Source organism: Stenella coeruleoalba (genome assembly GCF_951394435.1).
Source record: "Stenella coeruleoalba genome assembly, chromosome: X".
In the NCBI taxonomy this organism is placed as follows: domain Eukaryota; kingdom Metazoa; phylum Chordata; class Mammalia; order Artiodactyla; family Delphinidae; genus Stenella; species Stenella coeruleoalba.
The window spans coordinates 110,441,634-110,572,567 of record NC_137152.1 but is presented as its reverse complement, the minus strand read 5'-3'; the positions used below and the strand labels follow the sequence as shown (position 1 = coordinate 110,572,567).

Genomic DNA, 130,934 nt, shown 5'->3' with positions numbered 1-130,934 from the left:
CATGCACTCAACTGGCAACAGCCTGCATTCTTTGCATCTGATCTTATTCTAATGATAGTTTGAAGCTCTGGAGATGCACGTAAATAACAACAAGAAGTAGACCCTGAACTCGTGACCAGCGAAACAGACTGCCATGGCCTTGGGAAGACATGATGGTGCTTCAATTCCCGTTTTCTTTCTCTTGTTACTTCTGAGACGCTCTTCCTCCGTTTCAGACTATCCACTTTCTTTCCAGTGGGGTGCTGTGCAAAATAGCTCACTGCCTCACCTGGCACGTACAAGAGCAAGGGGGCCGGCCCCTTCCATGGGGCGGGGGTGGTGGTGGCGGCAGAGCGTATGGTCCCGGCACCAGCAGGGGGCAGTTAGGACGCAGCTGGGAGCTCCCCGCACAACTGGCCTTTCCGCTCCAAAGCCAACCTCACCCAGATGGCTTTCCCGTGCAGTTTGTCAGACAGACCAAAGTTCTCATTCTTCCTCCTTGTTTAGGATTCAAGTACGCCCGACACACCCTCAGAGGCACTGGGCAGGCTTGTTCCTTCACGTGGTATGAGACTGGGAAGAAGGACCGGTGTCCCAGGCTGCTTATCAGGGTGGTCGCATGGACTTAGGTACCGAGTCTCTGAGTCTCACGGCCCTTGGCTAAGTAGGGGTCCATGATGGACATTAGGTTAGGGAATGAACATCCCCAGATTAACCTGAGGTTGGTTAACAGAGGCAGGATGAGAGAAAGGCTGCCAAAGCAAGACTCTCCTCGACCACCTCGAAGTTTCCTGTCTTTAAGGGTTATAACAAGCCTGCCTTAGTCATTTTTATGGCGGGGTAATGAAATGAACTGTGTTATACATCTCTCTCACACACACCACATGTTTGAGTACACATCAATACGCAGTTACTTACATCATCTCAAAGACGATCTCTTGGAAGACTTTGAATAGATTATGTGGTGACAAGAATCCTGAGTACGGAAGGGGGAGAAGTCGGAGAGCCTGAAACAATGACTCGCCAACACAGCTGCTCCAGAGTCCTCGAGAGTCAAGACTCCGCTTCTCACGGGCCTGGCATGTGGAGCTGTCTGCCTCAACCCATTCTTTAGCTCCCTTGTAAATAAAACAACTGTGTTAGGGCCTTTACAGGGCTAGGGTAAGGGATTTAGGTAATGCTTTACTCTTTCAGCTGAATTTACTATGGGCAAGGGGACACTATCTCTCTCAGTTTCTAAAACTAATAAACCAAGACTAATCCTTGAATTTTTGGCAGTGACTCAACAGACTAGAAAGGTGGATTTGTGATCATGGCTTTCAGGAGGTTAAAAGCAAAAGCCAGAAAACAAGGATTCAAACTTTTCCGAAACTGTTTGACCCTCTTTACCCAAGGATCAATACACTCTCCACGCGTTCTGCTCCACTCTCCTTTCTGCCCTGTTGAGTCTACACTGCCGGCTCTGCTGCCGTCTCCTCTGCCTTGGATAGACTGAGATGGGGCGGCTGCATTTGGGCCTTTACAGCGGTTGGGGCCATGAAGCACCATCAGCTTTTCTATTTTCCCAGAGCCTGATCTATTTCCAGCGGAAGCAGTTGGGTATTGACTATTAAGGGGATAGGTCAAGAGTCATCTTCCCCTTGATCGATGGGTAGAACACAGACCAAAGGGAGAATTAAAGGGAGCTCTGGTCCAGAGAAAATAACTGACAGTGGAGGAAATGTTGGTGCCCCATGAGGTCTAGCGCCTCTTTCACAAGCCTCTGCTGCCCTGTGCCTGTGGTCTCTGCAGACCCCTCCCCTCTGAAATTGAACAGTTGCCTTAGGCACTCTGCAGGGGCCAGGAACTGGAAATAGCATCAAGCTTTTCTGTTTTTCCAGAGTCTGATCTATTTCCAGTAGAAGAAATCATGCACTGGTTAAGGGGCATGGATCAGGAGACATCCTCCCCTTACTAGGCGGCTGGGAGGAAGCCCAGGGGGAGACTTGGTTGGATGGCCCAGACAAGGAGATTTGGTGTTAGTCAAAAAATTGGTGGCAACGGCAGGGACAAATCTGCTGCCCTGTCCACGCTAGCTGCCCCTTCCTAGGTGTTACCCCTATGAGAGGGAGGCTTAGTGTGAAGACCCAGACCGGGAACTCTGATATTGGTCCTCTAGACTGTGGTAGAAACAGTGAGAACACATTTTGGCCTTGGACCAGCGGGTGTGGGAGATCCCTTTTCTGGGCCACAGCAGCTGTGTGCCTGCCTTTACAGAGGCAGGTGCCTAGAATTACTCATAGCATTTCTATCATGTTTGAGCTTTAACTGTGTGGAAGGGAGCAGTGTGGGTGGTGATTTGCGGTAGATAAATTTGCATCAGTAGTGATCCTTTCCTTGTGAGGTGGGCTGGAAGACAGCTCAGGCTGGTTTGCCAGAGCCTGGCCCTGTTTAGGGACCTCTGGAAGTATTCTGTGGAATGATAGGAACAGAAAGGGAAACATCGTCGCCCTGGTCCCACTTGCACAACCTTTCTGGGCCTTTTCTAATATGCCAACAGACTCACTCACTCTACACCAGCCTGCCTTTCTCCTTTTACCGATACTTCTGGCTTTTCTCCTTATGCAAGTGGGGGCTTGCAGTCCCTAATGCCTGTTCTGCGTTCCTGCTTTACCTTTTCTGGAGGGAAAACTGTGTGCTGGTTCATAAGGGAAACGGATCAGTTAGTAGATGACGTCCTCTAGGGCTTTGAAAAGGGCCCAAGGGAGGAAGGAGCCTGGGGGTAATTGAGTATTGACCTCAGGACTAAATTGGCAGTGGTGGAACTAAAGTACGGACAGGTGGAGAAAGGATGATGGCTTTGTGACACGCAGGAGTCTTTTTAGAGTGCACCTCCAGCCAGCCAGCGCAGCCGTTTCTGATGCCAGCCGTGCTTAAGGGGGCTGTGCCCCTCCTTGTCCATCCTACCTCCTTCTCTCTCATCTCTGTCCCATTTTATCAGAGTCTCTAAAACTAAAACCCATCAGAAGTGGATGAGATGGGACTTCCCTGGCGGCACAGTGGTTAAGAATCCGCCTGCCAATGCAGGGGACATGGGTTCGAGCCTTGGTCCGGGAAGATCCCACATGCCGCGGAGCAACTAAGCCCACGAGCCACAACTACTGAAGCCTGCGCTCTAGAGCCCGTGAGCCACAACTACTGAGCCCGTGCCCCACAACTACTGAGCCTGTGCTCTAGAGCCTGCGAGCCACAACTAGTGAGCCCACAAGCCACAACTACTGAAGCCTGCACTCTAGAGCCTGTGAGCCACAACTACTGAGCCCACACATCACAACTACTGAGCCTGTGCTCTAGAGCCTGTGAGCCACAACTACTGAAGCCTGCGCTCCTAGAGCCCGTGTTCCGCAACAAGAGAAGCCACCGTAATGAGAAGCCCGTGCACCACAATGAAGAGTGGTTCCCGCTCGCCACAACTAGAGAAAGCCTGCGTGCAGCAACGAAGACCCAAAGCAGCCAAAAAAAAAAAAAAAAAAGTGGAAAAGTGGAAAAGTGGATGAGCCACCGCTCAGAAGGACCGTCTTTTCTGGTTGCTGGGGAAAGTCTCCATCGCCCCCACCCCGTCCCATCCCCCCACAACCCCTTCTGCCTGGAGCCTGCCACTATCTGGCTACTCCTACTTGGAAGGAGGTGTGCCCTGGGGGCCAAGGGCAAGGCCTCCCTCCCCTGACCCTACCCCACCCCTACTCCTCCCTTCTCCCATGCTGAGGCACGGGGGGCAGGAAGGGGAGCATTAAGTCGGGGCGCTATGGGGTCAGGCTGAGGGACTAGCCTGCAGGGGCGCTCCTGCCCCCAGGTTTGCTTCACGGCCGCACTGTCTGCGAGAGGGACTCAGCCTCTTCTCAGGGGGCCGCACCTCAGCCCCTGTTGGCTATCCCTGATGGAAGCGTTGGCATCTCACACCCCGCGGGCTGTCCTCCCCCCCACCGCCCTCCAACAGCTCTTTCCTTCCTCCTGGCCACTCTCCTTCCCTCTCTTGCCTTCCTGCCCTTCTCTTCAGGTCTGTGAGGGGACTCTCCCAGGAGAACAGGCTGTAGCTCAGGCTCTGGCCCGGGGACCAGCGGAAGGCCCCCAAGAGAGCAGCTCACTTTCCCTGGTAGGGGTGGCATGTGCGGTCTGCCTTAGCTCGGTGTTGGCGATGGCTGGTGGTCTGGTCACATGATCCCAGAGCTGGGCCTCCTGCAGGTGGGTGGGGCCTTTATGCTTTAACGGGGGCCTTCTCCAGCTGGTTTCTTGCAGAATATTCTGTGTTCTCAGACTTGGTGCAAACGTGGGTAGGGGGTCTTGGTGGACCTGGTATGTGCTAACTTTCTGGGTGTGCTCTAGCTGCCCTAGGCTGTGAGGGCCTGAGGGGCACCATGAGGGAGACACAGTGGGATCAGGTAGGGCCGGAGGCAGTCAGCAGCAGGTGACACTTGGAAGGGTTTGGTGCCAACCCCTGGGCTTTTCTTTACTTCAGGCCTGGCGTAAAGGCCAGAGCAGCAGGTAAAGAATGACCATAACACGTAACTGGTGCAGGAGGTGGGGTCAGTATCTGTGCCCCTCTCCCCCCAAAACGGGAGGCTCTGGCAGATGGGGGAGGGAAGCACCACAGCAACAGAGTCTGATGACATACAAGAGGTTTCCATTGGAAGGAATAGGCAAGGCAGTGTAAGCAGGCTTAGGACTGGCTAGCTGGAATAATTTCCCTGGGCTCCAGGGGCTGTCCCTGCTTGTCTGGTACCTGGCCCTGGGGCCGTTAGGGCAGGTGGATAGTGGCTGGAGTGGAGAGTTGGGCGAGGGGTACTCTGGAGTGGTTGATTCCCATTGAAATGACCTCACCCACAAGTTGTTTGTTATCTCTAGGAATTGGCTATCCTGAGGGGGCAGTCCCTCCAGGGTCAGCAAGGCCCCAGAGCCCAGATGTCAGAGCATCAAAATACAAAAAATAAAAGACCTGGTTATTACACAGGGGACAACAGGTCAGCAACTTAGTGTCAACTGAAGAAAACAGAAGTCTTTGCATTGTACTAGCAACTTTTCTCTAAGTTTATTTTGAAATTAAAAAAAAAAAGAAAAGAAAAAGAGAGAAAAGGCAAAAAAGGGCCCATCCAGAATATCATAGTCCCTGAAGGAGGACCCTATCTTTCCCTCTCCTACGTTCTGTTTCCATGGCCAGACAGCCCAGCCCACCCCACTGCAGTGGGACTCAGGCCTTAGTAACTAGAACTCACTAGAAGAAGGCAGACAATTGTTGAGTAGCTTTGGTATGGTCCCATAAGTCTACCATTTTGGTGAACCCCTGGAAGGCAGAAATTGGGGCCAAAACTGCAAGCCCCCCAGCAGACCTGCTGGTACTGGAAACGTAGAGATTCAGCCTTCTGCAACAACTAAATCACAGGAAAAACAATCTTGGGACAACAGGACGGCTTAGAATTGGCCACACGAATAGCCAGAGAGGTGTAGCATCTAACTAAAACTCTTAACAATATAACTAAACTTTTACCTGAGGCGGTGGGAACTCCTACAGACCTTTCTCCTGCGCATCGCCTGCAGCCTGGGCAGACTGGCTGTGCGCCTTGTTCCGGGGTCCCTCCCGATGGCAGGTGGACTTTCCACACTCAGCTGGGTGTGGCAAACCAGCAGCACCTGCATGCAAGTATACTTACAAGAGTCCCGGCACGGTGACCTAATGTCAGGGGGGAATTGTGGGAAAATAAAATTGAGCGCAGTAAGTCACTGCTAGCAAGATGACACTTGACCAAACCATTCACATTGGCCAGGTCAGGAACTGTCGGAAGCCCCAGCTCTAATCACTATGTCTGATAACTTCCTTACAAGAAACCTGTCCTGCTTCTTTTGATCTCCCCCCCAAACCCTGCAATGTGATGACTGCCCTGATATTATTAAAAATTCCTGCAGGTAGGCTCCTATCACGTACGTGTTTGTGTGTGTGTGTGTGTGTGTATCCCCACCCAGGGCCAGGTGTGCTCTCTCTCTTTCCCTCCACTTGAACATCAGAAAGCCCTCTAACCAGTGGGTCCACCCACCCAGGGATGGGCAAAGTGAGAGGAGTCCCTGGGAGAGAGAGAGAGAGAGAGGGTGCGGGTGGGCAGGCACCTGGTTCTGGGGACATATGTATAAAAATAAACCTCTGAATCACTTGAAAACATTGGCTCTGGTGTGGTGTGTTTTGACATCCAATACCTTTACGCAGGAGAGAGCAGCAGACCCAGCACTGAGCTGAGTCAGATCATAATGATGAGAGTCCTAGGTAGAACACTGGGCTTGGGGAAGAAGCATAGATCCAGTAACTAGAGCAAGGGACAAGGGAGCCTGGACCTTGGGACAAGGCATGTGCAAAGTGGTAAAGAGCATGACTTTGCTGCCTTACTGTTCATTTAGAGCGTCCATCATGCCCCAGGTGCAGGTGCTGGGCTACATGCTGGCTATACAGTGACAACTAAGACAGGACTGTCCCAGCCCTGGTGAAGTGGGTGAACAGAAATGGCTTCTGCTCTCCTGCTAGCTATGTGATCTTGGGAAAATCACTTCAGCGCCCTGTGATTTGGTTTTCTCAGCTGTAAAATAAGGATGATAATACCCACCTCACGTGGTTGTTTTGAAGCAGTGGCAGCTCCTGGATTTCCATACAGGAGTGACTCAGGCGCAGTTTAGTTGGAGGGGACAGTTTAGTTGGAGGGGACAGCCTAAAAAATAGCTGGGTCACAGTGTGTAAAAAATACCAAGGAATCAGCGGTGTCTTTTCATTCTGTATATAATTATTTGGAGCTGTTTTTCAGAGATATGATGGAGATGGGAGGAAAGCTAAAACTTTCCTTCCCCCTGACATCCTTCAAGCCACCTCCTGACTCAAATACTTCATGAGGACAAAGCAAAATAATGTGTGTAAAGTGCTTACTACAGTACCTGGAACATAGTAAGTGGAACCTTAACAAAATCCAATTATACAATTTGGTCCACAAAGACTGGACTTACACAACCATAATCCAGCAGGTTGGGCTAGATTTACAGTAATTCTTAGTTCTCGCTACACCTCAGCATCATCTCAGGAGATGTTAAGGGATACCTGTGCCTAGGCCCCAGCCCCAGAGGCTCTGAATCAATTGCTCTGGTCTGGATCCCTAAAATCTGTATATATATATATATATATATATATATATATATATATATATATATATTTTTTTTTTTGCCGCACAGCATGTGGGATCTTAGTTCCCCAACCAGGGGTAGAACCTGCGCCCCCTGCATTGGAAGCATGGAGTCTTAACCACTGGACTGCCAGAGAAGTCCCTAAGATCTGTATTTTAAAAATCTCACAAGGTGATTCCTAATGTATGGCAACGGTTGAGACCAATATTAGGGCCTGGAGATGCTGCTAAGTCTGGAACTGGGGGTCAAATTATCATCTGGGATGATAGGGAGAAGGGAGACCTGAAGACCCTGGGAATGAGTCATGGCCTTTAAAAGTAGGGTTGGGGGGATGGTGACCACATTGATCAAACTACAGGGTGGGTGGCTGTTCCTTTTTCCTTTTCTTTTTGCTTTTATTATTATTATTATTTTAATTTTTTGCTTTCAAAGATATAGCATTATGTCAATAGAACTATAACCACAGTGTTCTTTCTCATGCTTTTCCCAATGTAAATGCCACATCATAAAACACTTTGGGAACTCACTGGCTAATTGAATGAGTAATTCAATCTTCAGGAAATTAGAAGCAGCATAAACATCCTTTTATAAAATTTTGACTTTGAGCTCAAGATGTTGCTTGGCAAATACATTTGAGAATATGTGCATCTTGTTTATTTCTGGGTTCACAGCATCTATTCCAGTGACTTTATACAGAGTAGGCTCTCAGTAATTGTTTGTTGAATGAATGAACGAAGGAAGGAAATTAACATGGCTCCCCAGACTGATCAATGGAACTGAGTTTAGCTGCTAAGACATATTCTAGTTTAGGAATGCATACATGTGAGACAAGTCTCTTGTCTTTATATTAGGAAGTTAATGTTAATTTTAAAATAAATAATTGTAACTAAGGATTCTCATATGTGCTGCCACCCTCAGAAGACTTAAGTGAGTGAAGGGGAGTTAGAGTTATGACTCTGAGCTTGTATATCAATAGTTCTGATACTTCCTCCTTGAATATGTACCACTAGATCACTGCAAACTTGCATCTTGATTATTAAAAAAATAGCTGAGTCACAGTGTGTAAAAAATACCAAGAAATCAGCAAAAAAAAAAAAGCTTGTAAAATTAATGAGCTAGCAAGGTTGCAGGACACAAGATCAACACACAAGATTCCACTGCATTCCTATACAGTAGCAACAAACGTGTGGAAGGAAATTAGCAATACAACCATTTTAAATCACTCCTAAGGAAATGTAATAATTAGGTATAAATCTAACAAAATATGTATAGGATCTCTATGCTGAAAATTATAAAATGCTGATGCAAGAAATCAAATATTTAAATAAATGGAGAGACATACCTTGTTCATGGATTGGAAAACTCAACATAGTAAAGATGTCAATTCTCCCCAAATTGATCGATAGGTTTAATGCAATTCCTATCAAAATCCCAGCAAGATGTTTTGTACCTATAGACAAGATTATTCCAAAATATATATGGAAAGGCAAAGGAACTAGAATAGCTAAATCGATTCTGAAAAAGAATAGAGTGGAAAGGATCACTCTACCTAATGTTAAGACTTACTATATACCATAAAACCATAGGGAAGTGAGAGGTACAGTGCCCTTACAGATACACTTTCTCCAGCTTACTCCCTCTAGGCATCTTATCTGACCTCTCTCTAGTTTCTCTCTCTCTCTCTAGTTTCTAGATCACATGGTCTTGTTTTTCTAAAGAATGGATAGTAGAATATCGCTTATATGCAGAATCTAGAAAAATGGTACAGATGAACTTATTTACAAAGCAGAAATAGAGACACAGATGTAGAGAACAAACTTATGGATACTGGGGGGGAAGGGGTGTGTGGGATGAATTGGGAGATTGGGATTGACATATATACACTACTATGTATAAAATAGATAACAAATGAGAACCTACTTATAGCACAGGGAACTCAACTGGGTGCTCTGTGGTGACCTAAATGGGAAGAAAAACTAAAAAAGAGGGGATATATGTATATGTATAACTGATTCACTTTGCTGTGCAGCAGAAACTAACACAACATTATAAAGCAACTATACTCCAATAAAAATTAAGATAAATAAATAAATAGGGGCTTCCCTGGTGGCACAGTGGTTGGTGGTTTAAATTTGGTGGTTTAAAACAACAGAAATTTATTCCCTCACAGTGCTGCAGGGCAGAAGTCAAATATCAAGGTGTCAGTATCTTTCTCTGAAGGCTGTAAGCAAGGGATTCTTCCTTGCTTCTTCCTAGTTTCTCATGGTTGCTGGCAATCCTTAGCATTCCTTGGCTGTAGATGTATTACTCTAATCCCAGCTTCCTTTGTCACATGGTGTTCTCCTTAAGTGTCTGTGCCCAAATTTTCTTCTTTTTATTAGGACACCAGTCATTGGATTAGGGCCCATCCTCATCCAGTATGACTTTATCTTACCTTGATTATATCTGTAAAGATCCTATTTCCAAATAAGATCACAGTCATAGGTACTGGGGTTTTGGGGGAACACAATTAAGCCCACAACTTAAACCATATATTCAAAAAAGGCCTTATATCCATAATATATAAAGAACTCTCAAAACTCAACAATAAAAACACAATCCATCCAGTTATAAAATGGGTACAAGACATCAGCAGATATTTCACCAAAGAGGAGACATGTGTGGCAAATAAGCACAGGAACAAATGTTCAACATCATTAGCTACCAGGGAAATGCAAATTAGAACCACCAGGAGTTATCACTACACACCTATTAGAACAGTTAAAATAAAAAATAGTAATAATACTAAATGCTGGTGAGGATGTGGAAAAATTGGATCACTCATGCACTGCTAGTGGGGATATAAAATGGTACAGATACTCTGGAAAACAGTTTGACAATTTCTTATAATTTTAAATATACACTTATCACATGACCCAGCAATCCCACTCCTGGGCATAAAGAAATGGAAACTAATGTCCACACAAAAAAGTGTACACTATTGTTCATAGCAGTTTTACTTGTAATAGCCAAACATTGGAAATAATTCAAATATTCTTCAATGAGTGTTGGTTGCACAAACTCTCATATATGGTGGAACACAGTAAAAAAATAAATGAACTATTGACACACGCAACAATTTGGATGGATCTCAATGACATCATACGTAGTGAAAAAAAATCTCAAAAGGTTATATACCGTATTATGCCATTTACATAGCATTTTGAAATGACAAAACTTCAGAGATGGAGAACAGATTAGTGGTTGCCATGGAACAGGGATGGGGGTTAGGTGCAAATCCATAGAGGGAGCACCAGGAAGTTATTTTGTGGTAATGGAAACAGTTCTTTGTCTTGATCGTGGTAGTGGTTACACAAACTTATACTTGGGATGAAAATGCATAGAGCTATACACGCATGAGTGAATGTAGGTTTAAAAAATGTGGAAAATGAATAGTCTTTAATGATATTATACTAATGTCAATTTTCTGATTTTGATACTGTACTACAGTTATATAAGATGTCACCATTGGGGGAAGCTGGGGGCAGAGCGTGTGGCTCTTTCTACTAGTTTTGCAACTTCCTGTGAGTCTATAATGACTTCAAAGCTTTTTTAATGGTCTGAATGCCAGGTGTGTGTGTGGATTCCATTAAATTATCTTCATCATCTTTGCAGGATCATCAGAGTTATTATAAGCTCTGTGTAGTAATAATAAAGATTTATCAAGTACTTAGTATGTGTGAGCTACTGTGCTAAGCATTTTACATTCATTATCCCATCTGATTCATCCTCTAGCCAGAAGAAATAGGTAGCATTATGTCACCTGCCTTTTATAGATCAAGAAACTGAAAATCGGAGAAGTTCTGTAACTTGCCCCAGGTCACAGGGCTATAAGTGGCAGAACAAAGGCTTGAACATGGATCTATCTGACTCCAAAGCGTGTGATTGAAAACACAATGCCATAATGACTCCATACTCGGGCAGTTGTGAGGCCAAAATGGGCCATCATATGTCAGTTGCATGTTCATTACAGATGAACCCCAACTTACAATGGTTCAACTTGAGGATGTTGCAAAAGCGATACGCATTCAGTAGAAACCCTACTTCGAATTTTGAATTTGATTTTTTCCCGGGCTAGTGATATGCGGTCAGATACTCTCTCGTGATGCTGAGCGGTGGCAGCGATAGCAGCTCCCCGTCAGCCACGCGATCACGAAGGTAAACACCCGATACCCTTACAACCATTCTGTACCCAGACAACCATTCTGTTTTGACTTTCAGGACAGTATTCAATAAATTACATGAGATATTCCACACTTTATTATAAAATACTTTGTGTTAGATGATTTTGCCCAACTGTAGGCTAATGTAAGTGTTCTGAGCATATTTAAGGTAGACTAGGCTATGATGCTCTGTAAGTTAGGTGTATTAAATGCATTTTCAGCTTAATGAGTTTTTCAACTTATGATGGGTTTATTGGGACATAACCCCATTGTAAATGGAGGAAGATACGTATTATTTACTAATTGTGGTCTTAGCCTTAGCCCTGAGGAACATCTGGTCCTTATGCATAGGGCAATGTGAATAATGCTATAAGAGTCAGATTCTCATTTGTAAAATCATAAAAATAACGACCACACAGGGTGATTGTGAGTTTTGAGTAAAATTAAAGGTGATAATATACGTGAAGAGTGCTCTGTAAACAGCAAAGGTCCCCACACGCTAGCTGCAGTGCATTTTATTCTATTACTTAACCTGGAGATTGGCAGCTAAAAAGCTTTTTGCCTCTCAGCCATGCCACAATCCACACGCTCATCACCCTGCTTGCTCGCTATGTGTTTCTATGGCATCAATCACCATAGTTTCTAGATTCTTTGACAGAAATATTAGGTGAAAGGCAGTTTAATGGAAGGAATCTGTGAATCTGATTCAAAGAACTCCATCCTCTCCAGCTTGAAGCAGCGTTAAGCTGAGCAGAAGGTCACATATTCACTGATTTTCCATTCATTGCTTCCAGGTTCCTTTTGCAAAACTTAACGTGATGAACTTAAAGTTTTTAAAATTATTATTATTTTTATTGAAGTATAGTTACTGTACAATATTGTATAAGTTAGAGGTGTACAATATAGTGATTGAAAAATTTAAAGGTTATACTCCATTTATAGTTACTATAAAATATTGGCTATATTCCCCGTGTTGTAAATCTATCCTTGTAGCTTATATTATACCTAATGATTTGTACCAAACTTAGAGTTATTTTTGAGGGTTTCAATAATTGATAGCTTTCCCCAAAATCGTCTTTCCTCCTGGTGTAGAATTTCATGGTCGTTCCTCTACATCAGGGGTTGGCCAACTATGACCCGTGGGCCAAATATGGCCTCCCATCTGTTTTTGTATGGTCCTTGAACTAAGTGGTTTTGTCTTTATATTTTTTATTGCTTGACAAAAAGTAAAACATAAGAGAATAATATTTCACAGCACATGAAAATTACATGAAATTCATATTTCAGTGTCCATAAATAAACTTTTGTTGGAACATAGATACTCTCATTGTTCAGGCAGAATTGAATAGTTGTAAAGCTGAAAATTTTCTTAGCTGGCCCTTTACATATAAAGCTTGCCAACCCCTGCTCTGCATGATAAGAACATCAATCATCCCAGATGAACTTATCTACGAAAAAGAAACAGACTCACAGACATAGAGAACAGACTTGTGGTTGCCAAGATGGGGTGCGGGAGGGATGGATTGGGGGTTTGGGGTTAGCAGGTGCAAACTGGTATATGTATTCGGTTGGCCGAAAATGTTCGTTCGGTTTTTTCCATACGATGGCTCTAGTAGCGCTTAGTTGTCTTTAAGTTCATTCCAAAGCAATTTTGTTAGATTGTATGTGACAGCTGTCATATCAGTGTGCATTTATAAAAAGACATCAAAATTGGTGAATTTTTGTGTAGCCATTTTAATATTGAAGATGGAAGGAAAAAAGCAACATTTTAGGCATATTATGCTTTATTATCTCAAGAAAGGTAAAAACGCAACTGAAATGCAAAAAAGATTTGTGCGGTGTAGGGAGAAGGTGCTGTGACTGATTGAACGTGTCAAAAGTGGTTTGCGAAGTTTCATGCTGAAGATTTCTCACTGGACGATGCTCCACAGTTGGGTAGACCAGTTGACGTTGATAGCGATCAAATTGAGACATTTATTGAGAACAATCAACGTCATACCACGCGGGAGATAGCCGACATACTCAAAATATCCAAATCAAGCGTTGAAAATCATTTGCACCAGCTTGGTTACATTCATCGCTTTGATGTTTGGGTTCCACATAAGTTAAGGGAAAAAAACTTTCTTGACCGTATTTCTGCATGCGATTCTCTACTTAAACGTAATGAAAACGTTCCGTTTTTAAAAACAAATTGTGACGGGCGATGAAAAGTGGATACTGTACAATAATGTGGAGCAGAAGAGATCGTGGGGTGAGCGAAATGAGCCACCACCAACCACACCAAAGGCCGGTCTCCATCCAAAGAAGGTGATGGTGTGTATGTGGTGGGATTGGAAGGGAGTCCTCTATTATGAGCTCCTTCCGGAAAACCAAACGATTAATTCCAACAAGTACTGCTCCCAACTAGACCAACTGAAAGCAGCACTCAACGAAAAGCGTCCGGAATTAGTCAAAAGAAAACACATAATCTTCCATCAGGATAACGCAAGACCGCATGTTTCTTTGATGACCAGGCAAAAACTGTTACAGCTTGGCTGAGAAGTTCTGATTCATCCACCATATTCACCAGACATTGCCCCTTCGGATTTCCATTTATTTCGGTCGTTACAAAATTCTCTTAATGGAAAAAATTTCAATTCCCTGGAAGACTGTAAAAGGCACCTGGAACAGTTCTTTGCTCAAAAAGATAAAAAGTTTTGGGAAGATGGAATTATGAAGTTGCCTGAAAAATGGCAGAAGGTAGTGGAACGAAAGGGTGAATACGTTGTTCAATAAAGTCCTTGGTAAAAATGAAAAATGTGCCTTTTATTTTTACTTAAAAACCAAAGGCACTTTTTGGCCAACCCAATAGAATGGATAAACAACAGAGTCCTACCGTATAGCACAGGGAACTATATTCAATATTCTGTGATAAACCATAATGGAAAAAAATATGAAAAAGAATGTATAACTGAATCACTTTGCTGTACAGCAGAAATGAACACAACATTGTAAATCAACTATACTTTAATAAAATAAATTTTTAAGAAAAGAACATTGGTGATTCAATATGGAGACCAATAAAAGCTAGCTAGTTCGACACTCAACCTACATTGAGCCCTACCCCTCATCCCTACACACCATTTTCCTCTTCCTTCCCCCCCACCCCCCATATTTCTAACCAAATCTATCTCCCACACTATATTGCAAGCTCTTTGGAGGGAAGGATCCATTTTTTTCTCCTTGTATCCTACAAGGTGCCTGGCACAGTGTTTTACTCATAATAGACAAGTGATGAGTGTGTTTTAAACAACAGAGTTGGATCAAATTTCCATAGCAACTGGGTTTCTGAAGCGTCACCATGCAGAATTCTTTATACCCAGTCAATCCATTCAGTGCCTGAGGTCAGATGTAGAGATGTTACAGGTAAAATAGTATTTACACTCGATTGCAGGAAGATTCAGGAATCACAGTTCTGTATCAATGTCTGTTGCTTTTACTCTTGGAGTGAAGACCTTCTCAATATGTGAGAAAACCCCCAAACCATAAAAAGATTGATACATTAGACTACATAGTAATAAAGAATTCATGAATGGAAAAACCACCTAAACAAAGTAAAGAGACAAATGAACTGGGGAGGAGAGGGATTAATATCAGATAAAGAGCAAATTTCCCTAAATGAACAGCTTTTACAAGTCAATAGGAAAAAGACCAACAAGCCTTAGAAAAATAGGTGAAGAAGATGAACAAACAGTTCACAGAGGAGCAAATACAAATGGCTATTGACATAAGAAACGATGCTCAGGGAGGTCCTAAGTGCAACCCTCGGTCCCAGCTAGTTCTTGCCCGTGGGAGGCAGTGGATCCCGGGAGAAGTCCAGCACGAATCCCTCCTCCCTCATCTTCATCGCTTAGGGAGCGGTCATTTCATTCAGCAGTCACTTACCACGCACCTGCTACAAACCAGATGCTCTGCGAGGTACTTATGTGCTTATCTTTTTTCTAAATTGAGGTAGCGTTCATACCCACCACCTATCAAAATACAGAACATTTTCATCTCCCCAGAAAAATTTCTTACGCTTCTTCCCAGTCTATCTCTGCCCCAGACCTTTATTTTGATTTCTATTATCAGGGATTAGTTTTGCCTCTTGGAGAACTTCATATAAAGGGAATCATACAGAAAAAATGAAGATGCTCAGCTTCGGTAATAAGAGAAATGCAAATCTAAATTCCACCACGATACCATTTTTCACCTATAACATCGACAAAGGTTAATGACATATTTCACTCATGAAAGTGTGGGGAAACAAGCACTCTCATGCACTGTCGGTAGAAGCATACACTTTCTCTGTATAAAAATACTCATGCCTTAAAAAAAAAAACAGAAAACAAAATATGCATGCCTTTTGACCAAACAGTTCCACTTCTAGGAATTTATTCTGCAGATATACTCATATATGTGTTAAATAATTTACACACAAGGTTAATCATTGCAGCATTTTAAAAAATAACAGGAAAATATTAGAAACAAGCAAAATATAAATCAGTAGGTGACTGATTAAATAAATGATGTTAAATCTATAAATAGAATACTCTGCAGCCATACAAAGAATAAGGTATAACTGATTCACTTTGTTATAAAGCAGAAACTAACACACCATTGTAAAGCAATTATACTTCAATAGAGATGTAAAAAATAAATAAATAAAGTATACCAGAGGATGCGCATAAAAAAAAAGAATAAGGAAGGGTTTTACATGAAAGAAAATGATAGAATTTTCAACGTATGTATACCTTCTTGTAAATTTTGAATTTATAGCATGTAATGCATTACTTACACAAAAGTAAATTTAATTTTTAAAATGTGTTTATTTCTTGTTTCTTGATGGCCGACATTCCGGGTTTGTTTCATAGCCATTCCTTAGACGTATGCTAGACAATTCTATCTGTTCAGTAGTTAATAAAACCTATTAAATAAATGTTTGTTTGGAAGGGTTAGGATTTGCCGATTTAGGGAATACTTTAGGCTATTGGTCATGAATGTTAGCGCATAAAATTTGAGTCCGGGGCTTGGCAATGAAAATGAAGGTTTATGGAAATATAAACACATGTTAACTTAGTCACAGGCACTGATGGTGATGAATATAGGCAAAACCTCTCACTTATAGTGAATCATTAATTTTGACAATTGAAGTGTAAATAGGACCATAAATAGAATTCCCAATTATCCTCCTATGCCACATGCATCAGATAGGGTTTAGTCATGACATATTTATAACGAGTGATATTTCTTCCTTATTTTCTGCACCCTGTTCTGCGCAGTCTAGTATTGATCATGAGAGAATGAAGGACTCTGCCTCTTCCCAGGTCTGTTTTGCTTTGTTATCCTTCCGGACAAATGTCAAACAAATTGGGATCGTTAATGGCTTCTTCATAAGCTAACCAAAGGAGAAAAATGCTTTCTTCTCTGAGTGTATTGTTTCTAAGGATGAGATTTGACTGAAAGCACATGCATACACATATAAAATGAACTGTTATAATAGCAACTAATTTTGCTTATACTAACGACTGGGTGTGAACATCCTCAAAGTGCAATGTAAGTCTTCAGTATCCAAATAATATACCATATGATTTTAAAACTCTAGGAGTAGTCAATGCTTTCCAACGACGCTAACAATACCACACTCTAGTGCAAGAGTTATTGCTTGTTTGCTGATCTGTCTCCCCCACTGGCTTGGGAGCTCTGTAAAGGCAGGGATCATGCATATTTCCATCCTTTTAGCTTCCTTCTCTAGGTTCTCATAATCTTTGTCGTAGAATAGATGCTCAGTTGCTTGTCAAATGAATAACTCCCCTCTGCCTGTTGTTATCTGCCACATTTAGAAAAGCAAGAGTAGAGACTTTATTGTGTATGTTTTGGGGTCAAAGTAATAGGTAGAGGGCAAGCAGGACTCCCCAGTCATGCTTTACTGTCCCTATGAGCCCCTGACCAACCACGCCCTAAGTCATATGGTCTACAACTACTGGCACTCACAAAGAATCAAGTGTAAGAACCCCGAAGAGTAAAAAAGCACTAACTTGGAAGCACTGTACTCTTGGTCCCCATACTAATTTGTACCTTGTTAATTTTAATTTAATAGTCTCTGCTGCTTGATTCATTTACCAACACGGATAACACAGGTCCAGACAACATCCAACAGAAAAGCTTAGAATTCAAATGAATTTGTTTATGGTTTAAACCTCTGTTCATTCGTTTAATGAAAATTAAATGCTTAAAATTCATTCGAGTACATGTTCCTAACTAGATTTATCGCTTTTATCCATTTCTGTCTCTAAACCTCTGGCTACTCTGTAAACCAGGAGTTGGCAAACTCTGACCCATGCATAGATCAGTCACTTATTTTTGCAAATAAAATTTTATGAGAACACAGACACACCCATTTGTTTATGCCTGGGGCTGCTTTCACAACAGAATTGAGTAGCTATGGCAGAGACTGAGTGGCTCCCAAGCCTAAAGTATTTACTATTTGGCCCTTTACAGAAAAAACTTCACTGACTCCTGCTGTTACTGCACGATCATATGACAAAAGATCTAAAGGAGGGTACATTGCCTCAACAAGTAACTAATATTTAACTGAACTCGAATGTGTGCCAGACCCTAGGAATTAAAAGACGATGAAGACCCTGAATAGTGTTTGTACAAGATACATTATCAGCACCAAGAAAAGTACGTATTCCCATTCCAGGTGACAGGGTAAACAGTGGTGCATTTGTGATCTAAATGTTACAGTGAAAAGCCACCAGACACAAGATGAGGATCTGAGGCAGGCTAATCTGCTCTGCCTTTCACAGAAGCAATTATATACTTTCTAGAAACCTGGAGAAATTCATTCCAGTGGAGAAATACCTACCTCAACCAAGCAATGTGCTAGGAAACAACTTGGACTGAAAGTAGGAAGACTCTCCGCTCTATAACTAATAAATAATAATAGTTAATACATAAAGCACTTATTATATGCCAGGCATATATATTAACTTGTCTAATGCTCATAAAAACTCCATGAGTAAGGAGTTTTATTCATTATCCTCACTTCACACATGAGGAAATTGAGGTACAGAGAGGTAAGGTAACTTGCCCAAATCACACAGCTAGTAAGTGGGAGTAGGGATTTGAATCTATGTGGTTTGGCTTTGGAGTCTGAGCTCTTAACCATCCGTACTGTCTTTAACTGATTTGTGACTTTGGACACCTCACTCAATTTCCCTGAACCTCAGTCTCCTCATCTGTAAAATAAAAATGTTGGTCATAATCTCTCAAGTTTTTAAATTTTTATTTATTTTTTTTCTGTATGCGGGCCTCTCACTGTTGTGGCCTCTCCTGTTGCGGAACACAGGCTCCGGACGCGCAGGCTCAGCAGCCATGGCTCACGGGCCCAGCCGCTCCACGGCATGTGGGATCTTCCCGGACCGGGGCACAAACCCGTGTCCCCTGCATCGGCAGGCGGACTCTCAACCACTGCGCCACCAGGGAAGCCCATCTCTCAAGTTTTTATAGCTATACTATTTCAAGATTCGTGAGATTAATAGACATTTACAAGTACCTAACACTGTGGGAATTACAAAAGACTATATAAGACATGTATAATTCATTCATTCAACAAATAGTTAATGAGTGTCTACTGTGTACCAAACTGTGCTCCAGGCACTAGAGATATAGCAGTGAATGAAATAGAAAAAAATCCCTGCTCTAGTAGTACTTGCATTCTATGCCATAATAATATGGAAGAATATTTGTAGAGCAATTGCAATGCACCTGACATTGTGCTATGTAATTTACGTGGGTCGTTGTCTCCTTTAGTCTTCGCAGTGGTCATGAGCCCTATGGTACAGATGAGAAAACGGAGACTTGGAGAGGGGAGGGGCTTACCAAAGGTCACAGCAGAGCCCAGTTCTGTCTAGTTGCAGAGTTCATTTGTAACTCATGTTGCACTATTTTCCTTATAAGGACTTTATAACCAATGAACTGGTTAACATACAGTTATAGTGAACTCGCTTAAAAAGAACCTCTTGGTATTTTGATAGTTTTTTAAAAGTGAAGCAAGAGTAATGGTAGGAATCTAATTTGAAAAGTCACATGAGAAACTCTGAGCTGACAAGCCAGAACATAAGGATTCCTTATCTGTATGGTGACCACTGGGCCTCTTGAGAAGAATCACAAAAGGGATTTAGAGATTGAGTCTCCCATACTAGGATTAAAATTCTGGGACAAAGTAGGAAAACAAAGAGTGCCCTAACCTCTGGCTGGGGAATGGGAGAAGGCCCTAGGATGACGGAAAATTCACTCTAAGGAAGAAGATAGAAAAAGAAGGGAAGGGGGACTTCCCTGGTGGCAGAGTGGTTAAGAATCCGCCTGCCAATGCAGGGGACACGGGTTCGAGCCGTGGTCCGGGAAGATCCCACATGCTGCGGAGCAACTAAGCTCATGAGCCACAACTACTGAGCCTGCGCTCTAGAGCCTGTGATCTACAACTACTGAAGCCCGTGAGCCACAACTACTGAAGCCCGCGTGTCTAGAGTCCACGCTCCGCAACACGAGAAGCCACCTCAAAGAGAAGCACGCGCACTGCAATGAAAAGTGGCCCCCGCTCACCACAACCAGAGAAAAGCCCGCGTGCAGCAACGAAGACCCAATGCAGCCAATAAATAAACAAGTAAATAAATAAATTTTTAAAAAAGGAAGGAAGAAGGGAAGGAAGGATGGAAGGGAGGGAGAGGGAGAGAGAATATACTTGTGTCTTTGGTCTTGACTTTGAAGTCATCAAAGAATGCATTTGGGACCCAGAGTGGTCTCAATCAAATGCTCTCTAGCCCAGATCCTAGAAGAACTTGTGCCCCCATAAAGTGTACTGCCAAGCAGGGAATTGACTCTCACAGTTTCAGTAGCAAAACTGTGCAAGGACTCAGAGCCAATTTTTGTGAATGTCCTAAAGTTTGGTGTGACCTTAGGGAACAACGTTTGCAAAACCTGAATGGATTCAACCATTCTAAAGTCCACCCTAAGGAGGTTTTATAAGGTCTTTGGGTTTTTAGTACTTGTGTTTATATAGCTAAAGTCAAGTCAAAGGCTGTATAACTATCCAATGAATTTAGAATATCCCACTGCCTCAACCATTGTACAAATGTCTTAACAATCGATTGCTACGTGGTGGATCCAATTGGCTGGGTAGGTGCTAGGACTTGGCTCTGTCAATGGTGTGGGGAGTGGGGAGACTCATTCAGGTTTGAAGCTAAGCTAGGATTCAGACATGTCTAAATTCTCCAACTTCATTGAGCCCTCCAATCCATCAACCCATCACTTTCTCTCAAGTTCTTCACCTTCTCCCATCCTTCCTTCCTTGTCCAGCTTAGGTTCCATGAGCCATTTTTATAATCACTTCTTTGCAACTCCCTGGTTTCTCTTTCTCCCTCGCTCCTCTCTCTCTCCTCCCCCATAGTATTCACCTGGCAAAAGTCCAACTCAGATTGAACTCAGCATCGGAGCCACTAAATATTTCTGGAGATAATCACAGAACTGGGATGCCTGCCTTCACGTTCAGTTCATGATCACAAGGATCAAATGGCACTTCATACCACCAGGAAATCCTGGTACATTTCCCTGGTAAATTCATTTTATCACTCTCCAAAATAATCGTGTCACGTCTCTCCTCTCTCCTCAAACCTGCTATACTCCTCATTCTCAGCAGATGACCTCACTTTATATTTCATTGAGATAATAGAAGCCCCCTTACAGGAATCCCCTCCTTACTTCAGTTATCAATCATACCCTTCCCCCAGCTATTCCTAGTCTTTCACTGAAGACTTCAGTACCTGAATTACCATCTTTCAGCCCAAACTCTTGATATTCTTGGTGACTTCAACATCTAAGTATAGGATCCATCCAACACTCTAGCTGCTCAGATCCATGACTCCCTTTCTCTCTTTGTGATCTTTTCCTCCAACTCACTTCAGCCACTCATTCCCATAGTCATTGTCCAAAAATGCACCATCTGCAAAATTTTGACTTCAAGCATCTCTCTGATTGCCACCTCCAACCCTTCCAGCTCACTTCTTCTAGTTCCCTTATGTCAACCATTCTTTGACTCTTATCTAGACCTCCAATCCAGTAACCCTACCACTTTTCCACCAACCAGTTGAAACTCTCATGTCTTCATTTTCTTCCTTACCCAGCTTAGACTCCAATACTATGACCACCCTCTTGCATATATTCTCAAAGGACTGATCCCTTTCTTCCACCATCATTCTTGCCTGACAAAACCTCAGTGGTGGTTAAACCCAACTTTCCACCTACTCTGTCCTAGCTCCTGAGCAGATAAGCCTGTCTGAAGGAAAGCACACAACCATACTGACTCATCTTACTTAATATTTTTGCCAAGACCTCAAGTGGGCTCTCAGTACTGGCTGGCTGGCCTACTGTATAGATTTCTCTAGTCAAGCTACTCTCCTACTCTCTTCCAGACCATTATTTCACAGCTTCTCCTCTTAAATCTCCAAGATTCTCTTTACTTTTTCTCTCAAAAGATGACTTTTCTTCTTACTTTATTGATAAAATAGATATGATAAAAAGAAAATTTCATATGTCTCTATCACAAAATCTACAAACTTACCTACCTCTCTAGCCATGTAATTCAATTGCACACAAACCAGAGGCCAACCCCTCTACCTGTACACTGGATCCCACCCTCTCTTGCCTACTGGAGAATACAGCTCCAACATATATGGCCCCATCCCCTGCATCATCAAGATTCCTCTTGTACTGGATTATTACCCTCGGCATACAAACACGTGTTCTATCATTCATCAGAGAAAAGCCAAATATCCTTTAAGGTACCACTTCTTTTCTCTTCTCCTCTTTACAGCAGAACTCCTCAAGAGTTATAGAATTTCACTGTCTTCAGTTACTTTCCTTGCATTCTCTCTTGAATTCACTCGAATCAGGATTTCATCTCCACTAGTCCACCAAAATTTCTCTTAATAATCTCTCCAGTGATCTCCATGTGTCAAATCAATAGCTCACTTCTCAGCCCTCATCTTATTCAACTTCACAGAAGCATTTGACACAGTGGTTCCCTCCTTCCCTCCCTCTTGATACAATTGACTTTCTGGAAACCACACTCTTCTGGTTTTTGTCCTACCTTGGTAACCACTTCATCTCAGCCTTTCTTTTTTTTAAATTGTTTATTTATTTATTTTGGCTGTGCCGGGTCTTAGCTGCGGCATGCGGACCTCTTAGTTGCGGCATGTGGACTCTTAGTTGCGGCATGCATGCGGGATCTAGTTCCCCAACCAGGGATCGAACCTGGGCCCCCTGTATTGGGAGCACAGAGTTTTACCTGCTGGACCACCAGGGAAGTCCCGATCTCAGCATTTCTTGCTAGTTCCTCCACATCCTTTCAACTTCTAAATGTTGGAGTGCTCCAGAGCTCATTCCTCAGACTACTTTTCTTCTCTATCTAATGTCGTTGTATCAATGTCCATAGTTTCAAGTGCCAGCAATCAGTTGATGACTTCCAAACTGATGTCTCCAGTTGTGACTTCTCCCTTGGGCTCCAGCCTCATCTCTCCAACTGCTGACTCTCCATCTCCACTGGCTGTCTAACATAGAGCTTGCATTTAACATCTTCAAAAAAAATCCTCTAGATTTTTCCACTAAAATCTATTCTTCTCCTAGTCATTCCCATCTCAGTTAATAGTACCACCATTTACGTATTTGCTCAGCCCCAAAGCTTAGGAGTCATCCTGGGTTACTCCCTTGCTTTCACACCAATCCATCAGCAAGTCCATTCAACTCTACTATCAAAATCATGACCAATCAACCTACTTCTCATCTTCCACAGCACCATCCCAGTCCAAGGTACAGTCATGTCTCACCTGGCTTACTGTAATAGCCTCCTACCTAGTTTCCCTGCTTCTTCTCTTGCACTTCTGCAGTCCATTACCTACAAAGTAGCCAGAGTGATCCTTTATAAAAGTAAAGGCTTCTCATTGCCGTTAGAATGTAATCCAAAGTCTTTACCAAGGCCTATAAGGATGATCATAAACTTCCCATGCCCACATTTCCAGCTCTGACTCTATTCTTCTTTGCTAGGTTCTAGTAATACTTGCCTTCTTTCATCAGTGCTTCTAGCAGGTTTCTCCCCCAGGGATTTTTTGCTCATTATTCCATTTCTCTGACACATTCTCCCCTCACATTCTTTTAGGGCTCTGCTCCTCAGAGAGGACATTTTTTGATTCCCTTTGAAACAATAACCACTTCAACTCCCCCATACACACAACCGCCCAGTGACCCCTTATCCTATTTTATGTTTCCTCCTAACACTTGTATTTCTCTGAAATTCTATTATATATTCTATGTTTTTAATTCTTCATTATATGTCTTCTCCCTTAGAATGAAAACTCCATGATGTGAGAGGGGAGACTTTGTCTATTTCACATTATCCTCAGATAGAGCCCAGAACTGTGCCTGGTATGTGTTCATTGAATGAATGAATCTTGTCATCACCAAATCCACAATTCTACCTTCATCTGTAAATGTCCACTCCTTCCTCTTGATACAGTGAAGACTACCTCCTTTCAAACTCACTTCTAGCAAGCTGTTGCCCAACTCTTCTCACCCACTCAAGGCTTTGACTCCTTTATTTATTCCCCTCTTTCCTACAGCTTCAATCACTCCATCTCTACTAGAACATTCCATCAGCATTTGAACATAATCTATTATAATCTCCCTTCTTAAAAGATTCCATAACTCCACATCCCTTCTCAGATTTTCCTGCTCCCCTTCACAGCAAAACTGTTTTATGGTTGTCTTCACATGTTGTGCCTTCTCCACTTTCTTACCTACCATTCATTCCTCAGTTCTCTCAGATCTGGCTTCTTTACTTATCGTTCTATTGAGACAGCAATGAATATTTTAAAAAGGGATGTTTTCGAGTATGGGAGGGTTCTATAATTTTATCAAATGACCAATTAATTACCTGGGCCAGACAAATTGCCCTCCCTGGGACAGAGCAGCAATCGTATATGACACAAATCAGTTCCAGTGCTCTTAGATGCAAGTACAATAGCTAGGGGACCAATCCTTTGTGCAGGAATCCAAGCATATAGAGACAACTCCCTTGAGACTATGCAGGCCTTAAAAGATTGTTTAAGTAACTCTGGCCAATGAAACAGGTGTTTCCTGTTTAAGTCTAGAATATACATTTTTCCTGAGCTTTTTATGTATACAGGGGGTGGGGAAAAGTTTGGGGACACATTATTGATACCTTTGGGCATCCATTGCTCCTGGGTTATCTGTCGGGGATAATCTCAAAGAAATTAATGGGAGCTTGATGGTCAATGGCTGTTCTCTACCTGATGTCAGTTACAGTACTGAACTTCTAAGTAGAGATAACCAGTGACCCTTATACTTACTTTAATCTGTAAAATCTCAACCATTCTGCCTCCTTACTATTGATTGCCTTGGAGATAACATTTTAAGAACAGAATTGTGAATGAAGGTATCAGAAGAGGCACAATGAAAGGATAATGATGACAATAACAACAGCAAAAATAAATACTTACTGAATACTTACTATGTGTCAGGCACTGTTGCTGAATGCCTTGTATGTATTACCTTATTTAATCTTCACAACATCCCTATAAAGTAAGTACTACTTGCTATCTCCATATTACAGGAGAAGAAGTTACGACTCCAAGAGATTAAATGCCTTGCTTGAGGTCACACCTCTAATATGTGGCATAGTCTGAGTTCAAATACAGATCTGCCTTACCCAGACCCACACTACAGGTTCTTCACTCTGCTAACCTGGAAAAAAAGGAAAAGAAAATGAAGAAAAATGGCAATGGATAAATATAAACTATTTCATTGAAATGCCTGAAGATATCAATAATGTGTCTCCAAACTTTCTCCCACCCCTAATATTACTGAAAAGCTCAGGAAAAATAACTATATTTAAGGTGAAAATTAGGCCACCTTTACTTCGCCTTCAATCATCCACATTTGCTTTTTTTCTTTTCCAAGAAGCCACTCACTGGTGCCACAATGTTGTGATATTTGTCCTTATGTTTAGAACCTTGAGTTTTCAAAACTCAGTTTCCTAAAATATCAAATTAATTGTAGTCTTATTCTGCCTCTTGGGGGTATTCTTTGGTGCAAGAACGCCCCCTCCCCAGCCTCTAGCTAGTTAAGCTGCACAGGAAACTAGTAATCAGCCCACAGCCCTATGCTGCTAGCTGAGTTCCTGTCTGATCATAGTGCTCTCTGACCCTCCTTGCAAGTGTAGGGAAGTTGGGCCTGGGGGCAGAGAATTAACCAGGATACAGGCCAAAGGCAGTTGGATTTGGATCCCGAAGACTGGAGGCTAAGATGGAGAATTAACCAAAGCAACCAGGAGTAGAAAGAGGCAGAAGTACCAGTGCAAGTCCTTAATGGGTATTGAGAATCATGCTAGGGAAACCAGTACAGTCACTACACCCCCACCAGCAGAAGTGGGGTGGAAAATGGGAGACAATGGGAGACAGTGATGGGATCAGGATGAAAGCAAGGTTGGAAGCATGTTGAGAAGGCCCCCGAGTGCTGAGTGGTCCTTACCTTAGCTTGGTATTCCAAGTGCTCCCACTTCCTTCCCGACCTCTTCTCTCATCGTCTTCTCCCCACCTAACGACATGAACACAGAAAGTTCTTCCATACTTCTGAGGTTTCCCATAGACTGGTCCCTCAGCCTGGAATACCTTTCTCCTACGCCTTGGCCCAGAGAAACCAATTCATCTTTCAAGGTTCTACTTAAAAGCCACCACCTCTGTGAAGCCTTCCTCATCCTCCCCAACTTAAAATTAGTCACTGCATCCTCTGCATTACCATCAGCTTTACTTGTATCCTTCATAGCACATAAATTCTATGTAATATTGTAGTTATTTGTGAACATGTCTGCATCTCTCACTAATGTGTAAGCTCTATGAGGGCAGTTTTGTTTCTCCCTTATACCTAGTTCCTTGAGGACAGGGATTTTTAATGTTTGTGTATCTTTGTGTCCCCAGGGCCTAGCAAAGGAGCTGGCACAAAGTGAGGCTCTTCCTAAGTGATTATTGAATGAATGAATGAATGAATGATGAATGAGGAGTTAATGAATGAATTCTGGAGACACACCATAGCCTGTAAAACACTAAAACAGCAGGCAAGGCAAAACAAAACAAAACAAAACAAAGAAAACATTTTATCTGCACACCATCGTTTTCCCAAAAGGTCTTGACATAGCTTGAAAGTCACGTATATTTAGATTAGGACAAATATAAAATTAGGACATTGCTGAAGAGGACAGCCAGCGAGTGATTTTTGTTGTAGCAACTAGTCTCTAGGTTTAAAGCAGTAAGAAATAAAAATCCATCTTCAAAAATCCCATTTTCTGCTTTTTCACTCTTGACAGACGCACACAACTTTCAGCAAAACAGTAATGTTCTTGGAAGAGCTTGAATACATGGGATACTAACACGCATGTCCTTTCTCATTAATTTTTTATTATTCTTTTCTCAGCACTAACTGGTAAAGTACATAGGTAAGAAAACAAATGTCAAGGAGAGATGAAGAAGAGAAGTGTCAAAAAAATTAAAAAAATAAAGACTAGGTAGAAGATGAAGGTAAGCTTTGCCCACTGGGATATGCTGTTGAGTCAGCTGTCCTTAAATCTAACAGCCAACGACTTCTAGAGAAGATCTGAAGAGGCTTACTGTGAGAGAGAGAGACAAAGACAGAGAGAGACAGAGGCAGAGATAGAGAGACTGGGAGAGAACATATTCCCAGGTAAGCTAAAGGAAAGATAAGGAGGAAAAATCAGCAACTCCATCAGGAAAGGAGGGACAGGAATGGACTAGGAACTGAAGATAGAAAGTTACTGCACCTGAAGGCTGAAATTGTCCTGGCCTCTCTGGCAATCAAGGAAATAATTCATGAAGTCCTGAGAGTAAGTCATCAACTCTGAGCTGTCTCTCCAGGAGCGAGGATGGCTCTGTCTGAAACCCTCCCCACTCTCTTGGCCAGTGCCCTTGGTGAGTTGTGACCCACACTGGCAGGCTTGGCTGTAACCTTGAGAAGAGGGGAAGCTGAGGGGCCCACAAGGTTCTGAACACGTGGAATTGTTAGCTCTGGGCTCCTACCCACTGAACTGCCCAGCCATGGACTTTGACAAGTGATAGGTAAGAAACCTTCCTCCAAAGAACCATATTTTTAAAGTAAAGATTAACACTCAAAATATGAACATTTAGATTTATTTACCTTGACTTCCTTTCTAAAAGAAAACCGTTGAAGATTACAGTGATGGTTTATTTAACTCCTCAATTTGGAAAAGCTTTTCAGAACATAGGAAAATAATAACTAAAATTTTCTATTTGTTAATTAGCTTTTCCCATTGCCAACAGCTTAAACCTAGTCCCCTCCTCCCCAGAAGACAAGTTACAGCTAAGGCTTAAACATTCATCTCTCCCTCCTAATTGCTGTGTAGGAGTAATTCTGTGATTCTGGAAGGAAACTTCAGTGAATAAATGAACGACTCTCTCATTGCTATTTGGAAGTTATAAAAATTACAAGACATCATTCCATTATATTCTCTCATTTCCTTGTCATTGGAAAAGGTTCCAACCTTTCATCATATTAAAAAGCAATTATCAAAATGTTTTATTCTATAATAAGTTTGACTACTAGGAGGGAAAGTATTCAGAAATCAAAATAAGGGGGTTCTTTTTAGCATATAAACAGGTGAGTCAACCTTCCAAATCTGAAAAAAATGAAAGATTACCTTTAAAAGCAACTTTTTGGAATTTGGTGTCTTTACTTTGGTGTTTCTGTACAGACTAATTCCTGTGAAACCACTGTGATTGCATGAAAAGATGTTATCTTCCTGCTGACTCTGCAAGCTGATGGACTTGAGTTACAGTTCCTTCTAAATTTGGCACACAAGGCATTCGCCAAAGTCGCTGGGCTTTTTAGAGGGAATCTGCAGAGCACACTCCTGTGGAGTCAGCTGGTCGACTAGTAGTACGCTCTGAAGCCGCCACACGCAGGTCACTGTGCTTCCGGGCTGGGGAGAATTACAAAGGGATTTAAAGATATGCCACCTAACCCCTTCGTAATAATCCTTAACATTTGTACAGAACCTTACAATTTACAAAGGGCTTTCCCCCAGGTTATCACTTTTGATCCTCACAGTAACCAAGAGAATCCGGTACAGCAGGTCTTAACAATCCTCATTTGATACATGATGAAACCAACGCTCACAGGCTTTCTGTGCCTTGCCTGACGTCATGAGGTGAGTAAAAAAGGAGCTGGGTCTGGAGCCCAAGTCCTGTGATGAAGAGTACGGTGCTTTCACATCCTGTTGTTTCTCACGTATCAACAAGTGCAGGGGCACCCATGAAAGTGACAGAACAAAACCAAACTGTATACAGAACCAGCAACCTGAGTGATCAGTCAGAAGGGAGCAAAAGATACAGGAGCGGGGTAGGCTGGGTGTCACTCATGGCCGAGGCTGCTAGACTATAGGACAGCTTTGTGTGAATTAGAAAAAAGGTGCTCCCTTCCGATGGATGCAGTCCCGGAGGTGCACGGGGCTTACAGAGCCTTTGTGGGAAGTAGAGAAAAGGTGGGGGGAAGGTGCCCCTTCCTGCCAGCAGATGTGGCCAGTGCCAGAGTGCAGAGCCTGGTAAGCACGGTTTAGCTTTCAACCCTCATTATCCTCCTCCGCTGGGTGCCTTGATGCTGGGCATTTCTACAAAGCTGTATGGGGTTGTCCTAACTTAAGTAACTAGCAGGCCTAAGAATAGGGAAAGCTGGCTAGAGTCTTTGCTACTCAAAGTCTGGTCCTTGGGCCAGCAGCACGGGTTTCACCTGGGAGCTTATTAGACATGTAGAATCGCAGGTACCTCTTCCAGATCTCCTGACTGAGCATCTGCTTTGTAATAAGATGTCTAACTGATTTGGGTGCTCATTTAAGTTGAGAAGCACCGGGCTACAAACAGGCGGGCCAGGAACGGGATGTCTGGGTGTTGGAGACAGGCGAATCATTGCTTATTCATGGACTCGCAAGCAGGTTGTCTGGCTGCAGAAGAGGTCTCGCAGAATAAAGAAGAGCCCCCGCCCTTCAACAGATGGCGTTCTGCTTGGAACTCAGCGTGGCAGGAAGTTGAACTCTTCTTGCGTTACTTCGTTCGGCGATGTTTGAGCCATCTTGGATGCATTAAGCTCTACACGTCTAAAGCTCATAATCCCTGTTCTCAAGGAGGTCACTGTCTTGAGATAAGAGAGAATATTCAATCCACTGCAACAGGCACCCCAGTGAAGGTGTAAACAAAGAGCTAGGGGAGCACCAAGGAGCAGCAAACCCCTCTGCCTGTGATATTTGAGTGCTGAGTTGAAGCACGAAGAATTGCTCGCACAGAGGGGAGAATGGAGTCTCTCCAGGCAGAGATGTCTATCTCCCGCGCTGAATTGTGGACCTTTTGTGGGTTTCTGATTTACTTTTTTTAAAATAAATTTATTTATTGTTTTTGGCTGTGTTGGGTCTTCGTTGCTGCGCGCGGGCTTTCTCTAGTTGCGGCGAGCGGGGGCTACTCTTCGTTGCGGTGCGTGGGCTTCTCACTGAGGTGGCTTCTCTTGCTGCGGAGCACGGGCTCTAGGTGCGCGGGCTTCAGTAGTTGTGGCTTATGGGCTCTATAGCTCAGGCTCAGCAGTTATGGTGCACGGGCTTTGTTGCTCCACGGCATGTGGGATCTTCCCGGACCTGGGCTCGAACCCGTGTCCCCTGCACTGGCAGGTGGATTATTAACCACTGTGCCACCAGGGAAATCCCCTGATTTACTTTATATCTTCCTCCCCTTCCCTTATTTCAGGGCCTAGCACAGTGGCCAGTGCACAACTGTTAATGAATGCTTGTTAACTGATGAACCAATAGGCAGACTGGATAAATAAGCGAATGGCTTTGGAAAGAGGAATCACGTAGACTAACATGGGAGGTGGAGAGACCTTATAATTGCTCAGGAATGACGTGGTTAAGATCTGCATTTGGTCTATGGCTGGAGAAATGAAGGAAAGATCTAAGAAATACTGTACTATGCTAGGATTTCTTGTCTGAAACAAAAATGTAACAATGTGACAGAGATATTCTTAAAATACACCTTTGTTAAATGTGAATACTCCTTTACAATGAGCTGAGAGAACTGCAATCAGATCCGTTCTCTCCAAATGGGTTGAGTGGAGGACTCCGGGGAAAGGCCACTACCAGGAATTAGGCCTACATTTTCCAGCTTACCGTGGGGTTCCATTTTGCTTTGGATGAGTGAATGGGCATTTTCCTTTTAGAGATCTTCACTGCACAGAATAAGGTAGGAGTCCCCTGAATGATATCTGGTCATTAGTTGATCTTTTCTAATCTGCATAATACTTCCAGAGCGGGGCAGAGGGAGGGGGTCACAGACCAGCCAGGGACCCAAAGGGCCCTGTTAATACAACAAAGCACGTTGTAGCCCATCAGCCCCAGAGCTTCCTTACACTGAATACTCAGTAACGCAGCATAATTGGCTTGGACCCTGCATATACTGTAGGTTGAACACAGATGGCATTTTCTACAATATAAGAAATACGTTCGAGAAATATAAGTAAGTTAGGCTCTACTCCTTAGTGGAAGACATTATTGCACTTTCAGGGAAGGCTATGCAGTTCCATGTGGTTGAAGCCAGTAGAGTTGGTGGGGGAGGAGAGACTTCATATAAAAGATGCAGAGACACTGAATCAAGTTCTTGGTACCTGGAGAAGAAGAGGGAAGTAAGGACTCCAGAGGCATTTCAGAACTGGGGAACAAATTGAATGTGGGTGGCCAGACATTGGAGAGACTTGAGAATGATGCCCAGATTTCTCATTTGGGAAGATGGGATTAAGTTAATGAGTTGGGGTGTGAACATGTTGACTTTGAGGTGTCTAGGAGTCATTTAGATGTCCATTAAGAGTTGGAAATATAGGGCTGGAGTTCAGTAGAGAGGGTTAGGCTAGAGATACAGACATGAAATTTACAAGCATATTATTGCTAACAAAAGCCATAGGAGTGAATTCTCTCTCCCAGGGAGAATACACAAAGCAAGAAGAGGAGAGGACTGAGGAGAGAACTCGGGGAAAAGCCAACAAGAGCCAGGACAGAATGGTGTCAAGGAAGCTGAGGCAGGACAAAGTTTCAGCATGGAGGGGTGTCAATAGTTTGGAATGTTACAAGAGGTTGAAAAGGATAAGTGCTGAGAGGAAATCATCAGATAAGTTAATTAGTAGGTCCTTGGTGATCTTTGCCCAAGCAGTTTCAGTAGTGCAGGGGAGGAAGAAGGTAGGTTGCTGGGGAGGAGGAAGGACTGAAAAATGAGAAACTGGGGATTGTGAGGGGTTTGGTGCTGGAAGAAAGCAGAATAGGGTGCTGGCTTGTGGGGGAGACAGATTCTGGGGAAGGAATTTTAGTATGCCAGAGGTTCGGGCACTGTGAGCAGAGGACAGATTTGGGTCATGGAGGAGAAGGAATTGATGGAGGCAGATCCCTGAGGAGGTGATGGGAGTGTGTTTCTTAGAAAGGAAGAACACCTTTTCTTGGAAACAGAAAGGAATTAACAAGTAAACAAACATGATAGAATGTGATGTTTTGGAGAACATCAACATCTTCACCATTAATAGAAATATTAGTGCCTGGAAAATTAACAAAGAGGAAAGATGCAATCAGGCTTGGCTGTGTAACAGAATAACTAATTCGAATCACTCATGCTAATAGCTCACCACTTACGCCTAATTAACATACGGCACGCTAACTACTGTGTATACCACCATATATTCAATACTTGTCAGCTTAACTTCGTTTTAAGTTTTATTTTATTTCACAGATAAACTCTCTTCAGGTCTGCTCAGGCTTCACAACTTGTAGCTTATGTAATATCGTTTGTTCACCATCTTAAAAAGATTTTAGAAGGTGTATTGGCTTGGACAGGAGAAAATTCTCAGATGTCAGTTTACTTCTGTGACATTTAACTTGGCAATTAGGGGCTGAGAGAGGAAAAAATAACGTATATACAGGAAAAAAGGAGGCCAACTTTACGGCCTTGTCACACTTAAGAGATATGCTCACTAATGGAGATGCTTGTCCCATTTTGAGAGAAGATTGTGGTTTTGAAAGAAGCTTTTTTCCTAGGTCTCTGGTAGTTACATATAATTACTACATTCTAGGGAGCACAGATGTGATGAAAACTCAGCTGATGTGTTCTTTGGAGGTCATCTTGTGAGATGTGGTTTGATGTGCACTACAGCAAAACTTATTCTGAGATTTTTTTTTAACATCTTTATTGGGGTATAATTGCTTTACAATGGTGTGTTAGTTTCTTTTTTTTTGCTGTACGCGGGCCTCTCACTGTTGTGGCCTCTCCCGTTGCGGAGCACAGGCTGACGCGCAGGCTCAGCAGCCATGGCTCACGGGCCCAGCCGCTCCGCGGCACGTGGGATCCTCCCGGACTGGGGCACGAACCCGTGTCCCTGCATCGGCAGGCGGACTCTCAACCACTGCGCCACCAGGGAAGCCCCCCTTAGTTTCTGCTTTATAACAAAGTGAATCAGTTATACATATACTTATGTTCCCATATGTCTTCCCTCTTGCGTCTCCCTCCCTCCCTCTGAGATTTTTTTGTTCCCTCATACAATGACTCATCTGTTGGCCTAGGACACTAAAATATGTATTATTTAAAAAGGAATATGCTTTTAATTCTATTTTAATGTTATAATGTTTAATGGCTAATCACTATTAAAATAATAACTACCTTTTATTGAGTGCCAGTTATGTAATAAACATATTGCATGTACTATCTCAGTACTCAAAAAATTTGCATTGGATCTTCTTTAATTTTGTCGTTAATGTTGAGAGATAGACAATGCTATCAATCCCTTTTTACAGAGGAGGGGGCTAAGACGTCATCTACCATCTACCACCCATTTCTTTGTTCCCACTCACAGCAAACACCATTAAAGAGTTGCCTCCGCTCTGTCTCCAATTTTTCCTTAGAGCTACTCCAGTCAGGATCTCGCCTCCACCATTTATAACACCTGCTCCAGCGAAGTCGCCAATAACCTTCACATTCCCAATCCATGGGTCAGTTCTCAGTCACGGTCATCCTTGACCCGTCAGCAGCACTGAAGACAGTGGATCACTCCCTCCTCCATGCACTTCCTTCCTTAGCTTTCAGGACACCTCGCTGTCTTACTTTTCCTCCAACTTCATAGATCACTCCTTAGTCTCCCTTGCTGGTTGTGTCCCATCTCTGACTTCTTGATGCTGTGGGGCCTCAGGACTCAGTCCTTGGAGCTCTTCTCTAGTTGCACGCCTTCCTCAGGTGGTCTCACCTAGTCTCATGGCCATCTCTATACCCATGACTCCCAAATTTGTACCTCCAGCCCAGACTTATCCCTTGAAGTTCAGGCTTGTGTTCCTACTCAACATTATCTCCACTAGGATTTCTTTTTATTTTTTTATTTATTTAGTTTTGGCTGCATTGGGTCTTCATTGCTCCACGCGGGCTTTACTCTAGTTGCGGCGAGCAGGGGCTACTCTTTGTTGCGGTGTGCGGGCTTCTCATTGTGGTGGCTTCTCTTTGCTGCCGAGCATGGGCTCTAGGCGCGTGGGCTTCAGTAGTTGTGGCACACGGGCTCAGTAGTTGTGGCTCGCAGGCTCTAGAGCACAGGCTCAGTAGTTGTGGCACACGGGCTTAGTTGCTCTGCGGCATGTGGGATCTTCCCGGACCAGGGCTCGAACCCGTCTCCCCTGCATTGGCAGGCGGATTCTTAACCACTGTGCCACCAGGGAAATCCTCCACTACCATTTCTAATAGACATCTCAACATGTCCAAAACACTGTTTCTGATCTTTCCCCACAATAAACAAGTAAGAAAGAAGGAAAACCTGTTCCAAACTCTGCCTTTCATCAGATGTGGGCAGTAACTATACCTTTCATCAGTTGCAGGCAGGATTTCCATCCCTCTGGTTGTTCAGGCCAAAAACCTTGGAGTCATTCTTGATATCTTATTTTTCTCAATCACCATACCCAATCTGTCATGAAATCATGATGGATCCACCTTCAAAATATATCCAGAATTCAAGCGTTCCTCACCCCTCCACTGCCACCTCCCTGTTCCTTGATCTTGCCAGAAATACCTCTGTCCACCACTGGTAGCCATATGGCTAATTTCCTTTCCTCTTTGCCCAAATGTCACCTCTCAATAAGACCTACCCTGACCACTCTATTTAATACTGCAACCTGCACCCTCTCCCCAGCAACCCAATACCCAAGTACACTTCTCAACTTTTTATTTCGTCCATGACATTTTCTACCTTCTAACTTATTTATTATGTTAATTGTTTGTTGTCTATCTCCCCCTTATTAAAATGTCAGCTCATGAGGGCAGGGATTTTCATCTGTTTTATTTGCTACTGTACCCCCGAGCACCTAGAACAGAACCTTGCCTATAATAGGTCCATGAATTTTTGTTGGATTGTATTAAACAGTTTAAGTATCTTGCCAAGGGTTGGTGACACAGTGACAGGTCTAGCATTTAAATCCTGGCCTCTCTGATACTAATAATGACTCCATTCTGCTGCCTTCCATTATAGCCTGTGGCAGTGGGGCTCAGCAGGTGTGCCCTGAACCCCTCTGGTGAGTCAAGAAAGTGATGTACTTTTACTATGACCAAACATGCACAATGTCACGATGATGACTGTCGTAAAGAATATTGTGTTGAGTAGACCACGCAATATAGAATAGACTGGAGTTCAACCTGCAAAGGGGGAAGAGGCATAGGGCAACATCAAACAACATCAAATGGATGCCACAGAACAATATCACTCCAGATGTCCAGAAGGACTGCATGTTCACATGCCTCAAGGGTATATAAGTGAGGGTGGTCAGTGCAGGGAACTGTTCTACTCAAACCATGACACAGGGTTGACGTGTGCTGATAAACATGTAGATTAATGTCGCCATGCGATCCCAGGCCCTGTGAGACGTAGCAGTGAAGTAGGGACTACATTATTATTATTACTGCCTTGTTTAGTAAACTTTCGAAAGCCCTTCAATCTAGCTATCATATCCCAATAAAAGTTTTTAAAAAGTGTGTCATAGGCTTTTTAAAAAATTGTTGAGAACCCTTGCAATTGGGATAAGTTTCACTGGTTTTAACCGCTCTTCCCCTGTGTAAGCAAAGCAGGGCAGTACACCTTTTTCCTGTTTTTATTTTTAGATTAAAAAAAAATAAACAGAAACCATAGGATGAAGTTGAATTCATTTAAGAGGCCAACGACAACAAAACAAGTGAGAATTCTCTCGAGTGGATATGCAGGGTTCAGGGGAAGGAGTACAGGGCTTGGGAGATCTGAATCTAGTCTAAGTTTTGCAACTGAGAGTGTGACTTTGGCCAAGTCATTTCCCTTCTCAGAGCCTCAGTTTCTTCCTCAATAAAAATAAGTGGTGAGGTGAGGGGCAGCCCTAGATGACCTGCACGCTCTCCCCCAGCTCTGATCCTGTATGAGTCCATTATTCTGGGTTGGAGATAAAGGTGTTGCTTGAAACAAAGTCTTCAAGAGATTAGGAAGTGTTTGGATTTATTTACCTCTGTATTTAGTTAGTGCCTTAGGTGCAGAAGGTTGAGTTAATCAAACACAGAATTTATTTATTCCCGGCCATCCCAGCATGTCATTCACACTCTCCTCCCTCATTGGCCACCATTCTTTTCTGGTTAATTACTATATTTTTGTTTGTATGTATTCTTATAAAATGCGTATTATCATTTTCAATGAATGTCTTTAATTTCTGTAAATGGTATTACAGTAAATATTATTGTTTCTTGTTATTTTTTTTTTTACCCAGTATTGTTTTCAAAATCTATACATGTTGTTCTATCTACATCTAATCCCTTGCTTCTAATTGCTGAAGACGACTCCCAAACGTGTGTCCACCACATTTTGCCGCTCCAACTTCCTGTCACCATAAGTAATGCTGCAATAAGAAACATTCCAATTTAGGGCTTCCCTGGTGGCGCAGTGGTTGAGAGTCCGCCTGCCGATGCAGGGGACACAGGTTCGTGCCCCGGTCCGGGAAGATCCCACATGCCGCGGAGCGGCTGGACCCATGAGCCATGGCCGTTGAGCCTGCGTGTCCGGAGCCTGTGCTCCACAACGGGAGAGGCCGCAACAGTGAGAGCCCCGCGTACCACAAAAAAAAAAAAAAAAAGAAACATTCCAATTTAGAAAAGTATTGTTGGTGAGGGTGCGAATAGTAAAGGCAGCTGCTTCTGAGCTGCGACTAGAGTAATGAGGTGCTACTGTTAAGTCTCCTTTTCTCCAACATGCTATAGAGCCTCTGGTGATGGAATTCAATCCAAATGCTTCCACTGGGGATGTAATCACGATTTGGGCTCTTCTAGTGCCAAGTAATTATGTTAGCAGGTTTCCTTCACTGAATTAACTAGTTGTTTGAATCAAGTAACCCAGTTGATCAGAGATCTTGACATTGTGTGGACCCTCCACCTCTACCCTCACTCCCAGGAGATGAACTCACACCATCCCCCCGATTATGACCTCAAGTGGAGCTTGAAGGAGGCCTACAAGTTCTTCTGTTTCCTCATTCAGCGCTTCCTCCTGTTCTCCATAGCAGCTATTTTAAACCTTCTCCATCTTATCACTTCTCCCCTCACTCTCAGCAGGTAACATCACCTCCTACTTCAGAGAGAAAATAGAAGCTATCAGAACTACCTTAAATTCCTATTACCACATCTATAAATTTGCCAGCATCCACTCCCACCGTTTCCTCCTTCCTTCCTGTTACAATGGAGTGTCTCACCTTCTGTCTAGGAGGTGTCTGTCCATCTGGGCTATGGACCCCATCCCCTCCTTCCTTGCTCGGTTGGCTAAATCGTACCCTCTCCCCCTCAGTATTTCAATCTCTATACTTCAACTAGCTATTGATACTTCCCATCACCATGTAAATGTGTTCAAGTCTTTCTGATTTTAATACTATATTAAAAAAAAATCTGTCTCAACCTCAATCCTTTCCAGTGACCCCCATCTCCACCACCACCTCCTGCAACATAGTAACTAAATTTATTGAAAGAGCTATATTTCTGAGCAATCAATGTAGGTTTAGAATCCACCCACTGGCCTCATCCTTCCTAACTATGGATGGGTCTTTCACCAAAATGCCTGCCAGCAACTTACCACACTGATCGCAGACTCAAGTAACTGAAAAAGCACTTCAGAGCAGCTTCCCATGAGACCATTCTCTAAGAATTAGTGAAATGTTTACAAGAAATAATAATAACAGCTAGTGAGGAGGGGGGGGTAGTGGCATTTGTTTCAATAGTTTGACTCCCATGAAAAAATTCTATATTAAAAAAAAAAGTTGGGCTTCCCTGGTGGCGCAGTGGTTGAGAGTCCGCCTGCCGATGCAGGGGACACGGGTTCCTGCCCCGGTCCGGGAAGATCCCACGTGCCGCGGCGCGGCTGGGCCCGTGAGCCATGGCCGCTGAGCCTGCGTGTCCGGAGCCTGTGCTCCGCAGCGGGAGAGGCCACAGCAGTGAGAGGCCCGCGTACCGCAAAAAAAAAAAAAAAAAAAAAAAAAAAAAAAAAAAAAAAAAAGTTTCCTTAAGCGTGAAAGAGCTACATTTGTCCCCCTACACACTCAACCTCCTGATCTCACTAGAGTTTCCTTGTCACTAAATCCTGAAGAGATATTCCTCCCCTTTTCATATCTCCACTCTCCGCAGCATATTGTCACTACTTTGTCTGTTGTGAACCTCTCCCTTTTTGGCTTGCATGACCCCTCATACTTTTGGTTTCCTTCCTACCTCTCTAGCCATTCCTTCAAGATGGCTTTTGCAGGCTGATCCACTTCTGTCAGCCCCTTCGTGTTCCTCACGTCTGGGCCTCCTTGCTTCCATTATTCCGCTATATACTATCCCTCAATAATCACATTGATTCCTACAGTGGCTTTGATCGCCATCCATACCCCCCAAATCTCTATCTCCATCCCTAACTGCTCCCCTCTGATCCAGAGCTACCTATCCAACTCCTTTCTAAACATCTACACCTGAATGTCCCGCAGGCATCTCAAAACCAGATGTCCAAGACTGAATTTGTCATCTTTCTCAACAATCCCCCTTTGATTACTTCTACTGTTACTATCTCAGTGAGTGAATGATAACAGCCAAGACAGGGAAACTCAGAGCACTACACGTATTTGATCATTACTAAAATTATTTATTTATTTACTAAAATTACTAAAATTTTATTTTTTTATTACTAACATTTTAAATTACAAAAAGTATATAGGCTTTAATTTTATAAAAATTAAAACAATCCATAAGAATATAAAATAAAAAGTGAAAGTCCCCACCAATCACTCTCCCCAGAGGTAAACCACTGTTAACAAGAGGGTGTGTATCCTTACAGACTTTCTGTGGACCACATATATATGGATATGCATACCCACACGGTTTTATTTTTACACATATTTTATCATACTATATGTACTATTTTGCAATTTGCTTTTTAGCACAAACTATATTGTGGACATCTTTACATTATTAATCATATTGATGTAACTTATTCTTTTTATTAGCTGCATATTATCTCATATTATATATAGCCCACATTTATTTAACCATTATGATATTGCTGGGCTTTAGTTTATTTTCAGTTTTCACTGTTCCAGGGTTGCTGTAAAGAACTTTGCCCATACATCTTTATATTTCTATGCTAGGATAAAATGCTAGAAATTGGATTTCTGGGGATAATTACATGTACATTTAAGTTTGGGTGGATACTGCTAAAGTACCCTCCAAAAAGTTTTTCCCTTCTACTTTTCAGTTGAGAGACAGCATACATAAAGTGGATAAAAGGTTCTATTTTAAGTGTGCAGCTGGATGAACTTTTATATGTATATATTCCTTTGTAACCAACATCTAGATCAAGATACATACCATTTCCAGCACCCCAGAAATTTCCCTCTTGCACCTTCCCAGTATATACCCTTCTCTCAGAGATAACCTCTATCCTGAGTTCTATAATCATCAATTATTTTTGCCTGTTCATATAAATGAAATCATACTGTATATAATCTTTAATGTCTGGTTTATTTGACTCAGTATATATTTTACATTTACCCGTGTTGTTCTGTGTATCCATAGTTCATTCTCTTTTCACTGTCATGTAATATTACTCTGTATGAGTCTCCCACAATTTGTTTGCTCCCACTGCTGATGAGTATTTGGGTTGTTTCCATGTTTTGGGCTGTTACGAATACCAAGCGGCTATGAACGTTTGTGTACAAGTCTTTTTGTGGACATATGTTTGCATTTTTCTAAGGCGTATGCCTAGGAGTGGAATTGCTGGGTCATAGAGTTGTTTAATTTTTTATTAGAAACTACGAAACAGTTCTCCAAAGAGGCTGTATCTATTTGTCCTCCCACCAGCTGTATAAATTGAAACCTCCAGTAATAGTGCATGACAGTATCACACACAGTATTGTTATTGGACATTTGGTTTCCTGTCTCCCCAGTCAATTGTAAGAATTGTATCTGTCTTATTTAGCATCTCAAACATAGTGGATTCTCAGTAAGTATTTGAGGAATTAGATTTATAATTAAGTGGCTTCTGTATATTATGCCTGAGGGTCTCTACCACACAGTTTGAAGGGTGAACATTTGTTACTACAACTTGTTACTGGTGTGGGTGTTTTATTACCCCAAGGGCAGCTCCAGTTTCTTATGGGTAGCACTGAGGCTTATATATCACTGCATCCTCTGTGGTGTTTGGCACAGGGCTGGGCCCAGAGGAAGCACCTGTAATGACCAGCATGCTGTACTTGGTCAGATAAACAGCTTAAAAGAATGTCAGACCTCCCTGAAACCTTTACTTGCTCACATTTCTGGACTCAGTCAAAAGGAAGCAGTCACTAGCTGTATGGCCACTGGTCCCAGTGTTAGGAAATAGTCCCCCAACCTCAAGTCCACAAACCTATTTCTTTTTTGGGGGACATGTACAAGACTATTTATTGCAGCATTCTTTTGAAATAGCAAACATTTGGAAACCACCATGCAGTCTTAAAAACCCTTCATGTTCTGACATATTGCTAAATGTAAAACAACAACAGCATCAAAAAAGCCAAGATGCAGAGGAGTAGGTATATTACACAACCATTTTGAGGTTAATAAAGGATGGGAAGAAGGACTGGGAGAATATTTTGGGGGTGGAAAACAGCTAGAGGACAATCCAACTCACTGTCAGCCTTCACAACTTGATTTTTAAGGTCCACCAACTGGGGAAGTCTGATCCATTATAAAGTATACCCCTCTGTCTCTACCCCTGAAAGGGCCAGTGTCGAAGATTTGATGGAGGCTGTAGGTCTAGGTCTTTATTCTTCCCCTACAATTGCTCTAAACTTTTCCATTCCTCTGGGAATTGGTGGGCTGAAGATTTATTTTTTAATCTTTTTTTGCATGAACTAGGCCTTCATCAAAATTCACTGCAACCCAGATTCATTTCTATTTCTAGTCCCCTTGCTGCCCCAAACCAGCTAAGTACGATGGATGAGCTGGCTAACATTCTGAAGGTGAAAACTATCTCTCTATCTATCTATCTATCTAACTATCTAACCATCTGTCTCGTACATCCCCCGATTTGAGTGCCTTCCCCCATTAATATAGCACATCCTTCAGGCTTGCCTCCCCTCCCATCTAAGTGATAGGAGGTATGAGCAAAAACCTTCCACCTGTGTCTATGATGAATACTAGGTTCACATAAGTAAATCTTGAAAACTTGAGAATTTGCCAGTCCCAACTTTTTGTTTAATTCACATAAACATTTGCATAAGACTACATATGTTAAAGAAACATCTGTAGCTTTCTTATGCATTTAGATGAGATGAATTTTTTTTTCAATATTTGAAGTTACCACTTACTATTGATTTCTTTGGGGGCTTTTCTTAATACTCACACCAGAGTCCTCCAATGCAGGGCCCTGAATGCCATATGCCTCCCCCTTTTCTATGAATCTCACTTTGTGAGTATCATGCCAAGAGTACGGTAAGATGGGGAATGTAGGCAGATTTCCTTCTCCCACAACTGAGCCCTCCCTATTCAGAGCTGAAGGGTCCTAGAAGATGGGATCAAAATATATTTTCAGGACTTCCCTGGTGGCGCAGTGGTTGAGAGTCCGCCTGCCGATGCAGGGGACGCGGGTTCGTGGCACGGTCCGGGAAGATCCCACATGCCGCGGAGTGGCTGGGCCCGTGAGCTATGGCCGCTGAGCCTGCTTGTCCGGAGCCTGTGCTCCGCAACGGGAGAGGCCACAGCAGTGGGAGGCCCGCGTACTGCAAAAAAAAAAAAAAAAAAAAAAGGCCACACATCATGCTTAGCCACAGAGTGTAAGGCAGGCAAAGTTCATCCTCGGGGTCACTCCGTTGCCTTTGGATGAGTCTTCTCTCTTCCATCCCTTACTGTTGCTCACCCTGACCTTTGCTCCCTAGGAAAAACCACCAGCTTCAGACAGCTCCTGTTCTGTTCCCTTCCTCAGAACCCTGCCTCCTGTGCCCTCAGGGGCTGTCTTGGTTGAGAAGTTCATCCCCGCTAAGGAACTGATGGGTGTCTGTGGATTGATGAGCCACCGTTTTCACAAAACATGTTGACATTTTAACAAGGGGCTTCAATCAAAAGAGTAACTTTAGTAAAGCGGATTTCAGGTGCTTTGTCATGACAAGCCAACAGGATAGCATCTTTTTTTCCCCAAAAGGTATGACCTTGTGACTTTTCTTATCTACTGCCTGCGTGGGTGTCAGGCCAACTGGGTACCTGGAAACTTCTGCCTCCTGAAATTGTTTGACTCTCAGCACTGTAAGGACCCTGATCACGATCTTTTTTTTTTTCTTTCAGGATGTAGACACAAGAGTTTTCGAAACAAAATCTCCAACGCTGTAGACAGCTCTCCCCTAACATATCATAACTATAGGCTCATAACTTCTCTACAAAAAAAGTAAGAAACAACTATTACAATGAATAGGAGAATTATTCTGGCTTTAATATTCACTAAATGTTATCTCATTCTGCCCCTTCCAAAATAATATTTAGAATACAAAGTTGAAGCAGATGCTTTCACAAAATCAACATTTTCCCCAATCTGGGGGTAGGGGAAGGTGGGTATCTCGGCTGGGATTTATTGAAGAAATCTTTGTTTGTGAATGGAATTCATTTTGATTTCCACAGCTTCACAACTCAAAGGAGAGAAACACTTGAGATCTTCATCAAATTGTCTGCATTAAAGAAAAAAAGAGGGCTTCCTGGTGGCGCAGTGGTTGAGAGTCCACCTGCGATGCAGGGGACACGGGTTCGTGCCCTGGTCCGGGAAGACCCCACATGCCGCAGAGCAGCTGGGCCCGTGAGCCATGGCCGCTGAGCCTGCGCGTCCGGAGCCTGTGCTCCGCAATGGGAGAGGCCACAGCACTGAGAGGCCTGCGTACCGCAAAGAAAAGAGAGCATTTTCAGCTGTGGCATTAGGGACTTTGCACATAGTAGAATCATAAGACATGTTTATCAAATGAAGGAATAAATAGAAGAATTAGAAAGGAAGTAAAAGTTGTGACGCTTTCCTCAGATAGTTTAATCTAAATTTGGGGTGAATTAATTCATCCTGACAGTACTGTTAAGCAATTACAAGTGCATCTGTTCTTCCTGCCTTGTGAATAACAGGCTATGTTATCCACAGTAACCTTAACCTAGAGGAGGCTAGTCATGGACAAACCTTGGAGGCCTTCAGGAAAAGACAACATAAAATGATAACACACCTATCTGTATCCCCTATGAATTTGATATTCCTGCTCTGAAGGTTCAGCTGTTTCTCAAGTTTGAGAGTGCCTAGTGGTACAGAGGGTGCAAGTTTTCACTCAGCGCCAATGGAATCGAGTTTCTGGCTGATGGCAGCATCCAGGTTGCAGTCGTAGAACCTGTGGCCCAAGAGGCTGGACTACCTGCCCCACTGGCTGAGTTACTGTCATAACTGACAAGCATCTCAGTGCTGGCTGCAGGCCCCTGGGCTCTCCAGGTCTATAGCTTGGTCCAACGCCATTAAAATCCTGGACATGGTATTTACTACTACTCTTTCAAAGAAAAGTATGTCCATTTGGGCTGTATATTTGCTGATGAAACAATATCCCTCAAGGACAGCAGGGGAGCCAAGCCTAACTCACCCTCTTGAAAATATTCCCCAATCAGATCCAACTATTATCCACTAAAAACCTTCCACAGTTCGTGCCTCTATATGCCATGGCTCCCCAGTGGCTCCACATGGGCACCAAGATATCTGCAAGTTAGCTGGCCAGAAATTTGATGGACGCTTGTGGCCACGGAAAGATTTTCTTCACATGCACCGACTTGCCCATGTAGAAATGGAGGCAGAGACTCCAACACTAGTCAATGAGCCTAAACTGGAAAATGGTGTGGCCTCACACAGTCCTGAAGCTGGTAGGCCCTTTGGAGATGATTCATCCTGCCCCCCACACCCCACCATGTTGAAGGTAGAGGGAATGGAGTTCCGAGTAGGGAAGTGATGTGCCCAAGGTCATGGAGTTAGTGAGTTGAGCCAAACTCTTCTGACTCTAAGTTTGGTGCCTTTTTTTTTAACCCACCATACTGCTTCCAGATTGCCTACAGCCCTTGGAAATAGAACTGCTGATGGAGCCAATAGAATGAAAACTACAGGGGGATGAGGCCATTCTACCACCAGCACCGAGATGGAGAGAATGACTACAGCTAGGCCACCAGAGGTGTTCTGTGTGTGAACCGGAGTCTACTCTGGTCTTTAAGAAAGGCAACCAGAGGCCACTGCACTATGGTCCGTCTGGAAGCACAGAACACGGAGTCATCATAACATCACCTTGAAGTTCTTAAGTTTTTGCTCTAGTTTGCCTTTCTGCTTACTTTAGGCCTTTACAGCAATCCTTTCCCTACACTTTCCCTCCTAACACCCGTCTCCACCTCACGTGTGTCTCTGCACCTAGAAGCTTGGCTTCCTGTGGAAGAAGGTGAGCCTCTAAGAGTAATGTGCAGCTCAGCCGGTATTCTCGGTGGGGTGCGATGGGCACTAGCTTGGGGGCCACTAGCTTCTGGCCCCAATTCTGCTGCTGACGGGACTGTCCATAAGGCGGTCTCCTCTTCCTGCTTAAGGTTCCTCATCTGTAAAATGAGGGGATTGCACTAGACAATGTATGAGGTGCCTTCGGATTTTAACAGTTTGTGACGATTGTTTGCAATTACCCATGCAATTTTTTTTCTTTACCTCCAGTCTCTTCTCTCCTCCGTGAATCTAATAACCCACTGATTTGTACATACTAAGTTCACTAGGTGCTTCTATGCACACTTTCTGAGTCCAGAGTAAGCCCAGGTGTGCACATGCACATGTGCATTTCGTTTTGAGGAGGAATCATTTCCCAAGACCACGTCTGTGGCCTCACACTAATTCAATACCTCTGGAATATAAGTATAGACAGTGTAGCCTTTTCTCTCACCATTTGGGGAGCTTGTTTTTGAAGGAGTGCCTTGGGCGGAGCCTAAAGATTTGAAAATGGAACTAGTTGCAGTTGACTTGACGGACGGTGTCAACAAGTTGTGCGCAAAGGTTTTCTTCAGTCTTTCCTGTTTCTGCCCAACATCGAGCTCACACAGGCTGCTGCCATCTGAAATGACTCCCCAAACAGTTAAAAACAGAAAACTCATCAAATTCTACACTTCAAATGGGTAAATTATACCTTAAGAATCCTGTTAAAAATATAAAGTCCAATGTACAGTCTGCTCGCTCTGGGCGCCTCAAGGAGGCAGCTTTTCTATGAAGTTGTGAGAAGTAAGTTTGAACTATAATGTGTGGTACCGGCAGGGCCAATTCACTTACCAAGGAAGACCGCTTTCCCTAGAGCCCAGCACAGGGACCAGCAGGTTACTGACATGCCCAGCAAAAAGGAACTGGATCTCTGTGCTACTTATAGCATCTTCTAGCTCAAGCATCGCCTTCCGTAAAGGCAATAAACTGAGCTTTGCACTGAGACTGAGCGAAGCTACCTGAATTGGATGGAAGAGCATTTTGATGCATAGAAAACCAGTTTGCCTGAACTGGAGATATTCTCAGAGGCAACAGCAGAGTCCACTATACCTCCCACCGTGCAGCAAGGGCCACTGGTCCATCTGGGCTGCCCACCAGCCAGGCATCTTAGGGATGCTGACAAGCTCTCTCCTCCACCATGACTTCTTGCTTCCCACATCTGCTCAGTCAACTGTTGGCTGCAGGCCAGAAAGCCCCTGTGACCCAGTGCCCGGAACACCGTAGGCACTCAATCAATGTTCTTTTAATTGAATTGAGACTTAAGTGACAGCAAGGACAAGCAGTCCAAGGAATTTGGGCCAAAAGCGAAGCTTCATTGTGTTAAAATATGGCCGAAGTCACATCCTTCACCTGACTTCATTCATCTCCGCACAAAAGCACAAATCTTTTTCCTGACAAGGAAACAGCCTCCATTTGATGCTGATGGTGTATGAACTCGTCAGGAGACAAGTAAATCTCATCAGTTTGGAAAACCTGTAAATTCAATACCTTACCCCAAATGGCATCTTACCAGTATCCACTGGGCATGCTCCTTCATCACCCAGTGGAACACAAAAATGAGGACCCTAGCCAGGAGAAGAAGGTCAGTCTTTTTCAGCTTCTTTCACTCGCTGTCACCAATGCCTAGACTCAAGCCTACTCTTGTCACCATCAATACTCCTTCTAAGGAACCCCAAGGCCATTACTAGCTTTCTGAGGTCACCTTTCTAGCCTCCCTCTCAATGGCAGTGGTAGCAAGAAGGTCTGTATCAAGGTTTCATGTCAACCGCAGTTTTCCTCCTGGGCTGCTGTCTGTCCTAGAGCTTGAGAGATAAGGTCTGCAGTGGGAACCAGCCTCTGAGATGGCTCTCAGTGATACCAATATCCTGTCATTCACATCCTTATGTAGTCTCCTCCCATGTTGTACCAATAGAATATGGCAGAAGTGATGGCATGTCCCTTCCAAGATTAGGTTATAAAAGATGTTGTTCTCTCTCTCTCTCTCTCTCTCTCTCTCTCTCTCTCTCCAACCCACCCCCCGGGAAAGGATGACCCAGATAAGATTCAGAGCTGATTAGAAGCGACAACGGCAATTGTATTACAATATACAATGTATCAAATCAACACGTTGTACACCTTAAATTTACACAATGCTATATGTCAAATATATTTCAAATTTTTAAAAAGAGACATTAAAACTAGTGGTTACCAGTGGAGAGAGGGATGGGTAGGGGACTAAGAGGTACAAAGTACTATGTGTAAAATAAATAAGCTATAAGTATATATTGTGCAACACAGGGAATAGAGCCAATATTTTATAATAACTCTAAATGGAGTGTAACCTTTAAGAATTATGTAACATACATAATTGTATGTTACACCTGTAACATACGATATTGTACAGCAAGTATAGTTCAATTTAAAAAAAGAAAGAAAAGAAAAGGGACGTTAAACGCTCTGCTTTATGGAGTGCGGAGCTCTCTGTCTCTAGGAAGTTTCAAGTGGTGGCTTGTGACTTCCTGTCACTTGAGGGGAAGTTGGATCGGGAAGACCTGGCTTTCCTGGCCCCAGCACTGAGACTCTGATTCCAGGTGGGAGGCAGCAATCTGGAGGCTAAACGGTGACAAGTGACAAGCCCCACTACCTCCCCTGAGGGCTTTATCTCCATTTGTAACCAAACAGCAGTGGAGAGGAAGCCAGCAGCCTTCACTCTTTCTGAGCAGCAGCTACCTGGAAGGTGGTCCGGCAGCCTGATGAGAGCAAATCCCAGTCTCCAAGCAGGTAAAACTCCTCCAGCTTCAGCAGGAACAAGGGGCCACAGTGACAACCAGCCCCTCTTACTGCTCTGATTTCCTGCATGGAGTTCAGCTAGTTCTCAGACTTAAAGGTTATTCTGTGAATTCCAATGAGCTGCCTGCCAGCTCGCCCTTTCTTCCTGACAGCCTTCCTTTTTCTTTCCAATAACAGATTGATCTGCTTACTCACTAGCACATAGGCAGGAGGGAAGATGTCAGGTTTTTGTCACCTGCATTTTTATTTGTGCATCCCTCCTTCAGAAATGGCTCAGCAAGAGCATCATTTTTTCACACGACCACAGGGCAACCCCCTTCAGCCAGAATTACAAACTTGCCATCTGCTTTTTTTTTTTTTTTTTTTGCAGTACGCGGGCCTCTCACTGTTGTGGCCTCTCCCGTTGCAGAGCACAGGCTCCGGACGCGCAGGCTCAGCGGCCATGGCTCACGGGCCCAGCCGCTCCGCGGCATGTGGGATCTTCCCGGACCGTGGCACGAACCCGCGTCCCCTGCATCGGCAGGCGGACTCTCAACCACTGCGCCACCAGGGAAGCCCTACCATCTGTCTTTTAAATGGCTAATTTGTTCACTTGTTTCATTGCATTCTTGTTTTGAATATTTGAGACCTCTGTGTGTGTGTGTGTGTGTGTGTGTCCATGGGACTAGAGTTTGAAACTCAGAGCTCTGAAAACACCCCCTTCTGCAAGATCGCGCATTCTATCTTGTAGGCGGGACTAGGAACTAGCAAGCCTTGGTGCTTGATTGACATAAAGTGCATCTGACAGACGCAGACAGCTTGGCTCTGTTGATGTTGGATCTGGGCTTTGGTTTTCGTCCTCAGGAGATCTCCCATTGGATTCTGCATCTACCCATCCAGGCTTCCCACTTAGACACGACTCTCTCCTTCCACCACAGGAATGGAGCACATGCTGTTTTTGCAAAACACCCCTCCCCCGCTTTAAGCTCTAAACTTCTTTGCTTTCTGGTTCTTTTATCAGCTATTCCTTTAACCCCTCTTTCCATAAGGTTGAGTGTGTTTCTCCTCAGAACTCGTGAGCCCAAGAGTAGCCTGGAGTTACTGCTTAGGAAGAAATCCACACAGGCACCTAGTTTACGAATCTACCTCTGTCCACATTCTAGAGCAAGGCAGCTTTGTTCTCAAAGCATCATGTTACTGAGACCAGGCTACCTCAGTGGAGGCCAGGTAAGGTCAAGAGGTAAAGTGCAGAACCATCACCGGGCCCTCGGTTGACGATCTAAGATACAACCAAGCACTGGTAGCCTCAAAGGAAACCACACGACAGTAGTGTGGAGAGCTCCTAAAAATTCTGGCCCTAGTGTCAGAAGGAATAAAGACGGCACACAGACGGAGAACAACATATCTTGTGTCTCTTTATATTCCAATCAGAATTGGCCGTGTAAGGTTGGTGGAATCCAGTGGGACAAAAGTTCCAATTGATACACTGCATTGCTCTAAAATGAGATGGTTTCTTGAATCACAGGACTTGCCGTCAAAGAGTATACTTTATTTTGGATTTTTCCCCCCGCCCTGCAGCACTTTGCCAATGCCTGGCCTATATTAACTGCAGAGCAGCTCATATTTCCCAAGGTTCCTCAGGGGTTAACAACCACAATAACAAAGGACTCTGAGGTTTTAAAAAATGTTCCATTTAAAACAAATTTTTAAAGTTATTTTCCCCCAGCAGAATTTCTCAGAACTTGTACCATGCTAGTGAACATTGTGTCATTTCAAGAATGGGGAGGGGTAGTTTTGTGCTTTTCCCAAATTTCTTTGACCATAGAACTCTTTCTTGCTGAAGCACCCTATGGGACCACCAGTTCCCTGTACTCTGGTAAAAGGGTTTATTGAATGAATAAGTAGTTAAGAGCAATAAGGGAGACCTTAACTCAATGGACTGCCCAAGTCGACTCACAGCCTGCCCCAGTACCCCAAATGAGCTGGCCCACACTTGAGGATAAGAGCATGGGGTGGACTTTGAGACGCCCAGGAAATCATTCTGCATGCCTCTTCCTGCCAAGATGTTCAGATAAGCAGATTATAAGAATTCAGATTATAATGAACAGCAGCAATTACTCAGAAGTGTATTAACCAGAGCCCTACCTTTTACTCCTCATGCCATCTTTGGCCTACCATTGAATAACTTCATTAATCCTTTGTTCCTTTCACCAGAAAACAGACAGGAGACTAAAGAGCTATAGAGTCATTCGTTTAGGGTCACCTAATTCAACCAGCTGTGGTGACGTTTTCAAGACTGATTTGTAGCAAAACCAAGACCAGAACCTTGGCTTCTTGCCGTGGCCCACTGCTCTTTGCTCTCCACGTTCAATCCTCTATGGCTCTACAATTTCCTAACCTGGCTCCTTCCCACAATATGAGGATATCTGATGCAGCCAGAGTCTATGGGGTCAGCAGTTTAATGTTTCTACTGTCCAGTAATTGCTATGTTCCATGGGATTATGTACTTCAAAATGTCAACACAGGTGTGAATCTGTACACTTACGAGCACAATGTGTTGATATAATGAATACTGTAGGGTGTACTGCCTATCAGTGTTCGATAGAGACATGGCCAACTAGCTGCAGTTGAGTTAGCTATCTGGATTTCTCTCTACATCCCTGAGTAAGAGAGAGTGGTCTCGTTTAATGAAGCCCTAACAGTTATCTAGCCAATGTTTCTAGTGGCTGCCTGTCAGTCATTGACAGCAGAGGCCCCTTGGATTATTTTTTCCTCCTTTGAAAAAATACTGAATACTAAAGGTAAGATTTTCCAAAGCAGCAAAAACCTTGATGGAGGTTTAGCTAGCCAGAGAAAGTACAGAGAAGCAACAGGTACCTGGCAGAGTGTTAAAAATGGCAAAAAGATACAAGAAAAGGATCCTCACAGCTCCCCAGGCAAAAAAGGCAAACCCCCAGGTGAGGCCAAGTGAGAATGTCAGGCTGGTTGTGCCTTTGAGGTCATGCAGCATCATCTTCCGTCGAGTCTTCTGGCTTTGGGATTTCATGGAATTCGGTTGAGCAAAAGAACAGTGCAGAACGTGGAGAGATTCATGAGAAATATGAGGCAAAAATCAGCCACCACTGAGATGTAAAAGACAGGATCATCTCTTTTTTTGTGTGGCACGCGGGCCTCTCACTGTTGTGGCCTCTCCCGTTGCGGAGCACAGGCTCCGGACGCGCAGGCTCAGCGGCCATGGCTCACGGGCCCGGCAGCTCCGCGGCACGTGGGATCCTCCCGGACCGATGTAAAAGATAGGATCATCTTTAATCCAACAACTGGAAGAGACCAAGGAGAGAAGGCCATTGTGAGGTAGAGGAACATGAACTCCTATTTTTAATGCTACTCTGATGATCACTGAGTCAGTTTCATTTCACACGAGAACACCTAGGCCTAGAGTGTAAACCAACTCGACAGAGTTCTCTCATGCTCACTGCAGACAGAGCTGGCACCAGAACCCCAGTCTCCTGAGCCCCAGTCCAGGGTTCTTCCCAGCATCAAGTTAAAAATCCTAGAGGATATTTCTGCCCTACACATGCAGAAACCTCTCAGTCCAATTCCCTGGGAGGCTATTCTCTTCCTCAATAGCAGAAAAACACATTATGTAATTCCCCCCGAAGTGGCTTACACCTGAGCTTGTATTTGCAGGATAAATTCTGCTTCGCATGATAAATTTCACAGTGAAAGGACACGGGTAATGACTGGCTTTTTGGACTGCTATATCAAATAGCGATGAGATCATCAGAGTTAATGAAAATTCAACAAAAAGAAGACAGCTCTAACTGTATTGCTTTCAAATATGATGTTTATTTTCAACCCCGCACCACAGCTACAGGTTTGAATTCCAAAAGGCAACACTGGTCACTGGATTGATTAACGGCTTTACAGTTTCTATTAAAGAAGAATTATGCAGTGATTTATAGGAACAGATACTTCATCTCATAACATTTCCAATTACTACATGCATTACCTGTGATTTTTGAACATAGACAAGCTTCACTAATTTAACTGTGTGTCAACTTAGCTGAGACCTCTTCTCCAGAGCTAGGAATATCCCCTGTGGTCATATTGTTCACGTTGGTGTGGATACTTTCATCTGTATGTGAGTTTGTGTGTGTGTTTGTGTGGGTCTCAAGGGAGTAGGGGTAAAGCATTTAATTTCCCTAATAGAATCTAATACTTAGGGTTCCCCAGATTTGTAGTTGCCAAGGGGGATGGGGGATGGGGGAGGGATGGATTGGGAGTTTGGGATTAGCGAATGCAAACTATTATATATATGTATAACTGAATCACTTTGCCATACACCAGAAATGAACACAACACTGTAAATCAACTTTACTTCAATAAAATAAATTTTCAGGACTTCCCTGGTGGTCCAGTGGGTAAGACTCCACGCTCCCAATGCAGGGGGCCCCGGTTTGAGCCCTGGTCGGGGAACTAGATCCCGCATGCGTGCTGCAACTAAGAAGTCCACATGCTGGAACTAAAGATTCCCGCGTGCTGCAACTAAGACCCAGCACAGCCAAAATAAATAAATAAATATTTTTAAAAAATAAATTTTCAAAAAGATTTTAGATTTAATAAATATTGCTGCTGCATTCCTGCACATGCTTATTAGCCAATCTGAAGTGCAATGAATTGGGCATTCATTGCAAAGTGTCTGTGGCTTACAACAATAAAGACATTCAACTTCGTGGTCAAAATAAAAAAAAACCCAGAAAAACTTAAGTTTCCCTGAATATCATCTTCAGCCTTAAAAGAGGCTATAGAAAACTCTTTTAAAAAGGCGGCGCTATATATTTGGTTAGAGAATCATCTCCAAGACATACTGTTAAGTACGAAGCAGTGTATATCTACTATTTGGGTGACAAAGTGTACAAGAGAATATCTACACAAATTCGATTGTTGGCAATAAGAGTTGCATCAAGGGACGGAAACTGGGAAGCTTGGTGTTGGGAGTGGACTTCACTTTTCATCCTCTACCCTTTTGTACTTTTGAATTTTCTACCGTGTGCATGTATTACTCCTTCAAAATATAATTATTTTTTAAAAGTTCTTAGAGCAGTCTGCCTCTTACTGACCAATTCACACATGAAAGGGCTTTTTCAGGGGGAGTGGAGTTGGTTTTGTTCCGGTTTTGCTTTTGCTTTTGATCTTTGAAGAAGAATCACCATTAGATACACACTGGGGACCCTTTAAGTCACAAAACAAGCAAGGAGGGAGGATGGAGGAGGAGATGAAAAGGAAGGGAAGAGAAAAGGGAGAAAGAGAAAGGATAAGGAGCAATTATAATTACAAGGCATCTGCTGGCAGGGGTAATATAATTTTGACCCTCTGGAAACTGTCATCTCAATATGAAAGATGAAGAAGTTTGGAGGGCAAGACCTTGTGCATTTGATTCCAGTCCAGTGGGAGAGGAACTCTATAGTGAAAAAGAACTTGAGAGGCTATGATACAGAGAATGGATACGGGTAAGTAAAAAACAATCCAAAGTGTAAAGTGAGGTTGTGCAGTCTGAAGGACTGCATGGTAACTATCTACAGGTCTGTAAAAGAAGGTTCTGGAGAGGTAGAGCGACTTGAATAGCTACTCTCTGGCACCTGTGGTTGAGAGAACCAAAGAGATGGGCTTTATATATCAAAAAGAGCAAAGAAAAAGCAAGAAAGAAAAGTACAACCACAGGACAACAAAGCTGAGCCAATTTACAGAGGAAAGTGGTGGAGTCTTCTTCAGGGGAGACCTTTGTCGTTGAAATACAGAAACGTTTTCCAACCCGTTTCAGTATTTCGTTATAGTGGCCGTTCCAACTCCTAAGTTCTGCAAGCTTTCTAATCATGATAGCTGCCAGATGTCTATAATGCTGATTTCTTTTATTTATTATGTTTTCTTGCATTGTATTTACATCATTATTATAGCCCCATTTAATAAATTTGAGGGCTCTTTACCAGTCAAAAAATTAAATAAATAAATAGATAAATAAACTATTCATTAATTAATAATCGCTACCAGATATGTATCACCGATGGGACAGGCCACATGCTGAGCACTTTACATACATGGTGTCATTTTAATCTGCACCCAACACTGAGAGCAAACATTATTATCCCCGTTTCCCAGAGGAGGAAATGGAAGGAAGAGGTAAAGTAAGTTGATTGACCAAGGTCATACTGAGCGCAGACACCTAACCATTATATCAGTGCACGCATGACTTTGTTAGGGTAAAAAGGCTGAGACCAATTTCCTCCCTGAAGCCAGTGTCAAGACCAAGCCCCAGGCCAGGGAGCACCTCACCATACCCTGATGGCCAAGAGCATTACCACTGGAGAAGCAGACATGCTGGTACTTACAATGGAGTCGTTGAGCTCAGAGTCCCATACAGATCTTTTTTCACACCCAGTATAATCACCACCACAATCGCTGGGATTCCTAGAGTGAGAAAGCAAGCCAAAGGCATCCCATTAGGAAGTGGGAGAGCTCCCGATCAATGACTGTTGGCACTGATACATTGAGACACTTTAAATGAGCCACAGATGTGTGGGCATCAAAATACCATTGTTTGCAAAATGTTTGTGAATTCTTCCAGGTTAAACATTTCTAGGAGTTCTCTAATCTGCTAAACAGCATGCCAATGGCTTCAGTACAACACCCACTGGTTATTAAAAATAGCACAAGTGCCAAAAATCAACTTGGCACATCTAGTTCATGGGAATGCAAGTTCGCATAAAGCATTCCTTCTCGGAGGATTGGCTGCCAATGTGTCTCTCTTTCAACACTGCCCCTTAGTTCCCGGTCTCTTTTTGTCTAGGCCACCTTGGAGGAAGGGCACAGGCAATCAGCTGCAGCCTTCAGTGCTTTTCTGACAGGGGAGCCGTTTCCACGCTCGTTACTAGTTTGACATTTTGACTAGATCGACCAGTTAACGATCAGTCAATTCAGCCCAAGTATAATAAAGCAATCAGTTCAGTCCAAGTGGTCAAACGTGACATGAGTATAGACACAGGGTTTAAAAATCCAATTACCTGTACATTTGCAAAACTTAGAAGACTTCTTTCTTTCTCACAATGTATTTCTCCTAAACTAGGAGCATAACACCTGCACACATTTTAGGGGTTTTGTAAGATACTTTCCAAAGCTGTTTCAAACCCCAGAGTGCCAAGCATCTTAAGAAATCCTCCATCGTCCTATCCTGTGATTAACAGGACAGTCCCTTCTGCTCTGTGTGTGGCACACCAGGCACAGGGCCCAGCACGATGCAGATGAAAAAAATACTAGTTTGGGGCCGGAAGGGAGGGATGGAGGGAGGTCTCGCATTTAGGAAGAAAGTCGTGAGACAGTCCCCAAGCTGTGTTAACACTTTGCTAATTAAACCAAAAAAGATGCCTACTGGTTATTAAAAAATGTGGACAAATACATCTACTGTCTTCGACAGGGATTTAAATAAAGGAATGAAACCTTTTCAACAGGTTGTTTTGGCATTAGGAAGACAGAACTTCAAACACAAACAGAGACTAATATTTATTTTCCTAACAGTTGATTGCATCTGTCTAATATTTAAACGCTCTGAGACTCCCTGTAGCGGGCCAGCTCTGCAGTGGCTCCCTGGCCGACCTTGCAGGGAGCCAGAGACCAAGCAGGCAAAGGCTTGTACCACGACTCATCTGAGTTTGGGTGGAATGCCTTGTGATCCCCCACGAATTCGAGAAGACGAGGCAGGCCTGTGAGGAGGGGCTCCGAGGCCATCTCCTACTCTTCTCCCCAGAAGGCTGTCATGATGCAGCTTCTCATCGCCTCCTGGGCTCTGAAGCAGGGTGCGCCCTCAGAACAGAGCTGCACAGTAGAAACCACATAGCTTCACCTGAGAGCTGGCTCGTCAGCAGCAGGGAATCCTGCGACTCGTGTGGCAGCCACCTGCTCTCTCTGGTTTGGGTGTCATTCTTTATAGTGTGGGGAGAAAGGACCTGGGAGCTGGCAGCTTTAGCTACTTGTCTTTTCACCGTCTACGTAAGTCATCAACTGAGTCTGAAAGCGGCTCGTTGTATCTTTACTGGTTGAGCCGGTCAGGCCTTCACCATGGCTTGGCCTTGGCTTGGGTGTGTACTTGACACTCCTCAAGTTTTTCCTGCCTCCAATTACCAAGCCTTAGCCTTGCCTGCCTCCCCCCTGCACCCCAGAAAGCGTGTGTGGAATGTGCAGATCAAGGAGATGAGAAGCCAGCCCTGGGGAATACCAACACGAAGGAGCAGGTGAAGGAAGAAGGGTCAGACGAGGAAGCCGAGAATGAGTGATGCCGGGGGAACGAGTGCTATTCCCAGCCCCTGCACAGTTAGCCAGATGTGGGATATCCGCCTTCTCGGTTATTCATGAAGCCTCTTCCACAACATTTTTCAGTCTTCCAGTTGACTCGAGGTGAGGGTTGCCAGGCACAAAAGGGAGTGCTCTGACTGCTTTTGGCTTTGTATTTCTGACGGGTTCCAAACTATACTCAAACCACTTCTTAGATCATGCTTTGTTTAGCATTTGCCCGTCTCTGCTCCCCACATTACCATGGCTAATAGCACTAACCGTGTAGCCAAAGAAAGCATGTACTACGTTAATGAACTCATTAAAAGGATGAGTAGCTAATTGCAAAGCTACTGTCTTCACCAAGGCAGTGGAAGATAAAATCTATCTTCCCGGGTATCCTACGCATCTCACTTAATACACATCCCTTATGGATCCAACACATTTTCTGAACCTCAAAGCCGGTTTGAATAGACAAGGGGTGGGGAAGGGCTGAGTTGTCCATGTCGGTCAGAAATGCAGGAAAGCCAGCCAATGAAATGACATTTAAATTAGGAACTGCTCATGCTGAGTTCCTACCTGGCTTCTTCTATAGGGCAGCAGAACGGTGACAGTCATGAGGCGTGGTGTGAATGGGGGCGTGTCTGAGCCAGCACCCTCTCACATCTTGCAAGTCTTTTCCCTGGCCCTTAAACAGTATGACTGGATCCTAGAGGTCAAAGTCCAAACTATGGAGACAGACCCCCTGGTTCAAATCCCAGTTCTGCCACTTACTAGCTGTGTAAACTCTGGCAAATTACCTAATCTCTTTGTGCCTCAGCATTCTCATCTCTTAAATGGGAACAATGATGAAACCTTTCCCAGAGAGGTATTGTGAAGATTAAATGAGTATGAGACACTTAGACTAAACGAGACACTTCAAACCGCGTCAGGCACGTGGAGCGCTACCTCAGTGTTGGCTGTTGTATCCGTGTGTATTTGCTGGGATTGTAACTTGAGTAAAGGGAAGGATAAGAGCTGACAGGTTCACTACTGTAGATCCAGCATTTAGCACAGCACACAAGCAGGTGCTCAGTAAATATGTGTGGACCGATTCCTCACCATAGAGGTTAAAAGTTGAATTTATAGAGCAATACAGACAGAAAAGGAAATGTCCACCCAAATACCAGTGAAGCAATCCTTAACTCCTTACCTATGATAGTAACAGCATTTGGTCCCAAATAATTTGTCTAATGGAGCTAGAATTAGACAGACACAGGCTTGAAACAAAGACATCAAGGACCATGGCAGATATACTTACCCCAACCGAACAGACAAAATTTAAGAATATAATTTGGAATGTATATGTTGAAGACTTTGACTAGAGCAAAATACATGTGGACTGCCTCCAGACCCATCCAAGTCAAAGAAACGAGCAGGAAGTAATGAAGTGCCACAGCGGCTGTGATACAAAGGCCCGATTTCTGAAATGATGATGACCAGGAATTGACCAGAAATACCAGGTTTAGCATCAGTAGTGCTGTGCACAGGTTGATCAGGATTTTGGAAGGATGATCTTTTCGAAGTTTGCTAAAGGAAAAGGCACAATGTTAGGTAGGGTCTCTGTTTTTGATTAAGCATCGCCATGTTTTATCTGCATAATAAGTGAAAGAATAAAAGAACTGCCTATTAAAATTAAATTATCCATATTATCTTATATGTACTGAATTTTCGAGTCCCCCACTCTCTTTCCAGGTAGAGTCAAAGTATTCTAAACATGGTGACCTTCACTGACAGGAATTATAATAGCTTCTCTCAGCTAAGCAGTCCCCTTTTTTCTGTTTCTTTTTCTCTTTTGAAGAGAAGGAAGGAAAGAGTTTCCTGGATACTACAGTTCTCCCACCACTCCTTCAGCAGACTCAAGGCTGGATCTACATGTGACCAAATAGCGGGATGACTTATGGAAACCATTTCAAGTAGCTACTTGGGTATTTCCAAAGATCCAGACATTTAGCATCATGGAAATATGACCTTACGTTTCACTAAGTGATCACAATTGTACTTGTGAAAACTGATCCTGTATTTTCCAAATTAAAAAAAAACTTTCCCTTTGATTCTTTTTCATTTCTATTATATGTCTATTGATTTAAATTTTGCAATTTTCATTTTGTGTGTACGTGGGTTTTTTAAATTGGGGTAAGTACACAAGTCCTAAGAATGCAACTCACTGAATCTTTACAAATGAATACACCCGTGGAACCCCCACACAGATCAAGAGGTAGAGTATTTTCAGCGTCTCAGAAGGCTCCTTCATTCCTTCTCCCATTAAGTACCCTCCACTAGAGGTAACCAACAGTTTCACTTCTATCCGCATAGGTTTAGTTTTGCCTGTACTTGAAACTTCAAATAAATGGAACCATACAGCACGTTCTCTTCTTTTTCTTGCTTCCTTTGCTCAACTCTCTGTCTATGAGATTTAGATATTACATTATATTATGTAGAAGTATAGTTGAACCTTGGGAGTTAGGGGCACTGACCCTCCGAGCAGTCGAAAATCCGCTTATAACTTGTAGTTGTCCCTCCTCCTTATTCACGGTTCTGTATCCTCGGATTCAACCAGCCCAGAATCATGCAGTCCCCATAGTATTCACTATTGAAAAAAATCTGTATATAAGCGAACTCTCACAGTTTGTTTGAACAACAAACGCATGTTGTTCAAAGGCCAATGGTAGTTTATTCATTTTTACTGCTGTGAAGCATTCTATTTTATGAATATACTACAAGTTATTCAACTAGTCAACTGTTAATGTACATTGGGGTTGTTTCCAATTTGGGGCCACTATAAGTGAAGCTGCAGTGAATATTCTTGTATATATCTTTCCGTGGACATATACAATCATCTCTCCCTAACAGTGAAATTTCTGGGTCAACAGCTGATGGATATTTATCTTTAGTAAGTACTGCCAAAGAATTTTCCAAAGTGTCTGTGCCATTTGTAGTTTTCCATATCCTTGTTGATCCTTGCTATTTTCAGTATTTTCAATTTTAACCATTCTGGTGGGGGCATAAAAGTATAATTGTGGTTTTGATTAGCATTTTTCTGATGAGTAATGATTTTGAGAACCTTGTTGTATGCTTGTTAGCCATTTGGGTAGAGGTTAGGACTAGACATGGATATCTTCTTTTGTGAGGTGCTTGTTCAAGTCTTTTGCCCATTTTTTTTTTTTTTTTTTTTTTTGTGGTACACGGGCCTCTCACTGTTGTGGCCTCTCCCGTTGCGGAGCACAGGCTCTGGACGCGCAGGCTCAGCGGCCATGGCCCATGGGCCCAGCCACTCCACGGCATGTGGGATCTTCCAGGACCAGGGCACGAACCCGTGTCCCCTGCATCGGCAGGCGGACTCTCAACCACTGCACCACCAGGGAAGCCCTCTTTTGCCCATTTTTAACTGTATTGTCTTTCTTTTGCCTTTTGCTCTGTAGTTTTTATATATTCTGCATACAAATCCTTCGTCAGATATATGCATTGTGAATATCTTCTCCCAATCTGTGGTTTGCCTTTTCACTATTTTCATGGTATCTTTTGATGAAAAGAAGTTCTTAATTTTAATGAAGTCTGATTTGTCAACTTTTTCTTTTATGGTTAGTGTTTTTGTATCCTGTTAGAGAAACCTTCTCCTATCTCAACCCTCTTGCTTTTTTATTTATTTATTTGAGTAATTCTGATTCATTAGATTTTTTTAAACATCTTTATTGGAGTATAATTCTTTTACAATGGTGTGTTAGTTTCTGCTTTATAACAAAGTAAATCAGCTATACATATACATATATCCCCATATCTCCTCCCTCTTGCATCTCCCTCCCACCCTCCCTATCCCAGCTCTTGCTTTCTTAAAATTTAATTACAATCTTTTTTCTTTTTCAGAGAAGCCTTGGTTGTTTTGTTTTGTTTTTAACCTGCCCACTTCATAATCTAATGCATCTGGCCTCTCCCTATTGTGATAAGAAACTTTTTGTGAAACTAACATGAAATTAACAAGGTTACAATGCCAGTAGCATCCATCAAACCAAATTAAATTTAGAGTGAGACTCTACTAGCTTACTGAAAAGCTATGTATGTCACTATTGCAACTCCCAGGAAAATGGAGGAGATTCCACATCCGGTGTATGTTATAAGCACTAATATCCGTTCATTCACTGCATCCACTGCAGACCTGGATAAATCCTAGGGAATGCAATGTGTTGTATTTTATACATTTGCCAGGGCAAGTTTATGGTAAAACACTTCCAGTGCTCACTAACAGGAGGTTCCCAGGATGCACAGCATCTCTGTTAAAGCTCTTACAAAACCAGAGTATGTACATGGATATATGATAACACTGTATATTGTTGGTTGAGTATGCCTAGTGCAACTTACTGTGTATAGGGCATGGAGACCCATCAACAGTACTGGAAGAATATTTAGTCCTTGGTTTTATTGTCATTAACATGTTTCACACTTCAAATATAACCAAACTAATAGATGTGAATTTGGGATACAAAGTGAATTATTATCTGTACTGAGCGTCCCAAAACACTGCACAGAACATCAAAAAATGTACCTTTCCCTTAGACCTTAAATAATTTTCATAAAATTAAGTGACAAAATGGACCTTAGAGATCACATAAACCAGTAATTTCTTAACCTGAGGACCATAAAAGACCTGAAATAGTATGCAAAATTATTTGAATGGTATGCATCATACTGGGAAGACGGTCCATAGCTTTCATCAGATGGTAATGGAGCTTCGTGACTCATAAAAGGTTAAGAAGTGCTGGTCTACTCTGGTAGTTCTCAACTGGACACAATTTTGCCCCTGCCCAGGGACAGGTAGCAACGTCTGGAGACATTTTTGGTTGTCACAACTAGAGAGGGTGCTACTGGCATCTAGTGGGTAGAGGCCAGGAATGCTGCTAAACATCCTAGAATGCACAAAACGGCACCCACAACAGAGAGTTATTTGTCCCAGAAGAGCAATAGTGCTGAGGTTAAGAAACCCTGGTCTATTCCAATCTTTCACATTTCAGAAGACAAATGTAAGGTCCAAACAAGTGAAATAACCTGACCAAGATCACAGAGATAGTTAGTGACAGAGCTGGACTGTGGGCCCTGGTCTTTTGACTCATGCCATAATGTTCTAACCAATTTGCAGGGGAGTAAACAAAATTCTTAAAGTTCAATAATTATCAGTGGAGCACCTCTTATTTGTTGAATAGATATGGTAAAAAGAAAGAAAAATATAAAACAGACTCTCAGCCCTCAAGGAGTTTACCATTAGTAGAAGAAACAACTCATACACAACACATTCAGATCCTAGTATATACCATGTACAATAAAGTAATTTAGGAGAACTAACAAAGTGCTCAAGGGTGGGTAGAGAAGAAGGAAACACATTTGAGAGCCATTTTGAAGGAAAACGCATCAAGTCCTGATGTTAGGGAGGACCATAGGAAACGAAGGAGATAGAAAGGTTAACAGTGACTCCGAGGCTCTAAGCCTGGATATGCGAATTGATCAGATAACTCTTGTTTGGTTAAGTACCACAAGCACTAAAAAAATATGCACTTCCCTACAGTGCAATTAGACGATATCTATTACAATTTAATATTTTAATTGGAAGCAATTCTACTTCCATCGATTTATTCTACAGAAATGCTTACACCAATATTAGAAGACAAATAAAAATGCATATTACAGCATTGTTCATAACGGAGAAAAACGGCAACAACTCAAATGCCTACCTATAGGGGATTGGTTAAATTCATTGTGTTAAATCCACACAGTGGAATACTATACATGTATTTTTTAAAAATTAAGTAGATGGATATGTATTTGCCTGAAAGCTGTCCAATATATATTGTTAGGTGAAAAGCAAGTGGTAAAAACAGTATGAATAATTCGACCCTATTTTTATAAAACAAAAACATATATTAATATACACACAGGAAAAGAACCTGAAAGAATATACATAAAGGTGTTAAAGGTGGTGATCTCTTGGGAGGGGGATTATAGGGACCTTTTCTGTAATGTTTGAATTTTGACAAGCAGGCATTAATTTTATAAGGAGAAAAATAAATATTTGTTTCAATTTGCTCTGCTTTGAATGAACAAGGTAGGGGGCTGTTTTTCCACTTGCGTGGAACTTTTCCACAACTTAGTTCACACATATATTTCTGGTCTGTAATCTAATAAAAAGTTGTCAAAATTCTATAAGGAGTGATTGAGAGACAACTCACCATTAAGACTCCAAAATGGGTGAGATGGTCACACTGACAGATTGTGTAATTTAGGTTTGTTTCCTTTACTTTACAGCCTGACGTCCACCTTGCCCATCTGCAAGCGACAGAAGGGAATTTCAAAGCAATTTTGCTTTTCTCAGAAATGTTTAACTTTTCATTATATGTACCTTTCCAAAGTGTGCTATAATTAGTATCGTTTGTTAAGGCAGCAGGATAGCCGTATAATTGAACACTGAAATTAAATTAAGTCTAATAGGCAAAAGTGACTTGTGGGGAACTTCGTAAATGGCATAACTTCTTTGGTTCTCACTTTTCCCATTCTTCTACAGATTAGGACAGACTTCAATGATGAACAACAGTTCTACCACCATGCTGGAATGACAGAGTAAGGACTGTTTTTTCAAGGAGCACAAAGGGGAAACGGGTAGATCTAGAACTTTTTGAAGGGCATGAGCTATGGAATATAGGCTGACACGTGGGCTTCCTTGGTGGGACTGGAATAAACATCTGAAACAGCCAGCTCAACCCAGAATTCAAATGGTCTCAAGTGCTTTGCATTTAAGCCAGATGATGGTCTGGAACTCCTCAGGGCCAATTAAAGCCTCTGGTCTATTTGCCACCTGCCTAGTTTCTCACTCCTAAGCATATTCAGGGTTCTAGAACTAACCCACATACCTCAAGAACCTGTAGAGCTTGCGTACTAGACCAGGTTTAGAGTAAAACCTCCAGAGTAGTACCAGACCAGAGGGGTTATCCTAGGGCAGGCATCTAAGTGTGGTCAAAATTTGTCCATCCAGGATAATGCTAATAGATCCCAGAAGTTCTGGATCCATGGACAGAGGGGTAGGGGCCAAAGATGACCTGGGAGGAGCCCAGCAAGAGGCATTATGAACACACAGATCAACTTAATGAGGCTGTGGGGAACAAAGCCTGCCATTTTACAGAAATCTTATCCTGGGCGACTTGGAGGGGACCAGAACAGGACAGCGCTATCTCTGTTATAGGAAAGCAGTAGTATTCCACATGCCAGGGAGTCGAATGGGAAGAGAATTTCCCCCTTTTCCCCCCAGAACTCCGAGGATACTAAAAAAAGGAAAAGTCCCAGGCAGAGCTTCCACAGGTGGAAGGCCTGGTCCCAGAGCCACTCCTGACATTCCAGGGGCAATTGCTTCCGTGTGGGAATTCTCTGAGATTTGGCTATATCCCTGGAGATTCCAATGGCAATGACAAGCTTAAGAGGAACCCATTCAGCAATCCCCTTCCACGACCCCTTCTCTCTTTTTTTAAAATTTTTATTGGAGTGTAGTTGATTTACAACATTGTGTTAGTTTCTGCTGTACAGCAAAGTGAATCAGTTATACATATACATATAACCACTTTGTTTAGATTCTTTTCCCATATAGGTTATTACAAAATATTGAGTAGAGTTCCCTTTGCTATACAGTAGGTCCTTGTTGGTTATCTATTTTATATATAGTGGTGTGTATATCTCAATCCCAGTCTCCCAATTTATTCCTCCCCCCTTTCCCTCTGGGTAACCATGTAAAAAATCAAATTTTTCACATCCGTGACTCTATTTCTGTTTTGTAAATAAGTTCATTTGTACCATTTTTTTTAGAGTCCACATATAAGCGATATCATATGGTATTTGTCTTTCTCTATCTGACTTACTTCACTCAGTGTGACAACCTCTAGGTCCATCCATGTTGCTGCAAATGGCATTATTTCCACGACCCCTTCTCTTATGGTCCCCAAAGACTCATACCCAGCCAAGCAGGAAGGACCCTTCGAGATCAACTAGAAAGTCTTATCCCCTTCGTGAAAAGATAAAAAGATTGAAGCCCCTAGAGAATAAATGGACCACCCAAGGTCACACAGTCAATGTAGAAGAGAAGAAGGAAAAATGTGGCCAGTCTAATGGGAAAGACAGATAAAGAGAGCCAGATCTTCATCCCTTAACTTTCTTCAAACAGCTCAGGACTGCTCTGTACTGGGTCTTGCAACTTTGTTTCTTCCAGCTTGCTGAGTTATGTGATTTTTTCCCCTGATCTCCAAAATAAGTCTCTTCTCAAAAAGAAAGTTTTACAAAAACTCCCATGCCCTAATTAGATATGAAACTCATGTTTGTATCTTGGTCATTCAGAGTCCCCTGTAGGGTCTGATAAGACAGTAACTTCAGTACAACTCGCTCCCATGTAACTGCCAGATAGCAACATGGTCAGGGGCAATGTCTCATTGAGAACCAAGGCCAAAGCTTGCTAAGAAAAATACTTACTGTTATTCTCAAGGTCCCAAAAGGCACAGTGAACTTGATCATAATTCTAGAAAAAAGAAAAATCAGAGGCAAATACCTTTCCTTGTGATCGTTACCATACAATGACAACTACACACAAGTGTTTTCTTCTCAATGTTTTCTCAAACACTAGACACACACACAGACACACACACACACACACACACACGGACCGTTTGTGAGTTGGTTTTAAAACGAACCCCAAGAATCTTGGGGTTTACAAGTGAGAAAATAGTATGTTACTGCTGCATGGTGAACTGGTATGTGTCCTTTAAAGCATTTGGTAACATAAGAATTTGCCACGTCCTCCTGGTGCAAAGTCCAGGAGGGAACTGTAGATGGTCAATGCAGGTCTGATGTGAGGTGGGTGTTTCTTGTGGAACTGTGGAATTTGAGGCTCACAGTTTAGGTCAAGCCTTATGGATACAAGATTGAGCCGCCTATCATTAGGCCTAGTGAACATTCCTGAAACACTCTTGCAATCTCCAAGGAAATGGAGGGCAATGAGAAATTGGTTATGGGGGATGCTTGGAGAGCTGTGGCCCCAGCCAGAATGAAGAGATCTTACCCATTAAACATGCTTCATTTCGTATCTATTTCTGTTTAAGTTCCCTCTCCCACTCTTCCTTCTTCCCTTCTAGAATTAAGGTCCATGAAAAATGTGCTGTACCGTATGGTCTTTTAGATTGGCAATGAAGGAAGCTATTAAGACTCCACACTGGACATACATTAACATCAAAGAATGGAATAGTAGTTCATTCTTATACCACGGCTAAATTTGATCATTTATTAATATATTCTTTATGTTATGCCATACGACTATGGTTTTAATCATTTGGTGATAATTAATACATATTTTAATGCTCTTCATGGAAAATCAAAGGATAAAAATGTTCCATTATTTTGAATGAAGTGGTTTGCCTCCCTCAAAAATAAACGGAATTAAGTATCATTTAGAGTGATGGGACAACCAAAAGATCCACCTGCCCCCCCAGTGACTCCCCTGCCAATCTGCCATTGTTCTAGAAACCCACTATATTATTTATCCCTTTAGGCTAAGGCATTATTTCTAGAAGGCCCCAATTACAATACACCTCTGCTACCTGGAATGGGACAATTTTCATTAAGTCTTGGAATCACATCTGTTAAGTAGCCAATGTTTTTTTAAAATATTTATTTGTCTGCGCAGGGTCTTATTTGTGGCACACGACAACCCTCCCAACTTAGTCTAAGAGATGTAGTTTTCTGTAGTGAAAAGGCCAAAGTTGGAGAAACACACTGCGACCCAGGATTGAATTAACCTGCTCTCTGGCTTTATTTCCTTGACTCACAAAATGGCGGCTGTTCAGGGAAAGGAAGTAAACCATTGCTCACTCTTCCACCTTCTGGCTCTAGGCTCCAGTTGTACCTATTTCACTTCTGAACCTTTACAGAAGCAGTGTCCTCTGCCGGAAACACTCCTCCCTCCTTTCCTCACCCTTTTTCATCTTCTAGCTGGTACTCAACCTCGGGTCTCAGCTGATGCCTCTCCTACAGCTGGCCTTTCCTGAGCTCCCACACAGGGGTAGATGCCATCCCCGTGCTTCCAGAGCCCCTGTGCCATATTGTACTCGCCTCGTGCTTTGTCCCTCTCCCCGAGGACTGCCCGCGAGTGCAGGGGTGGAAGGGGAGGCACGTGTTTTCCAGGAGTGGTGTCTTATCAACGATCCTTAAGGTAGTATGTTGTAATGACAGTTAAGATTTTGATTAAAAGATGTTAGAAGAAGCAGTGTGAAAGCAGGGCTGTGAGACTCAGAACTTGGGGGGGGGATGGGATGTAGTTAAACGGTGGCATCTCTTGTAAGTGCTTACTCCCCCAAAACAGTGGCCCAGGTCCCAGCCTCAGGTCACCCCCTTCCATGTGAGAACCTCCCCCCACCATCCAGCACCACACAAGACACACAGTAGGAATTTAATAAATATTTCCTAACTGAATAAATAACTGGGTGAATAAATGAATAAACTGTGTCACCTCCAGCAGGTCCCTTCCCCTCTCTGGGTCTCAATATCCTCATTGGTAAAATGAGGAGATGGGACACGATGAATTATAAGGACCCTTCCGGTTCTGAAATTGATGGTAGGCTACTTCTAATCCTCCTTCATCTAGCACTATGACGTCTGAAGGCTAATTTTGGCAAAGATCTTTAATCTCTTTCAGTGGAAGGTGTTAGTGAATAAAAATGACTTATTAGGTGTGAAATCTATGCAAAACAGGTTTATCTTTTATTCTACAAAACAAGCACAGCTCTCTGAAGAAAGGAGAGAAACTAAGACTAAAATAATGGCATCTGAGATGATACAGAGAAATTACAAGCTCACCAAAATGGCCTGAGTGCTATGAACCACATTCTTAATTTTTATTAAAATTATTTGTTCATTAACTGGCCTGTCCTGGGTCCAACCTATTATTTCCATTAAAAAAAAAAGGTCTAATAAATATATAGTTACTGAAAACCTGTTGGGTACCTAGCCTTGTGCTAGGTGCCATGAAAATAAAACATGCCTGAGCCATGATATATGCCACAACCTCCTTGGGAATACGAATCTAGAAGCTAGGCAGAGGTGTAAGACAAGAATACAAGCAGGGGGGTGAGGACAAGAGCAGGGACTCATGAACTCCAGGCAAACTTCCTGGGTGGAATTTGAGCTAAGCCCACAGGAACAAATAGAATTTAGATAGAGGGGGAGCAGTTACAGAATTCCAGGAGAACTGAGCATCATGCAAACATAGCTAGAGATAATGTGTTATATTTGAGTTGGTATGTGGTATGTTTAAGCTGGCTCAGTACAACCTCCCCCAAAATAACTCTGAAAATTTGACCATTAGAAATTCATTTCTTTGGATAGCATCCTTAGAAAATGCAAACACACCCAGGTATTAACATTTGAACCTCTTAAATACTTGAACTTTGGAGTCAGACATCCTGGGTTTGATTCCTAGCTATGCCACTTCCTAGCTGTGTGACCTTGGGCAAAACTACTTAACTTCTTTGTCTTAGTCTGTTAGGGCTGCTATAACAAAGTCCAGATTAAGTGGCTTATAAACAACAGAAATTTATTTCTCAAAGTTCTGGAGGCTGAAAGTCCAAGATCAAGATGCCTACATGGTTGGGTTCTAGTGAAGGCTTGCTTTCTGGTTGATAGATGGCACCTTCTTGCTGTGTCCTCACATGGTGGAAAGGGTGAGGGTGCTCTCTGGGGCCTCTTTTATAAGGGCATAATTCCCATTCATGAGGGCCCCGGCCTCACGACCTAATCACTGCCCAAACAACCCACTTGCTAATACCATCACCTTGGGGGTTAGGATTTCAACACAAGAATTTTGAGGGGACACAAACATTCAGATCACAGCACTCTTTGAGTCTTGGTTTCTTGTGAGAAGTAGATGAGCTATTAAGTGTAAATAACAACAATTAATAGCGATTATCAACAACGTCATGCAGGGGCTTCCCTGTTGGTGCAGTGGTTAAGAATCCGCCTGCTGAGTCTGTCCTACAGAGTGAAGTAAGTCAGAAAGAGAAAAACAAATACCAATGAATTTGGTAAAGTAGCAGGATACAAAATTAATGCACAGAAATCTCTGGCATTCCTATACACTAATGATGAAAAATCTGAAAGTGAAATCAAGAAAACACTCCCATTTACCATTGCAACAAAAAGAATAAAATATCTAGGAATAAACCTACCTAAGGAGACAAAAGACCTGTGTGCAGAAAATTGTAAGACACTGATGAAAGAAATTAAAGATGATACAAATAGATGGAGAGATATACTATGTTCTTGGATTGGAAAAATCAACATTGTGAAAATGACTCTACTACCCAAAGCAATCTACAGATTCAATGCAATCCCTATCAAACTACCACTGGCATTTTTCACAGAACTAAAACAAAAAATTTCACAATTTGTATGGAAACACAAAAGACCCCGAATAGCCAAAGCAATCTTGAGAACGAAAAACGGAGCTGGAGGAATCAGGCTCCCTGACTTCGGACTATACTACAAAGCTACAGTAATCAAGACAGTATGGTACTGGCACAAAAACAGAAATATAGATCAATGGAACAGGATAGAAAGCCCAGAGATAAACCCACGCACATATGGTCACCTTATCTTTGATAAAGGAGGCAGGAATGTACAGTGGAGAAAGGGCAGCCTCTTCAATAAGTGGTGCTGGGAAAACTGGACAGGTACATGTAAAAGTATGAGATTAGATCACTCCCTAACACCATACACAAAAATAAGCTCAAAATGGATTAAAGACCTAAATGTAAGGCCAGAAACTATCAAACTCTTAGAGGAAAACATAGGCAGGACACTCTATGACATAAATCACAGCAAGATCCTTTTTGACCCACCTCCTAGAGAAATGGAAATAAAAACAAAACTAAACAAATGGGACCTAATGAAACTTCAAAGCTTTTGCACAGCAAAGGAAACCATAAACAAGACCAAAAGATAACCCTCAGAATGGGAGAAAATATTTGCAAATGAAGCAACTGACAAAGGATTAATCTCCAAAATTTATAAGCAGCTCATACAGCTCAATAATAAAAAACCAAACAACCCAATCCAAAAATGGGCAGAAGACCTAAATAGACATTACTCCAAAGAAGATATACAGCCTGCCAACAGACACATGAAAGAATGCTCAACATCATTAATCATTAGAGAAATGCAAATCAAAACTACAATGAGATATCATCTCACACCAGTCAGAATGGCCATCATCAAAAAATCTACAAACAATAAATGCTGGAGAGGGTGTGGAGAAAAGGGAACACTCTTGCACTGTTGGTGGGAATGTGAATTGGTACAGCCACTATGGAGAACAGTATGGAGATTACTTATAAAACTAAAAATAGAACTACCATATGACCCAGCAATCCCACTACTGGGCATATACCCTGAGAAAACCATAATTCAAAAAGAGTCATGTACCAAAATGTTCATTGCAGCTCTATTTACAGTAGCCCGGAGATGGAAACAACCTAAGTGTCCATCATCGGATGAGTGGATAAAGAAGATGTGGCACATATATACAATGGAATATTACTCAGCCATAAAAAGAAATGAAATTGAGCTATTTGTAATGAGGTGGATAGACCTAGAGTCTATCATACAGAGTTAAGTAAGTCAGAAAGAGAAAGACAAATACCATATGCTAACACATATATATGGAATTTAAGAAAAAAAATGTCATGAAGAACCTAGGGGTAAGACGGGAATAAAGACACAGACCTACTAAAGAACGGACTTGAGGATATGGGGAGCAGGAAGGGTAAGCTGTGACAAAGCGAGAGAGAGGCATGGACATATATACACTACCAAACGTAAGGTAGGTAGCTAGTGGGAAGCAGCCGCATAGCACAGGGAGATCAGCTCGGTGCTTTGTGACCGCCTGGAGGGGTGGGTTAGGGAGGGTGGGAGGGAGGGAGATGCAAGAGGGAGGGGAACATATGTATATGTATAACTGATTCACTTTGTTATAAAGCAGAAACTAACACACCATTGTAAAGCAATTATACTCCAATAAAGATGTAAAAAAAAAAGTCAAGAAGGTATATCTACATAAAGTGTAGTTACTACAATAAAATAAAATTAAAAGAAGGAAGAAAGTAGATTGGAGGTTTCCAGGGGTTGAGGGGAGGAGAGAATGGAGACTGACTGCTAACATGTATGGGGTTTCTTTTAGGAGTAATTAAAATGTCCTAGAATTAGTGGTGATGGTTGCAAAATCTAGCAAATAGACTAAAAAACACTGAATTGTACACATTACATGGCTGAATTTTATGATGTCAGTACCTCCATAAAAAATTTTAACTACATTGAGATTAACTTATACTTATCAAATCAAGATCCTAAAAATCTGATAGCATGCTGTGTCGATTTGAAGATGTTCTGAAACAGGCACTTTCACACTTTGCAAGTGGGAGTATAAGTTGGTGCAATTATTACAGAGAGCATTTTGACACCATCAGAAGTATGATTTATTTGAAAAGACACATGCACCCCAATGTTCATAGCAGCAGTATTTACAATAACCAATACATGGAAGCAACCTCAAAGTCCATTGACAGATGAATGGATAAAGAAGATATAGTATATATATATATATATATATATATATATATATATATATATATAATAGAATATTACTCAGCCATAAAAAAGAATGAAATATGCCATTTGCAGAAACATGGATGGACCTAGAGATTGTCATACTAAGTGAAGTAAGTCAGACAGAGAAAGACACATACCATATGATATCACGAATATGTGGAATCTAAAATATGACACAAAAGAACTTACAAAACAGAAACAGACTCAGACTTAGAAAACAAACTTATGGTTACCAAAGGGGAAGGGGGAGGAGGGATAAGTTAGGAGTCTGGGATTAACAGATACAAACTACTGTATATAAAATATATAAACAACAATGTCCCTCTGTATAGTGCAGGGAACTCTACTCAATATCTTTTAATAACGTATAATGGAAAAGAATCTGAAAAAGAATATATATATTTACACATGTATAACTGAATCACTTTGCTGTACATTTGAAACTAACACATTGTAAATTAACTATAGTTCAATTTTAAAAATACTAAAAGAAAAAAGGAAAACCATTAAAAAAATTTAAAAATAAAATAAAAAATACTAAAAGAAATAAGACAAATAAGAAAAAAGTGAAATGATAATGTAAAGTCTAGCTTTATCAATTCAAAAAAATTTTGGCATAGCAAATAAAAGATAATTTATCTTGAAGAAAAGTATGACTGACCCAGCAATTCTACTTTTAGGAATTTATGCTTCAAGCATACCATACTTACACAAAATGACACATGCATGATATCCATTACAGCAGTATTTTAAAAGTAAAGTGTAATTATCAAGTTAAATTACCATCTGCAGGCAACGGTTAAAGAAATCAATTGTAGCATATTCATGCAGTTAATACAACTCAGTGAAAAAAAGAATGTATATTGTATTATCATATACTAGTATGATAATATCTGCAATATAATGTTAAGAGGAAAAAGCAAGGTGCAGAACAGCATGTATAGCACGCTCCACTTTGCATACAAAAAGGGAAGAAGAATACACACACACACACACACACACACGCATTTCCTTACAGATGCATAGATATCTCCTTGGATACTAACTGAATGGCTGGGGTTAGCAGTGGGAGGGAGAGGTTTCACTGCATACACTTCTTTATTTTTTCAATATTGAACTATATGAAGTATTACCTATTAAAACTTTTAAAAAATTAAAATAAAACAAAAAATAATGAGCCAACAATTATAAAATAAAAAACATTATCAAACAAAAAACACTGACCGTTCTGACTTCTCATGCTCCACTCCCACCTCCACCAATGTAACTACCTCGTTTCTGAAATTGGATTGTTGTCAGGTAGGTTTTTCTGTGGGTGGTTTGCCTGTACTCTCTCTGGTCTCAGGTCAAGTAGACAAACTGAGTTCCATTATTTCTCTAATGTGTACAGAACAGTCTTACCGTCACTTATTGTAATATCAGCAAGGTCCACAATCTTATTAGGAAGCGCTTGAAGCAATTTGCATTGTTTAAACTTTGGTTTTTCCCAGTGAGATTTGCCAGTGTTGATACTGATTGAGCTGAAAAAGAGAGGAGAGATAACAAAAAGCTTCATGGTTGGAAGATGAGGCCAGAATACTTTGAAAGCGAATGGTGAAGGAACACGGTGTGTCCTTGGCATGCCTCCCCTTTGCCCATTCCCAGCCTCCTGGCTGAGATAGCAAAGGTGGTAGCCCAGTGTTTGTACAGTGAAGAAAACTTTGCTCTTGGGGAGCAAGTGAATGTAGGGTCCCCATGCAGGAGGTATAAACAGGCAAGAGAGGCTGAGATGGAGCAGGGCCACATCCATCGGACCGAGAGTCAAGGCAGAGATTTTTGCCCCTCTGGACATGACTCCTACCCTCACTTTTGCCCCTTACCCTCATTTGAAGAGGGAATTCCTGTTAGAATTGTGGTCTCTATTTCAGCATATTAATTTACTCAAGGCAGTTAGGATAGCACCCTCTGTGACTCACTGGCCTTCATCATCCACCCTCCACTATGCCCCATCCAATTCAAGCCAGTTCATTTCAAATCAGCTAACACATTTATTGGGAACCTTCTGTGTTCTAGGACTGGTAGTAGGTACTACAGACAAACAGGGCAAGGTCTCGTCCCTTGAGGAGCTTGTAACTTGGTGCTTTGAGACTGTAAATGTAACTACATTTATTAGGCAAGATATGAGATGGAAAAAGTGTAGAAACAAAACAGAATCTGTTGAACCATCAATCAAGGAGAACTTATTGGCAACTTTTGAGCTGAGCTGGACGCTAAAAGGACGGAGATGGAGAAAGTGTCCCCCACTCCTCCAACCAAGCAGAGCAAATAACACAAGCAGAGAAAGAGATGCAAGTCCAGAGTGGCAATGGCCCTTGTTGGCTGGAGTGCATGTTAGGGAAAGGAGCCTGCAGGTCTTGAGTACGTTAGGGGTTTGGACTTAATTCTTGAGGCAATATGGAACTGGAGTGGGAGATTGGAACGATGACAGCCATACGTTAGGAAAATCACGCTGGTGGAGTGTAGCTGGGGGGTAGTGGGCAGTTAGAAGGCAAGGAGACTACTTTAATCGTAGGCACCCAGGGAGTGGCAGTGGGGTAGGAGAAGAAAGGGTAGATGTGAGCTCTGATTATGACCACAAAAGCTGCATGACTTGCTAAGTGATTAGATGCAGGCAGGAAGAGGTACGACCCAGTCCAAGATGTCACCCTCCAAAAGAGAATTTTTAAGCTTTTGTCAAAACCTGCTGCCCCTCTGGCCTGCCCACTTAAGTTAATGGCATAAACCAGTAGCAGAGAGTAGGAAAAGAGGGGCTGATGATTTCAAAAAGGAAAATGTTAAAGTCAACGATAGAAGAGTGATTTAGTAAATTATTATGGCCCATCAACGAGGTAGCTTCTGAGGCAGGTTTTTGAAAAAGTCATTAAGAAGATGAATGTAAAGCATGGAAAACGTTTGATAAACCATTGAGTGAAAGGGTGAATGACATTAGTGCTATAAGGACGGTGAATACCACTACATACAATTTAAAGGGCATACGGTGAAAGGCCAAATGGAAAAATACAACTTAAAAAGAGCTGTGTTCAGGTCGTGGGATTATGGGAGATATTTTTTTCTCTTCTGTTTTGAAATTTTTTCTGGAATGTTATTATATGGCATGTGTATGCTTAAGTAGGTCCACAAGGTAAAAGAAAGAAAGGGAGGGAGCATGCTCAAATGACATGGAAACATGCTCCCAATTAAGCAGACCTTTATGTATCTGAACTCTCAATTAGAACTCGGCTGGTACGTACCAGATTCTAGTAGCGTTTCCATCCTGATTTTTTCTGCATCTAGTTTGGGCTGTCTCGGTAAGGTGGGTTAAGAGCCACTTATATGTCCCTTTGTATTTAGAGGCTGTTTCTTCAGCTTTGCACTTTCTGGGCTCTACAGAGAAAATGTATGCACATTTGAAAGGGCAAAAGGCACTTAAAAGTTTCATGAACATCCATTATCACCCAACATTATTACCCTGCACATAAACATCAGCTAATAAAAGGGGAAAGTTTTCTACCAGGCAATTTAAACCAGGCTGAAAATAACATTAAATGGAATCTTTTTTTTTTTTTTTAAATAAAGCTCCCAGTACGATCTCACATTTGGTCCTTTGCCTTAAAACTACCACTTGATGGGCCAGTTTTTCTGCTTTGGCTCTATTAAAATGGTACATAGGCATTGAAAAAAATCAAGCCACGCAAAGGGATGTAGAGTGAAAAATCAAATCAGTCCCCACCTGTCGATTGCCTTCCTTTTGAGTGGCAGTTGTTAATAGTTTGAGGTGCAGTGACAGGAGGCTAAAGGCTGGCTTCTTTTTCTGGTGGCGCCTCCCTTCTTAATGGGCTCTGGGGTGGATTCGGTTTTAGTAAACTCAGTGTATTCATCATCGGTAGTACAGACCAGGGTGCTCTGTTCTCTTGTTGATGCTGACGGCAAGGTTTTGCTGCCAAGTGTTGTCACATCAAGGGAGACATGTCCTGAGCTAAGTTTATGTGGTAAGGTCCCAGGTTTTTTTTTTTTTTTTGCGGGGGGAGCTAGTTGTTTTGGCCACGCCACGCGGCTTGCAGGATCTTATTTCCCCAACCAGAGATCGAACCTGGGCCCACGTCAGTGAGAGCATGGAGTCCTAACCACTGGACCACCAGGGAATTCCCAAGGTCCCAGTTTTTACTGACCACCCACGAGGTTTATGACCCTGATTCCAGAAATCAGGGTGGCCGGAGAAGCGGGCCAGCCAGCCTTGCCCAACCATCCCAGTTTTCTCTCTGAGTGAGGATGTAAGACGCCTTCTTCTCCCTCTCTGGTGTATTTAAGCAAGAGAAACAGTCCGCCCACTCCATTGATGAACTGGCCGCTGCTAATATCCAGAGCGGATCGATGGTCTCTGGTAACCCCTCTGGCACTCGTTTTTAAAGCTCTTCCAGGTGGAAAGGTTGCCAGGGCAAGATGAGCACTGAGGCTGTGGAAAGGAAATTGAAGACAGTTTCTCTCCCGCTCTGAAGGCAGAATCTCTTACTATGTATGCATTTGGAGCTTTATAACAAAGAGTGAATTTATATGGAAATACCCAATGGAAATTACCTCGTTTTTTCACTGCAACGTGTTCAGACTTTACTAATAACGTCAACTGATCTGGTGTGAAGTTTCCATGAGTGAGGTTGCCATGTATTTTCTTTTGATCCTGCTAATCAATTTGGTGGGCACTAAAGAAGAGTTGGCCTTTATGATGACCTGACAAGCACAGCTAAAAAGAAGAGCAAAAAAAAAAAGATGTTGGAGTTATGGCCACAGAGTGCAACTTGGCCTGCGTTGCAGATGACTTAATTAGTAGTCCATAAATGTCAAGCATTTTACAGCTATTAAGTGGCAAATCTTAAGAAATGACGGAAGACAGCATATTGAAGTCATCTGATAAATTTTCTCGTATCCAAAACAAACAACTCAAAACCCATTTTCAAAAGAAGAGTCAGCAACATTTGCATTATGTTGAAATTGACTAGCCGTGCGATTTCTAGGAGTTTGTGATAATTAATAGGGAAGATGGAGTACTCAGGATTTATTACTTCAGAGAAAACCTTTTACCCTTCTGGTCTCTAATTTACCCATCATTACCGCAATAATAAGGCAAACAGGCACATGCTCAATTAGTCTATAAAGCTGCGTTCTGAAGAAGGCCTATTTCTATAATAGAATAATAATGATAATAACAGTAACCAACATTTGTAGAGCTCTTGTTCTGCATGTTTTAATTCATGTTATCTTCACAAGAACTTTATGAGGTAGTGCTATTATTATCCCCATTCTACAGATGAAGGAACTGAGCCTTAGCCAAGGTCACAAAGACCTAATATTTCATTTCGGAATGTTCTGTCTACTAAAAGATATGTTATGAAAGAATAGGGCTGTCCTTAACCTCGATCTCTATAGCGAGGTCCTCAAACATTCTAAATTCCTCTACTCCTCCATTACTGAGCACATTTCAGATTCATAAACTTACCTATGCCTTTTCTCCATTTCCATTTGTAGATACATCTTTTGGAAGAACACATTTCCTATATTTCCTATCAGCTCTTGAAAGTCAGATGCGCCTGTGTTTACCTAAAATTTCTCTCTATGTCCAATCGAAGCCATGCCCCCCCCCCGCGACTGATCCATATTTGGTGAAGTCCCTGTTCATCCTACCCATTCCACTGGTACCTATCTTCTCAGCTTTCATCTTCTCAGTCTGAAGAGGACTCTTCTTTTTGAACCCTCTCCTCTTGCTGCAAGAGTAGAGCAGACCCTCTACCCTTAGCACCCTGAACATTTTAATGACCTTTCCATGAGCCTCCTATGGCTATATGTCCTTCTTGGGCTGCATCGAGCAGACCAGCAATAGCCAGTGTTCCGGGAGGAGCCAGACCACGAGTCTGAACAGGACCGAGGCTGCTTTCCATGTTGTTTTTCAATTTCCCTGCTCAGTATTTCCCGGACTTTTTTGATGACAATAAATGCTTTATTGACCTATCCCCAAATTATGACCACTTTGGACCCCATTTTCTCTTCACTACAAAGAGGCAGCAGGCAGGCTGTTAGGCTGTGCCGTGACCAACAAAAACAACTTATTTCGTGAAGGCAAGAGCCCATTTACAGCATCTGTAAAATAACCACCAGGTACTTTGATCTCCTTCTGACAACTCTGACCAACAGGCTACACATACAGAATTAAATGGAAGGAAAATCAGAACTAAATGTACCAGCTACGAATAAACTCAGCTCCTACCTGTATGGTACACGGGAAATTGTAGCCATTCCTTGCCCTTCTCTCTGTTTCAAATAACGCAAAAGAAAAGTACGTAGTCACTGAAATCTTTAAACAAACGTCACAATTGACTAGGGGGCTTATCGTTAACAACCACGATCGTAATTATAGTTTACATTTATGTAACCCATTGCCATCTAAAAATCACCTGCAAAAACATCAATGCATTTAGTCCTGACACCAACACTGTAGGGTAGGTAATGCAGGGGTGGTCACCCCATTTTCTAGTCTCACAGAACTTAAATGATCTGCCCAGTATCCCACAGCTGATGGCTCACAGGATTTGGATCCAAACATGGCGATGATAATTTTAACACTAGCAAGATTTCACTGTACTCTATGTCCTGTGCTAAGCACTCTATGTAAGTTATCTCGTTCCATCTTTCCAACAGCCCTGTGAAGAACGGTGATATTATTATCCTCATTTTACAGATGAGGAAACTGAGGCATAGGAAGTTTAATTAAGTTGCCCAAGGTCTCACAGTTAGGAAGTGGAAAAGCAGAGATTCTAACCCAGGCAGCCTGACTCTGGGGACCATATTATCACCAAAAGGTTTTTACATCTATTATTTGACAGGAATTTTACTTATGTGATGTTATCTATACTGTGTTCAATCTTTAAATTCTGACTCAGGTATTTACAGAGTGTATTTTAAATGATGGCAGATAATTTGGAATGCACTGTAGGCTTGACTGTATTTTGTATAGTCAAAATATTTATCTCAGATTTAAACACCTTAAACCCTGGGCGCATACTAATTCTTTCAGAATCTAACATTGTAAAGCTTTGAGGCACTGGAACAGATGATGGAAGATAGTTTTGTCACACTCTGGATTTATTACGTGAATGCCTGTCTTGCAAACAATTGTGTCACTCTTGGAAAAACCAGGCTTTCTTGCCAGATGTCTACAACCAAGAAATTCCATTTATCATTTACAATCCCCAAATCATTCCATACTACCGTAGCCCCCAAAATGTGCCTCAAAAAACTACCACATAGACAGTTCAGAAAAGCAGAGGATGGCTTTCTTAGTGGCTTCTTGTGCAGATCCCAAAGAAAGTAATGTAATTTGACCCTCAGTTATCACAACTGAACTTTGCCTGATAATATACACTTGAATGGAAGAGCTATTTAGCTATATCTAATCAGGTATAGGATGGGTCGCAAGTAGATTTGTTTTGAAAAATTACTTACAAACGTTCGGTCCATGGTTATTTCTTCCTCAGTAGTGTCTCTGTACCAAAATCATCAAAAAATTATAGAAAAATGAAATATAGTACCAAATACATGAGGGAACAAGTTCAGGAGAAAGACAACTCAGGCAGAACAGTAACATCCACCAGCTTGGAATTCTCATAATACTAGGGCTCTAAGGAGACACTTTAAAAGAGCTGGGTCATTATTTGCACTCCAAAATGGTGGTAAGACTTTGCTTCAGCAATCCCACTTCTAGAAATCTATACCAGCCGGGGTGTATAAAATATATACACTAAAGTGAAGTAACTGAAATGTCCATCACTAAGGTAATTGGATAAATACACCAAGGCACACACATACAAAAGAATTCTACGCAGTCATCAAAATGAATAAGCTAGATCTGTATGTATTGGCCTGAGAGGATGTACATGAGGTATTCTAAAACAAGAAAAGAAAGTTGTAAAACAGTATGTAGAGTGGGAGCCCATTCTCTTAGTAAACACATGGCAACAAATCTAGAGAAATATATAAAATAAGCTGTTAACCAGAGTAGGTGGGGAAAGGCAGGTTTCTGAAGATTTTTGCTATCCATGCTATATATTTCTGTAAAGCTCTAAGATTTTACAATGACCACATATTACCTTGGTGATAAAGAGAAATCATAGACACAGTTCTTTAAAAGAATGTTGTATACTCCAGACATTTCCAATTTTCTTTTAATAACCTATCGTGGATTTACTTCCATTACATTCTATGAACCTTCTTGAACCCATTTGTGTTTGAACACGCAAAAGAAACCAAAATCCCAGGGTATGGAAGACAGGCAGTCACATTCAATGTTTTAAAAAATCAGCTTACTATGGTATACCAGAACCATGCTTATTTTTCAAAGGGATTCTTCTGGATGTCCCTTTGACAGGGGGCTAGTATACAGGCAGGGCAGGAGCAGAGAAAATAGTTCTCAGATGACCAGTTGCCTTTGTCATGGTCTTCTGGATACTACTCAGTGCCTGCCAATTTCACTGCAATCACCTCTCCAAATCTGTGCCCCAGGCAGGTCTTGAACTAACCAGCATTCCTTACTCACTTTAAACATTTCAAGTTCCCTTGGAACTTCTAATTCCTGAAAGTGCATTATCCAAAAGTAAAAGGCCTTATAAATCCTCATGCAATGGCCATCCCTGGCCTTTCATCCCTTTAAGACATGATTTTTTTCCCTTAAGTCACACAATCATAGCATATTAAAGCTAAAAGTGGTATTAGGGGTAACTGAGTCCAATTCTACTGTTTCCCCTATTTACTTTCTTCTGTTTTGTTCTCCCATTGGCTTTATACCCTAGTAATAATATAAACTTCTTTCTCATTCCAAAGAGAACTTACACTCAGAAGGGAAGATGAAACTCAAAATGCAGCAGTCTCTAAATCTCAGACAAAAACAAAGGAAATCCCCTCGGGATAGAAACAGACCCACAGTGGATGACACTCACATACCTGCTTTTAATTTGAACAGCCAGATTAGCAAGGACAGATTCACTGTCCTGAAATATAGAAATCAACTGTAAAAGATAAGACATATCAGTTTGAGGACTCCTGCTGCTCTTTCTTAACCCAGCAGCGTTACCTGAGATGATGTGATCATTAAGCTGCATTCATTATTTCAGTTGGTTCAACATCTCCATCTCTCCACTCAGCTTTTCAATTTACATTTTACCTATTTTTATGGGCTGAACTGTGTCCCCCCCAAATTCATGTTGAAGCTCTAACCCCTTCATGTGACTGTATTTGGAAATAGGGCCTTTAAGGAGGTAATTAAGGCTAAATGAGGTCATAAGGGTGGAGCCCTAATCTGATAGGACTGGTGTCCTTATAAGAAGAGGAAGAGACACCAGAGATCTCTCTTTCTCTGCGTGCACACACACAGAAAATGCCATGTGGGAGGACACAGTGAGGTGGCCATCTACAAGCCAAGGAGACACGCCTCACCAGAAACCAACCCTGCCAGCACCATGATTTTGGACTTCCAAGCTCCAGAACTGTAAGAAAATAAATGTCTGTAAAATAACATACACATAACTGAACAACTTTGCTATACACCCGAAGCTGACCCAGCATCGTAAGTCAACTATACCACAATTAAAAAGAAAACGAAAGAAAAGTCTGTCATTTAAACCACCTAGTGCATCATATTTTGTTATGGCAGCCCTGGTGGATGAATACACACCCCCCCCATTTTCAAGCACTTATAATCATGTCGTATATACTTGAAAATAAATGCTGATGGGGAGAGAGGGAAAACAGACATCATCGTTTACTGTTGGTGGGAGGTCACTTAGTGATAGCTATTAAAATGTGAAACATTCATGTCCTTTGATCCAGCTATTCCAGTTCTAGGAATTTATCCTACAGAAATACTCAAGTGCCCCCCAAATTTATTGCAAGGGCATCATTGTCAGCATTGTTTCCAAATAGAGAAAAAAATAGAAACAACTTAAATGTCCACAAAAAGATGCCTGGATTAAAAAGAAATACTACAATACAACGATCCAGTGAAATCCTGTTAAAGTATATGAGGTAGATCTATATTTACCAGCATGAATGTGCTCAAAGATACAGGGTTAAGTGAAAAGAAAGCAAGTTGCAGAATAGCGTAATTACTGATTCTAATTACTTTTGTAAAGGAACACACATGTATCACTGTTATTATATGTATAGAAAAAATCTGAAAGAATATACTTTAAACTGGTAAGAGGAGTTAATACAAGAAGCAATATCAGGGAGGATATTTACTTTCTGGGTTTCAGATTTTAGTCTCTGAATTTTTTACGTATTACTCTTATTATCAGAAAAATGTAAGGATAACTGAAACATCTCTTATGTAAAAGAGAGAAGAAATGAAAATGCAGAAAACAAAAATATTTTAAGTATAATGGCATACGCTATGTTATCACGGCTCTCCTAGGTTCCCCAAATAGGGAAATTTGGCAAAGACCCAGAATTCATGTCAGTGGAGGGAAACGCACAGTTCTAAACCAATTAAAATAATAACATCCCATAAAAGCTTTTAGCATTTGCACTATGAAAGAGAGACCTCATACATCCTCATGGTGTTGATTACAGAGTGGATAAATTTGCAGCAAAAATAATCAAAACCAATTTGCTGTGAAATGTATTATGGGTAGGAAAAAAGTGTAGCCTAGTTTTAATCTACTCAGTCATATTTTTTTCACGTATTTTTTATGTAGCACAAATATTCAAAAGATTATTTACCAATTTTTTGCAAATTCTTTTACAACCCTGGTAATAGGGACCTTAGCTCTTCATCAAAGACAGAGAAGCTCATTTCAATATTGTAGAAGGAAACTGTAATTAAAAATAAGGAGATTAGGGCTTCCCTGGTGGCGCAGTGGTTGAGAGTCCGCCTGCCGATGCAGGGGACACGGGTTCGTGCCCCGGTCTGGGAAGATCCCACATGCCGCGGAGCAGGTGGGCCCGCGAGCCATGGCCGCTGAGCCTGCGCGTCCAGAGCCTGTGCTCAGCAACGGGAGAGGCCACAACAGTGAGAGGCCCACGTACTGCAAAAAATAAATAAATAAATAAGAAATACCTGTACCCTTCTTTTTACCTTTCTGCCTTCAGAGAACTGGCTCCCTTGGAGAACACACATCCCATTGTGCATGCATTCTGTGATGCCACATATATTGCGGAACATACCTTTGGACTTAACAGCAATCGGTGAAGTCAAAGTTTCCATAGATAAAAAGGAAGGTGTGGAGTCAGGCCAGGTTGTCTCAAAAGAGGAAGACGTTAGTGAAGACACACTTGCTGTAGAAGGATGTGTTACTCCAGTGGATATGAGTGGAGATGGGGCTCCAGTAGCAGTGGATGTAGTGGTGGCTATATTTAGAACGGAGTCCTGTGTGGGCTTAGGAGGAACTAATGTCGGGGATGCTGATGCAGCTGGGATTCTGCTCCACGTAGATGTTGTTGTAGGGCTAGGTAGAAGCATAGCACCAATAGACCGGGTGCGGTCAATTCAACCATTCAACCATTATTAACCATTTGGGATGTAGGAGGAAAAGAAGTCTTTGGAGTAGAGAACTCGGCTTCAGTACTTTGAGGTGAAAACAGAAATGATGTCAAAGAGGGTGGAGCTGTACTGGATGGAATCCAGGGAGGGTATGAAACAGGTGCATTCACAGCCGTGGCACCTTTTGTCCCGGCTGTTGAAGTATTTTCTGACAAGGAAGTCATCTTTTCTGTACTTGAAGAATGGTAAGTGGTGGCTTTTACACTTTTTGTGGGTCCAGGAGTGCTCTTAAAGCCAGTCAAAGAGGGGGAAACCTGAATATTCAAGGAAGTGTGGGGATTTTCTGAGGGAGTAGATGAAAGCACACTTTCAGGGGTGGCAATTCTGGAATAAGTATTTGTGAGAACCGTTACTTTACCACTGCTTACAGTAGACAGAGAGCTATTAGTAATCCCAGAGAATATGCCCAGAGTGGAGGCCTCATATCGTTGTGATGGTTGTCGTGTTGTTGATAGAAATGGTGAAAATGTGGTCTTTGGAATGGAAGAAATAGCTTCATGTTCTTAGAACTGAATAGAGGAGAGGCAGGCGTGCTTACGAATGTAGTCACTAGCCCAGCCATTATAGTGGTTGGAATAGTTTTCACAGAAGGAGAAGTTGGCTCTGTTGGGGAGGATAAGGATGTAGGTGTGATCCTGGAGGACACCTCGGTTATTTCTGAAGTAGTGAAAGCACAGGAAGCCACAGTGCTTTTTGAAGTAGACCCAGCATATGTCACAGGTGTGACATCCAATGTCGATGTTTGCACGGTCATAGAAGGCCCTGGGGGTAATTGAAGACAATAAGTATAGAATGATCCAGCTGTTGTGGAAGCATCAGAAGAAACAGCAGAAGGTGGAAGCGCAGAGTCATTAGCTGACATTGAGGACATCTCAGCCACAGGTCCAGAAGTGGCTACAGAAAGACTTTTCAAACAATCTGCGAGCGCTGTTTTAGAAGATTCCGTCATTAGTACCGTGGGAGTGTCAGAAACGCTTTTGGAGGTGAAGGCAGTGACACTAACTGGCCGTGGGGACCTCTGGTAGATGGGAATGGACGTTGCCATAGCGGTTTTCCCAAGAAGTGCTGTAGGTACGTTTGGAGCAGAAAGGGCTGTAGCGATCCTGTCAGGAGACATAGTTGTAAAATTGGCATTAGATAGTCGAGCTGTGGAAAGAGACGGAGTCTCAGGGGAGGTCTGTGTGCTTTCAGAAATAGGAGAGGCAACTGAAGACACATCAGGTTGAGTCCTAGATGAAAGCAAGTGTGAAGGAGCTGTGTTATTGTTTACAGGATTTGATATCCGGGTTGTCCCAGAAGTTATGGTATCTGCAGATGAAGTATCCTGGCGGTGTGAGAACGGGTGAGTCACAGAGGTAGTGCTTACTACCTTTTTCTCAGTCCTGGGAGTATATACTGAGAGGGCACTCATGCTCTCTTTTTCAGGAGACAAAAGCGTGGTCATTGTCAGAGCTTGTGAAGGGAGAGCTGTTTTCCCAAGACTGGGAGGCGTTTCTGAAATGTGGACATCTGCTGTTGAGGTAGGTGGAGTGTGCGCGCTCCCAGAAGTGGGAGATGAAGTTGGACTCTCATTAGGTGGAGTCACAAACGGAGTCTCTGAAAGTGAATGTGTTTGGTGACTGGAAATTTTCGTGCCCTCAGCAAATCCTGTGTCTGTCATTTCCGAGGATGAAGTACTGTGGGAGTCTGAAATAAGAGGATTCTTTGATGAGGACATTTCTGTCACCTTCAGAGTTCTAGGGGTCTTTCCCAGGGAGGTGGTCATCCGCTCCTTGTCAGAAGATAAGGTAGAAATGTCAGTCACTAATAAGGTGGGGACCAGTGTGTTTACAGGATGTGTGGAAGATTGAGAAATGTGACCGTAGAGTGGGTGTGGAAGGGGTTACTGTGTCAGCTGACGGGGACAGAATGGTGGTCTCGGCCTTAGTTGCCACAGGAGTGGGAGGCCTCAGCGAGGGGACTCGAGTTTCTGCCAGAGAGGGAACCGCCGTGGGTGTCATCCTGACAGAGATCCCTGTGGCCTCTGAAGTGGTGTGGATGGAGTCTCTGTGGGAAGGCACGGTACCGCTGGTTGTGGAAGTGCTCTGATCCAATGGCGGCATCGATGCTGTGGTCACTGCAGCTGATGACAGAGTTGAGATATCTGAGGGCAGAGATGTGGAGGAAGCCCTGGCCAATGTAGAAGGCCCAGGCATGGTAACCTTAGTCTCCTCAGACAGCACCATAGAGGTGACAGCAGAGACATTAACCGGCAGTGAGAACACAAGGGTAATAGGCACAGGGGCTGCTGAGGAATGCGTGGCTATAGGCTGTGGAAACAAGGCACCAGCAGTCAAGGACATAGCCGTCCTGTCTGTAGGGATAGTGGCAAAACTCATCCTCAGTATTCTTGTGGTGGAAGCACCCAGGGGTTCAGAAAATGTCTCTGTGCTCCCACAAGTGGGAGATGGGGCTGGATTCCCCTCAGGTAGAGTCTCTGAAGTCCAATGTGCTGTGTAGATGTGGGTGGAATTAAAGATTTCTGTAGTTCCATGAGGTGAATTCTTAGGCGTGGTTTTCACCGATTTTGTAGAAAGCCAACTTTCTCTCGCTTCAGTAGTTGCAGTTGTATTATCCAATTGGGTAGTCAGCTTCTCCATATCAGGAAGTGGGGAAACAGATTCATCTGTTGCTTCCAGTATCGTTGCAAATGGAGAAACCTCGGTTGTCACTGCTACAGTCGATTTTCCCTTAAGAAAATGGGAAGTGGTTTCTTTCCTTGTCACAGCAGTTCTGAATCTTTGTGCTGTTGCAGACTCTGCAACAGGGGCTATTGTCTCTCCAGATGCAATTGTACCATTTGTCTCTGTTTGTGTGTTCTCAGAAGCACTCTCCTCAGTAGAAAAATTTGGTTCAACATAAGCAAGGGTAGATATTCTATCTACTGGTGGAACAACTGTCTCCCTTGGTGTTGAAAGAAGTTCATTTCCAGCTACTGTGGACATAGAGGTGGGTTTTAGTAGTAAGCTGGTAAGTTTACACTCAGGCAGTTTGGTTACAGATGTGGCTCCAGAAACTGTGGAGAAATTAGCAAACCACGGAGATGTCAATTTGCATAGAACTGCTGTATATCTGTCGGTAGTAACATCAGCGGTGGTAGTGGCCTCACTCTCTGTGGATGCTTCTGGTTGGACGATAATATTAGCAGTTGTGGATGAATGCTCTGTATTAGAAGTACTCCCATGGAATGCTGATGTCAACAGGGTCTGTTCTGGCCTGGAAGTCCAAATGATCTCATTGGTGGAGGATAGATGGTTACCTTCATCAGTTACTGATGTGGGACCAGACTCAGACACCTTGGATGTGGAAGCTGATCTAGTGGAAATCAGAGAAAGCATGTTTTCACCACCGGGGGGTGTATTCTGGGTATATACTGGCCCAGTGATTGTGGGGTAAAGCATCGTTCCAGCCACTGTAGGTGCAAGTGTGATCCCAGTAGTCAAGGCTGCATGTGTAGTCTCAGCATCAATAACTGTCTGTACACTCTGAGCTCTGGTGAATGGAGAGGATGTCCTAAAAGAAAGGGCCACGGAAGAGGCCTCTTTTGGCACAGAGGTAGATATTGTGCCCTCCACTCTGGGTGAAGAGACATCCTGGAAATTTGTAAATGCCGGCTCTGTTTCAACTGTTCTTAGCGCAGGTGTCATTTCAATAGACCTAGTTGAATAAACTGTAAAGGGTATTTCCATATCAGTTGTTGCCAATGTGGATGCCGTCTGATTTCTAGGAAATACAGAATCCACTGGAACAGCTGTGGAGAGGAGCACAGACTCAGGTGGCAGTGCTGATGCAGTCCCAACGTGAGTAGTTGTAGCTGAAGTCTGGTCCACCGTGGACTGAGGTACACTTCCAGCATCTGTAGATGCAAGAAACTCCTGGCTAGGGCTTCCCTGGTGGCGCAGTGGTTGAGAGCCCACCTGCCGATGCAGGGGATGAGGGTTCGTGCCCCGGTCCGGGAAGATCCCACATGCCGTGGAGCGGCTGGGCCCGTGAGCCATGGCCGCTGAGCCTGCGCGTCCGGAGCCTGTGCTCCGCAATGGGAGAGGCCACAACAATGAGAGGCCTGCGTACCACACACACACACAAAAAAAAAACAAAAACAGAAACTCCTGGCTAGCTGTGGAGATAGGGAGTGCCCCCATACCTGTGGATTTGGGTCAAGATGTTGTAGACATGGATGTCGACTCAATAGATGAGAATAAATATGTTGTCCTCCTAACAGCCAACTGAGATCCAGTCACTGAAGTTTTGAATGTAATTAACTCTTGGTAAATCCAGATGTGTACAGAAAATTAGTAGCTACTGTTGGATGAAAGGTCTCAGTAGCAATGGATTCAGCCATTTTTGTTGTCCTTGTGCTCTCTGAAGATGGGGATTTACTTATTTTCATGGAATTGGCAGTAGGGCCTATGGAGGTACTCTTGGTAGACAGAGCAATGGCTGCTGGAGTAGACGAAATGTCTGCTGCGAATGTAGCTGTCTCAGCTATGGATGTCTTTTTAAAAATTGGTGCAGCCATTGTTTCCAGAGGTGGAGATGTTGTATTGGAATACGATCTGGTTGTATAATCAGTTGCAAATACAGGCATGCTTTTAGACTCCACGGTAGAAGAATATACCGTCTTTTGTGGTTTTAGTCCAGTAACTTGGAGTGGTGTTGTCAAATCTATTTGCTGTGAAAGAGTTGTAGTTGTTTCCTGAATTGCTATATTTTCAGAAACAACTGAAAAATTACAAAGCATGTGTCACTTTGGATTCAACTTTAGAAGTCAGAGACAATTTAAGAAACAGCTCTATAATGGTTTTTCACATTTTTAAGAGGAGATAAGTATCAGATATAAATCAAATCATGTGATTACAGCTGACCCTTGAATTATAGGGTTTGAACTGTGTGGGTCCACTTATACGCAAGTTTTTTTTCAATAGTAAATACTACAGTACTACACAATCCACGGTTGGCTGAATCCTCAGATGTGGAAGAGCGGATATGGAGAAACCACAGACACAGAGGGCCAACTATAAGTTGTAATGGGGGGACTTCACTGGTGGTCCAGTTGTTAAGTCTCTGCGCTTCCACTGCAGGGGGTGCAGGGTTCGAATTAAGATCCCACATGCCACGGGGCGCAGCCAAAACAAAAAAATTGTAACGTTATTTTCCCTGCTCTGGAGGGTTGACATTCCTAATCTCCACATTGTTCAAGGGCCAACTGTACTTGATTTTTCTTTCTTTCTTTCTTTCTTTCCCTTTCTTTCTTTCTTTCTTTCTTTCTTTCTTTCTTTCTTTCTTTCTTTCTTTCTTTCTTTCTTTCTTTCCTTCTTTTTTTATTTCTTTCTTTTTCTTTCTTTCCTTCCTTCCTTCCTTCTTTCTTTTTTTTTACTTGGTTTTTCTTAAGATGATTTTCTACTTTCCAAAATCTATATATGGCTCTCATAATGCCCTGGTTAAGTAACAGGTAGAAGGATATCCATTCCATCGTGTCTCCATAAAAAAATATAGGCACTCCTAAAAGAGGGGTGCATACTAGAGTAGCACACTGAGTGAGAGGATTAACTTTGGGAAATGAACCAATTTCTTGAAAGACAAGTGGTCAAACTCGCTTAAGAAGAAATAGATGACTTGAATGGTCCTATATCTATTACAGAAATTGGATTGTGTGGTTAAAGTCTTCCCAAAAAAGGAGGACCAGCTTTGGATTCAAATAGATGTATTTTTAAATCCTGGCTCCCTCATTTATTCATTATGTAATCATGGACTAGTTAATTAACCTCTCTGTGTTTCAATTTCCTCCTCTGTAATGTGAGATAATAACACCGACCTTAAAAAATTGTTTTGAGAATTGAGTTAATGCATGTAAAATACTTAGCATAGCACCTGGCATATAGGAAGTGCTCAAAAAATGATTAACTGTTGTCAAATGCCTATTATTCATCTCAGTACTATAAACTGAAAATGTTTTGATCTGGGACCCCAAGATTAAAATTTCTTTAACATATGCCATTTATGTGTATATATTTACCAATAATGTATACATATGTATAATAAATTTACATTATGTACATTATAAACATACTCAAAATATGCCAAAAGAATATGATAGGGCTTCCCTGGTGGTGCAGTGGTTGAGAGTCCGCCTGCGATGCAGGGGACACGGGTTCGTGCCCTGGTCCGGGAAGACCCCACATGCCGCGGAGCGGCTGGGCCCGTGAGACATGGCCGCTGAGCCTGCGCGTCCGGAGCCTGTGCTCCACAATGGGAGAGGCCACAACAGTGAGAGGCCCGTGTACCACACACACACAAAAAAGAATATGATAAAAATAAATACAAACAGAAGTTTCACGATATTTTCTTCCTGCATTCTAATGTAATGATGGGCACAGTCACACAGGAGGATAAATTAGTATGTCTATATATTCATGATCACCAACTTCAAATAAGCTTTTCACACTGCCCATCCAGCCTACCACTTTTCTCTGGTCAATTTATGCTCCTACTCTCTGCAATAACTACTGAAAACCTTCCCCATTCTCAAACTTTACCCTCACATGTTTATCAAGTGACCTTTTCCTCTTATTTCATAGGAAAAAACAAAGGAAGTCATCAGGTAGAAACTTAGCTGTGCTGCCGTCTCAGAAAGCTGACACCAACAGTCATCCCTCCTTTCCCTAAGGAGCCTTCCCCTTCCTGATTTAAAACATGTTCCAGTCTGTTGCAATAAAACATAAAAAACCCCGGGCTTCCCTGGTGGCGCAGTGGTTAAGAATCCGCCTGCCAATGCAGGGGGCACGGGTTCGAGCCCTGGCCCGGGAAGATTCCCACATGCCGTGGAGCAACTAAGCCCGTGTGCCACAACTACTGAGCCCATGTGCCACAACTACTGAAGCCCGTGCTCTGCAACAAGAGAAGCCACCACAGTGAGAAGCCTGCACACCGCAACGAAGAGTAGCCCCCGCTCGCCACAAATAGAGGAAGCCATGCACAGCAACAAAGAACAAAAGCAGCCAAAAATAAATAAATAAGATTTTAAAAAATCCACATCCTTCTGCAGGTACTGCCCTGTCACTCTGCTCCCCATCACACCCAAACTTCTTTAAAGAAAATTGATCTCTACTGGCTGTCTTCATGCTCCCCTGACCCATTCTTTAGCCCATAGTAATCTGGCTTCTGCCATCATCATTCAACTGAACAGCACTCACCAAGGCCACCAATGGCCTCCATGTAGACAGATACAATGGATACTTTTTCAGTCCTCATCTCACTTGACCTTTCAACAGCTTTTGATAATGTTGACCACTCCCTCCTTAAGATACTCTTTGAGTTGACTTCTATGACATAACGCACTCTTGGTTTTTCTCCTACTTCTCTGGCCACTCCTTCTGGCTATCACCTTTGCAGACACATCCTATTTCACCTGGCCATTAAATATCAGGGTTCCCCAAGGCTTGGTCCCAGCACCTCTTTTCTTCTCACTCTATAATTTCTTTTTTTTAATTAATTAATTATTTTGGCTGCACCAGGTCTTAGTTGACACATGCGGGCTCCTTAGTTGTGGCGTGCGAACTCTTAGTTGCAGCATGCATGTGGGATCTAGTTCCCCAACCAGGGATCGAACCTGGGCCCCCTGCATTGGGAGCACAGAGTCTTACCCACTGCGCCACCAGGCAAGTCCCTCTATAGTTTCTTCACATCTGGGATTCCAACTTACACATATACACAGATGAATCTCCAAGTTATATCTCTAGATCAGATCTCTATTCTGAGCTCCACATTTACATGACTAATTGCTCACTTGACATCATCTCTTGGATATCTCATTAACACCTCAACTCAGTATGCCCCAACTTGAACTCTCTCCAAACTGGGTTCTCTTTCAGTATTCCCACAGTGAATCATACATTTAATTGTGTAAGCCAAAACCCTCTCCCTCTGTCTCCTTCATTTCCTCTCACCTGCTATAGCCAATCCATAATCTTGTCCTGTGGATCTTACCTGCTGAATAGCTCTTTACTCCACCTGTTTATCCCCACCTTTATCACTTACCACTCTGACCAAGCCACCATCAGTCTCTCACCTGGACTACTACAGTAGCTTCCCAACTAGATTCTGCCTCTACTCTTGGGGCCCCTCCAATCTGTTCCATAATGCAATCAGAATGATCTTTTTGACATGCAGATTTGATCACGTGTCTCTCACACATATACACACACACCTTCACATACTCAGCTCCCGTTAGTGGCCTTGCATTACTCATAGGATTAAAAAAAAATTTCTTAATAGAGCCTAAAAAAACTATGCATGGTTTGGTCTCTACCTGCCTCTCCAGCCTCAGTTTGTACTAAGTTTCTTCCTTGTTTTCTGGGCTTCAGCCCGGCGGCCTCATTTTAGTCCTGCAATACTTGGCATTATTTTCCCACCACAAGACTACTGCATGTCCTGTTGCCTCTACTTAGAATGATCTTCCCACCCTTCTTCATCTGATTAACTTCTATTCTTCCTCCAGATCTCGCGCATGCATCACTTTTTCAGGGAAGACTGCCTTCCTTTGCCTCCATAACTAGGTCAAACCAATCTATTCTAGGCTGTTATGACATACCTCTTATGACAACCCTCATACTTCTTCTTCATAGTACTTGTCACAGATGCAGTTTTTCATGTGTCTGTGCTTATTAATACCTGTCTTCCTCACTACACTTTATGGGTAGGGCCTTCATCTTTCTTTGCTCACTCACCATTACATCCCCAGTGCCTAGTACAGGGCCTGGCATGTGGTAGATGTCCAATAAATATCTGCAGGCTAACTGAACAAGTGGAAATGATGAAGGCTTGGAATGAGATGAGAGTAGTGTGGGGAACCCTAATCCTACAGCTATTGGAAAGGAAGAATTGACATGACAGTTTATGTTAGTGAAGAGGTTTAAGAGATGAAGACAGAGAAATGTCAGAGAACTTGACTTTTGCTTTTGGGCTACTTGGAGAACAGTGGCGATATTCATAGAAATAGGAAAATTGGGAGGGCAGCCTCACTCGGAAGAAAAACACCCGCTTCAGGCTCGGATAAGTGGAATTTGGAACGATGGTGGAACATCCAAGTGAAAATGGTGCATAGTAAAATTCAACACTGAGTCATAATTTTTTTACCAGTTCAAATCACCCAAAATGAAATCATGCATATTTACCATTGGGAAATTAGCATTTTGAATTTATCTACCTGGGAAGCATAATACCTATGATGTAGGAATAATTATGGTGGTAGACAATCTACTAACTTATTTCACTGTCTCGAGCATTAAAATTACTTTTAATTTGCATATATAGAAATTCTGAGATGTGTGGGGGATATCCTTTGGGATTTTGTGGTCATTAGCAAGTAGAATGAGTGACAATCAGAAACCTGCAACTAACTGTATAGATGAGTAGACAAAAGTTCACACATTTATAAAAAGAAAACTCAAAGTGATATAAGAAGTACTTTTTTACTTAATTTTACAGCATTGTTTCAATTACCAGAGATTCACATCCTATTAGGCAGTATCAAGAAACCGGTACATTTCAGCAGCACAATATTTATTTCAAGCTTCTGCATTCAAATTTTTCCATAACTGCAAGTAAAAAGAGAATTGTCAGGATCTTGGTTCCCATTTTTGCAGATGGCTTTACCACAGCCAACTGGCTTAGCAAACCTGTTACAGTGTCACTTATATCACATTTGAGGAGTGTGGCATCCCAGGGCCTGAATCACTCCCTATGAATGCACTAATTGTTGAGAGAAGATTTCACAATTCCCATTCCTTTACAAATGATTAATGATTGAGCTGCGTTAACTTTCTAGGAAGACAATAAAACACTACATAACACAAAAGCTTAAGTAATCTTCTTTGAGCCAGCATTCAAATAGCACTGTTAGAGAAAGCCATAACAAGTAAACTCTTTTAGAACATGGAGGATGGGAGTTAGGCGTGATATTTTTATCTGGAGAGGGCTGAGCTATAGACGTTAATTGCTATTGACACTTCCTGTAAGCATCTCAAAAAGAAGCATAAGACTGAGAAAAAGAAAAACAAATGAGTTGAACAAAATTGCCAAACAGGTGGCATTTTAAGTACCAGATATCTCCTAGGAATGAATGCAACTTTCATCTTAACTTAAAACCTGGATTTGTATAATTCAGCAAACCTCCCATTGAATCTTTCAGATGAAAGTGGTTTTTTTCCAGAGACGTTACTGTCTCAAGGTTTTTCCTCTAAAGTCTTTATTAATAAAAACTCAAATCTTCCTTAATTAAATCACAGAATTTTAGCACTGTGTTGGAGATTGTATTCAATCCCCTCATTTAGAGATTAGGCCCAGAGAGGTTCAGTGTTGAGATGAGATTTCCACCGGTGACATATGTAGAGAAGAAATAAGACAGTGTGTGCTAGTGCTTCAATTATCCAGTACCCATAAGTGCATGCCCTCAATTTACACAGAATCATCACAAACCCTGGAGAAAGAAGAGACTCTACCTAAAAGAATCAAGAATTAGCAAATTTAGATAATAAAAGCCAAGTTCTGCAAACGCTGAACTGCTCAAGAGAAAGTTATCACCTAAAATAGTCAGACACAAACTTTAGAAGAGAGAATCACAGTGCTAAAGCAAAACATGAAGCCACCCTTGCAAGCCTAGGCATTGAAACCCAATGTGGATCCCGATTACAGCCATGCCCTGAAACAATATTCCTTAAATAATCACTCACATCCCAAATAGAGGTAATCCAATCAAATGTCAGTAGCTTTTTAACCAGGATCCATAGGGATTAAAGATCCGTGGAAGCAACCTAAGTGTCCACCAACAGATGAAGGGATAAAGAAGATGTGGCACATATATACAATGGAATATTACTCAGCCATAAAAAGAAACGAAATTGAGTTATTTGTAGTGAGGTGGATGGACCTAGAGTCTGTCATACGGAGTGAAGTAAGTCAGAAAGAGAAAGACAAATACCGTATGCTAACACATATATATGGAATTTAAGAAAAAAACAATGTCATGAAGAACCTAGGGGTAAGACAGGAATAAAGACACAGACCTACTAGAGAATGGACTTGAGGATATGGGGAGGGGGAAGGGTAAGCTGTGACAAAGTGAGAGAGTGGCATGGACATATATACACTACCAAATGTAAAATAGCTAGCTAGTGGGAAGCAGCCGCATAGCACAGGGAGATCAGCTCGGTGCTTTGTGACCACCTAGAGGGGTGGGATAGGGATGGTGGGAGGGAGGGAGATGCAAGAGGGAAGAGATATGGGAACATATGTATATGTATAACTGATTCACTTTGTTATAAAGCAGAAACTAACACACCATTGCAAAACCATTATACTCCAATAAAGATGTTAAAAAAAAAAGGCATTGCAGATTATGTGATTGTCCATGTAGAAAATCTCAAGGAACCTAAAAAAACCTAAAACACAAGAAATCTCCTGGGACTTAAAAGTGAGTTCAGTAAGGTTGGAGGATACAAATTAACACCAAGCAAAGAGTTCTTAGACTTGATGCCAAAAGCATGATCCACAAAAAGAAAAATCAATAAATTATACTTCACCCAAACTAAAAGCTTTTGCTTGGTGAAAGCCCACGTGAAAAGGATAAAAGAGTAATCTACAGATTAGGAGAAAATATTTGCAAAGCATATATCCAACAAAGGACTAGAATATATAAAGAACTCTCAAGACTCCACATTAAAAATAAAAAATCCAATGAAAAAATGTGCAATGAATTAGGAGTTTGGGATTAACATACACACACTACTATATATAAAACAGGTAAATAACAAGGACCTACTGTATAGCACAGGGAACTATACTCAATATCTTGTAATAACCTATAATAGAAAAGAATCTGAAAAAGAATATATACATGTATAACTGAATCACTTTGCTGTACACTTGAAACTAACACATCATAGTAAATTAACTATACTTCAATAAAAAACAGAGAAAAATCGGTAAAAGACATGAATAGTTCACTGAAGAGGTTATACAGATGGCAAATAATCACAGGAAAAGATATTCAACATCATTAGGCATCAGGGAAATGCAAATTAAAACCACAGTGAAGGGCTTCCCTGGTGGCGCAGTGGTTGAGGGTCTGCCTGCCGATGCAGGGGACACGGGTTCGTGCCCCAGTCTGGGAAGATCCCACATGCCGCGGAGTGGCTGGGCCCGTGAGCCATGGCCGCTGAGCCTGCGCGTCCGGAGCCTGTGCTCCGCAACAGGAGAGGCCACAACAGTGAGAGGCCCATCTACCGGAAAAAAAAAAAAAAAAAAAAAACACAATGAAAATCACTACACACTTACCAGGATGGGTAACATTGAAAAATAGTGACAACATCCAATGCTGGCAAGGATGCAGAGAAACTGGACCACTCATACTTTGCTGGTGGAACAGAATATGACACAACCACTTTGAAAAACAATCTGACAGTTTTATATAAAACTAAATGTGCAACTACCATAATGCCCAGCCATTACACTTTTGGGCATTTATCCCAGAGAAATGAAAACTTATTCTCACACAGAAACCTGTACAGAAATGTTCATAGCAGGCTTTTTTTTTTGTAATAGGCAAAAATTAGAATCAGCCCAGATGCCTTTTAAGAGGTGAATGGCTAGACAAACAGTGATATATCCATGCCATAGAATCCTATTCTACAATGGAAAGAAACAAACTATGGATACATACAACAACCTGGATGACTCTCCAGAGAATGATGCTAAGTGGGAAAAAAAGCCAATCCTTAAAGGTTACATATTTCATGACTCCATTTATTAACGTTTTTTAAATGACAAAATTTTACAAACAGGGGACAGATTAGTTGTAGTTGTCAAGGGTTAGGGATGTGGGAAGCAGAAGTGGGGGAAAAGGGAAGGAGGGACGTGGGCGTGTTTATAACAGGGCAACACCATGGATGGTTGCAGTGTTGAAACCATTCAGTATCTTTTTTTTTTTTTTTTTTTTTTTTTTTTTGCGGTACGCGGGCCTCTCACTGTTGTGGCCTCTCCCGTTGCGGAGCACAGGCTCTGGACGCACAGGCTCAGCGGCCATGGCTCACGGGCCCAGCCGCTCCGCGGCATGTGGGATCCTCCCGGACCGGGGCACGAACCCGCGTCCCCTGCATCGGCAGGCGGACCCCCAACCACTGCGCCACCAGGGAAGCCCCCATTCAGTATCTTGACTGTGGTGGTGGACACGTAAACCTACACAGGTGATCAAACTGTATAGAACTCAATACACACACACACACACACACACACGCAAATGAGTACAAGTAAAACTAGAGAAATCTGAATAAGATCAGTGGGTTGTATCCATGTCAATATTCTGGTTGTTATACCATAGTTTTGCAAAATGGTACAATTGGGGAAAACTGGGCAAAGTGTACAAGAGATCTTCAGCTGCATGTGAATCTACAGTTATCTCAATAAAAATTCAAGTTAAAAGAAGCAAATGCAAAAGCCCACACCGTGCAGGTAGTTGAATGATAACTGAATGTCCATTTGTACTGCAGGGACCACAGAAGCCACGGAGTCTGGCCTCCATCTTTGAAGGGCTTACAAACATGTTTTGCCGCATTCATCTTGTTCCCATTTGTGAACAAGTGATCACTTGCACAAGTGATCTGCATGAGCTTTGCTGTCTCTGTATTTTAAAGCGGTGATAATCCATGCTAATTCGCAGGGGCCTGTGGGCTTAATTGCCATTTGCTCCTTCACTTTAGACCAAATTGTATTATTGTAATCATTGGGAGCTGGAGAACAGAGGTATAGAGTAGCTGCATATTTATGAGGCATTTTGTTGCGGATGTACCTGCCAACAGAATATTAAGTAGAACGTTTGCTAAGGTACCGAATTCTGCTTGTGATTTGGGTATATCACCTCATATTAAATCTTCGCGTTTTTCGAGCCCACATTTTGCATCTGATTTTTCTTTCAATCACGACCTCTGGAAATATAATTCAGAGCGTGTTTATTAGATTTGTGAGAGATAATGGTGACCAGAAACTGTCACAGACACATCTGCCTGTGGGGTAGAAAAAATATGAAATGAGCATCTTTAACATGATGAGAAAAAAAAATTGTTTTCAAAATGTTGTCTGTATTCAGTTTCCAGGCAAGGACATGAAAAATGAATCCTGCAATAGAGAGAGAGACAGGCTAGAAGCTTCCATCTCTGAATCCATAGGCGAATGTCACCCTGTGCAGGAGACTACCAATTAGGAGGTTTGAATGAACTACAAACAGCTCTTGCTTATCTTTCGTGATGAAAAATGAGGATAGCACAGAGAACTGATGTACAGGGGCAAAACCAAATTGCCTTTTAGCTAGAAGAGCCCATCACAATGAAACCTTTCCTATCAGAGCTGATAACTGGATAGAAGGCTTAATAGTGGGCCAAAGGCCTTAGAAAGTACATAAACTATATAGTCAATCTCTGCATATTTTAAGAATGGTTAGTTCATAAAGTAATTCAAAGCAGCTGGAGCATTAATTAATAAATCTTAGCAAATCAATAGCTACACACACACAGGGACCCTATGTTTTGATACAGGGTAGATTTTGCAGAATGGACTCAATTCATGTTACTTCATTCTTTCCCAAGAAGGGATTTCTCAAATGCATTAACTAAGAGTGATTTAATCTACATACCTTTAGGAAATCAGAACAAATCCTTTGTTGGATCATGTGTCTGAGCTGAGATTAGGAAATTACTCTCAATTTACCTAGAGAGGAATTTTAGCTTCTCATCAGTCCCTAATGATCACATCAAGAAATTCCAGTCACCATCCATACCTTTTAAAAATACATTAGATTTTTGTCACAGCTAAAACCTGGATACAACTTAAAAGTCCTTCAAAGAAAGATCATTGAATAAATTATAGCATAGCTCTATCATAACCCCTACACCAAAAATAGTCAGGTAGGTCTATACTTTCTGATATGGAAATATCTGCAAAATATACTATCGAATGCAAAAAAAAGATACAGAGGACTATGCTTATGATGATGATCCCAACTGAGAAAAAGAAAAACAAAGAATATTTACACACAAACCCAAGTTTTAAATTGTTTCTGCAAGGATATATAAAAACTTTTTAATCATTACTTTTAGAGAGAAGCACTTGGGGTAAGGGGATTGAAGAGAAAGGAGACTTTTAATTTATATCTTTATGCATTGTTTGAATTTTAACCATGCATGTCTATTACTTTTACTGTAAAAACTAAATCAATTTTAATGAATAGTTAACTTAATAAAATAACTAGCAAAAAAGGTAAACCAACTTAAATTGTAAAAGCTTATATCCTTTTCTCTTAAAATTGTACGTTTAATAATGTGTCCTATGAAATTACAAGCCCATGTATACGGAGATGTGTGTACAAGAAAATTCATTGTAGCGTTACTTGTAACTGCAAAAATTTGGAAGCAATTTAAATGCTCAACCGTGGTGAGTTAGTTCAATAAATTATAGTACATCTATAAATGGATATATGAAGCCCCAAAAGGGATGAGCTGGTTATAAACCTACTGATGTGTCCATGATAATATTAAGTTAAAATAAATCAAATTGTAAACCTATATGTACATATGCATACATTATTTTTATTTTTTTAACTATACACATCCATACACACCCATGCATACACACACACATTATAAATCCATAGGAAAAAAAATTCTAAAAAAAAAATAGACACCTCTGTGGAGAGGACGCAGGGTAGGTTTTACTTTATGCTTCACGTATTTTTGCATTGTTTGAGTTTGTTTTATTCACAATCATTTATTGCATTTGTAACTTTTTTAATAAAGAAAAAAGGCTTAAAAACTACTCCAAAACTAAATTACTAGTGACTAGCACCTTTGCCATGATTATTATTTATCACTGCACTGTTTAAATACTCCTGAGACATCTCCAACTACAGTGAATACTTGTTTATTAAACCCAGGTAGCATTCATGGTTTTCGGCAAATGTTCCCCCAAAGCCCTGTTCTCATGAATATATAAATATACACATATATAGTTTATGTGTAAATAGATTTATTGAGAATTGTAACCTAGCCATGTGTTCATTAAAATTTATTTTTGAAAGGTCATAATCCTTCTATGGACCATAAATAGCAATTTATTAGGCAAAAGCTGAAGCTAGACATGTAGTAACCACTCCTATCTATTCAGATAACTGCCTTCATTTTCCCCAGATGTCAGACAGCAAGATGGAGGTAGAAGAAATTCTATGGTGTTACAGCTCCTTCAGGGGTGAACAGGCAGCGACCATGGCTGGTAGCTTAATTTCCCCAGGTGGATTAACAACACCAGCAATTCTCTTCAAAGGAAGCTTCTAAGAGAGTGGCTCATGACCGTTTTGGGGCCACAGACTCCTTCGAGGCAGTCCTGCAAGGTGTGTGGGGTGAAAAGAATGGGCTTTGCAACAGGACAGATCTTTGTGCAAATCCCAGCTCCACTACTGATTTGATGGGTGACCTTAAGCAATTTATTTAAGCTCTCAGGGGCTTTCTTTCTTCATCCATAACGTGCCTGACACACGGCAAGGACCTAGTAAAAGGCAGCGATTATATTATTTTAGAATATGATGAAGACTATAGACTGTCCTCAGGAGGAAAAAATTCATCTTGCATTTTTAGAATGGTGCGTACCATCTCAAGGGCTTTGCTCACCTGTCAAGGCCATTCTGGACCTCAGGTTAGGAAACCCTGTCTAAGGTTTGGAAGGAACATTTGAAGGAACCTGAATAGTAGAAATAACATTTTCTACTCCTTTTACTGATTGTCATTTTAGGTTATGTTTTCTTTGGCTTGTTTGTTGTATTGGATTATTTGTATATTATGCCCACCAAGACTTAATCAGACCAAGAGGATAGATTGTACATTAAAAAGTGTACAAAAGAGCAAAATAAATGAGGGTCATCTAACACTTTATCACTTCAGTTAGATTTAGTCATTTACCAGCAAAGTGGTATGAAAGGCCATGGCAATTCACTGGCCAGATTAGGTTTTCAAAGACCACTGCTAAGCACATGGACTTAATAGAGCCATACTTCTGGTTCCTTCCATCAATGATAACGTTACTTTAAACTGCTTTGAGTGAGCTGTTCAGGCTTAACCTACTAGCTCGCTTTTGTAATCAGAGCCAGCTAGGACTTTTCTCTTTCATTTTCAAGCCTTCAGAAAGGAGAAAAACCAAATGCCTTCAGGTAGTAGCTCAAAGGAATGGCTTTCCTGTTCCTCTGCATTAGTCTGAGCTCAAAGAAACACAGAAACCCTCTGCCATTAACTCAAACAGCATCCAGACCGTTGGTGAAAACCTATCTCCATAGTCTGCAGGAGTCCTATTAGGCATGGATCTAGCCCCCCTTCCCTCGCTACCCCCTCCCAAATCCATAAGAACAGTAAATACTATTCCTCTAAGAATAAGTGAACATTTCAGGAAATGAGAAAAAATTCTATCTTGATGCTGTTATCAGTGACTTTACCCATGCTTCAGGACTGCAGCTGTTGACGATGGAGAAGATTGGATTTGACGGGAGAGTGGGGTTGGACAGAGAAAAACAACCTTATATTTCCTCCTAAAAACTGGAAAGAAGGAAGGAAATACATGTGTAATTCCAAAAACCCAGTTTTCTTACAAGAATTCCATCTAACAGTTCTCCCACAACGTCATTGCTCTCAAAAGAAAAATGAATTGGTTTATCAATATCATTCCCCACTAAAAGGGACTGGGGCTCTTTGGTAAAATGGCTGATTCTTGGGCTGAGTGGGAAGACTACAAGATGAGCCTGTAACATCTTGTTGTGCTAGAAAGTACGGAAGTGCTTGAAAAATAATGGGAATGTGTCAAAAGGACACAAGAGCCAGACTGAAGGACTCCCACTGGCCAAATCTGGGCCAATTTGAGCAATAAAATAAATGACAGCAACAGATTGTAACCCATTGAATAAACTAAGAGTGCATGAATTCATGCTGATATAAACATATAAACAACTGAAGGAATAAATAAGTAAATGTAGAAGAGAACACTCTCCCTCACAATAGAATACTAACTAATAAATGTAGAAAAATGATGGAGTTCTAAAAATCGTCATTTGGCAATCATCATAGTAATAAGTGATTGAGGCAAGAATCGTCGATAGATATAAAACTACTGGGTGAAAGTTTGATAAGAACAGGATATTGATATAGCCTCCTAATATCTCTCAGGAAATTACTCAATTATAATGGAAAAAGAGTAACTTTGCAGTGGAGAAATCTAACTATCATCATTAGCATCAAGAGATCAAAGTTACCGTCACCAGTATTGAGACAAATTGGCATCATGAAAGACAGGGAAAAACTAAGGGTCTGTTCCAGATTAGAATCTAAAGAGACACCATAACTAAAGGCAATGTATGATCCTGAATTGGATCCTGGACCAAGTAAAATATAACTATAAGAGAAATGATTAGTACAATTGGCTAAATTTGAATATGGACTATGAATTAGATATTAGTACCATATCAATGTTAAATTTCCTGATTTTGACAACTGTACTGTGGTTATGTAAGAGAATGTCCTTATTCTCAGGAAATTACACACTGAGATATTTAGGGGAAATGAGGCCCTATGTCTGCAACTTAATCTTAAATTATTAAGAAACAATTTGTGAGTGTGTGTGTGTGTGTGTGTGTGTGTGTGTGTGTGAGAGAGAGAGAGAGAGAGAGAGAGAGTATGGAGTGGGGAAAGAGAAGGGGACAGAGAGAGAGGGAGAATGATAAAACCTAGGAGGAAAATGTAACAGTGAAGCTGGGTAGAGAATATATAGAAAATTTTTGTCCTATTCTTGCAATTTTTCTGTAAGTTTGAAATCATATCAAAATACAAGACAAAAAGTACTATTTGCTCTACGTTAAAAAGTAGATGACAAAACTGTGGCAACATTGGGCCCCTCTGAGGAAGACAGAGCCTGGGCCTAGGAGTGGGTTATTTATAGTAGCGAGCAGAAGAGTTCTGCACCACCACTACCCTTGCTAAGGAAGACAATTCATCAGTTTCTCACCGCAGCGCACTCTCATGTCAACGGTTGGAATGATCTTGTTGATGAGCCAAACATCTTCTTCCCAACTAACCACGTTTCCGCTCAAACGCTTCATAAACTCTTCATTTCCCAGGATGTGGTCCCAGAGTTGAAAGTAGTAGAAGCTGCTGGTGAACCTAGGAACCATGCCTTTAACATGGTCGTCCACTTTCTTGCGAAAATGTCCTAGAACCAGAGTCCCATTAGGCGCCAGGTTTTGTGGCTGATCCGTCATTACCAGTATCCTTTCTTGACTCAGGAAGAGCTCTGATCTGCCTTTCACACCATCCCATATCAAGCATATTGTGTGCCACTGAAATGGAGTCAGGTGGTAACGGATGTAAAAGGTCTTGCCCAAGTTGTACACAATTAGCTGCTGATGGTCTCCTGCGAGTCCAAGGTCTATGTCTCCTCTACCCAGGAGAGTAGTTTTAGTAATATAGGAGAAGGCCATCCAGTCACTTGATCTGGCACCCACAAATCGCAGGTCAGTGCGTACTGTGAATCGACTGAGTTCAGGAATGGTGTTGGTCAGGCTTACATATGTGTCAGCTCCACCATAAAAATCCAACCTTTTTCCTTTTAGTGAAAGTGCATCTGTCCACATTTGGGGAAGGGAAAAGAGAAAACAAATGAAATTTTTTGTAACAAAAAAATCAATTTTAACATCTTTTTTAGCCGTAGAGCCAAATCCAGATTATACAATACTATTATGAGTCAATACCGGTGCAAGTAAGCCAAAATAGTTGATATACAAAAATCATCTCTATTTGACGTTAGCATGTGACTTGACTTTGGCAGAAGAGCTTCTTCCTAATTATATTTTGCCTGGGCTAATAAGAAAAGTTAGATTAGTGTTCCCAGAGCACACACCAACTGAACACTTTGAGGGGGCGGATAGAAGTGGGGTTGGGGGGAGACCAAGGAAAAGGTAGCTTGGACTTAAAATTTGCTGCACATAATCCTCACTCATATAATCAGAAGATGACTATTTCCATCTACCTAACTGCCTTCTTATATTCACGGTGCAACAGCAGTTTATTTCTCCAATGCCTTTTCCTGAGCCAAATTACCTGATTTATTCTGTCTCTGGAGACGGCTTCTCACTGAGGCACTGACAGGGGCCTGAAGGATGGACAACGCTGAAGTTGCAGGGCTTCCGTTTGCGTTCAGGAAAGGGAGAAAGGGCGCTGCCCGGAGTGTATCCTGATTCCTCCCTTCCATTTCCTCACTAAGGGGGCTGCAGCTTTAAGAGGCTCGAGATGGCCACGTACCTGGTTACCGCTGGCTCTGCAGTCAGGCAACCTGGGTTGGAATCCCAGCTCTGACGCTCTGAGCAAGTGACTTAACCTCCAGATGCCTCACCGTTTGCTTCAGTAAAATGGGAATTCAGGGCCACAGTGTTGCATGAATGCACAACCCAGGGCCACCACTATAGTCTACGCCAAATAACACCCCTACCTGCTGTCCTTACAAGATTGTTTGAAGATTAAGTGACATGATGTGTGCTCTCAAACGTTGCTGAAGGACATGCGCATTGGTACAGTCTTTTGGCGGGCAATTTGGCAATATCTATGAAAGTATAAACGGAGTATGCCCTTTGTTTCATAGGTAGCTATTAATGAATCATGATACTATCACCATCGCATACCTCACAACCCGGGGCACTAGGCAAATATCTGAGGCTTGCCGAACATCAACCTAATTCCACTCCCAGCATAGCCCAAGACAAAGCAAAAAGAGCTTTATGGCAGAATGGAACGTTAACCTTTCTCTGAATCAGGGGTGTAATGTTGGGACCGCCACTCTAGAACTGACAGCTGTAACAGCACACTACACAGGCTGGCAGGAAGTGACAACTTCCCTGCTTTGGGAAGATGTCCCCATATGAAAGCTTCTAGATACTCCCTAGCCCTACAGAATTCTCTCCCTCCATTCCTCCACTGAATATCTTCCAAAAGCAAATAAATACATGTCTGCCTACACATACTCGCCTGCACACACACACACACACACACACACACACACACACAGAGAACCATACGCCAGAACTCATAGCATCCACCTGCCAGGGAGCTATTTCTGAACCATTCATGGTGGATGAGCAAGTGCTCTTTTCTGTCCTTGGCTTATGTGATTATAGTATCATCATCTTTCATGTGGCTAATAAATCAAGAGCTAATCCCACATGGCAATAATTGCTATGAAACCCAAGTCTCAATTATGGTTGGTTAACATTGCTTTTCTGTCCAGCCCTCCAAAATGACGTCAAATACAAGACTTAAGAATGGTTATTATGGTGAACATAAATCTCCAGGGCTTACTTGTCCCTTAAAAGAGAATGTATCATAATTTCACATGCTCTACAAGGGCCTCTGCTCTCTGCAGTATGATAGTATAAAACCAGTTGCCAAAGGACATGAACAAGCAAGTAACTAAATCAGAAATATAAAAAGATGGGCTCTCACTATTTTTAAAACACAAGTTAGAACAACAATAAGATACCATTTTTTGCCTTTTAGGATGATAACACTTTAGATTGAGAATATCTAGTACTGACCAGCCTGTGGGGAAACAAGTCACTTTAAAACACTGCTGGTGGGCTTCCCTGGTGGCGCAGTGGTTGAGAGTCCGCCTGCCGATGCAGGGGACATGGGTTCGTGCCCCGGTCCGGGAAGATCCCACATGCCGTGGAGCAGCTGGGCCCGTGAGCCATGGCTGCTGAGCCTGTGCGTCCAGAGCCTGTGCTCCGCAACGGGAGAGGCCACAACAGTGAGAGGCCCACGTACTGCAAAAAAAAAAAAAAAAAAAACCACTGCTGATGGTGGGAGTACAATTAGTACAGTCTGTCTTTTTTTTTTTTGAAGGGCAATTTGCCAATATCTATGAAAATTTTAATTGTACATAATTGTGCATATGCTTTTGACCCAGCAATTCCATTTCTATCCATTTATTCTAGACAAACATACATGTGTACAAAGCTGCAAGTACAAGAATATGTATTGCAGCATTGTTTGTAATTGAGAAAAAAAGAGGAAAATCTCTATGTCTCAAGAAGTTAATTGTCACCTCTATACACTGGAATAGTAAAACAAACAAAGTAGATGTATAGAGTCATGGAGAGATTTCCAAGGTTTACTATTATGTGAAATGGGAGTTACATAAGTATAGATATAGTATTATCCTATTTCAAAAATAAGAGAAAAATGTGTGTGCCGGCATACACTAGAAAAGAATCTGAAAGAATACACTCCAGATAAGATGAGTATCTTCAGGTTTGAGATTTAGGGAGATTTTTACTTTCTATGTTATTTCAGTAATATTTGCGTTTTTTTAATAAACAATGTGTTCCATTCATAATCAGAAAAATAAGGATGGATAGATGATAGGTAGATAGATAGATACATACATACATAGATACATAGGACAGATAGATAGAAACCACTTGTGGCCACCCTTAAGGTTCTGCAGACAGAGGTAAGTCTTGCTTAGATCTGAGCAGAAGTGTGGTGTAGTGGAATCCAAAAAGGCCAGATTCAAGTCCCAGTTCTGCCCCTTCCTAGCTGCGTGAACATGGGAAATGAATGCAGGTAAAAGCATTTAAAATTTTAAAAAATTTTTTTCATGAACTATAGCTGATTTACAATGTTGTGTTAGTTTCGGGTGCACAGCAAAGTGATTTGGATATACATATATATTATGTATACATATATAATATATATACATATATAATATGTATATTCTTTTACAGATTCTTTTCCGTTATAGGTTCTTACATGATATTGAATATAGTTCCCTGTGCTATACAGTAGGTCCTTGTTGGTGATCTATTTTACATATAGTAATGTGTATATAGTAGTGTGTACATGTTAATCCCAAACTCTTAATTTATCCCTCCCCCATGTGAAAGCTTTTAAGACAGCGTCTGGCATACGGTGAGCACTATATGTATGTTAAACTCACGTCACTTCTCTGAACCTCATTCCTCCATGGTAAGATGGGCGTAATAATTACCTACCTAGTAGGGACGTTATGAAAGCTGATGCAATAACTAACAAACTGATGCAATAACTAATGTTTAGGTCACGTTTGTGAGAAAGTTGATAAACTGCGAAGCCCCGTGTAAATGTCAGCTGCCGTGTTTGCCATTGTCGTTATTAGAGGCCTCTTCTTCCACAACCTCCTCTGCGCCCTCACACATGCAAGCACGTCTGCGCTGAGCCCTTGCTGCAGCCTCCAGGCCCTGAGCAGGGCTTGGAGGAGGCTGGGCTGTGATGAGTTGGGACAGAAGCTTTGCCCTTCTGTTTGGCCAGGCAACCAGTGTTCTCTGGCGGGCCTCTCCAGGGCCCACTTCAAAAGCCACTTGTGTCTTTGCATATGATTTAACTATCCATTGCAGATGTCTGCTTGAACGCTGCCATCTGTTCCCTGGCAATTTTCAAGTTCAAATTGCATGATTGCTCCCCTGAAGCAATTGATTTGGCCATCCTCTGTGTCTCTTCGCCTCTATCCTCTGTTTCCTTTTGTTTTAAATTACATGTATTGTTTCCCCCACTTTAAAAAAAAAAGAGGTGTTTTTTCCATTATAAAAGTGATACTGTACACGCTTTTTAAAAGAAAAAAATGGAAAGTATTAGAAAGTAAAAAGATGAGAACGAACTCAGCCAGAGTTCCACCACCCAGAGACAACCACCATTAACATTTTACAATATTTCTTTTGCTGTTTGGTTCTGTGCATGGGTTTTGCTTGTTTCTATGTGGCTGAGATCATATTGTATGAAAAATGTGGTACCCTGCTTTCCTCACTTAACATTATGACATAAGTGTTTTCCCTGTTGGGAAAACCTTATCATAAACCCCATTTAAATGACTATGTTACAGCCCCCAGGAGGGCCAGGCATCATTGTATTTGTATCGAGAAGATACACGTAACATAAAATTCACCATTTTAATCATTTTAAAGTGTACAATTCAGTGGCATTTAGTACATTTACGATGGTGTACAATCATCGCCATTATCTAGTTCCAGAACTTTTCATCACCCCCAGAGGAAACCCTGTACCAATTAAGCAGTCACTCCCCATCTGCCCCTCCCATCAGCCCCTGGAAACCACTAAGCTGCTTTTTGTCTCTGTGGATTTGCCTATTCTAGACATTTCATATAAATGAAATCATACAATGTGGCTTTTTGTGTCTGGCTTATTTCACTTAGTGTAGTGTCTTAAACGTTCATCCATGTTGTAGCATGCGCCAGTACTTCATTCCTTTATATGGCCGAATAATTTCCATCGTATGGGTACACCACATTTTAAAAATTAATTCATCTATTAATGGATATTTGGGTTGTGTCTACCTTTTGGCTATTATGAACAGTGCTGCCACGAACATTCATGTTATTCATTTTGTTTGAACACATGTTTTCATTTCTTTTGTGTATATACCTAGGAGTGGGTCATATAGTAATTCTATGCTTAACTTATTGAGTAACAGCTGACCTGTTTTCCACAGTGGCTGCTCCATTTTACATTCCCGCTAGCAACATATGAGGGTTCCAACTTCTCTACCTCCTTGCCAACTCTTGTTGTTTTCTGTTTTTTTTTAAATTAGTATTATAACCATCCTCGAGGGTGTGAGTGACATCTCACTGTGCTTTTGATTTGCATTTCCCTAACGACTAATGACATTGAGCATCTTTTCATGTGCTTGTTGATCATTTGCATATCTTCTATTCAAGTCCTTTGCCCATTTTTTTTTTTTTTTTTTTTTTTTTTTTTGCGGTACGCAGGCCTCTCACTGTTGTGGCCTCTCCCGTTGCGGAGCACAGGCTCCGGACATGCAGGCTCAGCGGCCATGGCTCACGGGCCCAGCTGCTCCATGGCATGTGGGATCTTCCTGGACCGGGGCACGAACCCATGTCCCCTGCATTAGCAGGCGGACTCTCAACCACTGCACCACCAGGGAAGCCCCCTTTGCCCATTTTTAACTGGGTTGTCTTTTTATTGTTGAGTTGTAAGCAGTCTTTATGTATTCTGGATACTAGGACCTTATGAGATATATGACCTGCATATAGCTCCCTTTCTGTAGGCTGTCTTTTAACTTTCTTGATAGTGTCTTTTGATGCACAAAAGTTTTTAATTTTGATGAAGTCCAATTTATCTGTTTTTTCCTTTGTTGCTTGTTCTTTTGGTGTCATTTCTAAGAATCTATCTACTGTCAAATCCAAGGTCATGAAGATTTACCTCTATGCTTTCTTCTAAAAGTTTTATAGTTGTAGTTCTTACATTTATATTGTTCATACATGTTGAGTTAATTTTTATATATGGGGTGAAGTAGGGGTCCAACTTCATTCTTTTACATGTGTTTACATGTATTTGTATGTATACATGCATATATGTTTACGTACCCAGTTTTCCCATCGCCATTTGTTAAGTAGATTATTTTTCCCCATTGAATGGTCTTGGCACCCTTGTGGAAAATTAATTGACCATACATGTATGGGTTTCTTTCTGAACTCTCAATTCTGTTCCATTAATCTATGTCTATCCTTATGTCAATAACACACTGTTTTGATTATTGTACTTTGTAGTAGGTTTTGAAATCAGGATGTGTGAGTCCTCCAACTTTGTTCTTTTTCAAGGTTGTGTTGGCTATTCAGTGTTCCTTGCAATTCCATGTGAATTGTGGGATTGGCTTTTCCATGTTTGTAAAAAAGACCATTGGAATTTTTTTTATTTATTGAAATGTTTTCTTTTTGGCCACACTGCACGGCTTGTGGGATCTTAGTTCCCCCACCAGGGATTGAACCCAGGCACATGGCAGTGAAAGCACTGAGTCCTAACCACTGGACCACCAGGGAACTCCCTAAAAAAGACCATTGGGATTTTGGTAGAGTTTGCCTTGAATTTTGATAGAGTGGATCTCTTTGAGGTATATTGCCATCTTAATATTAAATCTGTAAACATGGGGTTTTTCCCATTTACTTAGGTCTTCTTTAATTTCTTTCAGCCTTGTTCGTGGTTTGAGTGTAGAAGTCTTTCATCTACTTGGTTAAATTTATTCCTTGGTATTTTATTCTTTTAGAAAGTATTGTAAATGAAATTGTTTTCTTAACTTCATTTCAGATTGTTCATTGTTAGTGCATAGAATGTACTACTAATTTTTATGTGTTGATCTTGTATCCTGCAATTTGTTTGTTAACTTAATCATCTGTTTTTCAGATTCTTTAGGATGTTCTTTGTGTAAGATCGTATTATCTACAAACAGAGATCGTTTTACTTTTTCTTTCCAGTTTGGATGTCTTATTTCTTTTTCTTGTCCAATTGCTCTGGCTAGAACTTCCAGCACAATACTGAATAGAAGTGGCAGAAGTGGGCATTCTGGTCTTGTTCCGGATCTTAGGGGAAGATTTTAGCTATTCACAATTAAGTATGATGTTCACTATTAGGTTTTCATAGATGCCCTTTACAGCTTGAGGAAGTTTCCTTCTATTTCTAGAGTGTTGAGTGCTTTTATCATGAAAGGGGGTTGGATTTTGTCAAATGTTTTTTCTGCATCAATTAAGATGATCATATGTTTTTTTCCCTCCAATCTATTAATGTAGTGTATTACATTGGTAGATGAATTTTTATATGTTGAAACACCTTTGCATTCCTAATATAAATTCCACTTGGTCAGGGTAGATAAACCTCAATATGCTGCTGGATTTAGTCTGCCAGTATATTGTTAAGAATTTTTGCATCTAGATTCATATGGGATATTGGTGTGTGGTTTTCTTTTCTCATGATATCTTTATATGCCAGCTACCATTTTATAACTCTCTAGCAGATTGATATAGCAAGAGAATGTGCCCCAGGTCTTTCTCTGGCGGAGCCAGAGGGAAAATAATACTCTTGCCATATTGCCACAATACTCACTCAAGATGTCATTCTATTTTGCTTTTTGCTAAATTCTAAAGCTTCTTTGCCTGAGGATGCCAAGTTTAAGCAATTTTTAAACCAGAATTGAATTCACTGAGCATAAAACAATGCCAGTTTTCCCCAGAATGCTCCAACTTTTGTATTATCTGATTTTCTGGGCAGTAGTATAACTGGAGTCTTGGCCACTATTGCCAGTTTCCAGTGCTCAGCATAATGGTTGGCACGTAGTAGGTACTTTATTGCTATTTACTGAATATAATCATTGTTCCCTATTATTAGGGTACTGAGTTGGAAGCTGACAGGTGAGCATATGGAGGGCTGTCCCTTGTGCAAAAGTATCAGTGCTGTGGGTGAAGCATCTGGCATAAGATGACAAATTCTGAACTACAGACTGAACTTGTGCCCTGCCCTCTGTTTTAGAGACCCTTTGGCAAAAGATCAGGAGATAGTTCCCTCTCCCCATCAGACCCCAAAAGTAACAAATACATCCATTTTAAAAGTCAGTGAGGTTGGGCTTCCCTGGTGGCACAGTGGTTGAGAGTCCGCCTGCCGATGCAGGGGGCACGGGTTCGTGCCCCGGTCCGGGAAGATCCCACATGCCGCAGAGCAGCTGGGCCCGTGAGCCATGGCCGCTGAGCCTGCGTGTCTGGAGCCTGTGCTCCGCAACGGGAGAGGCCACAACAGTGAGAGGCCCGTGTACCGAAAAAAAAAAAAAAAAAAAAGTCAGTGAGGCAAATCTGCAAAATTATTAGTGATTAGTAGTCCAAGGTCTGGCCAAAAGACTTGTAAATTGTGTCAAGTGTTCATTGAATTGAATCAGTGTTCACTGATGTCTCCTCAGTGAACAGTGGGACATACAGATAGAGAAGCTCTTTGTAGTTGCCAGATCAGCTTGGCTCATAAGCCTGAGTTTAAAAAGGCATCATTCTCCCCTCACACTTTAATACTGTACAGTCCAAACCCCTAGGACTCATGGGCAGTGCTTTGAGCCACTTTTTTGACAAAAATGGCTCCATTTTTCCACTCTGCGGTTTTCTTAAAATAGCTCAGTGTTTTCTAGTCACCGTAAAGTAGTGTTGACTTCTAAGCTATCACATTTGACTTTATTCTTCTACTCTGAAAAATCTTGACTTGTTTGAGTGTATATAATATATATAAAGGGAGCCTTAATGGATTTGTTTTCATAATTTAAGATTTTTTGTATTTGCTCTGTATAACTGTTTTTAAAGGAAAGCATTACAGAATTGAGGGTGGAATTCTTAGAACCAAAGTTGCTCTTAATAAAAATCACCACATACTTGGACCATGAAAAAAAAATAAAGGTCAGTGAGGGAATTCTCTGGGGGTCCAGTGGTTAGGAGGTTTTCACTGCCATGGCCTGGGTTCAATCCCTGGTCAGGGAACTAAGATCCTGCAAGCTGCGAGGCGTGGCCGATAAATAAATAAATAAACAAACAAACAAATAAATTAAATTAAGTTAAAGGCAGTGAATAAAACGTTTAGAACTCTAAGAGGTAGATAATTTGCATGATTTTTTTTCAGTAAAGTCCCTTTATTTTCTGAGGCAGCATTAGTAATCATCAGATATATTCTATACTTGTTTTCCTGTCCTCTCTTGGCAAAGATTCTCCTTGAAATGTGAAAGTATTTCAAAGGTTAGGGGACTGAGATTCTAGGTGCACTGCCCTGCATCGTCTTAGGAGGAGTGGACGAATGAGGTTTACCCCTGGTCAGGCACTGTGGGCATGATCTGGTCACTGTTTCTGCCCCATGAGGTGACCTGTTTCCTCTACTTTACCCAAGAGTTCTGATCCAGGGAACCTGACTGAGCATCAGAGTCTGAGTGTAATAGTTGCTAGGGTGCTGTAACAAAGTACCACAAACAACAGGAATGTATTGTCTCACAGCTCTGGAGGCTAGAAGTCTGAGGTCAAAGTGTCAGCAGGGTTGTTTCCTTCTGAGGACTCTGAGGGAAAAATCTGTTCCAGGCCTCTCTCCTAGTTTCTGGTGGTTTACTGACAATATGTGGTGTTCCGTGGCTTCTGCTGCATCACCCCAATCTCCGCCTTTAACCTCACACGGCCTTCTCCTTGTGTGCTTGTCTGTGTCCAAATGTCCCCTTTGTATAAGGACCACCATCATATTGGATTAGGGCTCCGCACTACTACAATGTGACTCCATCTTTCCTTGACTAATTACATTTGTAATGACCCTATTTCTAAACACGATCACATTCTCAGGTGCTGAGGGTTAGGACTTCAACATATGAACTGTGGGAGGGAAAGAATTCAACTCATAATACTGCATAAGGCTCAAGGCCCAGCGAACCACCTGGCAATACCTTCTATTCAAGGAGGGAGAGGGGGCAGAGCAGATTTGGGGATGGATCCCACCGGAGTCATTGGCTGTTTCAATCCTGTAGAGAATCTGCCCACTGTGAAGGTAAGCATTCTGCCAAGGGCACACCATGCCTGCCTCAACTAGGAGATGTCATTACTCACTCATAAAAGGGCTCTTCTGGCTCTTACTATCACAAATCCTTGCAAATGAATAGCCAGGAGCATTGAAACACTTGGTAGACCAGGTGCTGGCAGACCCATGGCTGTCTGAGTAGATACAGTAGATTCATGCTTGATACTGGGAAGCTTCATTACCCACATCACCATGGCCAACCTGTGGACAACCACAGAGGCCCAGAGCTACTGCCATCTATTGCCTATACTTCCCACTGGTCTTGTGAGTAACCAACTAATCTTTAGATAAACCCTTGTACATTGTTGGTGGGAATGTAAATTGGTGCAGTCACTATGGAAAACAGTATAGAGGTTCCTCAAAAAACTAAAAATAGGGCTTCCCTGGTGGCTCAGTGGTTGAGAGTCCACCTGCCGATGCAGGGGATATGGGTTCGTGCCCCGGTCCGGGAAGATCCCACATGCCGCGGAGCAGCTGGGCCCATGAGCCATGGCTGCTGGGCCTGCGTGTCCAGAGCCTGTGCTCCACAATGGAAGAGGCCACAACAGTGAGAGGCCCGCATAGTGCAAAAAAAAAAAAAAAAAAAACTAAAAATAGAGTTACCATATGACCTAGAAATTCCATTCCTGAGTATATATCTGGAAAAAATGAGAACTCTAATTTAAAAAGATATATGCACCCAACAATCAAAGCAGCACTATTTACAATAGCCAAGATGTGGAAGCAAACTGAGTGTCCATCAACAGATGATTGGATAAAGAAGATTTGATATCTATATCTATATCTATATAATGGAATATTACGCAGCCATAAAAAAGAATGAAATTCTGCCATTTGCAGCAATGTAGATGGACCTAGAGAATATTATGCTTAGTGATATAAGTCAGACACTGAATACAGTATATCATTTATATGTGGACTCTAAAATGTAATGCGAATGTATATGCAAAACAGAAACAGACTCACAGGTATAGAAAATAAACTAGTGGTTACCAGTGGGGGAAGGAAGGGGGAGGTACAATAAGGGAGTAGGGGATTAAAAAGTATACACTATTATGTACGAAATAAGCTACAAGGATATATTGTATAGCACAGGGAATTCTAGCCATTATCTTGTAATAACTTTTAATGGAGTAAAAATCTGTAAAAATACTGAATCACTATGTTGTACACCTGAAACTAATATAATATTGTAAATCAATATACTTCAATAAAAATTAATTAGTTAATAAAAACAGATGATATATTAAGCCTGAAACATTGTATATGGAAAAAATTTCCTACCATCAATGAATAACTTTGCCCTCTACAAATGTAAAAAAAGACAAAACCAAAAAACCAGATCTGTCATATATAGAAGCATCCAACTTTGAGCCTCATTTCTCTCACCAGTCACCAGTTACAGAGTTATCCAACATGTCCTCTCCTCCAGTACCCAGGTTGCTGACCACGCATGTGGCCTGCCAAGAGTTCTTGTTGGAATGGGAGGCAAAGGAATTACCCTCACAAAGGTAATGAGATTGCTCCTTCAAAACTTGGGCCTAAGGCCCATGTCTCACCCAACAAAATGGATGCCCTTACTCATAAAGCCAGAAGTACCCTGGACCATTCATTTACTTGACACTGATGATCACTGAGGCCCAACTATATGGCAGTGTTAGAGTGCAGTGATAGAGTGAACACATGTCCACACCAGGTCCCTGGCCTTCGTCAGTTTAACATTCCAGAGAGAGAGAGGCAGTCACTCAACATGGACACTCAACATGGAGAGAGAATTACAAATTGTGAACAGTACTCGGAAGGAAATTAACAGGCTGATGAGCTAGATAATGTGAGGGGCAGGGATGAGGGGAACGGGAACGTCTACATTCAATCAGATAGCTAAGGAAGGCCTCTCTGAAGAAGAGTTATTTGGGACTTCCCTGGAGGTCCAGTGGTTAGAGGTCCACGCTTCCACTGCAGGGGGCACAGGTTTGATCCCTAGCTGGGGAACTAAGATCCTGCAAGTCGAGTAGCCAAAAAATAAATAAATAAATACACATTTTAAAAAACTTATGAAGAAGAGTCATTTTAGTTTAGTCCTAGGAGATGAAAAAGAGCCAGGGTTACAAAGATGTGAAGTAAGAGTGACCCAGACATGGGTAATAGTATGCGCAAAGGCCTTGAGGTGGGACTATGCTTGCCATTCTCAGGGACTAGGAAGGAAGCTGGTGTGTCTGGAGTGAGAGAGAGGGAGAGGAAGCATAGTAGGAAACGAGGCCCAAGAGGCCCCGAGACCAGATAGCGCAGTGCTTTTTAGGGCTACTTAAAGAGTTGGGATTGTATTCTAATTGTGATGGAGACATATTGGCAAGTTTTGAGTAGAAGAGTGACTGATCTGACTTAATACATCAAAGGATGGCTCTGACTTCTGTGTTGAGAATAGGCTATCGCAGAGCAAGAATAAAAGCCGGGAGCCCAGAGGCTATTTCTGTTTTATTCCTTACCTCTACCCTTTCTTCCTCCCTCCCCCGCTCCACTCTGCAACTATTCAGTTCCTGACCTCAGTCTTCCTCCCTTCTTTCTGGCACTGCTCTCACCTTTAGACTTTACAATGATTTGATTTCTTCTTCTTGACCCTTGGTATTTCCTCCATGGGCATGGTTTTGCTCCACACTCTGGCCTCATCCAGCGACAGCATCTGAATCACCCTCTGCCTGATCTAGGCTTGGCCCTCGCCCTGTCTCCCACGCTGACCCTCACAGTTGGGAGGCTGGTGACTCTTCTGGAGCCTGAAGGGGACTGAACCTTAGTCATACTATTTTTTTCAAGAACCAATTTTTGTTCCAGGAGGAAAATGATGACTTTCTCACCAACTGAAGGACAATGAAAACTGTTTAATAACCTAAAAGAAACACTGCCTTGCCTCATGGATTTGAAGGTTTAAAATCTGCACATCTATCATAATTTCCATTGACCAATGACATTCCTCACAAAACCCATTCTAACCTTCCAGTATCACACACTCTTCCACTTTTTCTTCCATGACTACACTAAAGACTTCTAGATTGCTCCATTCCTAGATCCCTCTTATCCATGCCCCATGCCCTGCCCACACACACACAAATCCACTTAGAGTTTGTGTCACATACACCACCACCATAGAGGTGTTCAAGGTTTTATCATTTCAAACTGCATTAATTTATTAAATCAGCAAATATGTACTGACAAGCTTTGTGTCAAGACCTGTGCCGGATGTTTTGGATAAAGAAATCGAGCAAACACAGTTTCTTGCCTTTGAGGAAATAGTCAGGGAAAAGAGAAATCAACATCCTAGCAGGTAGTCAAGGCCAGGCGACACAGTTGCCACTGTGCCCCCTAGATTCCATTTCAAACTTTATGATAAGAAACATGGTTTCCCATCAGGCTCTGCACACAGTCAGTGCTTGTTGTTGATGGCAATGATGATTTGGTATTTTTCCAGAAGATCAGCTCTCAAATCTGAGGGCCACTCAAATCAAACCCCACTTCTGTTTCATCAAGGAACTGTCCCTCATTGGCATGTATGGCCTTTTAGCTAAAGACTGATGTGCTAAATGAGCAATGTTACCAACTGAATTCACTTAACATGGACAAGATTGCAGTCTTCCAAGACAACCTCGTTCTTATGTCTCCAAATTACCAGCTACTTCAGTTCAACTGTCTCCATCATCTATTTGCTGCAGAAAAGAAACAAAGACAGAATCTATCTCCGTTCTGATCAGAGTTTAGGCAAGGGCTGGGCCTCCCAGAACAGATGCCTGTTCATCACACCTCAGCTTCCCTGTCTATACTCTATGATTGTTGATATATATATATAGATATATATATCATGGAGACAGAAAGATGATATCATAATGCTCCAGGGAGCTTTAAATAAAGCATTATGCATAAGAGAAAACAGCCTAAAAGAAAACCCAAATCTTATGTTAGGTGTGTATTAGCCACCAAATGGCATGTCAGAGTTTCATTAAGATATGTCAGAGACAGCAGTAGTCCAAGCTACTGTCTACTTGGGGCCAGTTCTCCACCAGTCACAGGGAATCCTGAGAGGGTGGATTCACTTGCTGAAGCTCCAGCTTGTCCTATAGCCATATGGACTGACAGGAAGCCATTGAGAGGCAGCCCAGCAATTTTTCAAATGGTTTATTTCGGTAACCTACTGTCCATGAGATATTGAAAAAGATAATAAGAATACATTTTCTTACCTGAGAGAAAGATAAAACTCAACATGAGAATGGTTCCATAAAGCCTCTGATATATGATGTGTTCTTTCATTGTCTAAACCTGCGTTCAAAGAGTCAGAAATATGCCCAGTTCAGATTCAGAACAAACGATCTCCAAGTACATGTGACTATACTTTTCCTTCGCATCCCACACAAGACTTTTTCCTCATGCTCAAAGCCATGGCAGCAGCCACAGTATAGACCCTTGCCTGAGTTATGCAGCCTGGCGGCAACCTCACCGACTGATTTCTTTGCATATCCGTTTAACACATTTTATTGAGTGTCTACTATGTGTCAGACACCGTGTTGTACACTGGGAATACAGTGCTGGGAAGACAAGACAGAGATTCCTGCCCTCACGAGGCACTTAGTCCAGAGGGGAAGGCAGCCATTAAATGCATAATTACAAAATGTGATGTATTCAACATTAATGCACACAACTTCAACCCAACAACTTGCTGTTTTAATGATCCTAAACTTTTTGGAGGAAGCATTATGCAAGATCTTATTAACAAAAGTAACTCATCAAAGCATTGCTATTTTTTAATCTTTTTTGTTGTTGTTGTTGTTTTGGGGGGGGGGGTTTGGCCACGCTGCACATCATGTGGGACCTACCAGGGATCAAACCCATGTCCCCTGCAGTGGAAGCACAGTGTCCCAACCACTGGATAACCAGGGAATTCCCAAATCATTGCTATTTTTAAAAAGCAGACCTGTTTAGAGAAACCTGACCACCTCATTACATTTATCCACCTTCTCTCCTTAAATAATCGTTAACTAAAGCTACTTATTTGGGAAACACACTGGAAGTCCCCCTTTCTCCAACCAAAACAGTATTGAAACTACAAATCCTATGGAAACATATTACAGAAGCTTGGCAGCAAGATGCTGATGGGTATTTTCTGATTTTAAATAAAATACACTTCTGAATGATTTACTACTGATTTAAACATTTTTTTATAGGATAATGCAACATATTGTATTTCTTTCCACTTCTAAGCAGGGTTTGGAGTGAATAGACTCACTTTACATTTAAAGTAACAGAAGCCAATTAGGAAACCAAATGAGTCCTGGGCTTGCTATGAGCGCCAGCCATTAATAAACCTCTTCATATTTACCAAGTGTTCTACTGCCATTCTCATTAGAATAATAAGGGAATTTGTATGACTTGGATGGATTTTCTAAACTACGAGCTTAGAAGTAAGGGGATGTCTAAATCTTTTATAACTTGCAAGATGAAAGGCAGCTTAAACTTCCAGTGCTGGAAGAGGAACAGACTGCGAATCCGTAACTAGCTTTGAGACCGTATTGCTGTTCCTTCATTTTCCTGGGCCTCAGTTTCCTTATCTGTAAAAATAGAGATAATAATCTGCCTATTTCCCAGAACTGCTATAAAAGAGGATCAAATGAGGTTATATTTCAAAAGCAATTTTCAAAGTATAAAGTGCTATAGAAATTGATATGATTGCTATCTATAAAATGGAATTTTCAGCAGCAAACAATCTAATTTATCCCTTTCTTGAATTTCCTCTAAACTTTTATAACAATTTCACGGTATGTTTCAGAAACTTACCTCACACCCCATAAATAAATCATGGGACATTCTCACTACAGAATACTATGCAGTCATTGAAAGGAATAAGGTAAGTCTCTGTGTCTATCAGGCATGAAAAGGTGGGTTGGTAAAGGGGGCAGGGACTGAGGACTTTTCCTTTACATACCATACAATTCTGTACTGCTTGATTCTTTTATAATTATCATACGTTACCTATGTGATTTTAAAAATTGAAGGAAAGGAGAAAGAAAGGGGGGGAAAGAGGAAGGGAGGGAAAATAGGAAGGAAGGGGACGAGAGAGATAGGAAGGAAGAATGGGAATGAAATCAGTTTCCTGTGTGCCTCATACCATTCTGTACTGCTTGATTACTTTACAGTGAACCTGTATTACTCCCATAATTTTTTAAAAAATGAAGGAAAGAAGGAAAGAAAGAAAAGGGAAAGAGAGAAAGGGAGGGTAGAGATTAAGGACCTTTATGCCTCATACAGTTACATGCAATTTGGTTTTGTATGACGAATATCTGTTACTTTTATAATTTAAAGAAATTTAAAGGAAGGAAAAAAGAAAGAAGGAAGGAAGGAAGGAAGAGAGGAAGACACTTACCTGAGAACTAGACTCCCTTAGCCTCCCACCCCCGTGTCACCGTGGGGTCCAAAAGAAGAGTTTGCTTTTCCAATGACCAGATCTGGTCTCTGAATCCCTATGTTTGATGTGAAATGAAACGAGCAAAAAAAAAGCAAGAGCTTCATTACCTGCTGGTCATGCCTCACTCACCTTCCTTTGTGGATCAGACCAGCCTCTCTGCTCTTAGCTTTATGGGGCTTGTTGGTCGGGCACATCCTCTTTTCATGGCTGGTAGCACGTCATGGGGCTGCTCTCCCAAGCATGAAATCAGCATGAGCAAAGTTCTCAGGTTATTACACACCCGCAATAACCCATTAATTTGAGGGCTCTTTCCCAGTTTTCACTAACGATTATCTTCAGTCGCTAGTTGATTTTGGCTTTAGTTAAATTAGATCTATTAAACAGGTACTTGCTCACTTAACTCAAGCTCATTTCACTTTATTGAGAAAGTGGGGAGGGGGCGTGGAGCAGAAAGCAGAGGCCAAGAAAGTATTAATTTGTTCACATCTCACACTGTCAGTATGGGGGAGCCAGCAGTTTACCGTCACTGCAGATCCATCCTTCAAGTTGCCTTGAAAAGAAGTAGAATTACTGAGGGACTTCCCTGGTGGTTCAGTGGTTAGGACTCAGCACTTTTACTGCCCAGGCCTGGGTTCAATCTGTGGTCCAGGAACTAAGATCCTGCAAGCCGCTAGGTGTGGCTAAAATAATAAAAAAGAAGTAGACCTACTGAACTGGTTTGTTGGTATCATTCTCAAGATGGGGGATGTAGTTTTTACCCCAGAATGTGTCATTACAGCCCTTTGGGGATGATGGAAATGTCAAATCCCATCAACCATCCAGAGATGGTTCCTGCCACCCTCTGCATTTCCAAGCTCAGGACCCTGAGGTCCACAGGGTAGAATGATTTGCTCAAGGTCATGGACCTTATGAGAGGCAGGGCAGGAACTAGAACCGAGGCTTCTGACTCCCAGACCAATGTATTTTCCTTTCCACTTCACACCTTAAATGGAAAAAGTCAGTCTAAAAAGAGGCTGAGTCCAAAAAATAAAATAAAATAATAAAATAAAATAAAATAAGAGGTTGAGTCAACCTATTATCTGTAGGTACTCCATGGGGGGAGGAGGGGAGAAGGGGTGTATCAGAATAACGCATTACTCACCCCCAAGCCCAGAAACTGTGATCAACATGGTGGATGAGAGCCCCGGTTTTGCAGAAGATAGACGAGTTTGAATCTCCCTTGTGTGATTTAGGGCCAGTTCCCTAACATCTCTGGAGCCCTCAATGTCCTCGTTTGTAAAACATGAATAATGGCACTCACACCATATCACTGTAAAGATTATGTGAGACGGTGGGTGTAAAGGGCTTAGGCCAGGGCCTGGCACGGGTGTCAGTGCCCCCTGCTCCTGCAAAGAACTCCACCGCTTCCCCTTTTCACTAGCAACAAGGCTTAAGCTTTTTTTTTTTTTTTAACATCTTTATTGGGGTATAATTGCTTTACAATGGTGTGTTAGTTTCTGCTTTATAACAAAGTGAATCAGTCATACATAAACATATGTTCCCATATCTCTTCCCTCTTGCGTCTCCCTCCCTCCCACCCTCCCTATCCCACCCCTCCAGGCTGTCACAAAGGCTTAAGCTTTTGAGGTCTGCTCCCTACATGGGGCCATGCGGCTTACAAGAGGATGTGGGGCAATTGCTAGGCATCTTGGCGCCCCCTGGCGGTGGTTTATATTTCCCATCATGCTTGCTCATTGGTCCGTCTCTCCCCGTCCCCCAGGAGTTCTGGGAGGGCTGGGGCTCCGTGTTATTCAGTGGTTCACACATTGCCTGGCACACATGGAGCACTCAATCAAGATTTGATGAATGAATGACTACATCTTTCTCCCCTCCTAAGGACAGGAAAACACATCTCTCCTCTCGTGCCCCAAGAGTTAGCACAGTGCCTGGCACATAGTACGTGCTTAACGAATATTTGCTGAATTGAAAAAGAATTTAGAGGAGAATATATTCATACATACTTGGATATGTTTTTTAAAATCTCTGAAAGGAGACCCTGGTGAGAATAACTGATTCTAGGAAAGGAGACTGAGAGGTCTTGGATGGGAAGGAAACTCACTATTCTCTGCATATACTTTTGTACTATTAGAATTGTAATCATCTGTATGTGTTGCTTTTTCAAAGAAAAACACTGGGTTTTTGTTAATCCAATGTAGTGCAAATGAAATAATTGACGGGAAAACGAAATGTGCAAAAAAATGAAGAGGTCAGAACCCTTTGGTCAAGAAAAAAAATACCACCTGAGGAGGAAGGGCTTCAATGGTTATCTTCCATTCTCAGGAAGGTTATAAGGAGAATGTTGACCATCTGTTCTCTGTATCTATAGGGTAATAGGAAATGGATTAAAATTGCAGTGGGAGATATGAGTTAAACATAAATAAGTCATTATTGACGACAGGGGTTGATAAACACCAGGAAAGGCTATCATGGGATGTTATGAGCCATCCATCCCTGGAAACTCGAAGGTCTAGATAGCCATATGGCTCTGCTGATTGAAGTATCCTCCCACACAGAGTGCTGAGCTTGGTGAGATTTTGTCCCCGTTTCTGACAATACAACAGACCCTTAGTCTGGTGAAGGTCCAGGCTGTCATTGTTCCCCCTTCTCTTTCCTGCTATGAGCATCCCACCAGACCAATTAGGAGTCTGATGATTTCCATACAACATGTCCCCCCAACCACAAGCACGCTATTGAATTCAGGGCTCAACTATAGAAACAGTGGAAGAGTTGGTGACTACCTAAGAGATTTTCAAGGACAGTCTTGATTATATTTGATTGCTACCTCAAACACTACATCCAAAAAAATCCCTGCTGGTAGTGGTTTCTGTGCGTACCTTCATACTTTTGCTACATATGTAGGCATCCCTTGACAACATGTAATATTATTTTTAGGAAAATGCCAGCTTAGGTATTTGGGATAAAGTGTTCTTACATAAGCACAGTACAATCATCAAAATTAGGAAACTTACCTTGATGTACTCTTACCTCCTATACAGTTCATATTCACATTTAGCCAACTGTCTCACTAATGTCCTTTATTGGTTTTCCCCTCTGATCCAGGGTCCAATCTAGGATGACACACTGCTTTTAGCTGTCATTATTTTTTAGTCTTCTTTAATGTGGAAATATTCCTCAACCTGTCTTTGACTTTCACGACATTGATCTTTTTGAAGTGTACCAGCAGCTGTTGTATAGAATGTCCCTCAATTTGGGTTTGTCTAATCTTTCCTCATAGTTCAGGTTATATACTTTTGTCAGGAATAGCACAGAAACGATGCTGTGTCCTTTGCAGTGCATCACACAGGACACACATGATGTCATTTTGTCCCATTATTGAGAATGTTAACTGTGATCACTTGGTTAAGGTGATGTCTGACAGATTTCTCCATGGTAAAGTTATAATTTTTCCATTTGTAATTTGTAAGTGGTCTGTGGGAAAATACTTAGAGTCTGCGTAAATATCCTATTCGTCCTTGTCTTAGTTCATTCAGGATGCTAGAACAAATTACCATAGACTGGGTGACTTATAAACAAGAGACATTTATCTCTCACAGTTCTGGAGGCTGGGAAGTCCAAGATCAAGGCACCAGTAGATTTGGTGTCTGGTGATGGCCCACCTCCAGGTCCACAGACAGATTTCTTCTTGCTGTGTCCTCACAGGGCAGAAGGAATGAGGGAGCTCTCTGGGGCCTCTTCTATAAGGTCACTAATCCCATTCGTGAGGGCTCCACCCTCTTGACCCAGTCATCTCCCAAAAGCCTCACTGCCTAATACCATCACATTGGAGACTAGGTTTCAACATATGAGTTTGGGACATAAACATTCAGTGTATAGCACTCCTCAAACCTTCAACCATTAGTTTTAGCAGTCATTGTTAATTTTTGCCTGATGGTTGCCAAATGGCAATTTTCTATTTCCATCATTTGTCTTGCATTTATTAGCCAGCTTTCTACAGAAAGGGTTTTCCCTTCTCCCATATTCATTCATTCATTCATTTTTATCAGTATGAACTCATGGATTCTTATTTTATTCAGTGGGTTGCAATCTATTATTATTTTGATGTTCAAATTGTCCTAGATGGGACAAATTTCTCAACAGGAGCCCTTGAAAGCTGGCTTCTGTGTCCTTTTTGACACATCCCTATGATTCTTTGAGCACTTTCTTACCTTCTTGCACAAGATACTCCAGGTTTATCTTGCATTTTCCATGCCTCAGATCTAGAATCCACCATTTCTCTTAGGACCCCTGGTTCCATTTAGTGCATAATAGTGCCTAGAAACCAAGATCTGGGTCATGACAGAGTTTTGAGTAGAAGAATAACGTGATCTGACTTTTTTTTTGGCAGTACACGGGCCTCTCACTGCCGCGGCCTCTCCCGCCGCAGAGCACAGGCTCCGGAAGCGCAGGCCCAGCGGCCACGGCCCATGGGCCCAGCCGCTCCTGACCAGGGCACGAACCTGCATCGGCAGGCGGACTCTCAACCACTGCATCACCAGGGAAGCCCTATCCCCTTTCTCTGCATCTACTGAGATGATCATGTGGTTTTTCTCCTTCAATTTGTTAATATGGTGTATCACGTTGATTGACTTGCGTATATTGAAGAATCCTTGCATTCCTGGAATAAACCCCACTTGATCATGGTGTATGATCCTTTTAATGTGCTGTTGGATTCTGTTTGCTAGTATTTTGTTGAGGATTTTTGCATCTATGTTCATCAGTGATATTAGCCTGTAGTTTTCTTTCTTTGTGACATCCTTGTCTGGTTTTGGTATCAGAGTGATGGTGGCCTCATAGAATGAGTTTGGGAGTGTTCCTCCCTCTGCTATATTTTGGAAGAGTTTGAGAAGGATAGGTGTTAGCTCTTCTCTACATGTTTGATAGAATTCGCCTGTGAAGCCATCTGGTCCTGGGCTTTTGCTTGTTGGAAGATTCTTAATCACAGTTTCAATTTCAGTGCTCGTGATTGGTCTGTTCATATTTTCTATTTCTTCCTGATTCAGTCTTGGCAGGTTGTGCATTTCTAAGAATTTGTCCGTTTCTTCCAGGTTGTCCATTTTATTGGCATAGAGCTGCTTCTAGTAATCTCTCATGATCTTTTGTATTTCTGCAGTGTCAGTTGTTACTTCTCCTTTTTCATTTCTAATTCTATTGATTCTATTTCATTTCTAAATCTATTGATTGAGTCTTCTCCCTTTTTTTCTTGATGAGTCTGGCTAATGGTTTATCAATTTTGTTTATCTTCTCAAAGAACCAGCTTTTAGTTTTATTGACCTTTGCTATTGTTTCCTTCATTTCTTTTTCATTTATTTCTGATCTGGTCTTTATGATTTCTTTCCTTCTGCTAACTTTGGGGATTTTTTGTTCTTCTTTCTCTAATTGCTTTAGGTGCAAGGTTAGGTTGTTTATTCAAGATGTTTCCTGTTTCTTAAGGTGGGCTTGTATTGCTATAAACTTCCCTCTTAGAACTGCTTTTGCTGCATCCCATAGGTTTTGGGTCGTCGTGTCTCCATTGTCATTTGTTTCTAGGTATTTTTTGATTTCCTCTTTGATTTCTTCAGTGATCACTTCGTTATTAAGTAGTGTATTGTTTAGCCTCCATGTGTTTGAATTTTTTACAGATCTTTTCCTGTAATTGATATCGAGTCTCATAGCGTTGTGGTCGGAAAAGATACTTGATACAATTTCAATTTTCTTAAATTTACCAAGGCTTGATTTGTGACCCAAGATATGATCTATCCTGGAGAATGTTCCATGAGCACTTGAGAAAAATGTGTATTCTGTTGTTTGTGGATGGAATGTCCTATAAATATCAATTAAGTCCATCTTGTTTAATGTATCATTTAAAGCTTGTGTTTCCTTACTTATTTTCATTTTGGATGATCTGTCCATTGGTGAAAGTGGGGTGTTAAAGTCCCTTACTGTGAATGTGCTACTGTCGATTTCCCCTTTTATGGCTGTTAGTATTTGCCTTATGTATTGAGGGGCTCCTATGTTGGGTGCATAAATATTTACAATTGTTATATCTTCTTCTTGGATCGATCCCTTGATCATTATGTAGTGTCCTTCTTTGTCTCTTCTAATAGTCTTTATTTTAAAGTCTATTTTGTCTGATATGAGAATTGCTACTCCAGCTTTCTTTTGGTTTCCATTTGCATGGAATATCTTTTTCCATCCCCTCACTTTCAGTCTGTATGTGTTCCTAGGTCTGAAGTGGGTCTCTTGTAGACAGCATATATATGGGTCTTGTTTTTGTATCCATTCAGCCAGTCTGTGTCTTTTGGTGGGAGCATTTAATCCATTTACATTTAAGGTAATTATTGATATGTATGTTCCTATTCCCATTTTCTTAATTGTTTTGGGTTCGTTATTGTAGGTCTTTTCCTTCTCTTGTGTTTCTTGCCTAGAGAAGTTCCTTTAGCATTCATTGTAAAGCTGGTTTGGTGGTGCTGAACTCTCTCAGCTTTTGCTTATCTGTAAAGGTTTTAATTTCTCCATCAAATCTGAATGAGATCCTTGCTGGGTAGAGTAATCTTGGTTGTAGGTTTCTCTCCTTCATCACTTTAAATATGTCCTGCCAGTCCCTTCTGGCTTGCAGAGTTTCTGCTGAAAGATCAGCTGTTAACCTTATGGGGATTCCCTTGTGTGTTATTTGTTGTTTTTCCCTTGCTGCTTTTAATATGTTTTCTTTGTATTTAATTTTTGACAGTTTGATTAATATGTGTCTTGGCATGTTTCTCCTTGGATTTATCCTGTATGGGACTCTCTGTGCTTCCTGAACTTGATTAACTATTTCCTTTCCCATATTAGGGAAGTTTTCAATTATAATCTCTTCAAATATCTTCTCAGTCCCTTTCTTTTTCTCTTCTTCTTCTGGAACCCCTATAATTCGAATGTTGGTGCATTTAATGTTGTCCCAGAGGTCTCTGAGACTGTCCTCAGTTCTTTTCATTCTTTTTTCTTTATTCTGCTCTGCAGTAGTTATTTCCACTATTTTATCTTCCAGGTCACTTATCCATTCTTCTGCCTCAGTTATTCTACTATTGATCCCATCTAGAGTATTTTTCATTTCATTTATTGTGTTGTTCATCATTGCTTGTTTCATCTTTAGTTCTTCTAGGTCCTTGTTAAATGTTTCTTGCATTTTGTCTATTCTATTTCCATGATTTTGGATCATCTTTACTATCATTATTCTGAATTCTTTTTCAGGTAGACTGCCTATTTCCTCTTCATTTGTTAGGTCTGGTGGGTTTTTATCTTGCTTCTTCATCTGCTGTGTGTTTTTCTGTATTCTCACTTTGCTTATCTTACTGTGTTTGGGGTCTCCTTTTTGTAGGCTGCAGGTTCGTAGTTCCCATTGTTTTTGGTGTCTGTCCCCAGTGGCTAAGGTTGGTTCAGTGGGTTGTGTATGTTTCCTGGTGGAGGGGACTAGTGCCTGTGTTCTGGTGGATGAGGCTGGATCTTGTCTCTCTGGTGGGCAGGTCGATGTCTGGTGGTGTGTTTTGGGGTGTCTGTGGACTTATTATGATTTTAGGCAGCCTCTCTGCTAATGGGTGGGGTTGTGTTCCTGTCTTGCTAGTTGTTTGGCATAGGGTCTCCAGCACTTTAGCTTGCTGGTCGTTGAGTGAAGCTGGGTGCTGGTGTTGAGATACAGATTTCTGGGAGATTTTTGCCATTTGATATTATGTGGATCTGGGAGGTCTCATGTTGACCAGTGTCCTGAAGTTGGCTCTCCCACCTCAGAGGCACAGCACTGACTCCTGGCTGCAGCACCAAGAGCCTTTCATCCACACGGCTCAGAATAAAAGGGAGAAAAAGTAGAAAGAAAGAAAGAAAGAAAGAAAGAAAGAAAGAAAGAAAGAAAAAAAGAAAGAAAGAAAGAAAGAAAGAAAGAAGATAAAATAAAATAAAGTAAGATAAAATAAAGTTATAAAATAAAAAATAATTATTAAGAAAAAAAATTTTTTTAAGAAAAAAATACAGACAGAACCCTAGGACAAATGGTGAAAGCAAAGCTATAGAGACACAATCTCACACAGAAGCATACACATACACACTCACAAAAAGAGAAAAAGGGGAAAAATAATAAATCTTGCTCTCAAAGTCCACCTCCTCAATTTGGAATGATTCGTTGTCTATTCAGGTATTCCACAGACGCAGGGTCCATCAAGTTGATTGTGGAGCTTTAATCTGCTGCTTCTGCGGCTGCTGGGAGAGATTTCCCTTTCTCTTCTTTGTTCTCACAGCTCCCAGGGCTCAGCTTTGGATTTGGCCCCGCCTCTGCGTGTAGGTCGCCAGAGGGCGTCTGTTCTTCGCTCTGACAGGACGGGGTTAAAGGAGCCGCTGATTCGGGGGCCCCGGCTCACTCAGGCCGAGCCTGCGGCGGCAGAGGCCGGCGTGACGTTGCACCAGCCTGAGGCGCGCCGTGCATTCTCCCGGGTAAGTTGTCCCTGGATCCCGGGACCCTGGCAGTGGCGGGCTGCACAGGCTCCCGGGAGGGGGGTGTGGATAGTGACCTGTGCTCGCACACAGGCTTCTTGGTGGCGGCAGCAGCAGCCTTGGCGTCTCCCGCCCGTCTCTGGGGTCCGCGCTTTTAGCCGCGGCTCGCGCCTGTCTCTGGAGTTCCTTTAAGCAGCGCTCTTAATCCCCTCTCCTCGCGCACCAGGAAACAAAGAGGGAAGAAAAAGGCTCTTGCCTCTTCGGCAGCTCCATACCTTTTCCCCGGACTCCCTCCTGGCCAGCCGTGGTGCACTAACCCCCTGCAGGCTGTGTTCACGCCGCCAACCCCAGTCCTCTCCCTGGGATCTGACCTCCGAAGCCCGAGCCTCAGCTCCCAGCCCCGCCCGCCCAGGCAGGTGAGCAGACAAGCCTCTCAAGCTGGTGAGTGCCGGTCGGCCCTGATCCTCTGTGCGGGGATCTCTCCGCTTTCCCCTCCGCAGCCCTGTTGCTCTGCTCTCCTCCGCGGCTCCGAAGCTTCTCCCCTCCGCCACCCGCAGTCTCCGCCCGCGAAGGGGCTTCCTAGTGTGTAGAAACCTTTCCTCCTTCACAGATCCCTCCCACTGGTGCAGGTGCCGTCCCTATTCTTTTGTCTCTCTTTTTTCTTTTGCCCTACCCAGGTGCGTGGCAAGTTTCTTGCCTTTTGGGAGGTCTGAGGTCTTCTGCCAGCGCTCAGTAGGTGTTCTGTAGGAGTTGTTCCACGTGTAGATGTATTTCTGGTGTATCTGTGGGGAGGATGGTGATCTCCGCGTCTTACTCTTCCCCCAGAGCTCCTGATAAGGTCTTTTTAATTGAGGCTCAAGAGCAGTTTTTCTCCAGTGTCTCTTCCAGGAGACCAAATCCCCAGAGCACGCTGAGGCTGCTCAGGCAGATATTTTGGAAATGTGACTGGTACCTGTTGGTGATAAAGTCAGAGGTATTGTATGTGTCCCTTGCACTAACTAATCATATCTGCTTGTAATAGGGTAGAATCGAAGGCTGAGGGTGAGATTCCCAAACATATAGGGTTTATTATTTTATTAACCCTTATTAATTCATAAGCTAACTTGCAGGTCCCTGAGGGAGTTGATCTTACGGACATTAAAGCTAATGGTAATACTTTAGGTGATAGAAGTTTTAGGGCTTCTGACAGCATTGCCAGCTTTACTTAAAAGTAAAATACTAAAGTATTCCATTAATTCTCTCTACTTTTTACGAGGACTCTGGGTGATAAGGACAGTGGAAGTTTCTGGGTAAAAGGGAGAAGTTTAGAGCTCTTTAATAACGGTTCTGGTAAAATGAGTTCCCCTGTGACTACAGACATAATTTGGAATGCCCCAGGTTGGCAAAAAATGAGATCAAGTTTTTATTTTTCCAGGATTTCCCTGGTGATCCAGTGGTTAAGACTCCATGCTTCCACTGCAGGGGGTGTTGGTTTGATCCCTGGTTAGGGAACTAAGATTCCACATGCCACGTGGCGTGACCAAAAAAAAAAGCAGCAAAAAGATTTTATTTTTCCACAGTTAGGGCCTATTATGTGTTGACTTGTGTATCCCCCCAAATTCGTATGTTGAAGTCCTAATACCCAGTACTTCAGAATGTGATCTTGTTTGGAAATAGCCTTTGCAGATGTAATTAGTTAAGTTGAAATGAGGTCATCAGCATGGGCCCTAATCCAGTATGAGTAGCGTCCTTATAAAAAGGAGAAATTTGGACGCAGAAACAGGCACACAAACAGGGAGATTGATGTGAAGAAACACAGAGAAAACAGCCAACCATGAGCCGAGGAGAGAGGCCTGGAACAGATTCTTCCCTCACAGCCTCAGAAGAAACCAACCCTGCCCACACGTTGATCTCAGACTTCCAGCCTCCAGAACTGTGAGACCATCAATTCCTATCGTTCAAGCCACCCAGTTTGGGGTACTTTATTACAGCAGCCTGAGCAAACTAATCCAGGGCTGTAGCTCTCTGACAGGAAAAGCTTTAACCCACCCTGAAAATAAACAGTAACCAGACATATTTATAGCCTAGTGAGGAAACATTTGCAGAAGTTCACTTGGAGGTATTCAAAGGGCCCTCCAAGCTTCCGTTCCTCTCCATGACCCACCTTTAGAGTTTAACCAGGATTGTGTTGTTAGCAGGTACGGCATGTTGTGCAAATATCTTTGACAACGCCTCTAAAATTACCTCATCCCACCAATGTTAAATGTGACATCATGGCCAATTTATCTCTGCTGTTGTGGTTAATATCATGAAGAATTCTGGCTAAAATCTATTTTAAAGGATTTGGTGCTACCAGTTAGCCATACTGAGAGTGCCAAATACTATCTTCATGCAATGAGCCTTCAAAATTTCCCAGTTATCTTTTTTCCAAATTAAAGGCTTCTCTCTGACAGTTAACAACAGTTAACAACAATCTTAGAGGAATCTATTAATTCCTCTAAGGCCTCTCCTTTCTGAGTGATTACAGGAACAATTATCTTGGTGAAAGCTGCTTGTTTAGTAGTGAAACAGTCCGCTAAGGTTTTGTCGTGAGATGCTGGGTCCTTGCACTTTGAATGATGCTCCACCTTTATTATAACTATTTCCTTAAGTTAACAGCATCTAAAGGTTCTTTAGTTAGTCCATTTTTATAACTGTTTCATCAAGGTCAGAAAACCTCTCTGTTTCAAAGCATTTTGAAGTCAGATTAACCTAAAGCCATATACTTACAACAAATGTAAGTATTTTCTTTTCCCCTTTGTCAGTCGGTAAGTCTAGGTGAGGGCAACCAGTTAAGCTATATGAACTGATTTAATTTCTATGAGAGCTTTATATTTTAAAAGTAAATGTAAGGAGGTAGGATAAACTGGGAGATTGGGATTGACGTATACACACTACTATATATAAAATAGATAACTAATAAGGACCTACTGTAGAGCACAGGGAACTCTACTCAATACTCTGTAATGGCCTATATGGGAAAAGAATCTAAAAAAGAGTGGATATATGTATATGTAAAACTGATTCACTTTGCTGTACACCTGAAACTAATGCAACGTTGTGAATCAACTATACTCCAATAAAATTTTTTTTAAAAAGTGAATGTAACTCTGTGATAGCGTATCCTGTTTGTCAATTTTGGTTTTACTTTTTATGTGTGAACAATTAACAAACACAGTTAAATTAGTGTTACTCAAGGAAGCCTCTAGAAGTTCTGTGCAGTATATGGTGTTGGGGAGGGGGAAATTTCCCCCTCTCTCCCTCTAGAGTTCTTGTGGCTGGACTAATAACAAAATGATGCAAGACAGAATAACAGGAGAAAAAGAAACAAATTTTAATTTGTGCACATGAAGGTCTCTTAGAAATAGGACCCAAGAAGTAGCCAAAGCTAGGCAACTTCTATACTTTTTAGACAAAGAAACAATAAACGTGTCAGGAATTGACAGGACAAAGAAAGGCAAATTTGGGGTGCTCAATTAGAGAAGAATCTAAACAGAGTATGAGCTTGGGGTAGTCAATGAAAGAAGTGAATTACCCATCTCTGGTGATAAGGGGGTCCTTCTACCTCCAGATGTAGGGAGTTGCACTTTTCACATGAGAGATTTATTTTCCGCTTTCAGGGAGAGAGAAAGGAGGGTCAAAGTGCCCCTCCTGCATCAGCCATTTCCTAAAAACTTTAATTCAAAATAATCAACATGCCAATAAAGCATATTTGGGGGCAGCCTGCCCTGGGCCCCAACAATGAATACTTTTTTGTTGTTGCTATTTTGACAGAGGTTATGAGGTTATCTTTTTTTTTTTTTTTGAGGTTTCATTTTTTAAGCAAGGGAAAGAGGCTGGATTTCTGGATTTACAGTGTTGCAGGAATGGACAGTGATGCTTGAAGGAGAAAGCAACAACACTTTACAGGAAGTAGGTAACAAGTTAAAAAGTGGTGAACAGAAAAAGCTTTTGACAAAATTCAACACCCATTTATGATAAAAACCCTCCAGAAAGTAGGCATAGAGGGAACTTACCTCAACATAATAAAGGCCATATATGACAAACCCGCAGCCAACATCGTTCTCAATGGTGAAAAGCTGAAACCGTTTCATCTAAGATCAGGAACAAGATAAGGTTGTCCACTCTCACCACTCTTATTCAACATAGTTTTGGAAGTTTTAGAGAAGAAAAAGAAGTAAAAGGAATTCAAACTGGAAAAGAAGAAGTAAAACTGTCACTGTTTGCAGATGACATGATACTATACATAGAGAATCCTAAAGATGCTACCAGGAAACTACTAGAGCTAATCAATGAATTTGGTAAAGTAGCAGGATACAAAATTAATGCACAGAAGTCTCTTGCAGTCTTATAAATTAATGATGAAAAATCTGAAAGATAAATTAAGGAAACACTCCCATTTACCATTGCAACAAAAAGAATAATATACCTAGGAATAAACCTACCTAAGGAGACAAAAGACCTGTATGCAGAAAACTGTAAGACACTGATGAAAGAAA

General features: G+C 41.9%; 1 protein-coding gene across 1 annotated transcript; it reads right to left on the bottom strand.

Annotated features, from left to right (window-relative positions):
* Positions 1–48,729: 48,729 nt before the first annotated feature.
* On the bottom strand, positions 48,730–115,793 carry ADGRG4 (adhesion G protein-coupled receptor G4; the record flags this gene model as incomplete). The annotated part of the gene is given in 21 exon segments (XM_079911021.1): positions 48,730–50,397; positions 50,400–50,487; positions 53,726–53,804; positions 56,959–57,227; positions 59,740–59,861; positions 61,913–62,009; positions 62,591–62,615; positions 71,772–71,890; positions 73,640–73,772; positions 74,964–75,056; positions 75,059–75,126; positions 76,645–76,688; positions 81,505–81,915; positions 82,338–82,468; positions 82,471–83,770; positions 83,856–85,864; positions 86,123–86,165; positions 86,169–86,269; positions 86,272–86,730; positions 101,092–101,706; positions 115,724–115,793. Coding segments are annotated over 21 exon segments (6,495 nt in total). The 3' UTR covers positions 48,730–50,178.
* Between the last annotated feature and the right edge of the window lie 15,141 nt (positions 115,794–130,934).